The sequence below is a fragment of the Rhinoderma darwinii genome, chromosome 5 (assembly GCF_050947455.1).
Source record: "Rhinoderma darwinii isolate aRhiDar2 chromosome 5, aRhiDar2.hap1, whole genome shotgun sequence".
Lineage (NCBI taxonomy): Eukaryota > Metazoa > Chordata > Amphibia > Anura > Rhinodermatidae > Rhinoderma > Rhinoderma darwinii.
This window is the reverse complement of record NC_134691.1, coordinates 248215864-248360042: the sequence shown is the minus strand read 5'-3', so window position 1 is coordinate 248360042 and position 144179 is coordinate 248215864. Positions and strand designations below refer to the sequence as shown.

General features: G+C 42.3%; 2 protein-coding genes across 3 annotated transcripts in view; both read right to left on the bottom strand.

Annotated features, from left to right (window-relative positions):
- Positions 1-7733, bottom strand: part of YAE1 (YAE1 maturation factor of ABCE1) — an 11354-nt gene extending 3621 nt beyond the window's left edge. Inside the window, exon 1 of the mRNA XM_075828564.1 lies at positions 7468-7733. Coding sequence (XP_075684679.1) covers positions 7468-7593 — 126 coding nt within the window. The 5' untranslated portion in view covers positions 7594-7733. The remainder of the gene's footprint in view (positions 1-7467) is intronic.
- A 52794-nt stretch (positions 7734-60527) lies between these two features.
- Positions 60528-120722, bottom strand: TBX20 (T-box transcription factor 20). Of its 2 annotated transcripts, XM_075828562.1 has the most exons (12): positions 120599-120722; positions 117485-117728; positions 106282-106446; positions 94065-94173; positions 92351-92509; positions 84870-84958; positions 78490-78507; positions 64343-64350; positions 64156-64182; positions 62223-62226; positions 61089-61201; positions 60528-61000 (listed from the first exon to the last, which is right to left on the bottom strand). In XM_075828562.1, the coding sequence occupies exons 1-12, from the start codon at positions 120720-120722 to the stop codon at positions 60660-60662; spliced, it is 1401 nt and encodes a 466-aa protein (XP_075684677.1). In that variant the 3' UTR covers positions 60528-60659. The 2 variants fall into 2 exon arrangements, with proteins under 2 accessions (XP_075684677.1, XP_075684678.1); XM_075828563.1 differs by lacking the exons at positions 62223-62226; positions 64156-64182; positions 64343-64350; positions 78490-78507 and having other exon boundaries at positions 84882-84958.
- Positions 120723-144179: the final 23457 nt, after the last annotated feature.

Sequence of the window (144179 nt, the reverse complement as noted above, 5' to 3'; positions counted from 1 at the left end):
ATTTCCAGCATTTTTTCTTTTAATGTTGATTTTTATGGTAACAGTTAATGAAACCCCAAAATTTAGTCTCTCAGAAAATTTTAATATTATATAAGCCCAATTTAAAAAATGATTTTTAATACCGAAATGTTTGTCTACTGAGAAGTATGTACTGTACATGCCCTCAATACCTTTTGCATGAATTACTGCATCAATGCGGCATGGCATGGAGGCGATCAGCCTGTGGCACTGCTGAGGTGTTATGGAAGCCCAGGTTACTTTGATAGTGGCCTTCAGCTCGTCCGCATTGTTGGGTCTGGTGTCTCTCATCTTCCTCTTGACAATACCCCATAGATTCTCTATGGGATTTAGGTCAAGCGACTTTGCTGGCCAATAAAGCACAGTGATACTGTGGTTATTAACCCCTTCCCTCTTTGGCCACTTTTGACCTTCCTGACAGAGCCTCATTTTTCAAATCTGACATGTTTCACTTTATGTGGGAATAACTTCGGAATGCTTTTACCTATCCAAGCGATTTTGAGATTGTTTTCTCGTGACACATTGGACTTTATGTGACTGGCAAAATTTGCTCGATATGTTCAGTATTTAATTGTGAAAAACACCAAAATTTAGCGAAAAATTGCAAAAATTAGCATTTTTCTCAATTTACATGTATCTGCTTGTAAGACAGGCAGTTATAACACACAAAATTGTTGCTAATTAACATCCCCCATATGTCTACTTCAGATTGGCATAGTTTTTTTTTAACATCCTTTAATTTTTCTAGACCGTTACAAGGCTTTGAACTTTAGCAATTTCTCACATTTTCAAGAATATTTCAAAAGGCTGTTTTTACAGGGGCCAGTTCAGTTGTGAAGTGGCTGTGAGGGCCTTATATGTTAGAAACCCCCAAAAAGTCACCCCATTTTAAAAACTTCACCCCTCAAAGTATTCAAAACCACATTTAGAAAAGTTTAACCCTTTAGACGTTTCACAGGAATTAAAGCAGAGGTGAAATTTACAAATTTCATATTCTTTTGCAGAAATACATTTTAATACAATTTTTTTTTATAACACAGAAGGTTTTACCAGAGAAATGCAACTCAATATTTATTGTCCAGGTTTTGCAGTTTTTGGAAATATCCCACATGTGGCCGTAGCGTGCTACTAGACTGAAGCACCGGCCAAGAAGCAAAGGAGTACCTAGTGGATTTTGGGGCCTTATTTTTATTAGAATATATTTTAGGCACCATGTCAGGTTTGAAAATCCCCCAAAAGTGACCCCATTTTGGAAACTACACCCATTGAGGAAATTATCTAGGGGTATAGTGAGTATTTTGAGCCCACGGGTTTTTTGCAGAAATTATTGGAATTAGGCTGTGAAAATTAATATCAACATTATTGCCACTAAAATGTTGCATTTTTTCAATTTCACAAAAGATAAAAGGAGAAAATGCACCCCAACATTTGTAAAGCAATTTCTCCCGAGTATGGCTAGACCTCATATGTGGTCATAAATGTTTGGCCAACACTAGGACCCAGAGGCTCTGTCACCAGATTTTGCAACCCCTATCTGCTATTGCAGCAGATAGGCGCTGCAATGTAGATTACAGTAACGTTTTTATTTTTAAAAAACGAGCATTTTTGGCCAAGTTATGACCATTTTTGTCGTTATGCAAATGAGGCTTGCAAAATTCCAAGTGGGTGTGTTTAACAGTAAAAGTCCAAGTGGTCGTGTATTATGTGCGTACATCGGGGCGTTTTTAATACTTTTACTAGCTGGGCGTTCTGATGAGAAGTATCATCCACTTCTCTTCAGAACGCCCAGCTTCTGGCAGTGCAGATCTGTGATGTCACTCACAGGTCCTGCATCGTGTCGGACACATCGGCTCCAGAGGCTACAGTTGATTCTGCAGCAGCATCAGCGTTTGCAGGTAAGTAGCTACATCGATTTACCTGCAAACGCCGATGCTGCTGCAGAATCATCTGTAGCCTCTGGTGCCGATGTGTCCTCGCTCGTCTGACACGATGCAGGACCTGTGAGTGACGTCACAGCGTGATCTGGCAGAAGCTGGGCGTTCTGAAGAGAAGTGGATGATACTTCTCGTCAGAACGCCCAGCTAGTAAAAGTATTAAAAACGCCCCGATATACGCACATAATACACGCCCACTTGGACTTTTACTTTTAAACACACCCACTTGGACTTTTGCAAGCCTCATTTGCATAACGACAAAAATGGTCATAACTTGGCCAAAAATGCTCGTTTTTTTAAAATAAAAACGTTACTGTAATCTACATTGCAGCGCCGATCTGCTACAATAGCAGATAGGGGTTGCAAAATCTGGTGACAGAGCCTCTTTAAAGGGGTATGCTCAACTTATCTTGTGGATATGCCATAAAAGTCTGTCACAAATATTTGAGATGTCATAGGCCCTGAAAATGACAATCTAAATTTTTTCAAAGAAAATGTAGGTTTAGCTTTTTTTCTCATTTCCACAAGGACTGTAGGAGAAAAAGCACCATAAATTTTGTAAAGCAATTTCCCCGAGTAAAACAATACCCCACATGTGGTAATAAACCGCTGTTTAGACACACGGCAGGGCTTAGAAGGGAAAGAGCGCCATTTGGCTTTTGGAGCTCAAATTTAGCAGGAATGGTTTGCGAAGGCCATGTCACATTTGCAAAGCCCCTGAGGGGACAATACAATGAAAACGCCTAAAAAGTGACTCCATTTAGTAAACTAGACCCATTGAAGAATTTATCTAGGGGTATAGTGAGCGTTTTGACCCCACAGGTTTTTTGCAGAAATTATTGGAAGTAGGCCCTTAAAATAAAAATCAATTTTTTCAAAGAAAATGTAGGTTTAGCTAATTTTTTTCTCATTTCCACAAGGACTGAAAGGGGAAAAAGCACCACAAAATTTGTAAAGCAATTTCTCCCGAGTAAAACAATACCCCACATGTGGTAATAAACGGTTGTTTGGACACACAGCAGGGCAGATCCCATTTAGCAGGAATGGTTTGCAGAGGCCATGCCACATTTACAAAGCCCCTGAGGGGACAAAACAATGAAAATGCCCAAAAAGTGACTCCATTTAGGAAATTACACCTCTTGAGGAATTCATCTAGGGGTGTAGTAAGCATTTTGACCCCACAGATGTTTCATAGAATTTATTAGAATTGGGCAATGAAAATAAAAACAATCCTTTTTCTTCAATAAGACGTAGTTTTAGCGCAAAATGTTTCATTTTCTCAACAAATAAAAGGTAAAAAAAGAACCCAACATTTGTAAAGCAATTTCTCCCGAGTACGGCAATACCCCATATGTGGTCATAAACTGCTGTTTAGGCACACGGCAGGGCTCAGAAGGGAAGGACCACCATTTGGAGTGCAGATGTTACTGGATTGGTTTCTGGGCGCCTGTTGGCCCAAAACAGTGGAAACCCCCCAGAAGTGACCCAAGTTTGGAAACTACACCCCTCAATGCATTTACCTAGGGGTGTAGTAAGCCTTTTAACCCTGCAGGTGTTTTGTAGAAATTAGTGTGCACTCGATGTTGCAGAGTGAAAATGGGATTTTTTCCATAGATATGCCAATATGCGGTGCCCAGCTTGTGCCACCATAACAAAACAGCCCTCTAATTATTATGCTGTGTTTCCCGGTTTTAGAAACACCCTACATGTGGCCCTAATCTTTTGCCTGGACATTCGACCAGGCTCAGGAGTGAAAGTACAATGTAAAATTGAGGCCTAATTTGGCGATTTACAAAGCATTGGTTCACAACTCCAGAGGCTCAGATGTGAAATAATAAAAAGAAACCCATGAGAAGTGACCCCATTATGGAAACTGCACCCCTCAAGGCATTTATTAAGGGGTGTAGTGAGCATTTTCATCCCACAGGTCTTTTCCATAAATGAATGCGCTGCGGATGTGGCAATTTAAAAATGTATATTTTTCCCTAGATATGCCATTTTAGTGGCAAATATGTCATGCCCAGCTTATGCCACTGGAGACACACACCCCAAAAATTGTTAAAAGGGTTCTCCCAAGTATGACGATGCCATATATGTGGAAGGAAACTGCTGTTAGGGCACGCTGTAGGGTTTAGAGGGGAGGGAGAGCCATTTGGCTTTTGGAGCGCGGATTTTGCTTGGTAGTAGATTTGTTTGAGTATTGCTGGTGTTTCCATTTATAATGTGGGGGTACATGTAAGCCAGGCGGAGTATATAAGGGGCATAGTCAAGTGGTATAATAATGGGGTAAACAATAAAATGATCCATAGCTGTGTGTTACGCTGTGAAGCAATCCTTTCTGCACAGGCCGGTGTCGCACTGATATATGGCATCCTTTCTTCTGCCCCTTTTGGTCCACACTCTGCACCTTTGCAGTTTGGGGAATTTTCCTGGGAAAGTGTTGTCCTGGTATAATACGGGCACCCTCGCTTCTAGCAGATATGTTTGGGCTCTCCCCTTCCTGGTTCCCTAATTTTAGGTCCTTGATAAATCGCCTCTTGAAACAGAAGAAATGTTCCCCTCGGGCCGGCACAACTACATATTTTTTATTTCCTGACTTATTGGAGCCTTAACTAATTTTATTTTTTCATAGACGTAGTGGTATGAGGGCTTTTTTTTGCGGTACGAGCATTTTGGGGTACATGCGACTTTCTGATCACCTGTTATCCTATTTTTTGGGATGCCAGGTAAACAAAAAAACGCAATTCTGGCATTGTTTTTTTTTTTTTTTATACAGCGTTCACCACGCGTTATAAATTACATGTTACCTTTATTCTGCGGGTGAGTACGATTCTGGCGATACCTAATTTATAGCACTTTATGTTTTACAACTTTTTGCACAATAAAATTACTTTTGTAAAGAGAATATATTTTTTCTGTCTCCAAGTTGTGAGAACCATAACTTTTTAGTCGACGGAGGTGTATGAGGGCTTGTTTTTTGAGAGACGAGCTATAGTTTTTATAGGTACCATTTTTTGGATACGTGCGACTTTTTGATCACTTTTTATTCCAATACTTGTAGGGCAAAGTGACTAAAAAACAGAAACTCTGGTAACGTTTTTTACGTTTTTTTTTTTTTTTTTTTTTTTTTTTACACTGTTCATCGCATGCAATAAATAATATAATATTTTGATACCTCAGGTCGTTACGGTCGCGGCGATACCAAATATATATGGTTTATTATTTTTCAATAATAAAGGACTTGATAAGAGAAAAAGGGGGATTGTGTTTTATTTTATTACTTGAAACTTTTATTGTTTTCAAACTTTTATTTTTTACACTTTTTCTCAAGTCCCACTAGGGGACTTGACGGTCCAACTATGTAGTGCAATGTATTAGATCTGTCAGTTATTCACTGACAGCAAGCCGATTAGTCTTCGCCTCCCGGCGGGGCCTACATCGGCTTCCGTAATGGCAGAGGAGGAGGCCATTGTGTCTCCTGTTTCCATAGCAGCAGTCGCCAGTCCTGATTGCCTGTCGATCTGCTAGTAACCGCTACGATGCAGCAATCGCTTTCGATTACTGCATCGAAGGGGTTAATGGCAGGGATCGGAGCTAGCTCCGGTTCCTGCCGTTACAGGTGGATGTCAGCTGTAACATACAGCTGACTTCCACCGCTGATGACACCGGATGAGCTACTGAGCCCGCGCCATCTTGCAGGCGGCTACGGAAGCCGATCAGGCTCCGCCGCCGGCCGGATCTTGACCGGCTTCCGTGCTAGGCAGACTGGGAGGACAGTATTAGGCCTCCGGTTGCCATTGCAGCCACCGGAACCCCGGCAATTTCATTGCTGGGGTTCCGAGGAGCTGCAAACAGCTTAAATGTAGCGATCACGTTTGAACGCTGCATTGAAGGGGTTAATGGCGGGGATCGAAGCTAATTTCGGTCCCCGCCATTACAGCCGGATGTCAGCTGTAAGATACAGCTGATATCCGGCGATGTTGGCACCGGCTCAGCTTCTGAGCCGGTGCCAAACATTAGGCGCAAGTATACAACATTTTGCGGGAAGCACTGGCTTTCCATGACTTATACTTACGACAAATGTCAGGAAGGGGTTAAACCAGGTATTGGTACTTTTGGCAGTGTGGGCAGGGGCCAATACCTGGTTTATTAACCACTGTGCTTGATTGGCCAGCAAATTTACCTGATCTAAACACCATAGAGAATCTATGGGGTATTGTCATGAGGAAGATGAGAGACCAGACCCAACAATGCAGACGAGCTGAAGGCCATCAAATCAACCTGGACTTCCATAACACCTCAGCAGTGCCACAGGCTGATCACCTCCATGCCACGCCGCATTGATGCAGTAATTCATGCGACAGGAGCCCCGACCAAGTATTGAGGGCATATTCTGTACATAGTTTTCAGTAGGCCAACATTTCGTTATTAAAAATAATTTTGGAAATTGGGCTTATATAATATTCTAATTTTCTGAGACACTAAATTTTGGGTTTTCATTAACTGTTACCATAATCATCAACATTAATATAAAAAATGCTGGAAATAGATCACTCTGTGTGTAATGAATCTATATAATATATGAGTTTCACTTTTTGAATTGAATTACTGAAATAAATTAACTTTATGATGATATTCTAATTCATTGAGGGCTTCTCCCCTCCATGTCCGGTGTCGGCACATTCAAGGTCCTGATGCTGGCAGCGTCAGCACTTTGTATGTAATGCAGCAGGCTGAGGGAGTAAGCGGTGAGGTGAGTATACGTTTCCTTTATGTCCTATGGGGGGGGGGGGGTGGGAGCTAAAAGATGGCGAACGGCCATGGACAGCCGAAAGACACGGCACATTTATTAAGGCGTTTGCTTGCTCTAACTAATTGTTAAGACTGGCGTATGAAACACAAGTCTTAATAGATCTAACGCAATAGGTTCCGTTGATTTCCATCATGAGACGGATCCGGCTCTTCCATTTTTCTTGTTGTTCTGCTCCTATGATGGAACAGAATAACAGAAAATTGAAAGCAGATGTGAACAGAACCTAAACTGTGTCATTATTAGCGCTTCCGTTTTTATAATAGTTGTGGTCAATAGGTGACAGATCAGAAGACGGATGTCAATTTGTCATCAAGTAGTGCATATGACCGCACCACCATCCCCTAAACAAATACAGACCCCCAGGCCATAATGTTCCCCTCTCCTCCTTCCTGCAGACCTCTTCTCTCCAGGGAGCCACCACATACAATGCAGGGTGCAGGACGCAGTTTACGGTGACGCTCAGGCGTGAAAAAGGCTGCAGGGACAAGGAGAGCGGAATATTTAGTCAGGACTTGACAACACTTCAAGGAGGACTCCCCTTTTTCTTGGAGCCGCTTGGACATTTCAGGAGAGTATGTGAATACATGACCAGTAGGGAGCGCCCCAGGACTGGAGATGGGAACCACTGCCCTGGATCAATTACATAGTAAAGAAATGCAGGGTGACTGACTACCTACAGGGGGTGATGTTTAGGTCACTGACCTTCAGCCTCTTCTCCATGGATTTCTTCCAGTCGTTCTGTAGAAGCTTCATTTCATCTGCCTCCTCATCAAAGACGTCATCCTGCCCCTGTGACTGGAGCTCCTCGGCCGCCCGTACCCAAGACATCTGTAACCAGCACTTCCAGCCTCTAACAGCTGCAGAGTGGCTAGATACTAGATCATAAGGTGGTGAAGGACCTTGGATGATGTCATCACCATGTGATCAGTTACGTGAAGGAGATGAGGAGTCAGGTTCTGAACTAAAGCACCTCTGCTTATGTCATGACCATGTGATCAGTCACATGGTAGGGGTCTGTCTTTGAGCTCTGTCATGTGACTTGGCACTGGACCTGAGCAAGAAATTATATTTTATGTCCTAGGGATGAAAGTTCTGGTCCTATGTGCAGGGATGAACAAAGAAATGTGCGTATGTGAAAAATGTACAGCATATGTAAGATGGCTGCAGCAGAGGTGTGTGTGTATACGGTGCATGCAGCAGAGTTGTTGCTGTATTGGGTATACAGAAGTGTGTAGAAAACATACATGCAGCAGAGCTGTGTGTGCACTGTGTATATAACAGAACTGTACTGCGTGTGTGTGTGTGTGTGTGTGTGTGTGCACACTGTGTATATAACAGCACTGTACTGTGTGTGTGCTGTGTATACGACAGAACTGTACTGTGTTATCAGCAGAGCTCTGTATATACAGAAGAGCTGTAATTGAAAAGCTCATGTAGTAAAGCAGTGTTTAGTGTAAGGTGTACCAAGATGGCTGCTAATGGTAAACTAATCTCATGAATGCCTAGGCCACAATATCCTGTGTGCGCCATCTAGTGTATAGCTGATGAAATAAAATCCTGATCAAAGCCATCATGGGAATAATAAGACATTATAGAATTTAGCAAGAGCACACAAATCCATTTATTAATTGATAATGATAATAAGCGCCTATAAATTGTACATACAGTATCGAAAAAAAAGAGAGACACAGGCCCTCCTCTAAGGTGATATTGCAGGGGTATATGGATAAGCAGAAAAGAGTGTACAGACGAAAGATTCTATATACACTCACCTTCTGCAGTTGTGCAGGAAAGTCAGCACAACTCAATTTTGGAACGTGTTGAATACATTGACTCAGTTGGTTTACAGTTTGCAGCAGTGGCCGATTAAGTAGATCATAGGCCCTGGGCTGTTCCACAAACTTGGGCCTCCCTTCCCCACCGCTGCTCTGCTGTGGCTATAGTAAACACCACCTTTTTGTGCGAGCATTGACAAATTGGTGTTACGATTCCTCTTGTCAAAGGGCTGTGTCCCTACATACTGACAGTCTCCAACCATCACTGACAGTACAACACTGTGTAGGGACACATCCTCTTCACAATGGAAATGGTAACACGCATTTGTCTATTATTCCTGGGTACACAAAGACTTTATTTGGAATACAAGGATTTCCTACAACAGACATGTCAGGAGAGCGGACAGATCCTCTATAGATCCAGTGACTCACAAGTGATGTCTTCTCTGATGGGAGTCGTTCTCTTTCTTCTCCATCTGACACAGACTGGTATGGTGACTTCTCCTGATGAGACATCTTTGCTCCTCACTTCTCCAGCCATTTCCAGCCTCTAGAAACACACAAATTCAGACACCAAGGCCCAGGCCCATACATTAAAGGGATGTCCGGGCACGGACCGGTTTTTCATACTGATGACATAAATTCCAATGGTAACAAGATAATTAGTGTACGTTTAATATTGATATATATGAAGTCCTGCCTAAATAAACGTTTAAAATGTCTTTATTAAGTAGTATTTAAAATAGGGTATTCATGCCAATTTTACTGTGAATAGGCGTTTGGCAAAACAGAGACACAGTTCCCTGATCAGGTGTAAACATAGGATAATGATTGGTACACCTATAGTATCGATACAACACCCGACAGGAGTAGTGATTGCCACCACTCGTCCGTTTGCCGCAACGATACAAAGTAGCTCAGTCCAATATTAATGTTCCACAGGCACCGATGCTAGGTGCACCAATTAAAACATGAACAGAGAACTTAGCAAAATATAAATGTGGTCTGTTTGCCACAAATTAGCAATTTTGAGCAATCTCCCAACGCGTTTCTGCAACCCTCTGAACCAGAGGGGAACGTCCTCAAGGGTATTTGTTAATTGCATATAATCATTTGAGCAGCTACCATACAGTACATATTATGCTGCTGAATTAGTGTATTCTCAGGAGCGCAGTGAGACACTAATACCTGGTCTGACTCGCGCCGGAGACTGTCACAAGCTTTATACAGCTAGCCCCACCTAGCAGATGGGCGGAATGGAACGGACATAGCCAATCGGTGTGTCACAGCACATCAGTAACGCCCACCGATCGGGCATGCCCATGGTAACCCAGACGCCAATAAGATAGATGCATAAAGCATCGGTAGTTACTAGGGGAATACAGGCGGTTTATACATACGTTTGATAAATAAATGGATAGGTGTGAATGTATGCCAAGAATAGAGCAGAATGACTATGTAAATATTGCGGTGGTCACCTACAAATACTGCCGATGACAGTCTCTTATCTACACAGTAAATGAAGGGTGCACGTACGATGGATAAATGGAAAGAAATGAGCAGAATGCAAAAACAGCAAAGAATAAAAGACAACCTCATTGATGAAGAAAATCTTAAATTGAAAAATAGCGCAAAAAAGTGAAAAATCAATGGGCAAAGGAAACCAATATGAGCATTTAATACATTGTTGTAAAAGAGCGAATAGAGATGTTATTATTGGCATAGACGAGCAAAAGAACTAGAGGAAGGAAAGAAAGGAAAGATATTCATTGAGTCCAGATGGACTAACTGTTTTCATTCTGAATATCCATTGGGCTTCCTTCTGGAGGATTTTTTTATCCCAATCACCTCCTCTAGTTGGTGGCACAATGTGTTCCATACCCTGGAATTTCAGGACAGTGGAATCACCAGAATGATGCTCCCATACATGTCTAGAGACAGAGGTATCTTCCTTCCTATTTATATCACAGATGTGATCTCTAATCCTCCGTCTAAATTCGCATCTAGTCTTTCCAACATACTGGATACCACAGACACAGGTGATAAGATACACTACTCCCTTAGTCAAGCAGTTGATAAAGGATCTCGTGTAAAAATTCTCGCCTGTGGTTTTACTTGCAAATTTACGGGTACTGAGAATGGAGCAGCAGGCTTTGCATCTGCCACATTAATACGTCCCTTTCGTATTGGATGACAGCCAGGTAGTATTTTTTACCTTCAAGATGGCTATGAACTAACCTATCTTTAATATTTCGACCTCTTTTGAAGGTAATAATTGGTCTATCACCTACCAGGTTGCCTACATCTGGGTCCGATTTGAGGATATCCCAGTAGAGGGTAAGTATTCTCCTAACCTCATGATGTGCAGCATCATAGGTACCTATCACTCTAATTGTCTCCTCCTGTATTGAACGTATTTTGGGATTTAGCAAGTTGTCTCTATTAGCGCCCATAGCGTGTTGATATGCAGTTTTCAGCACATGATTCGGATACCCTCTCCGCATAAATCTGTCTCTCAGACCATTAGCTGAGGATTTAAAATCCGAAATTGTGGTACAGTTGCGTCTTGCCCTAATGTATTGCCCCTTGGGTATGCCTTTCTTAAGTGGGACAGGATGCCAACTATCCCATCTAAGCAAATTATTAGTTGCGGTATCTTTTCTATACATATTCGTTCGTAGATAACCCATCTCTGTTTTTTCAATTTTAACATCCAGGAAAGTAATGTGTTGTTCCTGTATTTCTGACGTGAAGAAGAGGCCTATGTCATTGATGTTTAACACAGACACAAACTCCTTAAATTCAGCAGCAGTTCCTGACCAAAGAATCAACACATCATCAATGAATCTTAGCCACAACTCAATATGCGATGTGTATTTCTCCATCCCATCACTAAATACATATTCCTTTTCCCACCAACCCAGATAAAGGTTAGCATAGGTAGGAGCACATGGGCTTCCCATTGCTACTCCTCTGAGCTGGTGGAAAATCTTATGCTCAAAAAGGAAAAAATTATGCTCCAAGACATACCACAGTAACTTTATCACAAATTGATTGTGGGCATGGAATTGGGTTCCTCTGTCCTGAAGGAAGTACTCCACTGCTCGACATCCCCTATAATGAGGGATGGAGCTGTAAAGAGCCTCCACATCCAGACTTGCCAGGAAAACATTGGGTTCCACTTTAATGCCTTCAAGTTTTCTAAGCACCTCCATCGTATCACGTACATAAGATGGAAGTGCCATAACAAAAGGTCTAAGTATTTTGTCAACGTAAACACTGGCATTTTGTGAAATACTCCCAATGCCAGAAACGATAGGACGACCTTTAAGGGGATGGAGTCCCTTATGTACCTTGGGAAGACTATAAAAAGTCGCCACTTGCGGGCAATTCCCTAGTATAAAGGTAAATTCTGTATCATTAATGATCTTGGTCTGTTTAGCCTCAAGTAGAATACCTCTGAGCTCGACCAGAAATTTTTGTGTGGGGTTGTTAGTCAAAACCTGATAACAGCATTTGTCTTTCAAAATAGTCATACACATGGTGACATAGTGGTTACGATCAAGAATCACCACATTGCCACCTTTGTCTGAAGACTTGATAATTATCTCAGAGTCATTTTCAAGCGTCTGAAGGGCTGATACTTCCTCCAATGATAAATTGAAATCACCGTTCCCATTTGGCTCTAATTTCGCAAGTTGGTCCGTGACCACTTTCAAAAACACATCAAGTAACGTGTTGTCATTCATAGGGGGGTTTTTTGTTGAGGGTAGTTTCAGGTCAGTGAATGGTCCCTCACCCAACTCTCTCTGACCTTCATCCCAAAGTTCCCCCAATAATCTCACATGAGGAAGATCTTCCTCCAGAATCCCCAATTCTTCACACTGACGTTTATCATGCGTCTTGAATTTTTTTTTCCATTTGAGTGTCCTAATGAAAAGGTTAAGATCTTTAACCCAAGAGAATAAGTCAAAACCATTGGTTGGGACAAACGATAGCCCTTTACTTAGTATGGCAATCTCTTCAGTAGTTAGTTGTCTGGCAGACAGATTAATAATTTGCATATCATGATCTTGGCTCATACTGGCATAAGTTAGACCTCTCTCTGATCCCTCACAAGGTAGTCTGAGATAGGATGACTTCGGCCTAAAAAACTCTCCCTGTTGGCAGCACGCCCTCTATTTCTCCCTCTTTGCACGGTACGTGATTGAGTTCTACCCTGAGGTCTATTATTGCGCGTTGTTCTCAGGGGGTATCTCTGTGTATCAGAGTCCGACACATCCGGTTCAGAGGATGATAACTCTGTGTCAATCTCCTGAAACACAGTAGGTTTAGGACCGAATTCAAAGATCGTACCCTCCTTAAAATCATTAGTGTCCCTCACATATTGAAAGTGTTTGCGTTCCTTGATGTGAGCTGTGAATTTATCAATAACCTGTTGCAAAGTGCTTTCTTTCTTCTCAAAGTCAGCACTGCCCATAAATTTTTTAACGTGTTCAATACCTTCCTTTAATTCTTTAGCACTACGTGCAAGAAAAACTTTCTCCTCATCTAACAAGAGACCCATAAAACGCAGAGATGATTCGATTGATTCTTTTTCCCATTTTTTGAGAAGATCCCCCGATCGCAGCCTCGCTGCTGGTATAAGGGTAATTCTCAAACCTCTGGGTACAATGCGATTTTTAAGGTACGTCTCAATTGTTTGGACTTCCCACCAAGAACGAATATGGTCTTTGTAGGACTTAGTTAAATGTTTAAAGGCACCAGTAATGCTCACAGTATGTAATTGAGATGCCAATTCACATTCTGAAAAGACCTCCCTAGCATCACACAACCATTTGTCCGTGTTTATATCAGTTGTAAGAAAACCTGCCATCCCCTTTGTTGAATTGAGATAAATTTGAATTTATAAATTCCAATGGTAACAAGATAATTAGTGTACGTTTAATATTGATATATATGAAGTCCTGCCTAAATAAACGTTTAAAATGTCTTTATTAAGTAGTATTTAAAATAGGGCATTCATGCCAATTTTACTGTGAATAGGCGTTTGGCAAAACAGAGACACAGTTCCCTGATCAGGTGTAAACATAGGATAATGATTGGTACACCTATAGTATCGATACAACACCCGACAGGAGTAGTGATTGCCACCACTCGTCCGTTTGCCGCAACGATACAAAGTAGCTCAGTCCAATATTAATGTTCCACAGGCACCGATGCTAGGTGCACCAATTAAAACATGAACAGAGAACTTAGCAAAATATAAATGTGGTCTGTTTGCCACAAATTAGCAATTTTGAGCAATCTCCCAACGCGTTTCTGCAACCCTCTGAACCAGAGGGGAACGTCCTCGGGTATTTGTTAATTGCATATAATCATTTACGGGAGCCTATTAGATCCTGCCCAAGGCAGGTCGTAATAGGCTCAACTGTCAGTTGTAAAGTGACAGTTACAATACACTGCACTACACCAGTACATAGAGAAGTAGTGCAGTGTATTGTACAGAGGATCAGAAGATCAGATCTTCCAGTCCCCTAGTATGTGTAAAATAAAAAGTGAAAAAAAGTATAAAAAAAGTTTTAGATAAATAAATAAAAGTTTTACGTAATAAAAACAATAATCGCCTTGTTTACCTGATCAAGCCCTTTATAATATGAAAGAAAAGACAAAAACTAGACATAATAGGTATCGCCGCGTTCGTATTGGCCTGACCTAAAAAAATATCATATTAGTTATCCGGCACGGTGAACACCGTAAAAAAAATACCATAAAAAACAATGGCAGAATTTCCTTTTTTAGTCATGTTGTTTCCAAAAAAAATGGAATAAAAAGTGATCAAAAAGTCGCGCGTAGCCAAACATGGTACCAATAAAAACTACAGTGTGTCACGCAAAAAACAAGCCCTCACAAAGCTCCGTCGAAAAAAAAATAAAAAAGTTATGGCTCTCAGGACATGGTGACACTAAAACATTTTATTTAGAAAAAAGTGTTTTGATTTTGTAAAAGTAGTAAAACACATAAAAACTATATAAATTTGGTACTGCCATAATCGTATCGAACTGCAAAATAAAGTAAACATGTTGTTTATACTGCACAGAGAACGGCGGTAAAAAATTATAAAAAAAATAGTGAAAGAATTTCGGTTTTTTGGTCTCCTCACCTCAGAAAAAATGGAATAAAAACTTTTCAAATTATCGCATGTACCCCAAAATGATACTAATAAAAACTACAGCTCATCCCATGAAAATCAAGCACTCACATAGCTTTAGAAGTGTGACTCCTGCACCCAATAATCCGGCCTGTGCATAAAGGATTGGTTCAAAGCGTACGTCACTATCCATGGATAATTTTATTATTCATTTTCCCCATTATTACATCATCCTATTATGACCTGTTGCACTCCGCCCAGCTTACATATACCCTAATGTACTCCACATAGCTTACATATACCCTGATGTACTCCACATAGCTTACATATACCCTGATGTACTCCGCCCAGCTTACATATACCCTGATGTACTCCACATAGCTTACATATACCCTGATGTACTCTGCAGAGCTAACATATACCCTGATGTACTCCGCCAAGATTACATATACCCTGATGTACTCCACATAGCTTACATATACACTGATGTACTCCGCACAGCTTACATATACCCTGATGTACTCCACATAGCTTACATATACCCTGATACACTCCGCCCAGCTAACATATACCCTGATGAACTCCGCCCTGCTTACATATACCCTGATGTACTCCGCCCAGCTTACATATACCGTGATGTATTCCTCACATATTACATATTCCCTGATGTACTCCGCCCAGTTTACATATACCCTGATGAACTCCGCCCAGCTTACATATACGCTGATGTACTCCGCACAGCTTACATATACCCTGATGTACTCCGCACAGCTTACATATACCCTGATACACTCCGCCCAGCTTACATATGCCCCCACATTATAAACTGAAACACCAGTAAAACACTAAACAAAACTACTACCAAGCAAAATCTGCGCTCCAAAAGCCAAATGGCGCTCCTTCTGGGCCTGGCAGTGTGCCCAAACAGCAGTTTATGACCACATATGGGGTATTACCGTACTCTGGAGAACCGCTTAACAATTTATGGGGCGTATGTCTCCAGTGGTACAAGCTGGGCCCAACACGTTGGGCACTGAAATAGCAAATCTGTGGAAAATGGCAATTTTCAATCTGCAACATCCACTGTGCACTAATTTCTGCAAAACCTTTGGAGGTCAAAATGCTCACTACACTTCTAAATGAATTCCTTGAGGGGTGTAGTTTCCTAAATGGGGTCACTTCTCTGGAGTTTTCACTGTACTCGTACCTCAGCGCAATGCAACATGGCGTCAAAAACAAATTTTGTAAAATCTCCACTCCAAAAACGAAATTGCACTTTTTCCGTTTAGACCCTTGCCGTATGTCCAAATAGCCGTTTACAACCACATATGGGGTATTTCCGTAATCAGGAGAAATTGTGTAACACATTTTGGGGTGTCTTTTCTCCTGTATTCCTTGTGGAAATGAAAAATTCTGAGCTAAAGCTACAGGTTATTGGAAAAAAAAAATTTCTTCATTTTCACAGACCAATTCTAATAAAATCTATAAAACACCTGAGGGCTCAAAATGCTCACTACACCTCTAATTTAATTCTTTCAGGGGTATAGTCTCCCAATTGGGATCACATCTGGGGAATTTCTACTGTACTGGTACTTCAGGGACTCTGCAAATGCGACATGGCCCCCAGAAACCAATTCAGCAAAATCTGAGCTGCAAAATCCAAATGGTGCTCCGTCCCTTCTGAGCCCTGCCGTGGGTCCAAACAGCCGTTTATTACCACATATGGGGTATTACCGTAATCAGGAGAAATTGCTTTACAAATGTTGAGGTGCTTTTTCTCCTTTATTCCTTATAAAAATTTGAAAATTCAGGTTTTTTTCCCAAAAAAAGTCTCTTCATCTTCACAGACTAATTCCAATAAATTCAGCAAAAAACCTGTGGAGTCAAAATGCTAACTATACCACTAGAAAAATTCCTTGAGGGGTATAGTTTCCAAAATGGGGTCACTTTTTGGGGGATTCCACTGTTTAGGTCCCTCTAGGGCGTTGCAAACGTGACACGGCACCGAAAACCATTCCAGTAAAATCAGAGCTCCAAAATCCAAATGGGGGTCCTTCCCTTCTGAGCCCCGCTGTGGGTCCAAACAGCAGTTTATTACCACATATGGGGTATTTCCATAATCGGGAGAAATTGCTTTACAAATGTTGGGGTGCTTTCTCTCCTTTATTTCTTGCAAAAATTTGAAATTTTTACGTTTTTCCAGAAAAAAAGTAGATTTTCATTTTCACAGACTAACTCCAGAAAATATAGCAAAATACCTGTGAGGTCAAAATTCTAACTATACCCCTAAATAAATTCCCTGAGGGGTGTAGTTTAAAAAATGGGGGTCACTTTTGGGGGTTTCCACTGTTTTGGCACCACAAGACCTCTTCAAACCTGACATGGTACCTAAAATATATTCTGAAAAAAGGAGGCCCCAAAATCCAAGAGGTGCTCCTTTGCTTCTGAAGCCTGTGTTTCAGTCCATTAGCGCACTAGGCCACATGTGGGATATTTCTAAAACTGCAGAATCTGGGCAATAAATATTGAGTTGCATTTCTCTGGTAAAACCTTCTGTGGTATAGAAAAAAAATGTATTACATATGAATTTTGTAAAAAAAAATGAAATTTGAAAATTTCAGCTCTACTTTCCTTCAATTCCTGTAAAACGCCTAAAGGGTTGAAACACTTTCTGAATGCTGTTTTGGATACTTTGAGGGGTGCAGTTTTCAAAATGGGGTGTTTTATGGGGGTTTCTAATATATAGGGCACTCAAAACAACTTCAGAACTGAACTCGTCCCTGAAAAAATAGCTTTTTGAAATTTTCTTAAAAATATGAGAAATTGCTGCTAAAGTTCTAAGCCTTGTAACGTCCTAGAAAAATAAAGGGATGTTCAAAAAACGATGCAAACATAAAGTAGACATATGGAAAATGTTAATTAGTAACTATTTTGTGTGGTATTACTATCTGTTTTACAAGCAGATACATTTAAAATTTGAAAAATCATAATTTCTTCATATTTTCTCTAAATTTTGGTGTTTTTCACAAATAAGCAATTAATTTATCGACCAAATTTTTGCACTAACCTAAAGTACAATATGTCACGAGAAAACAATCTCCGAATCAATTGGATAGGTTAAAGCATTCCAGAGTTATTACCACATAAAGTGACACATGTCAGATTTGAAAAAATGGGTCTGGTCCTCAAGGCCAAAATGAGCTGGGTAGTGAAGGGGTTAAACTAATACAGACCCCAGACCAGACCCCCTAAATGCAGACACCAGACCCCATAAATACAGACCACCTAAACACAGACCCCCTTAAACAAATCCATGATCCCCTTATACTTACCCTGCAGCTAACTTCACCTCAGTGTCTTCTCTCTTGCTGCTGTTGTAGGAACTGCGGTCATGTGACCAGCAGGTCTCTAATCAGTAACAAGAAACTGCAGACATAAGGTCATGTGACCTTTATGTCTGCAGGTCCTTTACAGGACATACACAATGCGGTTTTGCCACGGTTTTTGCTGCAATTCGTGGCAAAATCGCTGCAAAAGCGCATTGTACTTGGGGCGGCCATGGGAGCCTCAGGCGGCCGCCCAAAACGCCCAATGATGATCCGTCATTGGTCTGCAGGCCTTTGGAGTGGACATCGGTTGCTGTAAAGACCAGTGCTATACGATGGAAAGACGATTTCAAACAGGGTTTGGGAAGGGTCACTCCTTTGTGAAGGCGCTCCTGTACAATGTCCAATTTCCAGAGAGGCTTGTGGTGAAAGAGCAACTTCGCCGTTTTCGGCATACATGTTTTTTTCTATTTGTTTAAAGAAAACCTTTCACCTGCCCATACATGTGTAGCTGAGTGCAGCATGTAATAGGCAGGGCTACACAAACCCTGTCTCACTATAAGGGCTTATTCAGACGAATATATTTGCATGTTTTTTGCACATCACGCACCCATTGAAGTCAATGGGTGCGTGAAAACCGCGCATGGCACACGGACGCACTTCCATGTGCCGCGCGTGATGCTCGCAACAGTAGTCCAAACTATGAATGAAAACAGAAAAGCACCACGTGCTTTTCTGTTTACAAACATACAAACAGAGTGTCATAATGATGGCGGCTGCGCGAAAATGACGCAGCCACGCATCATATGCTGCTGACACACAGAGCTGTTATGGACCTTTTGCGCGCGCAAAATGCACACGCTCGTGTGAATCCGGCCTAAATGTTTTTCCTATCTTTCTCCGTTATTTAGATATCGGTGCCGTTATATTTGGCGCACGATATTTAAATAACCCCCTGAATTGTCAATGGGGCGTGTAATTGGCAAGGGGACGTGTAACATCGCTGTGACACTGTCCAATCAGCCACGGACAGTGTCACAGCAAGAGCTAGAGAGAGGAGAGCGTGTGCGCGCACGCGCAGCTCCGCCGCCACCACCACGGAACATAAGAGGAGGAGAAGAATTTGAATTCTTCTGTTCCATGGCGGCGGGAGTATCTTCGGCAGCGGCATCGGAGCTGTAAGCACGCACGCACGCTTTCACTCGCTCTTCAGCTCTCGGTAGGCAAGGACAAGACTGTGTGATCTCTCGCGAGACATCACACAATCTTGTTCAGCTTGTCTGCCGAAAACTGAAGAGTGAGAGCATGTGCGCGCATGCTCGCACAGCTCGCAGGCGATCGTGCACACATACCTCCCAACCGTCCCGGATCCGGCGGGACAGTCCTGGTTTCACACCACTGTCCCGCCGTCCCGGGCGGTCTGCAAAATGTCCCGCTGGGGCGCTGCATCAAAACGGCTGATCACTGCTGACTTCAGCAGCGATCAGAAGCCAGGAGTCTTGCGGGATCGATGCCGGCCCGTGAGTGGACTATTCCAGTCACCTGACCTGTCATCTGACCTCACCAGTCAGGTGACTGGACTGGTCCACTCCCGAGCCGGCATCGACACCAGTGAGAACGCCGCTGCAAGACTCCTGCCTTCTTCTGATGGTGAGTGACGTCAAAGCTGAGAGGAGAGTGACAGCAGTAGGGCCGGCTACCTCTACCGCTCTCCGCTCTGGCGGCAATGTGGCACCTACAGGGTGACTGTGTGTGGAGCTATCTACTGGGGGGCTGTGTGTGGAGCTATCTACTGGGGGGCTATGTGTGTAGCTATCTATAGGGGGGCTGTATCTGGTGCTATGTGCAGGGGGGCTGTGTGTGGCGCTATCTACAGGGGGCTGTGTGTGGAGCTATCTACAGGGGGGCTGTGACTGGTGCTATGTACAGGGGGCTGTGTGTGGCGCTATGTACAGGGGGGCTGTATCTGGCGCTATGTACAGGGGGGCTGTGTGTGGCACTATCTACAGGGGGCTCTGGCGCTATCTACAGGGGGGCTGTGTCTGGAGCTATCTACAGGGGGGATGCGTGTGGCGCTATCTACAGGGGGCTGTGTGTGGCGCTATCTACAGGGGGCTGTGTCTGGAGCTATCTACAGGGGGGCTGTGTGTGGAGCTATGTACAGGGGGGCTGTATCTGGCGCTATGTACAGGGGGGCTGCTTGTGGCGCTATCTACAGGGGGGCTGTTTGTGGCGCTATCTACAGGTGGGCTGTGTGTGGCGCTATGTACAGGGGCTGTATCTGGCGCTATGTACAGGGGGGCTGTATCTGGCGCTATGTACAGGGCGGCTGTGTCTGGCGCTATGTACAGGGGGCTGTGTCTGGCGCTATGTACAGAGGGGCTGTGTCTGGTGCTATGTACAGGGGGGGCTGTGTGTGGCGCTATCTACAGGGGGGCTGTATCTGCCGCTATGTACAGGGGGGCTGTGTCTGGAGCTATCGACAGGAGGTCTGTATCTGGAGCTATCTACAGGGGGGCTGTGTGTGGAGCTATGTACAGGGGGGCTGTGTCTGGAGCTATCTACAGGGGGGCTGTGTGTGGAGCTATGTACAGGGGGGCTGTATCTGGCGCTATGTACAGGGGGGCTGTGTCTGGAGCTATCTACAGGGGGCTGTGTGTGGAGCTATCTACAGGGGGCTGTGTGTGACGCTATGTACAGGGGGCTGTGTGTGGAGCAATCTACAGGGGGGCTGTATCTGGCGCTATGTAGAGGTGGGCTGTGTGTGGAGCAATCTACAGGGGGGCTCTGGTGGAGCAGAGTTACACAACTGGAAAAAAAAAATCCCCATCATGTAACTCTGCTACCTGTCAATTGAAAAGTCATCCACCACAGGGTCTCCCTCTTGACTTTCATTGATCTCAGCCTTTTGGTTTGTCCTGCAGATGCTGCCATGATGAGCAAATGTTATACCCAAGATAGGAAAAGTAACATAAAGACGATATAACCTGATCCATAATATCTGTAATATCCAGTCAGACTAGAGATCCGCAGTAAGAATTTGCGCGTGTTATTTGCAGAAGGATCTGGCCGTGATTTGATGTGTTTATGCAGGATATTGGGCGTGGTTAGGGGCGTGGCTTAAAATGTCCCTCTTTTCCGGATTCAAAAGTTGGGAGGTATGCGTGCGCACACACTCCTCTCTCCAGCTCTTGCTGTGACACTGTCCGTTGCTGATTAGACAGTGTCACAGCGATGTTACACGCCCCCTTACCAATTAAATGCCCCATTGACAGTTCATTGGGTTATTTAAATGGGCGCCAAGTATAACGGCACCGATATCTAAATAACGGAGGAGGATAGGAATTTTTTTTTCAAGTGCCCCAGGGTTTGTGCAGCACTGCCTATTACATGCTGCACTCAACTGCACATGTATGGGCAGTTGAAAGGTTCTTTTTAACCCCTTAAGGACATAGCCTATTTTGGCCTTAAAGAGGCTCTGTCACCAGATTTTCAAACCCTTATCTCGTATTGCAGCAGATCGGCGCTGCAATGTAGATAACAGTAACGTTTTTTGTTTTTTTTCAAAAACTAGCATTTTTGGCCAAATTATGAGCATTTTAATATTTATGCAAATGAGCCTTTCTTAAGTACAACTGGGCGTGTTTAAAGTTAAGTACAAGTGGGCGTGTATTGTGTGTGTACATCTGGGCGTTTTTACTTGTTTTACTAGCTGGACGTTGTGAATAGAAGTGTATGATGCTGACGAATCAGCATCATCCACTTCTCTTCGTTAACACCCAGCTTCTGGCAGTGCACAGACACACAGCGTGTTCTCGAGAGATCACGCTGTGACGTCACTTCCTGCCCCAGGTCCTGCATCGTGTCGGACGAGGGAGGACACATCGGCACCAGGCGACAGAGGCTACAGTTGAGGCGACAGAGGCTACAGAGTTTTTAACCACCAGCACCCCAGCAATGTGATCGCTGGGTTGCCGGTGACTGCAATGGCAACCGGAGGTCTAATACTGGCCTCCCGATCTGCCAGCAACGGAAACCTCCTATGCCCCGCTCGCTGGCGTGGCCTAAAAGGCTTCCGGTACGATCGGCAAGATGGTGCCGGCTCATCTTCCAGCTGAACCAGTGTCATCAGCAGTGGGTGTCCGCTGTATGTTACAGCGGACACCCCACTGTAATGGCAGGAACTGGAGCTAGCTCTGCTTCCTGCCATTAACCTTTTCGATGCAGCGATCCAATGCGATCGCTGCATCTTAGTGGTTTGTAGCAAATCGGCAGCCTACCATGCGATGGCAAGGCTGGCAACTGCTACTATGGCTACAGGAAGCCTAACAATGGCCTCCTGTCTGCCATTACGGAAGCCGATTAGGCTCCGTACGGAGGCGGAGCCTGATCGGCTTGCTGTCAGTGAAGAACTGACAGTTCTAATACATTGCACAACATAGGTAGTGCAATGTACTAGAACATCAAACAAACAATTGGAGCTTCAAGTCCCCTAGTGGGACTAAAGAATAGTGTAAAAAAAAGTAAAAATAAAATTTGTAAAAAATACAATAAAAGTTTCAAGTAATAAAATAAAACACAATCGCCCTTTTTCTCTTATCAAGTCATTTATTATTGAAAAAAATAATAAAGCCATACATATTTGGTATCGCTGCGACCGTAACGATCTGAGCTATAAAAATATTATGTTATGTTATTTATCCGGCCCAGTGAACGCCGTAAAAAAAAAACTAAAAAATACTGCCAGAATTGCTATTTTTTTGGTCACTTTGTCTTCCAAAAATTGAAATAAAAAGTGATCAAAATTTTGCATGTATTTAAAAATGGTACCTATAAAACTATAACTCGTCTCGCAAAAAACAAGCCCTCATACAGCTCGGCCGACGAAAAAAATAAAGAGTTATGGCTCTCACAACATGGCGACAGAAAAAAATATATTCTCTTTACAAAAGTAATTTTATTGTGCAAAAAGTTGTGAAACATAAAAAAGTGCTATAAATTAGGTATCGCCGGAATCGTACTGACCCGCAGAATAAAGTTAACATGTAATTTATTATGCATGGTGAACGCTATATAGAAAGAACTAAAAATAAAACTATGCCAGAATTGCAGTTTTTTGTCACCTTGCCTCCTAAAAAAAAGGATAAAAAGTAATCAAAAAGTCACATGTACCCCAAAATGGTACCAATAATAACTACAGCTCGTCCTGCAGAAAAACAGCCCTCATACCACTACGTCTATGAAAAAATAAAATTCGTTAAGGCTCCAATAAGTCAGGAAATAAAAATATCCAGTTGTGCAGATCAGAGGGGAACATTTCTTCTGTTTCAAGAGGCGATTTGTCAAGGCACTAAAATTAGGGAACAAGGAAGGGGAGGGCCCAAACATATCTGCTGGAAGTGAGGGCGCCCGTATTATACCAGGACAACACTTCCCAGCAAAATTCCCCAAACTGCAAAGGTGCAGAGTGTGGACCAAAAGGGGGATAAGGAAGGACATTTATCATTGCGATACCGGCCTGTGCAGAAAGGATTGTGTCACAGCGTAACACACATATATCGATTATTTTATTCTTTTTTTTACCTTATTATTATTATACCACCTGACTATGCCTCTGATGTACTCTGCCGGTTTACATGTACCCCCACATTATAAACTGAAATACCAGTAATTCTCCAAACAAAACTACTACCAAGCAAAATCCATGCTCCAAAAGCCAAATGGCGCTACCTCCCTTCTGAACCCTACAGTGTACCCAAACAGCAGTTTACTTCCACATATATGGCATCGCCATACCCGGGAGAACCCTTTAAACAATTTTTGTGGTGTGTGTCTCCAGTGGCACAAGCTGGGCACGACATATTTGCCACTGCAATGGCATATCTAGGGAAAAATGTAAATTTTTACTTTGCACCTTCCGCAGCGCAATCATTTATGGAAATTACCTGTGGGGTTAAAGTGTTCACTACACACCTTATAAATGCCTTGAGGGGTGTAATTTCCAAAATGGGGTCACTTGTCAGGGGTTTCTTTTATTATTTCACATCAGAGCCTCTGTTGCGGGTTGTTTTTTCCTTTATTTGTTGAGAAAATGAAAAATTGTGAGCTAAAGCTACGTCTTCTTGCAAAAAAAATGATTTTTTTTATTATCTTTACTGCCCAATTCTAATAAAATCTAAGAAACACATGTGGGGTTAAAATGCTCACTACACCCCTGGATGGATTCTTGAAGGGTGTAGTTTCCTAAATGGAGTCACTTTTTTGGCGTTTTCACTGTTTTGGTCCCTTAGGGGCTTTGCAAATGTGACATGGCCTCCGCAAGCCATTCCTGCTAAATTTGAGCTCCAAAAGCCAAATGGCGCTCTTTCCCTTCTAAGCCCTGCCGTGTGTCCAAAAAGCCGTTTATGACTACATGTGGGGTATTGTTTTACTCGGGAGAAATTGCTTTACAAATGTTGTGGTGCTTTTTCTCCTTTAGTCCTTGTGGAAATTAGAAAAAATTAGCTAAACCTACATTTTCTTTGAAAGAATGTAGATTTTAATTTTAACGCCCTACTTCCAATAATTTCTGCAAAAAGCCTGCGAGGTCAAAATGCTCACTATAACCCTAGATAATTTCCTCAAGGGGTGTAGTTTCCAAAATGGTGTCACTTTTGGGGGATATTCACTGTTTTGGCACCACAAGAGCCTTTCAAACCTGACATGAAGCCTAAAATATTTTCTAATAGAAAGGAGGCCCCTAAATCCTCTAGGTGCTCCATTGCTTCGGAGGCCGGTGCTTCAGTCCATTAGGACACTAGGACCACATGTGGGATATTTCTAAAAACTGCAGAATCCGGGCAATAGATATTGAGTTGCATTTCTCTAGTAAAACTTTCTGTGTTACAAAAAAAAATAGATTAAAAATTAATGTCTGCAAAAAAAAAAATGTTAAAAATTCACCTCTACTTTTCATTAATTCCCGTGAAACGTCTAAATGGTTAAGAAACTTTCTAAATGCTGTTTTGAATACTTTAAGGGGTGAAGTTTTTAAAATGGGGTGATTTGTGGGGGTATATAAGGCCCTCAAAACCACTTCAGAACTGAACTGTTACTTATAAAAAAAAATGGGCTTTTGAAATGTTCTTGAAAACGTGAGAAGTTGTTGCTAAACTTATAAGCCTTGTAACGTCCTAGAAAAATAAAAGATTATTCAAAAAACAATGCCAACATAAAGTAGACATATGGTTAAAGAGACTCTGTCACCACATTATAAGTGCCCTGTCTCCTACATAAGGAGATCGGCGCTGTAATGTAGGTGACAGTAATGCTTTTTATTTAAAAAAACGATCTTTTTTCACAAAGTTAGGAGCGATTTAAGTTTATGCTAATGAGCTTTCTTAATGCCCAAGTGGGCGTACTTTTACTTTCGACCAAGTGGGCGTTGTACAGAGGAGTGCATGACGCTGACCAATCAGCATCATGCACTCCTCCATTCATTTACACTGCACTAGCGATATAGATATATCGCTATGTGCAGCCTCATACACAAACCCTAACATTACTAGTGTCCTGATAATGAATACACATGAAATCCAGCCTGGACGTCATGTGTACTCAGAATCCTGACACTTCTGAATCTTTTTTTGTGAGATTCCAGCAAGTGAAACCAAATCTCGTTTAGCTCCGAGATCTCGCAAGATTTCGTATCCGTTGCTGGAATCTCACAAAAAAGATTTGTACACATGACGTCCAGGCTGGATTTCATGTGTATTCATTATCAGGACACTAGTAATGTTAGGGCTTGTGTATGAGGCTGCACATAGTGATATATCTATATTGCTAGTGCAGTGTAAATGAATGGAGAGGAGTGCATGATGCTGATTGGTCAGCGTCATGCACTCCTCTGTACAACGCCCACTTGGTCGAAAGTAAAAGTACGCCCACTTGGGCATTAAGAAAGCTCATTAGCATAAACTTAAATCGCTCCTAACTTTGTGAAAAAAGATCGTTTTTTTAAATAAAAAGCATTACTGTCACCTACATTACAGCGCCGATCTCCTTATATAGGAGATAGGGCACTTATAATGTGGTGACAGAGTCTCTTTAATGTTAACTAGTAACTATTTTGTGTGGTATTACTCTCTGTCTGTGACTTATCGGGGGTTTGTAATATATAAGGCCCTAAAAGCCGCTTCACAACTGAACTGGCCCCTGTAAAAATAGCCTTTGAAAAATTTTCTTGAAATTGCTGCTAAAGTTCTAAGCCTTGTAACGTCCTAGAAAAATAAAAAGATTTTCCAAAAACTATGCCAATCTAAAGTAGACATATGGGGGATGTTAATTAGCAACAATTTTGTGTGGTTTTAACTCTCTGTCTTACAAGCATATACATTTAAATTTAGAAAATGCTAATTTTTGCAATTTTTAGCTAAATTTTGGTGTTTTTCACTATTAAATACTGAATGTATCGAGCAAATTGTGCCAGTAACATAAAGTCTAATGTGTCATGAGAAATCAATATCAGAATCGCTTGGATAGGGGAAAATTTTCCGAAGTTATTACCACATAAAGTGAAACATGTCAGATTTGAAAAATAAGGCTCTGTCAGGAAGGTCAAAAGTGGCCAAAGTGGGAAGGGGTTAAAGTCTTTTTCTTTTTCCAGGACATTACAAGGCTTAGGGCCTGTTCACATCAATGTTGGCTTTCCGTTCAGGGGTTCCGTCGGAGGTTTCCGTTGGGTGAACCCCGCAACGGAAAGTCAAACTGAAACCACTTCTTCCGTTTCAGTCACCATTGATATCAATGGTGATGGAAACATTGCTAATGGTTTCCGTTCATCACCATTCCGGCAGGTTTCCGTTTTAACGACGGAATCAATAGCGGAGTTGACTGCGGAAAAACAGAAATCTGCCGGAATGGTGACGAACGGAAACCATTAGCAAAGTTTCCGTCACCATTGAGACCAATAGTGACGGAAACGGAAGCTGTGGTTTCAGTTTGACTTTCCATTGCGGGGTTCATCCGACGGAAACCGGAACGGAAAGCGAACGGTGATGTGAACAGGCCCTTATAACTTTAGAAGCAATTTCTCACATTTTCAAGAAAATTTCAAAAGGCTATTTCTTCAGAGACCAGTTCAGTTCCGAAGTGGCTTTGAGGGCCTTATATATTAGAAAGTTCCCATAAATCACCCCCATTTTAACCCCTTAAAGGGAATGTGTTGCCAGAAAAACATGTTTGTTTTTTTTAATTAAACATTTAGTGTGTGGGTGATTAAACATTGTTCAAATTTTTTTTATTTTTTTCACGAGTCAGGAAATATTATAAATTAATTCTAATTTAGAATATTTCCCATTTCTGGTCACTAGATGGAGCTATTCCCAAAATTGCAGCATTGCAAAATTGGGTAAAAAGCCCTCGCTCTAGTGAGCTCTCAGCATCCCCCCCCCTCCTTTATCCTGGCTAGTGCCGGGATAAACGAGGGGTTTGAACGGTGTAACCTCCTACACTGTGTGTCGCCATTTTTTGAGCTAACACACAGTGTAGTAGGTTTACATACAGTAGTAAACACACACAAACACGAACATACATTGAAATCTCTTACCTGCTCCTGCCGCCGCGGCTCCCTCCGGCCCGTCCGCTCCGTCTGCTGCCGCTGGTCCAAGTGCACAAGTCCGGAAGCCGCGACCGGAAGTAGTAATATTACTGTCCGGCCGCGACTTCCGGTCCACAGGAAAATGGCGCCGGACGGCGCCAATTTCAATTTGGACTGTATGGGAGCGGCGCATGCGCAGTTCCCACACAGACGCCGTACACAGAAGTGAATGGGACGGGACCCGTTCGCAGTCCTTATGGGACTGTGGCTGCCGTATTCCATGTCTGTATGTGTCGTTAATCGACACATACAGAAATGGAACAAAAAATGGCAGCCCCCATAGGGAAGAAAAAGTGTAAAAATAAGAAAAAGTAAAACACAAACACACAAATAAATATAAACGTTTTTAATAAAGCACTAACATCTTTAACATATAAAAAAATAATTTGTGATGACACTGTTCCTTTAATGACCAGCCTATTTGAAACCTTAAAGGGAATGTGTCGCAAATGAAACATTTTTTTTTTTTTAGTAAGTTACTTATTTTTATTATATTTTTTACGTTTTTTTGCCGTATTTTGTTTTTTTCTTCCACATGGTGGGAAGTATTAAAAGTTAAATTATAATTTGACATGTTTTCCTATGTTGGCCACCAGAGGGAGCACTTCCCATAATTACAGCAAGGTGAATAAGGGAAATCAACCTGACTCACAGCTGCCGTAAATGTGGGAGGGAGACTCACCCCCTCCCTATTTTTGGCTACAAGCCAGGAAAAGTTGTCTTCTAATTGCTAAGCATTGTCCGTCTCCCATTTTGGGAGTGCTTTTACAATTGCAGATGGTAGAAGCTCTAGGACACCAAATGGCTAAGAACGATGAAAGTCAAGAGGGAAGCCCTGTGGTTAATGACTTTTCAGTTGACAGGTTCACACTGTGTGTATTTGACGTGTTTTTTTTGGCGCATTTTACATACCAAAAACTGCATAAAAAAATGCTTGATTACGCTTACATTTACATAATTGGTAAAGCGCGCTGTTAGTATATACAATGCACTTTTCTACACATGCGTTTTTAAAAAACGCATTGTGTAAATAAAGAAGTGTCTAATCAATTCCTTTGCACATAAAACATGTCAAATGTTCCCATAGTCAATGGGAGTCATAATTATTGGCCAAATAGCGCACACAAAATGCATAAAAAACACGCGAAAAAAAGTCAAACGCTTGATTAAGCTTCCCATTTACATCAATGGGAAAGCGAGCCGTTAGTTTTTTACACAAACGTTTTTAAAAAACGTGTTGCAAAAAAAAGAAGCGTTGGATCAATTCTTTGGTGCATAAAATGCGCCAAATCTTTCCAGAGTCAGTGGGAGTCCTAACTACGCGCCCAAACACTTGCATAAAGCGCACACAAAAATTGCAAAAAGCACCGCGCAAATAAAAAGGAAGTGCATGCCCCCATAGAAATTAATGGGTCAGTCTGCTATCCGTTTAAAAGAACGGATAGCACACTGAAGCATTTCACTGAAGTGTGCTTGAGGCCTAACTTTATTTTTTTTGTAGGTTCCGCTGGACCTATTGGACTACGTTGTAGATTCGGTGGACAACTGCGATGATCTACGGTTTTTGTTTAAAAAAAATGGTTAGCAAGGATTGTGTGGGGGAGTTTTTATTTCAATAAAAATATTTTCTTATGTCTCTGTTTTTTAATACTTTATTACCACCTTAGTAATGGCAGTTGTCTGTTTGACGACGTCTATTACTAAGGCGGGGCTTAATGTTAGCCAGTAAAAAGGCTAATACTAACCCCCATTATTACCCCGGTACCCACCGCCGCCAGGTGTATGAGGAAGAGCCGGGTACAATCATCGCAGTAGTCCACTCAATCTACGATGTAGTCCAATATGTCCAGCGGAAACTGCAAAAACAAAAAATAAAGTTAGAAATATGAAAATATAAATACTTATACTCACCTACAGCTATTTCTTGCTTCTCCCCTGCACCACAATAAATACTAGAGGTCCCCACAAGCACCCTGTATGCACCCCCACACACACACACACACACACACACACATGCCCATGCAAACCATCACACAACTCCCCCACAAGCACCCTGCACACAACCCCCCCCCACAAACACCCCCCAACAGCACCCTGCATGCACCCCCCCACAACTGTGGCGCAGTTGCATGTTTGGGGGTTATGTGTGTTTGTGCGTGCGCACACACTATACATAGCTTTGCTGTGCGGCCGCATACGCAGCTCTACTGCACGGCCTCACACACCGCTCTGCTACACACACACACCCACACACAGCTTTGCTACACACACACACAGCTCTGCTACACACACACACAGCTCTGCTACACACACACCCAGCTCTGCTACACACAAAGAGCTCTGCTACACACACCAAGAGCTCTACTACTACTACACACACAGCACTGCTACACACACAGCTCTGCTACACACACACAGCTCTGCTACATGCACACAGCTCTGCTACCTATACACAGCTCTGCTACACACACACAGCTCTGCTACACACACACACACACACACACACACACACAGCTCTGCTACACCAGGGCCTTGCTAGGGGGCAGGCGGGGCATGTGCCCCAGGCACATTTTAGAGGGCCAGACTGGCCGGTGAACAGTGGGCCGGTAATGGTCTGCATCTGTAAGCAGAAAGCAAGTAAATGCAGGAATGTGAGTGAAGTGGTGTGTTTGATTTATTTGTGTAGTGTGATTGTTGTAGTGTTTACAGTGTATACCCATTGTATGAGTGATATATGCATTTTGTGTGAGCTATATGTGTGTCTAATGTATTATGGTGTCTGCGTGTGAGGTATGCATCTAGTGTGAGAGTGGTGCATATTTAGTGTGTGAGTGGTGTGTGTTTAGTGTGTGTTTAGTGTGTAATTGGTGTGTGGTGTGTATTTAGTGTGTGCGGGGTGTGTTGTGTTTAGTGGGTATTTAGTGTGTGAGTTGTGTGAGATGTGTGTGTTTAATGTGAGGTTTGTGTTTAGTTTGTGTGATGTGTGATGTGTGTATTATGGTTCCAGTGTGAGCTGTACTGATTGTGTCCAGTATGTGAGTGGTTTGTGTGATATAGTGATGGGTATCAAACAGTATATGGGTCATGGGTGGTGCACACTGGTAATGGCCTGCATCTGCAAGCAGAAAGCAAGCAAATACAGGAATGTGAGTGAAGTGGGGTGTTTAATTGATAATTTTAACACTAAAATGTTTTTTGTTTTTTTTCATTTTCACAAAGAATAAAGGAGAAAAAGCACCCCAACACTTGTAAAGCAATTTCTCCCGAGTACGGCAATACCCCATATGTGGTCATAAACTGCTGTTTGGACAAACCGCAGGGCTCAGAATGACAGGAGTGCTACTTGGCATGCAGATTTTGCTTGATTGGTTTTTGGGTGCCATGTCGCATTTACAGAGCCCCTGAGGTACCAGTACAGTAGAAACCCCTGAGAAGCGAATCCATTTTGGAAACTATACCCCTCAGGGCATTCATCTAGGGGTGTAGTGAACATTTTGATCCCAGATGTGTTTCATAGATTTTATTAGAATTAGGCAAATGAAAATGAAAAATTACATTTTTTCCAAAAATATCTAGAATTTGCTCCCAAGTTTTTTATTTTCACGAGGGGTAATAGGAGAAAAACACCACAAAATTTGTTTTTTGTTACCCAATTTCTCCCGAAATAAGCAATGCCCCATGTGTGGCCCTAAACTGCTGTTTGAGTACATGGCAGAGCTCAAAAAGAAAGGAGCGCCATTTGACTTTTAGAGCGCTGATTTTGCTGGACTGGTGTACAAGCGCCATGACGCATTTGCAGAACTCCCTTAGGTACCAGAGTAGAGTGGAAAACCCTGAGAAGTGACCCCATTTTGTAAACTACACCCCTCAAGGCATTTATCATTTGCCTGGACATATGACAGGGCTTAGGAGTGAAAGAGCAAATGCGCATTTGAGGCCTATTTTGGTGATTTTCGCAGCATTGACCCACAATGGCAGAACTCTGGGGTCAAATATTAAAACAAACACCCAAGTAGTGACCCCCATTTTGGAAACTGCACCCCTCAAGGCATTTTTTTAAGGGGTATAGTGAGCATTTTGACCCCACAGGTTTTCTTTTTTAATTAGAAATGAACGCTCAGTGGATGGTGCAAAGTGAAAATTGCAATTTTCCACTGATATGCCATTTTAGTGCACAATATGTTGTGCCCAGCTCGTACCACTGAAGACCAATACCTCAAACTATTAAGCGGGTTCTCCCGGGTATAGCGATGCCATATATGTGGACGTAAACCGCTGTTTGGGCACGCTGTAGGGCTCAGAAGAGAGGGAGCGGCAGTTGGCTTTTGGAGCGCAGATATTGCTTAGTGGTAGTTTTGCTTGGGGTTTTGCTGGTATTGCAGTTTATGATGTGGGGGCATAGGTAGATAATAAGAGGGTATAATAATGAGTTAAATAAATAATAATTCATAGATATGTGGCCGGTGTCACACTGATAAATAGTGCACCATCTTATCCGCTTTTGAAACACTGCATATTTTGCATCCCCATATTCTGAGCGCCAGAACTTTGTTACTTTTTCTCCATCGGAGCTGTGGGAGGGCTTATTTGTTGTGGGACAATCTGTAGTTTTCATCAGTACCATTTTGGGGTGCATGCGATTTTTTTAAATCACTTTTTATTTCATTTGTGGTCAAAAATCAGCAATTCTGATAAAGTTTATTTTATTCTTTTGTTTTTTACGGCGTTCACCGTGTGCTATAAATGACATATTTAATTATTTATTCTGCGGGTCAATGCAATTACAGCGATACCATCTGTATATAGTTTTTTTTATGTTTTGCAGCGTCTACACAATAAAATCACTTTTGTTTCAAATAATAATTTTTTTGTGTCGCCATATTCTGAGAGCCAAAACTTTTTTATTTTTCTGTCAAAAAAGCTGTGGGAGATCTTGTTTTTTGTGGGACCGGCTGTAGTTTTTAATGGTATAATTTTGGGGTACATGCAACTTTTAGTTCACTTTTCTTCTGTCTTGGAAGAGGTAGTGACCAAAAAACAGCGATTCTGGAATTGTTTTTTATTTGTATTTTTTACGGTCTTCACCATGCGGGGAAAATAGCGTGATATTTTTATAGTTTGGGTCATTACTGATGCGGTGAGAGCAAATATGTGTACTTTTTTAATGTTTTTTTCCTATAATAAAAGACTTATTATGGGAAAAAAGGCGGTTATTGTTTTTTTAACTTAAAACTTTTATTTTTTGACAACATTTTTATAAACTTTTTTTTTAACTTTTTTATTTTTTTGTCCCACTATGGGACTTGAAGGCATGAAGCCCTGATCACTATTCAAATACACTGCACTACCTACATAGTGCAGTGTATTAGAGCTGTCAGTTATTCACTAGGGGGCCATTGTTAGGCCTTTGGTTGCCATAGCAACCATCTGCACCCCCGCGGGTGCCGATCGTTGCCATTAGCAACCATCGGGTGCGATCTAACCACCTAGATGCAGTGATCGCTTTTGATCCCTACATCTAAGGGGTTAATCGGCTAGATTGGAGGCTAGCTCCGGTCCTGGCCATACAGGAGGGTGTCAGCTGTAATATACAGCCGACACCCGGCGGTGATGGTGCTGGCTCAGCTTCTGAGCCAGCTCCATGACTATCACGTACAGTTACGTAAGAAGGCCCTAACAAACTAGCACCCATTACGCAACTGTACGAAATTTTGCGGGAAGGGGTTCATACATGTGTGAGAGACACAATGCAGACACAATGCAACGCGTTTCGACCTAGTACCTAGGTCTTCATCAGGAAAACTGCGAAGTTGCTCTTTCACCACGAGCCTTTCTGGAAATTGGACCTTGTACAGGAGCGCCTTCAGAAATGAGTGACCCTTCTCAAACCTTGTTTGTAATAAATTGTACATAAGCAGATTGTAATTATGTTTTTCATTACACAATAAAGTGTATTCTTAACTCTCAACTCTTTGAATGGGCAGTCCAACCTTTTTAGGTGACTTCCCAGGGGACTTGGAGGCGTGGTTGTTGTGGGTGAATTCTGTCCAAGATAACAGTTCAATCATTCTGGATACTGTTTACGTACTGTGTACGCACATTTTGATCATGAACCTAGTTGATCTGCTTCTGTTTGGCCATTACTTTGAGGATGATACACTAATAAGACGTCCAGAGAAATCTTCAGAGCTTTACACAATGCTCCCCATAATTTAGAGACAAACTGCACTCCACGGTCAGAAATAATGTGAGTGGGTTAACCATGTAGGTGAAAAATCTCCTTTAAAGAAGACTTGAGCCAATTGAGAGGCAGACGGCAATCTTGACAAAGTCACGAAATTGCCCATCTTAGAGAATCAATCAACTACTACTTAGATGGTAGAGAATCCCTGGGAAGGAGGCAAGTTGGAAATAAAGTCCATAGAGATTTCAGTCCAGGGCTCCATTGGAATTGCTAGAGGCTGGAGAAGACCTAATGATGCCTGCCAGGAAGGTTTAAATTGAACACTAACAGTACAGGAAGCCACAAACTCCTTGACTTCTTGTCTCCAACTAGGCCACCAGTAATAACTTGAGAGTAGTTCACTGGTGCATTTAACCCCAGGAAGTCCAAATAGTAAGAATGAATGAGCCCAAGATAAAATCTTCTGATGAAGATCAAGAGATTCAAAGTAACGTTCTCTAGGAGGATCCTCAGGGGAAACTTCAGTAGCAGCCAGGACACAACTCGGGTCGATGATAAGAACTCATGTAAGGAATCGAAAGAGTCAAAGGTCCTTTAAGAATGTGCTTTCTCTGCAATTACTCTCAGCAGGACAGTATGTGAGGATGTCGTCAGTGCTTGACGAGGATTGAGCCTTTGAGCAGATTTAGGCCGGATTCACACGAGCATGTTCGATCCCTGATATACGGACCATATGTCGGCAGTATTTCCCGGACCGAACACATTTCAAGGTGCCGGGCTACTAGCATCATAGTTATCGATGACGCTAGGAGTCTCTGCCTCGCTGCGGGAAAACTGTCCCATACTGAAAACATGGTTACAGTTTTCCCGCAGCGATGCTAGGAGCCCGGCTCCCTATGTGTGTTCGGTCCGGGAAATACTGCCGACATACAGTCCATATCTCACGACCGAACATGCTCATGTGAATCCGACCTTAAAGTACTCTAGATTTTTGTGGTCTGTGAATGTGTTCACTGTAAATGAGTGACGTCTGCTTCAGAATTCAGCGGCATGCTATCAGCTGTCAGATAATACGCACAGAGTTATCCATGCCATACGATATGCTAGGAAGCATAAGACACCTTTAGCGCTCTTAAGTACGGATGCGGAGAAGGCATTTGATAGAGTTGCATGGGATTTACTTGCTGCAACGCTATCAAAATTGAAGTTCCCGCCTCAGTTAATTAATGCAATATTTACCTTATACTATAACCCAACCGCGAAGGTCAAGGTTAATGGTATTCTTTCCTCACCCTTTGACACAAGAAATGGCACACGTCAGGGTTGCCCGCTTTCCCCTTCTTTGTTCCTCTTATCATTGGAAACAATTATACAAGCGATCCGCCAACATCCAGAGATTGGGGGGCTGAAAGTAGGCATAGAGACACACCAAATAGCGGCCTTTGCGGATGACATGCTACCGTTCATCTCAGAACCGGAGCTGGCATTCCCAGCCCTGCTCAAGCTTTTTAAACAGTTTGCAGATGTATCTAATTTTAAAATTAATTACGAAAAGTGTGAAGTTTTGGGTTTAAATATATCCCCTGAGAGGATCTCGAGACTTTCCAGAGAGTTTCCGTTTAAGTGGTCCACATCTCATATTAAGTACCTGGGTGTGAGGCTCTCTGGAGACATCTCTGAGATCTTCTCATTAAATTATTTGCCCCTTCTTAATTTCCTCTCAACTTAAAGACTTAAATATACCTTTGATATCGTGGATGGGCAGAAAGAATCCCCTGAAGGCATATATATTGCCCAAATTCCTTTATTTACTACAAACCGCGCTGGTGTTTATTCCTTCTTCGTATTTTACTAAATTAAGACGTATGTTCTCTCAATTTATCAGGAGGCAGTCCCGACCTCGCCTATCCTATAAACAGTTGACATTGTCTAGGGGACAAGGGGGATTTGGTCTACCTGATATGGTCATGTATTATCATGCAGCTCAATTTAGAACACTTATCGAATTACTTACAAAGACCTCACCTAAACTTGCTAGATCGCTGGCCTTACATACACTTACCCCTTCTACCCTAGCGACATTTTGGGGCTCCCCACATCCCATCAATTACATGGGAACTCCAGACTCATATTTAAAGGGCCTATTACATAGTTGGTCATACATTCAAACCCACCTAAAACCCATACTGTTCCCATCACCTGTAACTCCGGCGAATCTTCTTCCTTATTTGCTGGATAATCCTTATGATGACCCTCTGGGGTTATGGCAAACTCTAACGCCTTGCTCATTGGGGGAACTGCTTGGAGACAGGCAACCGCCTGGACATGCCTCTATTTTTCCTACATTCTCCAAGCATGTTTGGTCATCCATGCAATATGCGCACTTTCACAAGATATGTAAGAGATTCCTTCTCTGTTCCACTATAAAATGGGATTTATCGTGGTATGATACCCTTGTGCTTGGGGAAAATTGCAAAAAAGTTGTTTTTTTTAACTTTTAATATTTTTTTACACTCCTGAAAATGTATCAATTTTTTTTTTTTTTACACATTTTATTAGTTCCCCTAGGGGACTTGAACCAGCGATCATTAAATCGCTGGTACAATACACTGCAATACATGGTCGAGTTAAGGAAACAGCTTAACTCGCTGAGCTACTCTGTTTCCGTAACTCCCATAGAAGTGAATGGGAGTTACGTTAACAGCATAGCACCGCGAGCTACGCTGTTTCCGGAACTTGGTAGCTCTGAAAACAGAATACATGGTCGAGTTACGGAAACAGCGTAATTCGCTGAGCTACGCTGTTTCCGTAACTCCCAAAGAACGGCATAGTAGTTACGGAAACAGCGTAGCATGCTACGCTGCTTCTGTAACTGCCATTCACTACTATGGGAGTTACGGAAACAGTGTAGCTCAGAGAGTTAGGGTATGTTCACACGCTAGCTGTCATTTACAGCTGAAATGACAGCCTGTTTTCAGAAGAAAACAGCTGCGTCGTTTCAGCCGTAAATGCTCCTCCTCGTAATATACGAGGCGTCTGTGACGCTCGTATATCTTGAGCTGCTCTTCATTGAGTTCAATGAAGAACGGCTCAAATTACATGGCAAAGAAGTGCCCTGCACTTCTTTGCCGAGGCAGTCAATTTACGCGTCTTCGTTTGACAGCTGTCAAACGACGACGCGTAAATTACAGGTCGTCTGCACAATACGTCGGCAAACCCATTCAAATGAATGGGCAGATGTTTGCCGACGTATTGTAGCCCTATTTTCAGGCGTAAAACGAGGCATAATACGCCTCGTTTACGCCTGAAAATAGGTAGTGTGAACCCAGCCTCACACTGTTTCCGTAACTCATCCATGTATTGCAGTGTATTGTACCAAGATTTAATGATTGCTGGTTCAAGTCCCCTAGGGGAACTAATAAAATGTGTAAAAAAAAAAAAAGTTAGATACATTTTCAGGAGTGTAAAAAAAATATTAAAAGTTAAAAAAAAACCTTTTCCCAATTTTCCGCAAGCACAATGTATAAAAAAAAAAAAAGGAATGAAATAAAAAGTGAGAACAAAATCGTATGTACCAAAAAATGGCTCTCAGAATTAAGTGAAACAGAGCAAATAATTTTTTTTAGCAAATAGTTTTTGCTTTGTACAAGTAGTAACAGTAGTAAAATATGACATTGTTTCCTATTTTAAAGTCTAAAACCTGGGTGCGTCTTATAGTTAGGTGCGTCTTATGGTACGAAAAATACGGTATTTAGTTTTTTATATATTATCCTCTTTTTTTAAAATGTTTGTAAGAATTAACTAAATATGTAAATACAATTAAAAAAAAGACCATACACAGCAGACATCACTGAAGCATTGGGAGGCGAGTAAACCCCTGCTGGATACAGGTATTAACCACTACACTACCCTAGACCAGTATTTCTCAACCTTTCTGAACCTAGTACCCCCTATTAAAAGAACAGTGAACCAAGTTCCCCTAAAGCTACGTTCCATTGCGATCTCAGCTAGCAGCTGTACTCCGCTAGCAGCATTTTACACTGCGATGTTGCCATTTGTACAAATTCTTGCATAAATCAATCAATAATCAAATAATGAAATAGAATAGGCGTAAAAAGCAGGAAAAGAGAAAGTTGATGTCACTCCATCAATGTGGAAGTTCACAGTTTGTCCATATTAATATCCTACTTAGTACCCCAAAACAGTGCACAATGAATACCCCCATATTATTATTAATCAATTAATGTTGCCATTCAGTGTCCAATCAATGACGTATGCCGCCAATGCTTTTTAGTGGTTATTTTATGTCCAATTAATGATGACATACACAGTATATTTGGTGTCGCCACCCACTGTACAATTAATGCCATCTTCCACCCCTAATACAGTTATTGCTGTCATCCACCCAGTACAATTAATGCTGCTATATACCCCATGGATAGTTCATGCCACCAGCCATCCAAGGACAATTAATGCCACCAATTACCCCCGGACAATTAACGCAGCCACACACACAGTACAATTGATACAATGAATGTACAGGAAATGCCATAAATGTTTAAACTGTGGGAGTTCAACGCAGGGACCTCCATAATTGTCACAACAGGGGTCCATTGATGCTTTCAATGTGCATCCCAATCCCTGTTAAAGTCAATGGGGAGTCAAGGAAACACTGTTGCTTGACTGTGAGTATCAATGGACCGACATTCTGACAGTCAGTGTTAGTCCCAAAGATCAGACTCCCACCAACCAGACATTAAATGTCTATGGTAGGAATACCCCTTTAATACCTTAAATAACTCAGTGTTAGGGCTTATTCACACACTGTGCTTTCATCATGGTTTTTGCTGCTGTGTGGCAACACTGTGCCTGAAAAAAGGGAACAAAAAGTGTGAATAAGCCCAAACACTGTTTTTCATGAGGTATGTAAAGGATCTGCCAGACACAGCTTCTGTGTCGACGCCCATGGTTAATCAGTCTGCATCTGCTCCTAGGTCTGATAGAGTGATTCGATCTGCTACCACTCAGGCTGGTAGACTGAGGAGTGGGAGCACCTATCACAGCCTAGCCAGACGGTTCTAGCTCCCGCCTTCGGTCTATTTACACCTTCATTTGCTTCTTGTCTTTGCCTACGATTCTCTCTTGTTTCCTGGCTCTGCTGTTCCAGCTATTACTATTGTCCTCTGCTTCATATTGACCCTGGCTTTACTGACTACGCTCCTGCTCTGTGTTTGGTACCTCGTACACTCCTGGTTTGACTCGGCTCGTTCACTACTCTTGTTGCTCACGGTGTTGCCGTGGGCAACTGCCCCTTTTCCCTTAGCTTCTGTGTACCCTTGTCTGTGTGTCTGTCGTGCACATATTGAGCGTAGGGACCGTCCCCCAGTTGTACGCCGTCGCCTATGACGGGTCGTGCAAGTAGGCAGGGATTGAGTGGCGGGTAGATTAGAGCTCACCTGTCTGTCTAATACACCGTCATTACAAGGTATATTCAAATACATACAAGTAGATATGTATACACACCCATACACACAAATATACAGGCATACTTGCGGAGCAGAAACAGTCCAGTCCTTTCACTACGGGCTAAGATTGATAAGTGAGCTGGGAGCTATTTTCTTCACCAGGCTCTGGTTTTCCACCTTTTTTGTAAAAAACTGCATCGATAATACCATGTTAGGTGAAGACAGCATGTTGCACGGGTGCCTGTTGTGTGCCCCCTGGACCCATGTTATGTACCCCTTAGGGTTCACGTACTATGGGTTGAGAACAACTTCCACTTCTCAGCCATTAAACCCTCCACTACTCTAGATCACTAGGGAAGCAGCCATTACCCTTCTTCACTACGCCAGACTATATGGCTAGAAGCCATCCACCTCTCCACTATTTTAACCCCGCCACAACCCTAGGCCACCAGAAAAACAGTCATTAACGCGTCCACTACCCTAGACTACCAGGAAAATGGACATTCTCATCCACTAACCTAAGCCACCAGGAAAGCAGCCAATAACCCCTCCATAACCCTTTTTTTTTTTTTCGTAATGGTACAACTCCATTTATTTATGCATTATGTGCCTCTGTGTCCTGCTATCAGCATTCTTCCACAGGTTATGACATCCAGATCCTTTAATGCTCTCTATCTACATGACGGAAGGCTAAAAACAGTCTAGTAAGCTGTTGATCTTTTTTTCTGACGCCTTACAAGACTGATATTCAAAGTTGGTAATTTGCATAGAGTCTGTAAAATAGGTCTGAAAGTCTGAATCTCTAGACCAATGCAGGAACTCAGTAGTCACGGGGGACATACTTCAGTAGTAAATCCTTTTTAATCCAATTATAGGAATATTATTCATATTGCTTCATTGCCTTTCACGAAAATAAATTATAATATGCAGGTATAGCACTGCTATAATTTTTTATAGCCAAAAAGAATTATAGTCTATTCTTGCCTAACATGGGCATTGGATCATAAGGCAAAGCTGTGTGGGTTTCATGCACTGTGATATAGTGTTGAAGATGAATGCATGTGACAGGTGCTAACTTAGGGTTTGCTACATCGATACAGATGAAACAATTTTTGGGGGAGCAGAGTGCAATAAAATGGTATGACAGATACTGGAAAAAGTATTAAAAAACTACTAAGTAACTGCTGAAAACTTTTGTATACATCCTATGATTAAAATGTCATTGCTTCGAGGTGTGAACTGCTGAGGATTGAATCAGGCCTGCGTGAAACGTCTAGACTTCATAGTACCCCGCTGTTGTTGCATCATCAGCTTAGTCAGTTTAGTTCTTGCTTACCACCGGGATTTCTAGGTATAACACATCATGGTGTTCCACATCAAAGGCCTGCTCTTGAATTATTAAAAATTCTTATGAGCAGGAGGAATTACCAGTGTTAAGAAGAAAATGTCAAGTTAAATATTTCATAATTTATCTAAAAAGAACATCATGTGATATTATTCAACTTAGGGCCTGTTCACATCACCATTGCCCTTTCGTTGAGGGGTTCCGTCGGAGGTTTCCATCAGGTTAACCCCTCAACGGAAAGGCAAGCGGAAACCTAAGCTTCCGTTTTCCTCACCATTGATATCAATGGTGACGGAAACCTAGCTAATGGTTTCCGTCTGTCACCGTTGTGACAGGGTTCTGTTGTTCTTGACAGAACCCCGTCCCAACGGTGACAGACGGAAACTATTAGCTAGGTTTCCGTCACCATTGAGTTTAATGGTGAGGGAAATGGAAGCTGAGGTTTCCGTTTGCTTTCCGCTGACAGAACACCCTCAACGGAACACAGACGGTGATGTGAACACAGCCTTAACGGGGTATTCCAGGTTCTGCAAATAAAGCCTAATTATTGTATAATACAAATATATGAAATTGTATAATAAACTTTGTGTATCCATTCCTCCTGTTTTTTTTTTAAATGCTTACTGTCATTGAATGTTAACCTTTAGTGGTTACAGTCAAAAGATGGGTACTGTTCTCGTCATTTGATGATACAGAGACAGAGTGTTAAGGATCTGCCAGGCACAGCTTCTGTGTATACGCCCATAGGTAATCAGTCTGCACCTGCTTCTATGTCTGTGAGACTGACTCCATCTTCCACCACTCAGGATGGCAGGCTTAGGAGTGGGAGAGCCTATCACAGCCTGGCCAGACGGAGCTAGCTCCCGCCCTCTGTCTATTTATACCTGTTTGTTTTCCTAGCCCTGCTGCAGCTTCTGTACTATTTGACCCTGCTTCATATGACCCTGGCTTACTTACTACTCTCCTGCTCTGCGTTTGCTACCTCGTACACTCCTGGTTTGACTCGACTTGTTCACTACTCTCCTGCTCTGCGTTTTGTACCTCGTACACTCCTGGTTTGACTCGCCTCTTTCACCACTCTTGTTGTTCACGGTGTTACCGTGGGCAACTGCCCCATTTCCCTTTGCTTCTGTGTACCCTTGTCTGTTTGTCTGTCGTGCACTTATTGAGCGTAGGGACCATCGCCCAGTTGTACCCCGTCGCCTAGGGCGGGTCGTTGCAAGTAGGCAGGGACTGAGTGGCGGGTAGATTAGGGCTCACGTGTCTGTTTCCCTACCCCCATCATTACATAATCACAAGCCCTTTACCTAGTCTACCCTGGTCCCTCACACTACTATGGACCCCCTTGAGACCCTGGCTCAGCAAATGCAGGGTCTCTCCCTACAGGTCCAGGCCCTGGCTCAGAGGGTCAACCAGCCTGATGCTACCATGGTAGTGCCCCTCACCCCACCTCAAGTTGCCTGACCGGTTCTTAGGGGACCGGAAGACTTTTTTCTCCTTTCAGGAGAGTTGTAGGCTCTATTTTCGTTTAAAGCCCCACTCCTCAGGTTCTGAGAGCCAGCGGGTGGGTATAATTATGTCCCGGCTCCAGGAAGGGCCCCAAGAATGGGCCTTCTCCTTGGCCCCTGACGCCCCTGAACTTCCCTCCGTTGATCTTTTCTTTTCTGCTCTCGGACTCATTTATGACGAGACTGACAGGACTGCCTTTGCCGAGAGTCAGCTGGTGACCTTACGTCAGTGTAAGAGACCTGTGGAGGAGTATTGTTCTGACTTTAGGAAGTGGTGCGTAGCTTCTCGGTGGAATGACCCTGCCTTAAGGTGCCAGTTTAGGTTGGGTCTGTCGAACGCCCTGAAAGACCTGCTAGTTAGTTATCCCTCTTCTGACTCCCTAGACCAGGTTATGGCTTTAGCGGTACGACTTGACCGACGTCTCAGGGAACGACAACTGGAACGTTTTTGTGTTTTCCCCTCTGACTCCCCCATGATGCCTCCCGAGGTTCCGTTGCTTCGCTCTTCCACGGAAGACTCGGAGGTACCTATGCAACTCGGGGCCTCCGTGTCCCCCCGACAATGTAGAGAGTTCCGCAGGAAGAATGATATATTATGAAAGACTCTGGTAGCTGGCAGGTCAGAAACTGCAATAGAAAAAACTAATGTGCCTGGGGCACAATGAAACCCATTTTCCCAGCTACCAACAGAATTATAGTAAGATTTAACTTTTATTAGTTCTATTTCTAAAAGGTCCAGGAGGGACAACGAGAGCACAAAGAGGTTAAAATTCGCTAGAGACCATTGGCAATTGCTCTATGGGATTACTGCCGTACGAGGCAGGATTCAGTGTGCAAATCCTATCGCAAACAGGATCACTAGGTCGGCAGCTGCAGACTGCCTGACAAATGCAAGTAGCACAGTGTAGCACAGTGTATTAGAGGTAGAAGCCAATAGATCATAGCAGTTAAAATTGTAAGTATAGCCCCCCCGACATGAAGAATGGTCTCTGCTTCTATTGTGGGGATGACAAGCATCAAGTGAACACCTGTCCTAGGCGTAAGAATAAGCAGCCGGAAAACTTCCGCGCTTAAGTGATCATAGGGGAGGTCACTTGGGCGCACAGGTATTTCCCGTAAATATGAAACGTAATAAAATCTTGCTTCCCTTTCAGGTCTCTTTTGGTGGTAGGTCTGCTACCGGCAGTGCCTTCGTGGATTCAGGGTCTTCTGCTAATATCATGTCTGTGGAATTTGCTATGTCTCTAGCTATGCCTTTGTTTGATTTGCCTAAACCTGTCCCAGTAGTGGGTATCGACTCCACTCCTCTTGCTAATGGTTATTTTACACAGCATACCCCTGTTTTTGAACTCCTTGTTGGCTCCATGCATTTGGAGCAGTGCTCTGTACTGTTGATGCAGGGATTATCGTCCGATTTGGTTTTAGGCCTTCCCTGGTTGCAGTTGCTTAATCCCACGTTTGACTGGAATACTGGGGAGCTTACCAAATGGGGTAATGAATGCTTGACGTCATGTTTTTCTGTTAATTCTATTTCTCCTCCTGAGGAGGTGAACACGCTACCTGAGTTTGTTCAGGACTTCGCTGATGTTTTCTCTAAGGAGGCCTCCGAAGTGTTACCTCCTCATAGAGAATACGATTGCGCCATCGATTTGGTACCAGGAGCTAAGCTCCCTAAGGGTAGGATATTTAATCTCTCTTGTCCCGAACGTGAAGCCATGAGAGAGTATATCCAGGAATGCCTGGCCAAGGGTTACATTCGCCCCTCTACTTCTCCGGTAGGTGCTGGCTTCTTCTTCGTAGGGAAGAAGGATGGTGGTCTTAGGCCATGCATTGACTACCGTAACTTGAATAAGGTCACTGTAAGGAACCAGTATCCCCTTCCTTTGATTCCTGATCTCTTTAATCAGGTTCAGGGGGCCCAATGGTTCTCTAAGTTTGATCTACGGGGGGCGTATAACCTTATCCGCATCAAAGAGGGGGATGAGTGGAAGACTGCGTTTAACACGCCCGAAGGTCATTTTGAATACCTCGTCATGCCCTTTGGGTTGTTTAATGCTCCCGCGGTCTTCCAGAATTTCATAAATGAGATTTTAAGAGATTACCTGGGGGTATTTCTTGTAGTGTACCTTGATGACATACTTGTGTTTTCTAAGGACTGGTCCTCCCACATTGAGCATGTCAGGAAGGTGCTCCAGGTCCTTCGGGAAAACAAACTGTTTGCGAAGACCGAAAAATGTGTGTTTGGGGTGCAGGAGATACCATTTTTGGGTCAAATCCTCACTCCTCATGAATTCCACATGGACCCCGCCAAGGTCCAGGCTGTGGCGGAATGGGTCCAACCTGCCTCCCTGAAGGCGTTACAGTGCTTCTTGGGGTTCACTAATTATTACAGGAGATTTATTGCTAACTTCTCGGTCATCACTAAGCCTCTTACGGACCTCACTCGCAAAGGTGCTGATCTCCTCCACTGGCCTCCTGAGGTTGTCCAGGCTTTTGAGGTCCTTAAGAAGTGCTTTATCTCGGCCCCGGTGCTGGTTCAGCCCAACCAAATGGAGCCATTTGTCGTGGAGGTTGACGCGTCCGAGGTGGGAATGGGGGCTGTCTTGTCCCAGGGTACCAGTTCCCTCACCCATCTCCGTCCCTGTGCCTACTTCTCCAGGAAGTTTTTGCCCACAGAGAGTAACTATGATATTGGCAACCGCGAACTCTTAGCCATTAAATGGGCATTTGAAGAGTGGCGCCACTTCCTGGAGGGGGCTAGGCACCAGGTAACGGTCCTTACCGAGCACAAGAATCTGGTTTTCCTAGAATCTGCCCGGAGGCTAAACCCGAGACAAGCTCGATGGGCGTTATTTTTTTACCAGATTCAACTTTTTGGTTACCTATAGGGCTGGGTCTAAAAATATTAAGGCTGATGCACTGTCGCATAGCTTCATGGCCAGCCCTCCTTCGGAGGAAGATCCTGCTTGTATTTTGCCTCCAGATATAATCATTTCCTCTATTGATTCTGATTTAGTCTCTGATATTGCTGCTGATCAAGGTTCAGCTCCCGGGAACCTTCCTGAGAACAAGCTGTTTGTTCCCCTGCAATTCCGGCTAAGGGTACTTAGGGAAAATCATGACTCCGCACTATCTGGTCATCCAGGCATCCTGGGTACCAAGCACCTCATTGCCAGAAACTATTGGTGGCCTGGGTTGCCTAAAGACGTTAAGGCCTACGTCGCCGCTTGTGAGGTTTGTGCTAGGTCCAAGACTCCCAGGTCCCGACCAGCGGGCTTACTACGTTCTTTGCCCATTCCCCAGAGACCTTGGACCCATATCTCCATGGATTTTATCACCGATTTGCCTCCATCTCAAGGCAAGTCGGTGGTGTGGGTTGTAGTAGACCGCTTCAGTAAGATGTGCCACTTTGTGCCCCTCAAGAAACTACCCAATGCTAAGACGTTAGCTACCTTGTTTGTCAAACACATCCTGCGTCTCCATGGGGTCCCTGTCAATATTGTTTCTGACAGAGGGGTACAATTTGTTTCTTTGTTTTGGAGAGCCTTCTGTAAAAAGTTGGAGATTGATCTGTCCTTCTCCTCTGCCTTCCATCCTGAAACTAATGGCCAAACTGAGAGGACTAATCAGTCTCTAGAACAATATTTAAGGTGTTTTATCTCTGACTGTCAATATGATTGGGTCTCATTCATTCCCCTCGCCGAATTTTCCCTTAATAACCGGGTCAGTAACTCGTCAGGGGTCTCCCCCTTTTTCTGTAATTTTTGGTTTAATCCACGGTTCGCCTTCGTTTCACCTGGTAGTTCCAACAATCCCGAGTTAGAGGTCGTTCATCGGGAACTGTGCACAGTCTGGGCCCAGGTTCAGAAGAACCTAGAGGCGTCCTAGAGCATACAAAAAACTCAGGCAGATAGAAGACGTTCTGATAACCCCTTGTTTATGGTCGGGGATCTGGTGTGGCTATCGTCTAAGAACTTGCGCCTTAAAGTCCCGTCCAAGAAGTTTGCTCCCCGGTTTATAGGGCCGTACAAGGTCATTGTGTCAGGTCCGTATTTCACACCGAATAACCACCTCTGTAAATTGAAAGCTGAAGGCATGCCTGGAGAGAAGTACACCACACAAATGTCTGAAGTACAGCTTCAATGTCAGCCAGGAGGAACTGAACTTTATTCTGAACAAAGAAACACACACAGTGAAAGACACATGCCCCTCCCTATAAGTTTTCCTATACATTCTTCTGCACACTCCTCTTTGCATTCCAGGGGGCGGTGTCTTCCATAGGTGTGTCCGACATGAACAAAGAACTTGTTATATATATCAGTATATTACACAAAGAACTGAAATGTATATACATATGTGTGAGGATAATATTTTTCAGACAATATACATAGTAATGATCCCTGACAGTCCCCCCTAAAAATATTATTCTATCCCTGAGTCTTGCCTAGCAACCTACCACTGACCACTCGAACCAGGCGGGTAGGGGTTTTGGATTTCTTCACCAGCTTGAGACGAGCTACTCCTGATGAGTAACCCCCCTTTGTACCTGGACTTCCAAGGTGTCGGAGTGGTCCTAACTTTCCCTATTCTCCTCTGGATACAGGATGGTTGTCTTGATATAATCTACAAACCGCTGCTGGTTGTAATATATATATATATTAATCCGGTCTACATTTTATTAATGGTAACAACTGTCGCACTGTCACTTACTGTCCTGATGGAACTCTTACCCCTGCAGATATGACAGGTCATGGGCAGCACAGTGACCTTCACCTCACACCTTCACATAAAACTCCTCAGATTGTAATTTGCAGTACCGTGGCATATTTACACACATTATAATTATAAACCTCAGACATTATAAACAATAGGGCCTCAGCTAATAACATAATGCTATCACCAATCTCATGCTATCACCCTCAGGTCTCGGGTCCCATCAGTTCATTGCCAGTCCTGTACACCATCGTCTTCTTCTTCTCCTGTCTTCTGCTCTTCACTGACTGTCACCCTCAGGGTAACCCACACAATTGTGGAGTCAGACTACGTTGGTGTCCAGTGGGGGAGTTATTATTACCCCCTCCTGGTCACTTAATTATCAAAACACTTGATCCTGCTGACGGATTCACTCAGGTCTTTGGTCTTTACTTTGCTGATGTCATCAGGACTTGGTTTGGTCCTTCTCATCTGTCCGACACCGTCTCCTTTAGTTTACGTCATCAGGCTGTACATAGCACCTCATGTTGTGAGCCTGGGGTGAGATCCCACGTAGGCGGATTAGTGGAGTTGTATTGTGACTATCAAACCCTCCGCATCTGTACTCTTCCTCTGGCAAGTTACTTGTCTGGGCGGCCGCTTAGAATTGTGACACTGCCGTCAGTTCATGATAAACGCGTTGTACTGGCTCAGGCTGCGCCTGCCGCATCTCAGTGATGGAGTTCATCGTGTTAAAAGTCTTTTAGTTCATATTTACTGGCACTTGCTGGGGACCCCCAACTCTTGTCAATTGTTAAAATAAATACTAATCTGGTGATAACATCATCCGCATACATTATAAACGTTGTTCTAAGTACATACAATAATGTCAGGCCCTTAAACAACATCAAACACCTTTATATATATATATATATATATATATATATATATATATATATATATATGTATGGAAAAACTTCTCTGTTACAATGGACAGGGCACCTAGAAGATGTGTGATTACTGGGTACATTTCATTCGCACTTGGTGATACTCTTTCAGCAGGATTTGTACCTTGATCTCAGCTGATCGCCTAGAACATCTCCACCTCACAGAAACATACACAGATTCCACATGTTTATCTGACAAGTGTCTCAAACCAATTTTTCTTACTCTAATCTGGTTCGTTCTACCTGGGAAGGCCTTTCAAGGTCTGTTCTCTTCGTGGGAGGCGGGTATGATAAGGTTGGCACCGGTCTGCCAGGACTGTTCTGTAGGCAAATCAAACAGCTCTAACAGAATTTAGCAGCAACAGCTGTAAAACCTGGGACATACCAATTAGATCTTACCAAATCGATCCTTGCAGTCTTGGGGCATATGTGAGGTCATGCACCATCAATGCAAGTGCCATCAAGAGTGCCTTGGGTGTTACCGGTTCATCTTCCCTTATCCGTCCACATTCTGTTAGAATCTGGTTCTCACGCCTTCCGCTCCCAGTTGGACTCTTCCTGTGAAGAACAAGCTTTTCATAGCCTAATCAGTAATTGATCTTAATCAGATAATTAACTTGAAGGAGAACATTAACAATGACAGATTTATTTTAAACGTTCACACTGGTCAGTAACTAAAACTTACAAACTGATTCTTCTTCTTTATATACATATCTATACTTACACATATACACTGCACAGAATTCTCTGCTCTAAAATTTTCCTTTCACAACAAAAATAAACAAATAAAAATGTTTTCTAATGGGAATATTCCGCTTCTGTACCTTTTATCTGACGCATGACTCTAATAGTCCAATGCTAAGGCTGGTCCAGAACTTTGCATAAAACTTAACCTCAATATTTAATATTCCCACAACCCTTGTTAAATACAGTTATTAAACAAACTAACCTTGGGACAATGTCTAGAGAACTGCTGACATCTTATCATTGTACAAACACCAGTTCAATACTTGGGATAACATTGTTCCCCCCCCCCCTCGTCACTTACACACAAGGTCTGCAGTGGGAAAAATACAGGCCGGGCTTCAGGCCCCCCCTGAGAACAGGTCTACACACATGAGCACTTTGTCATACACTTCTACCTCGGGTAGTTGTATGTTCTGCAGTCGCTGGGACGGGTAATCTGGCTGGGCTGCACTTTTCACAGGTACCTTTGCAGTTTCACCTATGTCATGCCATGCGCACATCACGCCGGCTGCTACAAACCTAGTGGTGGCATTATTGTATCCAGGGACAAGCCAATTTACTGACACTTGGCTGCATATACCCTTGTTGTCAGTTCTGTCTTCTCTCGCTCTCTCAATTGGCTTACCCGATGATCCAATAAAGTTCCTATTACCAATGGGCCCATAATTGTGGGCGATGCCAAAAGCGTACCTAGAGTCAGTGTAAATGTCGGCCGTCTTACCTTCTGCCAGGTTACAAGCCTCAGCGAGCACTTCCAGCTCCGCTCCTTGAGATGAACAAGAAGGTGAGAGTGGTTTCTGGGTAATTTACCTGGTGCCTCGTATCCTGTCTTGTACATACTGTATAATAAAATCTCTTTATTACAAATTTACATTAAAAACCCATGTCACATATAGATAGAACATCTCAAAGGGGTGGCGTCTTCATTCTCTAAAATAAAACCAAATGTTATACACTTCTCCACACTTATCTGATAATCACGAGCACTTTGAGAATCTCACTTTTATCAGGTTCTGCAAATACTTGATTAATACAAAAACAAATAAAAAGAAAACATTCCTAAAAACTTTACATCAAATTAACAATGTCCAGACAATTTTTGTTTTGCCTTCTCCCTCATCTAAATCCATAAAGACTCGTGTGAGTGACGTCACCTCTGCCTCCTGTGTAAATTTTCTGGAGGGGGATGGTCTCTTACACAACCATCTACACAAACCTCAAAATGTAGGTTACTCTCATACACATTTAATCTGGATTACTCATTGGGGTCTCTTACACATTTTTAGATCTTCTGAAACCAAATTAATTAACTCAAAACAAACCAAAATTGTACCTGATCAAACCAAAATTGTACCTGATCAGTTCCTTCACCCTTCCCCCCTTTGTGGACTCTGCGAAAGTAATGTAGCAGAGTTCAAAACTACATCTCAACATAACAAAGTCTGGCACTCTATCTGTGCGGCACTAGTTTAACCCCCTGTAATGTGCAACAGCCTGAAACAAAAATGACTTTTTCCTGACGAAAATACATTTGATCTTTACAATGACATAACTCATGTGTGAAATCAAAAACAAAACAATTGTAGTTAGTTATTCAATAAAACAAAAAATATTATCTCTGATAACATTAATTACTGCAAACCAATAAACTGTATATATAAATAGGGAACGGTGGGGGGCACATACATTTTCAAAACCCTGTGTCTCACAGTATCTAAAGTTTAATACATCTGAATTAACATCAAAACACATGAAATCTGATTCACATCAGAACACATAAATATCGTAACTTTTATAAACAACAGCGCATGCGCAAAAGAGAAGAAATTTATTTAGGTTTGTACACATTACTGATATATATATATCTCTGCAGTGCATATTGAAATCCCTTTGTCTCATCAGCCCTGCAGACTGCACCCAGTCAGCCCCCCCTCCTCCTCCTCCCAAACACAGCATAGTACACTACAGGGGAGAGGGAGGGGGGCCACACACTCATTTCTCACAACTTCTAGTCTCACAATCTTAACACTTTCAATGTCGGCAAAACAACATACGTATCTGCAATCATTCATCACACCATTGTATAGGAATTATCTACGTTCAAAACATCAAACATATCATTTGTAACCGTACAATCTGTCGGCCACCATCTCTATATTATGATGACGTGTTGTTTCATCAGTGAACTAGACTGGAACTTCTGTAAATAGAAAAAAAACACTACAAATGACAAAATTAACAAGGTGATTATTTCATACTGATTTGGTTGGGCCGTGCGTGGCCACATCAGGGGCAGGGGGGGGGCAGCCTCTCCCATTGGAAACACAGTGCGCAGCTGTGAGGGCGGGTGGTTTCCCACCCACAATGAGGACACACTCAACATGAGGTACGGACACCATTACCGGGCGTCGGCTGGTCCTGTGTTTTCTAATACATACAATACCTTTCTTATTCCTAACTTCCATTCACTTCACCAAATCATGAATAGGATCGGGTGATCCTGATGATTTAAATATGGACCGTAAACCATCCATTCTAACAGTCCATATTATACACGTAATTTATATAACAATTTTCGATCTGCAACTCTTGGTCTGGCAGGAAATAATATAATTTCACAGTCTCCAACGCTAAGTCTCGCCGAAATAGTATCATCTCTAGTCTGCAATGTAATTTATTACGTCTCGCTAGGATATAAAAATATTTAATTAGACTCTCTGGCCTCGCTGGAAATATTAAAATTCCACAGTCTGCAGCTCTCTGGTCGGTTATATAATCTTTTATTTAGACTCTAATTACCCAGAGGATGGTTAGTCGGGCGCGACTAAGGTCTCACAGGTTTTCAACCTCACAGCGGAAAATATCACCTCTGTCGCCTGAGATAATCCAGGAAATCAACAAAAGGGTTCTACAGATCGCCACAAGACTGCCCACTAACACAGATAAGACGAAGATTTATAAAATCAATTCGCTTACCGTGTTATTGCGGAGGTGATCAAATTCCTTCAGTGGGCAACTTTGAGTCCTCTGTTTCACCCTGTGATTGTCGATTGTCCGGATTTTGATTTTTCCTCGAGTGAGATCCGGGTTTCGGCACCAAATGTCAGGTCCGTATTTCACACCGAATAACCACCTCTGTAAATTGAAAGCTGAAGGCATGCCTGGAGAGAAGTACACCACACAAATGTCTGAGGTACAGCTTCAATGTCAGCCAGGAGGAACTGAACTTTATTCTGAACAAAGAAACACACACAGAGAAGACACATGCCCCTCCCTATAAGTTTTCCTATACATTCTTCTGCACACTCCTCTTTGCATTCCAGGGGGCGGTGTCTTCCATAGGTGTGTCCGACATGAACAAAGAACTTGTTATATATATCAGTATATTACACAAAGAACTGAAATGTATATACATATGTGTGAGGATAATATTTTTCAGACAATATACATAGTAATGATCCCTGACAATTGAAGTCCTCAATCCTGTCTCCTTCTGACTGGAGTTGCCCCCATCTTTTAGAGTACACGACGTGTTTCATGCCTCCCTCTTTAAACGCTGCTCCCCGTCCTTGGCTCCCTCGAGGAAACCTCCTGTCCCCGTTCTCACCCCTGAAGGGGTAGAATTCGAGGTGGCCAAGATTGTGGACAGCAAGATGGTCCAAGGCTCCCTCCAGTACCTGGTCCATTGGAGAGGATACGGGCCGGAGGAGAGGACTTGGGTACCCGCCCGGGATGTTCACGCTGGGGTATTGGCCAGGAGGTTCCACCTTCATTTCCCCAATAAACCAGGTCCATCTAGAAAGTGTCCGGTGGCCCCTCATAAAAGGGGGGGGGGGTACTGTTAAGGATCTGCCAGGCACAGCTTCTGTGTATACGCCCATAGGTAATCAGTCTGCACCTGCTTCTATGTCTGTGAGACTGACTCCATCTTCTACCACTCAGGATGGCAGGCTTAGGAGTGGGAGAGCCTATCACAGCCTGGCCAGATGGAGCTAGCTCCCGCCCTCTGTCTATTTATACCTGCCTTTCCTGTTCCTCCTTGCTTGTGATTCTTCTGTTTGGTTTCCTAGCCCTGCTGCAGCTTCTGTACTATTTGACCCTGCTTCATATGACCCTGGCTTACTGACTACTCTCCTGCTCTGCGTTTGGTACCTCGTACACTCCTGGTTTGACTCGACTTGTTCACTACTCTCCTGCTCTGCGTTTTGTACCTCGTACACTCCTGGTTTGACTCGCCTCTTTCACCACTCTTGTTGTTCACGGTGTTTCCGTGGGCAACTGCCCCATTTCCCTTTGCTTCTGTGTACCCTTGTCTGTTTGTCTGTCGTGCACTTATTGAGCGTAGGGACCGTCGCCCAGTTGTACCCCGTCGCCTAGGGCGGGTCGTTGCATGTAGGCAGGGACTGAGTGGCGGGTAGATTAGGGCTCACGTGTCTGTTTCCCTACCCCCATCATTACACAGAGCTCTGATAATTGTACTGTAACTAGCTTTACGCCTATGTGATGATCTTGTGATAAGGACAGATCTTTATCCTCTTGATGGCAGCTCTCATCGTGGCCCTCAGAGTCTAACATCCAGACCCACAGGTTATGTTGGGGGTGAAGCATGTTGAGTGCTTAATTTACCTGCAGCACCATCCAAGGGGAATCGAAGCATTACATAGTTCCCTTTGAAATCCTTGTACTATGCATGTAATGCACAGATATGCCAGGGAGTCCAGGCCGAGAGATGATTTTTTTTCAGTTGTTTTCTGCTCTTGCTAATAGATGAGGGGCTATTAAAGAGGCTCTGTCACCAGATTTTGCAACCCCTATCTGCTATTGCAGCAGATAGGCGCTGCAATGTAGATTACAGTAACGTTTTTATTTTTAAAAAACGAGCATTTTTGGCCAAGTTATGACCATTTTTGTAATTATGCAAATGAGGCTTGCAAAAGTCCAAGTGGGTGTGTTTAAAAGTAAAAGTCCAAGTGGGCGTGTATTAGGTGCGTACATCGGGGCGTTTTTAATACTTTTACTAGCTGGGCGCTGTGAAGAGAAGTAACATCCTCTTCTCTTCAGAACGCCCAGCTTCTGACAGTGCAGATCTGTGACGTCACTCGCAGGTCCTGCATCGTGACGGCCACATCGGCAGCAGAGGCTACAGTTGATTCTGCAGCAGCATCAGCGTTTGCAGGTAAGATCGACTTACCTGCAAACGCTGATGCTGCTGCAGAATCAACTGTAGCCTCTGGTGCCGATGTGGCCGTCACGATGCAGGACCTGTGAGTGACGTCACAGATCTGCACTGTCACAAGCTGGGCGTTCTGAAGAGAAGAGGATGTTACTTCTCATCAGAGCGCCCAGCTAGTGAAAGTATTAAAAACGCCCCGATGTACGCACATAATACACACCCACTTGGACTTTTACTTTTAAACACACCCACTTGGACTTTTGCAAGCCTCATTTGCATAACTACAAAAATGGTCATAACTTGGCCAAAAATGCTCGTTTTTTTAAAATAAAAACGTTACTGTAATCTACATTGCAGCGCCTATCTGCTGCAATAGCAGATAGGGGTTGCAAAATCTGGTGACAGAGCCTCTTTAACTCTGAAATCTCTAATAGGGTATTTTAAAATAGGTTTCCTAAACCAAACAACCCCTTTCAGGTTTATTTACTGGAACCAGAATATCACGTTTACAATGAGCTCACACAAATTGGAAAATTATCTTGTTTCATGACATAAAGTGCTAAAATGTATCAATACTCTCTCTGTTTCGATTCAGTTCCCAAGATCAGTATCGTTTTTTTTCAATCACATGGCATAGGGTCTGAGATCTAAATTTAGGGGCCAAATAAACAAGCGCCGATCAACGACACAGCTTGTTGATAGGCGCTCGTTTGCGCCTTTCACAAGGAGCTAGTATCTTTTACTCAGGTAGATGTGGGCAATCCACGGAAACCCAACGATTTATTGTTCGTTGCCCAATCATTGCATGCCATTAAACGTGGCGATTATTTTGTTATATGCGAACGAATATACAAAAATCTTTACAATAATCGCTCTGTCTAATAGGGTGTTAAATTTAGGAGAGGAATCTATTAGAAAGCTGCATTACAGGTTGAAAAAAACAAAATTTCCGACTCCTAGAAAACAAAAAAAATGGTATTTCATTATTTAGATTGTGAGAGATTTTACCCCTTCATTGCAACAGTAGTAAAAGCTGACATAATATCACTCATGATGTCACATAGAATTTATTGACCCACATTTACTTAGCAGTTTACTTAGCACGTGACATGTGACAAATTAGCATTAAAATGTATGACTTTTTTTTAAATTTAAAGACTGACAAGAAAAGTAGGCGTGTTCTCCAATGAGACTTAGTTTGTCATATTTATTAGATAATAGGGCATACATTTTTGGCACAAATCTGCGCCACCTATGAATTCATTTTATGGCAGGATGACAGGTCAAAATGCACCAAATCCATATGCTGTTATTAAGACATATGGATGTCAGAAAATAGGGATCCCCACTTAGGACTCCTGAATTAGCCAGTGCGTAGACACTGAAAAACGTATTGACCACATAATGTTCACACAGGGCACATTCAGACATGGCAAAATTGCTGTTGAATTCTGCTGCGGACAGTCCACAGTGGAATTCTGCAGCAGCCGTTTTTTACATTTGTTTCTATACATTTTTAGGAAACTTAGTTCAGACGTTGCAGAAAATAACTGTGCAGAAATTAGGCTGCGGTGCAGAATCCCCCCCCCCCCCCCCCCCGCAGCATTCTCATTACATTGCCGAGAAGAAGCGGAATTTCACTGCGGATTTCATCCTTTGCAATGCAAAAACTGAAATCTGTGGCAAGTCCGCTGTGATATCTGCAAAGTCTGAATTATGCAAATGTTGGTGCAGATAAGTTGCATAATTGCCCCGAATCTGAACCAACATTTGCAGCGGAAAAATTCCACCACGTTTGAACATGGCCTTGAACTGTAGGGGAAATGTGTGGCTGCCAGCTTTTTCCGCAGCCAGAATCACTGGACAACCCCTTAAAAACTAAATAATATACGGTAGCTCTTGTCTTAGCTACATTTCTTAATGCATAACGTTTTCTAAATATTTTATTTCGTTTTGTTGATTTGGTTATTGAACTGCCAATCCTAACTACATTCTATAACAGCTAATTCTATTTATCTATGTTGTCAGTATGATTGCTTTAATTTGCCGTGGGGAACTAACGTCTAATAGATGCACTCAGAACTTTCAGATTCTCACCTATGCACGTGGGCAGATTTTAGTATCCATATTATAGCCACAAGAATTGTACCTCCAGCGTTTCTTCTGTAGAAAACATAGTTCACCATATGACCCTATGGTGATCAAAGCTCAGTGCAGTACAACTGCAGGAAGTCCAGGTATTGCAGCAATAAGACAGACACTAAAAAGCTTGGCTCAAATGGGCCGAGAGGTTGATCAGTTGCCAAAAGGCATGTGCTTACCAAGCTACCCATGTCTCTCTTGTGACCATCTGTGGCACAGGTGTAAGGAGCTACCTGTGAGTGGTTTTAGACATATTAGTATCATCCATCTGCTACATTGTCTTTTCTTTTCTGAAAGTTGCCTTACTGTAGCTGCGCATGTCTTTTTAGTGCTACATGTGCTATTTAATTCTTAAGAATTTACAACCTAATGTTAGTTTGTAAGTAAGCATCAATGCGGTTTATCGGGATAGCATTTCTTAATATCATATGCCCTATTACTCTATTTATTTAGATAGATGCTGTGTAATACCACACATCGAATACTGCAGAGGAAATATGTGTGGCCCCAGAAGCTTTCACCAGCAATATCAAAGGATAAAGCCAGACCTGTGGGGCAACTGCAGTTAAAAAAGGGGTTGTCCAGATCGGACAACCCCTTCAAAACATCAAAATTCATACTGCAACGTGAATGACACCTGCTTTGCAGTTTTCATACTAGTGTCGACCCCATCCCAAGGGCTGAAAAATTGACAACCATGCGCTGGACATAAATTGTGCATGGTATGGTAGGAACCTCCTTTCCCCCACATTGCACCAATGTATAAATAATTGATTAAGAAATTTTTTGTTATTTAACATCAGTAGATGGCCTGAACATTTATTAAAACACACACAAATACTTTATTGAGTAATCACACATCTGCCGTAATATACAATGTTCTCATGTTATATATTTTAAAATTTATATAGATTTTAAACAACTTTTTTGCGTAGCATTTAATTTTAGACATTCAAATATTACACAATGTTGACATAACATTTCCAGCAGAAATAAATATATTGCACTTAAAAAGAAACTTCCATCATGTGCCCTAAAATACATTTGTACAGATTACAGTTAATTCCAGAGTTTTTGTGTATTGCAACAATAACAAAATGACACAATTCAGAAAAGATTGGTGAAAACTTTCACAAGAAGATAAATCCAGTTTTAAAAGTTTTAGATGAAAATTGTTCCTGATTTCAACAATTTTAGCTACTCACCAGCTCTCAGAAAATTAGAAGTTGAAATGGTTAAGCCTGTGCTTACATTTTTTTTTTTTTTTTTTAAAGTGAATGAAAATAACAAAATAATTTCCTTTACACTCTGATGCCTATTGTTTAAGAGAAAAGTTAGTAGTAGTGCTTGAAGGACCACTAAATCAGCAAAAAAAGTAGAAAAGTATAAGAAAGGTATGTAAGCGAGCTACAAAATATCTTCAATAAAATATTTGTACATTTTAGGTACTTGAAAGACCTAAATATTTGAAATAAAATATTAATGACTTTGGACCCCACCGATCAAACATTAATAACCTATCCTAAGGATAGGCTATCAATGGAAATTCCTGGAAAATCCATTTAACATTTGTCAATGTTGGATAATGTTTCCATACTGTGAATCCCACAGAGGCGCAGAAAGCGGAGCTATATGGGGCTGTTTGGAGGGATTCTCACAGTAGAGCTGCTTTAGCTACATAGCTCTGACATAGGGGTGACAATAAGATCTCAAGGTAATCTCATTCCTCAACTAACAAAATAGTGGCTCTGCAGGGTTGTTGGTGACCACCTCCATGTAACAAGCTTAAACATCTCTAAACTATGGGGACCCCACAATACAATTCACCATTCTAGGTTTTGAATGGAAATAGGCTTTAATAGTAAACAGTGTTAAACAATTTGCATTACATATTTAGTGGCTCTTTATTGGTACAATGTAGCTTTTACATCCGTTCCTTAACAGGTATGGACCATTCGAGAACCTGAACACTCATATTCCATTGAACAATTATTCAATAATTGCATTTGATTTTAGTCGATTTTGAAGTCAGTCCCTATTCACCACAATGGCCTTTATGCCGGGCAATTGTGGCCTGTGATCTTATGACAGCTTTGCTGAGCTGCTACTGTATAGATTTTAACTTAACCTGTCTTTTGTAACACTCTTACTATTAATTAATATTAGATCGTAAGGAATACATTTTGGAAAGTAAGACAAAGATAACAATGACTAATACAATATGTATAGTCACTGTATGAATAAAATAGTTCATAGACCAGTATTGGCTCTTTTGTTGTAGATCCCGAATGCCAACGGAAATAATTATGGTTTATTCAGGTAAGGTCACATTTTCATAGATTAGAAAAAAGTTAAAATCCAGTAGAAACCTAAAAAAAACACCGATATATATGTGACTACTACGCTCATTCTCTATATGGGGCTGTTTTAACTTTATTTTATGTGTATTGAATCTGCCTCCCTTTCTACATTTATTTTTTGAAAATTGCCAGAACTTCACAAAAAAAACTGTAAAACTGACTTTCATGGCTTCATTTGCAAACAAAAAGGAAGTTCGGCAGGTACTGAATTCACAATTACTGGTTCAACTTAAAGTGACTAAAACAAACGGTACATAAAAAAAATCTTCGCTTTATATATATATATATATATATATATATATATATATATATATAATTAATTGTTTGAAAGGGGAATATGTGAATTAAATTATATGAGGACCTAATTTAAAGGAACAACACCTTTTCATTGTGAGGGTCCCTTGCAATCAGCTGTTTTTGGCATCAGGTGCATCAGGGGTGATGGGCACTAGTCCTAATAAGCCGTTACATGGTCCCATTCAATCCCAATGTAATGCTTGAATGGTACTCCAGAATGAGAGCTGCTTTTCATTAATAAATGGGTGTCACAGTCGAAAAAACCCTCCTCATTGAGTTAAAATAACCCAAAAGGGTATTTCAGTAGGAGTTCTCTAAAGCAGACAAGTTCTTCAATAAGCAATTTATATATAAATATTTCCCTGTGTAATCTACTCTAGTTTTGTCTGTCAACTTCAGCATTTGACAAAAGTCCTATGTGACATACGGGCATGATTTGGCATCCACATGTATAAAGTAGCAGCTCGAAGTCAAGCTAGTTCATACCCTTGTATATAATATTTTATCTCTTTAAAATTACAAGTTTATCCTTGACAATTGTTTTATTTAAAAGAAACCTAAAAGTTGTAGTAACTAATGGAAAGAAGTGGCTGCTGCAGGCTTTGGGCCTAGTTCAATAAATAATAAAATATACATTAGCAGTTATAAAATATATAAAATAAACACAAAGATAACAATCTGCTTGACAAAGCAGTGGTTTCAGAAAATCCAAAAATCTTAAATTCTGAAACACCAATATCAATATTATCTATAAATTTCTCCTGAAAATGATGTGGTTTTCTTTTATATTGACATTAATATTGGTAATTTCAGAGCTTAAAGACTACCTGTCACTAGGTCATATAAGTTTAACTGGTTAACTGACCTGAATAGCGCTGTCTCCCTAATTCAAGCACTGCTTTTCTTTTTTTCCTGGACTCCCCCCCCCCCCCTATTCCAGAGATATGGCCCACTGTTGTGTTGGCGACCTATAGGCTGTAGTTAGCCAACGGGTTGGAGCTTGCTTCCCTGCCTCTAATGCTGACCAATCGCCACGAGGCAGCTTGAGGGTAGTTCTTGCCCTGTTGGCTAACTACAGCAACTTAGCATATAGAGAGCCAACACAACAGTGGGCCATATATTTGAAACAGGGGGTCCAGGAAAAAAGAAAAACAGCGCTGGAATCAGATAGACTGTTTAGGTCAGTAAATCAGTTCAACTTATATGACCTAGTGACAGATCCTCTTTAGATATGTAACTTTACCACCACAGAAACTGTACATATAGTGATGTAGTCCAGTTTTCCATCAAATCTGCAGAATAGTTTCATCAACCACAAAGTGATAATTGTGCCCATAAAACTGACTCTGATGAATATTATTCTTAAAGATAAGAATTTGAAACAAATATAAAGTACACTAAGTTATTGCTAAACATTGGCACTCGAGTGCAAGTGGTGGCCTCAGATAGGTCTTCTCAGGTTCCTTGTGCCATGAACATCTCATGACTTCAATTTCTCCAAAAGTTCATGAATGACACATAAATGAAAAACCTAGAAGACACGTCCTGTGTAAATTGGAGCCATGTTATGCTTGTCCATATAGCGTTCATGGTATGACTGCAGAGTGTCTAGACATGCATTATATTTCATCACTTTGCATCTGGCTTGCAATGAATGGACAAAATGAATTATTGCAATATATACGGGAAAAGCTCAATATGTACAATCTTGTGTTGAACGCTTTCTTACAGCCGCTCCATTTGAAATATTAAAGCAGCAATGGACATAAAGCTAGGTAGTTATCTAGTAAGAAATGACTAGTAAGAAATGACTGACATTAATGACAAAAAATCTTTCAAAACTGTACATTTACTAGATATTGACATTTTAGATTGTCAATTGTCAGTGTAGTCAAAGGTAAAATTTTCTGGAAAGGTTATAATAGCGGAGATTTATTGGCTTTATGTTTTTTCCATGGTTTGATAACATGCTTGGCTGTCCAGTTATATAAAGAGGTTTAGTGCTTTTCTCTCACATGGACCATTACCAGTTCCATACAATAGCATGTGATGTATGTGACAATTGTGACCCTGTTAACTCTAAACCGCTCAAGTCATATATATTTATATGTGTATATTTTTGGCTTCTTCTGTAAATCAACTCAGTCATACAAATGGGGTCATCACAGCAGAGGAGTGTCGCAGTCCTTGGATGGCTGCGTAAGGCCCCTGCTGAAAGTAATGGTGATACCTGGGCATATGAAAGGAAGGGAACGTAGGCCCACTCCCTTGCATGGTGCTTGCAAGAGCTGTAGGTGTGAGAGGCATGCTTAGCCGGCCGTAGGGAGGCAGGGATCCTTGGATTGGGTGGGGAATTGGAGTTGCAAGAGAAGCAGTGCTGGTGCCCAGTGCCGTCAATGTTTGTGGGTGCTGAAAACCAGAGAATCCTGATGTTGAGGATACCCAGGAGGTGAGCGACAAGTTGTCAGATGTCGTAAAAGCTGATCCTATGGACATTAAAAACACATATAGACCTTAACATATAATACCACAAAACCTCTCTCATGTTATAATTTTTTATGTATCTCATCTTACCTCTGCTCTGTACCACTTGACCATCTTCACCCAAAACATCCTCATCTCCTCCATATGTCCTGATTGGAGATCTTGCATATGAATGTTTCTGTATAAGATTTTCTACACTTTCCCTATATAATAAAATAAACATTGTTTTGTTTAAAATAGTGTGCGATATAATATGGATAGTACTGTTCATTTCAATATACATATAGATGCCTGTAAGGGTATGTGCACACACACTAATTACGTCCGTAATTGACGGACGTATTTCGGCCGCAAGTCCCGGACCGAACACAGTGCAAGGAGCCGGGCTCCTAGCATCATACTTATGTACGATGCTAGAAGTCCCTGCCTCGCTGCAGGACAACTGTCCCGTACTGTAAACATGATTACAGTACGGGACAGTTGTCCTGCAGCGAGGCAGGGACTCCTAGCATCGTATATAAGTATGATGCTAGGAGCCCGGCTCCTTGCACTGTGTTCGGTCCGGGACTTGCGGCCGAAATACGTCCGTCAATTACGGAAGTAATTAGTGTGTGTGCACATACCCTAAATGTGCTGTTGTCTTATGTGGCAGAGGGGCCTCTAGGCTTCCTCAGGCACCAGGGCCTAGGTACGACTGCCACCTCTGCATTCCTTATAGCTATGCCCCCTTTTGTGTGTGTGTGTTAGGGGCTTTAATTTACAACACAAACAGTCTACAAACCCCTAATACACACACAAACAGGGGCATAGCTATAAGGAATGCACGTAGAATGACAGTACACTTGCAATGCAGTAATCATTGCTTTACACTGTAAACAAGTTGGCACTGTAAAGACAAGCTGATGTAAGTATTTAAGGTAAAAAGTTTTGGAATAATTGTCTAATTTTTCTTTGAAATTATATTTTAATTGTGGTGATTTTTAGGTTTTGGTCTATTGACTAATAATTCTTCCAGCTGCGTTTTGTAAATGTAAGGTTTGTCCTTACACTGAGGAGTAGAGAGTCTACCTACTTACAGTAATCTGGGTTAAAGAGCCACTCCAGTGATTTTTTTTAAATTGTGGCCCCCATTTGTAAAGTACACCCGGTAAAAGGTAGGGCAGGTCATTCTCTTACCGGGCGCTTTGTTGCAAAACTATCCCGGGAGCAAATATGTGACATGACCGAACTGTGACTGACCAATTCCTACAGCGTCTACTGTGTGGACCGGCAGTCTCCTTCACTAAGCATTGCTATGGGACGCTCAATGTGATTCTGGGTGTACTTTACAAACGGGGGCCACACTAAAAACAAATGACTGAAGTGTCTCTTTAAAGAGATTCGGTCACTAGTTTAGTAATGCCCTATCTCCTAGCTAATCTAATAGGCGCTATCACACTGATAATGCTAGTGAAAATTGTGTCCCAAAGAGTTTATTATTTTAAAAGTTATGAGCTTTTTTCTAAATATGTAAATGTGCCTATACTTGAAAATGGGCAGCAAAACCAGTGATTCTCCTGAGCTTCTTAACCCTGTCCTATCAGCATAAAGCTACTTCACACACAGTATGAGAGACTGAGGCTGGAGGGAAGGGAGATCACTTCAAACTGCTATCTCTCTGGCTGTTAACCACATAGAACAGTGGTCCTGGTGTTATATGAAAGATGAGATTCTAATCTTCCATATGGCACCAGGATCGCATGGAAGCTGTATACTTGATGATCAGGCTGTATTGCTGGGCAGGGAAGGGCAGAAGCTGTATGACGATTGGACAGCGTCATACAGAAAACATTACACCGCCCAGAGTGAAAAGAAAGAGTCACCTCCTATTTGGCGAGTATAGCCAAATTAGCATATTTAGAAAAATGCACATAAATTTGCAAATAATAAATGATTTTGAAAAAAAACCTTACACTGTAGTTATCAGCATCATAGCGCCTATTAGATTAGTTAGGAGATGGAGCATTAATAAACCATTTGGTTGGGTTCCCACAGTGCAGGTTTGCTGCAGATTTTGTATGTGTTTTTTAAACCAAAACCAGAATTGGATCCAGGAGAGGAGACCTATAAGGCCTTTCTTTATATATTTCTTCAGTTTAGGTTCCATTCCTGGTTTTGGCTAAAAAACACACATGCAAAATCTGCAGCAAATCTGCACTGCGGGAACCCAATCTTTTAATAAAAAAATGGGGCAATCTAGAAATGCTGTGTACAAGGTCAATCATTCTATTGGAAACTCATTGTTTACCAATACTGGTTTGAAAATTAGTTAGCATTTTTTCTATTTGCATACTTTATACAATAATATATATTTATTTTATCCAATTTGGTTAAAAAAAAAAAGTTATGAACAGTGCTGTAAAAAAAGTATTTTTCAATTTCTTCTAATATTGCAGAATGTTTCAAATAATCAAACTACTATTAATATAAGGCCTCATTCACACGGCAGGGTTTCCCGGCCAGGTGCCGGCCGTTCATAAATCGGCCGGCACCCGGCTGCATTAGGAATAATAGACCCCTAATGGGGCTATTCACAAGACCGATTTTTTGACGGCCGGGAAAACCGGCCGTCAAAAAATAGGACGTGCTCTATCTTCGCCCGGGTACCCGGCCGCCCGGCTCCCATAGAAGTCTATGGGGCCGGGTATTACACGGCCATCACCGGAATGTGTTCCGAGTGATGGCCGGGTTTTCCAGAGCTTGCGCTCTATCTCCTCCTCCTCCTCACAGCGCAGAGTGCATGTGAGGAGGAGGAGTTGATGCCATTCGGACGAATGGCATCGCTGTACACTGTGTGGCAGGGCCGGGGTGTACAGCAGGTGGAGGGAGCGCTGCGTTGGCTCCCTTCCCCTGCTTGTTTTAAAAGCACCCTGGCCCGGCGACACCTTCGATGGCGCCTCTAGCAGCTGCTGCGTCTGCTACTACTGTAGCGACGTCACTATAGCAGAGCGGGGAGGTATCTCCCCGCTCTGCTATGTGCTAGCCGCACTTTAGCTCCTTGAAGGAGCGGAATCCCCGTGTTTTCGGGGATTCCGCTCCTGGACAGAGCGCTTGATGTCTCTGTCCATATCTGGGCAGTGACATCAGGGGAAACTCCTGAAGCGGAATCCCCGAACACATGGGGATTCCCCTTCAGGAGTTGCCGCTGATGTCACTGTCCGGATCTGCCCGGCCCGGCCCGGCCCGGATGCAAAACTTAATGCAAACCGGCCGGGCAAAATGGCCGATTTTACCGGCCGACACTCGGGCTCGGGAACGACCCGGTCGTGTGAATCCCGCCTAAGACAAAGATAACCCAAGTAAACTCAAAATGCTGTTTTTAAATGATGATTTTATTTATTGAAGGCAAATGCTGTTCAGCCCTACCTGGCCCTATGAAAAAGTAATTGCCACCTTAGCTACTAAATCAACCAGTAAACCAAATGCACAGTTACAATTGAATTTAATTTCAATAGCCACACCCAGCCATGATTACTGCCAGACTTGTTGACTCTAAGCATCACTTAGGTATGTGGCTGGGTTCACACGACCTATGTTCAGACGTAAACGAGGCATATTATGCCTCGTTTTTACATCTGAAAATAGGGTTACAATACGTCGGCAAACATCTGCCCATTCATTTGAATGGTTTTGCCAACGTACTGTGCAGACGACCTGTCATTTACGCGTCGTCGTTTGACAGCTGTCAAACGACGACGCATAAATTGACTGCCTCGGCAAAGAAGTGCAGGACACTTCTTTGCAACGTAATTTGAGCCGTTCTTTATTGAAGTCAATGAAGAGCAGCTCAAGATTTACGAGCGTCGAAGACGCCTCGCATAATGCGAGGAGGAGCTTTTACGTCTGAAACGACGCAGCTGTTTTCTCCTGAAAACAGCCTGTCTTTTCAGACGTAAAAGACAGTTCTCGTGTGCACATACCCTGTGAAGCAATGTGTAGCAGGCTAGAAGGTTTTAAAAAGCAGCAGATGACGCAACGTTCTAAAGAGATTCAAATACAGATGCAAAACAAAGTCTTCAAAATCTACCTGCCTGGAAAGGGTTAAAAAGCCATTGCTAGGGCTCTGGGACTACAGCTAACCACAGTGAGAGCCATTATCCAAAAATGAAAAAAGATAAACAGTGGTGAAACTTCCAAGGAGTGTGGCTAACATACCAAAATTTCACCAAGAGCGCCTCGATGACTCATCCAGGAGGTCACAAAAGAACCCAGATGAATATGTAAAGAACTACAGGCCTCACTTTCCTCAGTTAACCCCTTCCCGCACCTTGACGTAACTGCACGTCAAGGTGAGCAGTTAGCGCACCTTGACGTGCAGTTGCGTCTGGAGTTTAACAGTTAACTGTGCAGGGTGTCTGCCCTGCTCTCCCTGTTGCCGGTTAGCGGCCCATTGCCGCTGATTTTGGCAATTAACCCCTTAGATGCGGCGACCGATTGTGATCATCACATTTAGGGGGTTTGTAGCACATCGGCAGCCTCCGCAATGTGATTTCGGGGGCTGCCAATGGTTGGCATGGCAACGGGAGGTCAGACAATGGCCTCCGGGTCTACCATGTATGAAAGCCTATGAGAACCCGATTAACATTTTATGAGGTATTTGTCTTCAGTGGGACAAACTGGGCTCAACATATTGTTCACTAAAGTGGCATATCAGTGGAAAATTTAAATTTTCACTTTGCACCATCCGCTGCGCATTAACCTCTTCACGCACCACAACTTAATAGCGTGTCGTGGTGGGGGTGTGATGTATGGAGCGGACCATACACTGCAGGTGTCATCAGTGTATTACAGCTGACACCCGGGTTTAACGGACAGGAACAGCGATCGCCCTGTTAGCCTGTAAAAATGAAAATATACTGCAATACATTAGTATTGCAGTGTATTGTACCAGTGATCTAATGATCGCTGGTTCAAGTGCCCTAGGAGGACTAATAAAATGTGTAAAAAAAAAAAGTAAATAAACTTATTATTAGTTAATAAACAAATAAATAAATATTTAAAGTCCCAAAAAAAAAAAAACTTACCATGTTTCCTTTAATGTAATGTAAAAAATAAAAAAAATCAACGAAATTGGTATCGCTGCGTCTGTAAAAGTCAGAATTATTACAATGAACCATTATTTAACTCGCATGGTGAACGCTGTAAAAAATAAAGAATTTAAAACCCCAAAATCTATTTTTTTGGTCACCTTAGCGCTAAAAAGTGACCAAAAAGTTGTACGTACCAAAAAAAAATGGTACCAATAAAAACGACAGCTAGTCCTGCAAAAAACAAGCCCTCACACCACCCAATCGACCAATAAATAAAAAAAGTTATGGCTCTCGGAATGTGGTGAAACCCAAAAAAAATTTATTCAACAAATGGTTTTTGCGTTGTAAAAGTAGTAAAATATAAAAAATGTATATAAATTTGGTATAACTGTAATTGTATTGAGTCGCAGAAAAAATTTTAAGTTGTCGTTTTTACCTTTACGTGAAAGCTGTAAAAACGAAACTCAAAAAACAAGGTAGGAATCAAATTTTTTTCTAATTTCAGCCTGCAAAGATTTTTATTTTCAGTTTCTCAGTACATTAAATGGTACTTTAAATGGTGTCAATAGAAACTACAACTCCTCCCGCAAAAAAATATGCCCTCACACCACTCTATTGACGTCAAAATAAAAAAGTTATGGCTCTTGGAAAGCGGGCCGGGAAAAACGAAAATGAAAAAGCAAAAAATGGATCAGTGCTGAAAGGGTTAAATAATTTCTAATGAAAAAATATTTATGACCACCTGTGATGTTGGCAGCAGTGCTGGAGTCCCCAGGCAGAGCATCAGCAGACTCCACTACTGCTGCCGACGTCACTGTCCATATATGAACAGTGACTTCAGGGGTTTCCTATCACTGGAGTCCCCAAGCAGAGTATCAGCTGATGCTCTGCCCGGGGACTCCAGCACTGCTGCCAACGTCACTGTCCATATAACGACAGTGATGTCGGCAGCAGTATGGGAGTCCCCAGGCAGACCATCAGCTGATGCTCAGGGACTCCAGTACTGCTGCAGACGTCACTGGCCATATATGGACGGTGACAGTAACGTTGACAGCAGTGCTGGAGTCCCCGGACAGAGCATCAGCCAATGGTCCCCGGATAACTCCTTTAATTCCTGTGAATTTTCTTGAAAATGTGAGAAATTGCTGCTAAAGTTCTACCTTGCAACGTCCTAGAAAAATAAAAGAATGTGCAAACATAAAGTAGACATAATGGAAATGTTAAAGAGGCTCTGTCACCAGATTTTGAAACCCCTATCTGCTACTGCAGCAGATAGGCGCTGCAATGTAGATTACAGTAACGTTTTTATTTTTAAAAAACGAGCATTTTTGGCCAAGTTATGACCATTTTTGTAATTATGCAAATGAGGCTTGCAAAAGTCCAAGTGGGTGTGTTTAAAAGTAAAAGTCCAAGTGGGTGTGTATTATGTGCGTACATCGGGGCGTTTTTAATACTTTTACTAGCTGGGCGCTGTGAAGAGAAGTAACATCCTCTTCTCTTCAGAACGCCCAGCTTGTGACAGTGCAGATCTGTGACGTCACTCACAGGTCCTGCATCGTGACGGCCACATCGGCACCAGAGGCTACAGTTGATTCTGCAGCAGCATCAGCGTTTGCAGGTAAGTCGATCTTACCTGCAAACGCTGATGCTGCTGCAGAATCAACTGTAGCCTCTGGTGCCGATGTGGCCGTCACGATGCAGGACCTGTGAGTGACGTCACAGATCTGCACTGTCACAAGCTGGGCGTTCTGAAGAGAAGAGGATGTTACTTCTCATCACAGCGCCCAGCTAGTAAAAGTATTAAAAACGCCCCGATGTACGCACATAATACACACCCACTTGGACTTTTACTTTTAAACACACCCACTTGGACTTTTGCAAGCCTCATTTGCATAACTAAAAAAATGGTCATAACTTGGCCAAAAATGCTCGTTTTTTTAAAATAAAAACGTTACTGTAATCTACATTGCAGCGCCGATCTGCTGCAATAGCAGATAGGGGTTGCAAAATCTGGTGACAGAGCCTCTTTAACTAGTAGCTATTTTGTGTGTTATTACTATCTGTTTTACAAGCAGATATTTAAATTTAGAAAAATGCTAATTTTTAACATTTTTCTCAAATGTAGTTTTTTTTTTTACCAAATAATTACTGAATTTATCAACCAAATTTTTCCACTGACATAAAGTACAATGTGTCATGAGAAAACAATCTCAGAATCGCTTTGATGGTTAAAAGCATTCCAGAGTTATTACCACAAAATGATACATGTCAGATTTGAAAAAATTGGCTTCGTCCTCAAGGCCAAAACAGGCTCAGTCCTAAGCACAATGTACACAATTCCACATTTAGGCCCCATGCACACGACCGTATTTTTGTCCACTCGTAAATATGGGTCCTTGGTCACACGTATTCGACCCGTATTGCACCAGTATTTACGGACCCGTGCCCGTAAATACGGGTCCGGTGTCACCCGTATTCCACCAGTATTTACGGGCACGTTTTCGCTGCAAAATTACACTGCAGTAATCGGCAGCCCTTCTCTCTATCAGTGAAGGATATTTACTGACGTCGCCTAGCAACGCTCCCGTAATTACGGGTGCACACACGTAGTCACCCGTAATTACGGGAGCCCCAGACTTCTATGGGCCTGCCCGTGCCGTAATTATGGCCTGAAATAGGACATGTTCTATATTTTTCAACGGCACGGGCACCTTCCCGTAAGCATACGGGGAGGTACCCGTGGCCAATAGAAGTCCATGGGCCTGTAAAAACGTGCCGTAATTACGGCCCGTAATTACGGGCGTTTTTACGTTCGGGTGCATGGGGCCTAAGAAAGACACTGGGCAAAAATGGCATCTAGAGGAGAGTTGCAAAGCGCAAACCACTGCGTTTGATCAAAAACATCTAGATGACCCCCAAGACTTTTTGGGTAATATTCTGTAGACTGAAGATTTAAAGGTGGAACTTTTTGGAAAACATAAGTCTCGTTACATCTGATATAAAGCTAACACTTCATTTCACCATAAAAACATCCAACAGTCAAACATGCTGGTGGCAGCGTGATGATCTGGGCTGCTTTGTTTCTGCTGGACTTGGACGACTTGTTACAATTGATCATACCATGAATTCTGCTGTCAGAAAAGCTTGAACGAGAAAGTCCGCCTGTCAGTTCGGGACCTAAAGCTCAAGTGCAGTTGGGTTATGCAGCAGGACAATAATCCAAAAGCACAGAAGCAAGTCCCCCTCTGAATTGCTCAAAAGAAGCAAACTTAAGGCTTTAGAGTCAAAGTTCTGACTTGAATCCCATTGAGATATGGAAAAATATTTTAATTGGGCATTAAAGGAGGGGTGTCGCGACAAAAAAATTTTTTATATCAATTTGCTTTTAGTGTTTTATTTAAAAAAAAATTATTTATTTGTGTGTTTGTGTTTTACTTTTTTTTTTTTCTAACTTTTTCGTCACTATGGGGGCTGACATTTTTTTTTTCATCTCTGTATGTGTCGATTAACGACACATACAGAGATGGAATATGGCACATACATCCCCATAGAGAATGCGAACGGGAGCCGTTCCATTCACTATAGTGTTCGCCGTCTGTGTGGGAACGGCGCATGCGCCGCTCCCACACAGTCCAAATGGAAGGTCTTCGGCAGAGCGACATCCGGCGCCATTTTCTTGTGGACCGGAAGCCGCGGCCGGACAGTAATATGACTACTTCAGGTCGCGGCTTCCGGACATGTGTTCAGATGCGTGCGGATGGACCGGAGGGAGCGGCGGCGGCAGGAGCAGGTAAGTTATGTTTGTGTATGTTCGTGTTTTCGTGTGTGATTAACATTGTATGTAAGCCTACTACACTGTGTATTCGCTCAAAAAATGGCGACACACAGTGTAGGAGGTATCAACATTCAATCCCCTCCTTTCTTCTGGCACTAGCCAGGATAAAGGAGCGGGGATTGTTTGAGGACGCTAGAGCGAGTGTGTCTTCTCAAATTTTGCAGCATAAAGCAATTTGGTTGCTTTACCACATGCCAATGCTGCAATTTTGGGAATTGCTCCCTCTAGTGACCAGAACAGGGAAATGTTATAAATTCGAGTCAGGAAATATTATAAATTAGATTCTAAGAAATTAAAAAAATTAGAACAATGTCTAATCATGTATACACTAACTGTTTAACAAAACAGCGACAGATTCCCTTTAAGTGCTCGAAAACCTTCAAATATAGCCAAATGAAAACAATTCTGCAAAGATGTAAAAGACTAATCGCAAGCTATCACAAACATTTAATTGCAGTTGTTACTACCAAGGGTGGAACAACCATTAGGTTTTGGGGGGCAATTACTTTTTCACATGGGTGATACTGGTTTTGAATAAATCTTAATCCTCAATAATTGGAATGGTCATTCAATAGCTCGATGTTTGTGTCTTTATCTTATATTAAACATTCTTACATGTACATGGCAGCTGCCAAGGGGAAGTATGAAGTAGGCTCGCTCCATACTCCGCAAGTGTCGAAACCTCACTGCAATGGGCAGTAAAGAAAAGCAGTGAAGCAGCATTCCTTCCAAATTAAAATCAGTGTTTATTCATCCAAATATTAAAGCAACGTTTAACCTCATCCATAGAGGCATTTTCAAGCACTGCAACGGGTGAAATCGAAGGTCACTTTGATTCCTGCCGTTTAACCACTTAGATGTCGCGGTCAATAGTGACCACGGCATCTAAGCTGTTAGAAAGAGGGAGGGCCGGAGGCAGGGTTTGATATGAGCATTTAAAAACCTTGATGTTCTGCAATACATTTGTTTTGTAGTATATCATGCAAGCGATTAAATGATCGCCGGTTGAAGTCCCCTAGGGGACTAATAAATAAAACTGTAAAACAGTTAAATAGTTTTTTAATGTCCAAAAAAATATTAAAAGTTAAAAAAAAAAAAACTTTTCCTATTGTTCCCTAAAGTAATGTTACAAAAAATTAACATAACTGGTATCACCACATCCGTAACTGTCCAAACTGTTCTAATACAATGTTATTTAACCGACAAGGTGAACACTGTAAAAAACAAACAAACGCCAGTGTTGCTGTTTTTTGGTGACCAAAAATAATTGAATAATGTCATCAAAAAGTCACATGTACCCCAAAATGGTACCAATAAAAAGTGCAGCTCAGCTTGCATAAAACAAGCTCTTAGAAAAAAGTTATGGCGACACAAAATAATTTTTTTAAACAAATAGTTTTTTCTTTATAAAAGTGGTAAAACGTAAAAAAAAACGTTACCAAATTGGTATAATAATTGTATCGACCCGTAGAATAAAGTTAACATGTCGCCTTTACCGCACAATGAAACAACAACAATGGCGGAATTGCTGTTTTTTTCCATCTCCACCTCACAAATATTTTTTTTTTCAGTTTCCCAGTACATTATGTGGTACATGAAATAGTGCCAGAAAAAAAAAAAAACTCATCCTGCAAAAAACAAACCCGTATATGGCTATGTCAACAGAAAAATAAAAAAAAGTTGTTGCTTTTGGAAGGCGGGAGGAAAAAACAAAAATAAAAAAACAAAAATTGACTGCATCTCCAAGGGGGTTAAAATTTGTTGGATGATCTGAAACATTTAAAAGGTGAAGGGAAAATATTCTTTCACAGAACTGTATATCAGCCAGTCAAATAATTCTGATTAAGTGCTTGAAAAGGAAAATGCCCCTCATGCATTACTAGTCAGATTCCTATTCAGAAGTTTGAAAAAGCTGGGTGGCAAGTCCTTTGGGTTCAGTAACCCAGTTTTCTCTCAAATAGATGTATGTAAGAAATAGCAGCATTTCTAACAACATGAAATAAGAGGGCAACTCAATGAAATATACACTTTAAATAGGTTGTCTGGTTAGAAAATTCTGATTTAGTACCCTTATATATGAGCCATAGTGGAGAGCGCCTATTAAGAGAGTCTCTCTGGAGGATCTGCCATGTCTATGCATGCCATTGCCAGCCCATTTATTTAAGAAATAAGTGAGTAAGGCTGGGTTCACACGACCTATTTTCAGACGTAAACGAGGCGTATTATGCCTCGTCTTACGTCTGAAAATAAGGCTACAATACGTCGGCAAACATCTGCCCATTCATTTGAATGGGTTTGCCGACGTACTGTGCAGACGACCTGTAATTTACGCGTCGTCGTTTGACAGCTGTCAAATGACGACGCGTAAAATGACTGCCTCGTCAAAGAAGTGCAGGACACTTCTTTGGACGTTTTTGGAGCAGTTTTCTCATAGACTCCAATGAAAGCAGCTCCAAAAAACGGACGTAAAAAACGCAGTGAAAACGCTGCGAAAAACGCCGTGAAAAACGCGAGTTGCTCAAAAAACGTCTGAAAATCAGGGGCTGTTTTCCCTTGAAAATAGCTCCGTATTTTCAGAAGTTTTTGGTCACTACGTGTGCACATACCCTAATACTTTATTTAACCTGTGGTGGCGCTGCAGGGGAAATTAACACTTGCTGTCAGGTTACCCCACGGATTAAAGAGTGTCAGTTGTGATCAGCTGTAATGTCCGTGGCTGCGGGCTGTCAGCTCCAACCTCCCCCTGACAGCCACAGCCACGAGTCGGCAAGCGCTGGCCCCAGCCTCCTCCTCAGGAGGCGCCAGCACTCGCATCCACTCACCTCTGCCGCATCCTGGAGGGTGCATGAGCACGCTTGTCCCCGCTCTTAAAGGTACAGCGCGCGCACCGGACCTCATGGACGAACTTTGACCGTGAGTACCCTGGACTATAAGAGGGGTCCAACCCCCTAGTTCTATGCCTGAGCGTTGTTGTGTTCCCTAAGTTTGTCTATGTGATGGCCTCCTAGTTGTTTCCTGTCCCAGTTCCTGTCCCTGTACCTATACTTGTTTCCAGTTCCTGTTCCTAGCAATCCATGCTATCCTGGTTTAGCACGGAGCCGTGCCAAAGTCGTGTCATGCTGCATCCACGTCTGACCTGCTTCACATCGCCTGACGTCCGCCTGCTACTTAGTCCAAGCTGAGCCTGCCCTGCCGCTGTCTGCGCTGCCACAGGTACCTATAAGAACTATAGACTATCACCTGCTCCCTGTTGGCCAGCTGCCTTACCGCCACGGAGGTACGGTCCAGTGGGTCCACAGACCTTTCGTGACATCAGCTTACTATTTGACCAAAGTAAACAACCCCCTTAAAGATTTTTTTATTGGCTGGTTATACATTGGTTGAGTACATAGCCACAAAATATAACCTGCATATTGTTCAATTGATGCCAGAAAATATTGAAAGTTTAATTAAAACAATGATAAAATTGAACAGTAATTGTTTACAATTTGGTAAATTGAATTGGGGTAAATGACTGCTAATTTTTCTTCCTAAGGCTTTAGATAAAACCTATGTATTCATAATGTAATATTCAATTAGCGCAGAATGCTGCAATTTCTGTCATCATGTCATAAAAACACTAGTTTTTGCCTTAGATTTTCCCTGGAAGAGATCCTCCTATGCTGGTTTCAGATAGGAGCTGATTCTAATCAGTTACAAGAAGCAATCCAATTACTCAGAGGTTTAGTGCACTAACTGACTCCAGACTAATTCAATTTTCATCTCTAAAGATCAATTGATCTGATTTCGATTTTTCCCTAAAGGCTGTTTAGGGGAAAGGCTGTGTTAAACATTTGTAAATGAATCGTGTAGGCCACTGCTGAGAAGAACTGTAGGGAAATATACACAAACCATCTATTCCTGCCTGTATAATTGACATATTAGATGTGTTGTGCTGTGACAGATTATACAATAGATGATGACCAGCTTTCAGAGTACTTGTCAGATGTTGTTTTTCTTACCCTCTAACATCACCCATTTCCATTTGTATATTTGTAAGTCATTATCCAGTTGCAGAAACCTTGACCGGATTAGTTTATAAGCTGTATCTTTCTTGTTTAGAGTAAAGTTGAATTTCTATAAATAAATAATAACTACCCCCTCTTCTTTTCTGATGAAAACACTGCAGAGTTTTAGTGCTTTTTTCCCCGTTTTCTTAATTTAGTACTTTGAATTACATTGATTGTTTGTACATATATGTGCGTGTGTTTACGTAGAACTATTTTAGTGGTAAATACATATTTGACAAGAACATATCTCGGACGCCTCTCTTAAGACCGTTAGGCTACATTCACACGACCGGTTGTCAAATTGGTTGCGAAAAACGGCCGATTAGCACCCGTGTGGGACCACTTTTCATGGATCCCTCATAGACTTAAGTCTATTGAGAGATCCGGGAAAACAAGCAAAAATAGGGCATGTCCTATTTTTCCCGGGCCATTCACAGAATCCGTTAAAAAAAACGGCCGTGTGAATAGCCCCATAGACATGAAATCATTTTAATGCAGCCGTTTGACAGCTGTTAAAAATACGGCGTTAAAAAAAAGGGGTATGGAAACCATTGCACTGAATTTTATTATTTTCCTCCTAAAAGCAAAATTAAGCAACTTTATAAATAGTCTTTATTAAAAATGTTCTACCATTTTAAAGTCTCTGTAAACCCTGTGGTTGACCTGCTGTTTCTGACATAGATCCAACGGTACACTGTTCCTGGTTGTGTTGACTTTCATCGCTCACCCTACTCTGTGTTAGAGATAGGGAGGGAGAGAAGGAGGTTGTACATGGCAGATTAGAGAGTGGAGAGTGGGGAAAGCATCCAAGTCTCCAAGGACGGCAAATCACACAAGCCGTACTGAAATCAGAGTGCATATATGGAGAAAAGCACACACGGGGAGGACAAACCCCAAAAGCTGTACTGAATCAGAGTGTAGATAGGGGAAAAAAAAGCACACAGGCAGCCTTGCAGAGGAAAGTGGGAGGCTGTGTATGAGTATAGAAAAAAAAAGGTAGCACCCACAAAAGAATGTGCAGAGAGAGGGGTAATCACACAGGCTGCGTATCTGTGCAAAAAGAGAGGAAAGCACCCATGGAAGACTGTGCAGGGGGAGGGATGGGGAAATTACACACTCCTTAGCATCAGTGTCTGCCAGCAAAAAGGAGAAGAGATATCTAATGGGCTGTAGAAGGGGAAAGCAGTATAGGAATTAAGCTGTGATGATAAATGAGAGCTAGTAAAGACAGCATACTGGACACACAGACCTCACATCCAGCATGTACAGTGCATTCGGAAAGTCTTCAGATCCTTTCACTTTTTTCACATTTTGTTTCTCATTATCTGAGAGTCCTCCAGGAGGGCTTTCATGTGTCTTCAGTGAAGTGCTGCAGTGATATCACTGCAGAACTCCACTAGTCTGGGCTTTATGGCAGAGTGGTCAGAAAGAAGCCTCTCCTGAGTAAAATGTCGGCGGTATGTGGTAATAAACTACTGTATAAATACACTTCAGGGTTCAGAAGGGAAGGAGCGCCGTTTGGCTTTTGGAGAGCAAATTTTGCTGGATTGGTTTTTCTGCACCATGTCGCATTTGCAAAGCCCCTTAGGTACCAGTACAGTGGAAACTCCCCAAAAGTGACTCCATTTGGCAAACTACACCCATTGAGGAATTCATCTTGTGGTGTAGTGATCATTTTGACCCCACAGGTGTCGGAGATTTTATTAGAAATGTGCAGTGAAAATGAAAAATTACATTATTTTCCAATAAAACGTAGAATTAGTTCAAAATTTTTGATTTTCTCAACAAATAAAGGAGAAAAAGCACCATAACATTTGTAAAGCAACTTCTTCAGAGTAAGGAAACACCCCATATGTGGTCATAAACTGCTGTTTGGATACACGGCAGGATACAAGGGAAGGAGCACCATTTGGCAGTTGGAGCACAGATTTTGCAGGATTGATTCCTGGGCGCAGTGTTGCATTTACAAAGCCCCTGAGGTACCAGTACAGTAAGAACCCCTGAAATGTGACTCCATTTGGTAAACTACACCCCTTGAGGAATTAATCTAGGGGTGTAGTGAGCATTTTGACCACACAGGTTTTTGCTGAATTTATTAGAATTAGGATGTGAAAAAAAAAATTACATTTTTTTTTGCGAAAAGATGTAGTTCTAGCCCAAAATTTTGCATTTTCACAAGACTATAGGAGAAAAGCACCTCAATGTTCGTAAAGCATTCTCTCCAAAGTAAGGCAATACCCTACACGTGGTCATAAACTGCTATTTGGACACAAAGCAAGGCTCTAAAAGGAAGGAGCGCCATTTAGTATTTGGAGTGGAGATTTTACAAGATTCGTTTTTTGACACCATGTTGCATTGAGCTATAGTACCAGTACAGTGGAACTCCCGGAAAATTACCCCATTTTGGAAACTAGATCCCTCAAAGAATTTATCTAGGGGTGTAGTGAGCATTTTTACCCCACAAGTGTTTTGCAAAAATGAGTACACAAGAGATGTTGCAGATTGAAAATTGCCGTTTTCCATAGATATGCCATTTCAGTGCCCAATGTGTTGTGCCCAGCTTGTTCCACCGTAGACACACACCCCATTGTTAAGCGGGTTCTCCAGAATACAGTAATACACCACATCTGGTCATAAATTGCCATTTGGGCACACTGCCAGGCTCAGTTGGACCACCATTTGGCTTTTGAAGCGCAGATTTTGCTTGGTGTTTTACTGGTATTTCAGGTTATAATGTGGGGGAATATGTAAGCTGGGCGGAGTACATCAGGGTATATGTAAGCTGGGCGGAGTGCATCAGGGCATAATAGGATGATGTAATAATGGGGTGAATGAATAATCCATGGATTGGTGTGGTATGCTTTGAACCAATCCTTTATGCACAGGCCAGGTTTATTGGGTATTATACAAAATATCTGTGCTCCAGTATTGCCTAATCTTTGACTTCTTCACTAGCCCTATAAGCAGCACAAGAGCCTAAAGTTTCCTAATCTCTGCTGCATCTACAGGGTCCACCTGTGGGGTCCAGCAAATGATAATGTGGGGTATTTAGTGAAATTCTACTGGACCTAAAAAATTAGTCTGAGCCGTCATTTAACATCATTGGGTTTTGAGAGTCATAACGTGTTATTTTTCCGTTGACGGAGCTGTGCGAGGGTGCGCTTTTTGTGGAACGAGCTGTAATTTTTATTGGTTCCATTTTGGGGTGCATGCGATTTTTTTTTATCACTATTTATTAAATTTTTTGGGAGATGAGGAAACCAAAAAACAGCAATTATAGCACAGTTTTTTTTTTTTTTTACAGTGTTCACCGTGAAGTATAAATAACATGTTAACTTTATTCTGTGGGTCGATACGATTACAGCGACACCAAATTTATATCTTTTTTTACGTTTCACTACGTTCCCACAATAAAAATACTCTTTTCTAAAAAAATCATGTTTTAGTGTCGCCATTTTCTGAAAGCCATAACTTTTTTATTTTTTAGTTGATATCGCTGCGGGAGGACTTGTTTTATGCGTGACGAACTGTAGTTTCTATTGGTACCATTCTGGTTTTACTTGCAACTTTTTGATCACTTTTTATTACATCTTTTTTTGAGACAAGATGACCAAACAATAAAATGTGGTCATTGTTTTTTATTTAAAAATTTGTACGGTGTTCACCGTGTGGTAAATATAATGTGATATTTTTATAGATCAGGCCATTCCGAACGCGGCGATACCTATTATGTATAGTTTTTTTTCATGTTTATTTTTTTTCTAATTATAAAGGAGTTGATCAGGGAAACAGGGCAAGTGTTGTTTTTATTAGTTAAAACTTTTTATTTATTTATTTTTCTTTAACATTTTTTTTTACCTATTTCACTTGTTTCTTTTACACTTACCTGGGGACTTGAAGATCTGGTCTTCTGATCCCCGGTACAATACACTGCACTACTTATGTAGTGCAGTGTATTGTAAAGGTCATTCTTCATATGACAGTTAGCCTATTAGGTCCTGCCTCGGGCATGACCTAATAGGCTTCAGTACCTGGGCAACCAGGAAGCTTAGCAACGGCTTCCTGGTTGCCATAGCAACCATCACCATCCGCGATCCATCGCTGGGGGGCCGGGGGGTACAGAGGGAGCCCCCTCCCTTTGTCAACCACTTCAATGTGGCGGACGCCTTTGACAGCTGCATTGAAGGGGTTAAACGGCGGCGATTGGAGGTAACTGCCATCGCCGTCGTTGCAGCCGCTGAAGATGAAGCGCGCACAGCTCCTGTGCCCGCTTCATCTACAGGGCGTGACTGTACGCCCTTGTGCGGGAATGAACTGTAAATCAGGATGTATAGTCACGACAAATAGCGGGAAGGCGTTAAAGGGGTTGGCCAGGAAAAAAATATTTTCTAAAAAGTGTCCCCCAGCCTTTGTTTGCCTTCCCTAAAACCCCCTACATACTTTCTAACCAGTTTCTGTTTGATCTCCATCGTCACTGTTACTCTTTCTGTTTGTTTACATCCCTTGCTTCTGGTCCTGGCTGTTTCCTGTCTTGTAACCCACCATACCCATGATCCCTTGCTGCATCTGAGGGGACAGCTTACATCCCCCTTTCTCCCTCCACAGCATCTCAGCTATTTGCATACGGCCATGCCATTCCCTGCTCTAATTACAGTCACCCAACTCCTTGCACTGTCACACACACACACACACACACACACACACACACACACACACGGTATATGCATTGATAATGGGGGATGATATAATCCCTGCATCATAACCCCATTACCCCTGCATATAACTGCTATCATCCCTATGTATTACCCCCAACATGCCCGTATATAACCGCCATCATCCCTGTAAATTACCCCCAACATTCCTGTATGTAACCCTCAACATCCCTATATATAAGCCCAACATCCCTGTGTATTACCCCCAACATCCCTGTATATAACCCCCAACATCCCTGTGTATTACCCCCAACATCCCTGTGTATTACCCCCAACAACCCTGTAGATAGCCGCCATCATCCCTGTGTATAACCGCCATTATCCCTTTGTGTGACCCTCAACATCCCTGTGTATAACCCCCCTCATCCCTGCATATAACGCCAACATCCCTGTATATAACCCCCATCATCACATTGTATTACCCCCATCATCCTATACCAGGATGATGGCAGTTATGCACAGAAATGATGGGGCTAATAGAAAGGGATGTTGGGGGTAATAGACAGCAATGTTGAGGGTAATAGACAGGGATGATGGGGATCACATACAGGAATGATGGGGTTCATATAACCCCATCATCCGTGTGTATTACCCCCAACATCCCTGTAAATAACTGCCATCATCCCTGTGTATAACGCCCAACATCCCTGTGTATAACCCTCAACATCCATGTATATAACCCCAACATTTATGTATATAACCCCCTTCATCCTATACCGGGATGATGGCAGTTATATACAGGAATGATGGGGGTAATGGACAGGGATGTTGGGGGTAATAGACAGGGATGTTGAGGGTAATACACAGGGATGATGAGGGGTCACATACAGGGATGATGGGGGTCATATACAGGGATGATGGGGGTCATATAACCCCATCAGCCCTGTATTTATGTACCCCCTTCCCTGTATTTATGTAACCATCGGGGCGCGCGGAGATTGAGGAATACCAACACCACGTCCACACCTCCTTCTACATCTGAGTACAAGGAGAAGGGGGCGTGTTCTCGGAGAGACGACGCTGTGTCTTTCATCAGCCAGCACTTCCGGCTGAACAGAGGCACGGCGCGTCATGAACTGCACTGCACTAAAGAAGTAGGAAAAGGCGTGGACGACGAGACAGGTGTAGGAGGGGCGTGTACTATGATTGATGACGCTTCGTGTCTTTGCTCAGCCAGCACTTCCGACTGAACAGAGGCACGGCGCATCATCAACTACATCTAAAGGCAGTGGGAGCAGAGGCGGATCTCTGAAGAGCTCATGAAACATCCGCCCGGCCAACTGCCTGTAAATGGAGTTGATGACGCGCCGTGCCTTTGTTCAGCCGGAAGTGCTGGCTGAGCAAAGAGACGGAACGTCACCGGAAAATAAAAATTTACTCTGGATGCGGTCACGTGACCAACAATTCTGCATAGATAACCCTGCCATATATAAACAAACATTATTTTAGAAAAGTAATTGTACATGTCACATTAGGTTAAAATAAAAATAAAATGTATTCCTTGCCAACCCCTTTAAGGTAATCACAAATATATGTAAAAAAAAGTTTTTCCTTGTCAAAGGTGTCCATAGCCCTCAAAGCTTTACAGTGTTAAAGAGGCTCTGTCACCAGATTATAAGTGCCCTATCTCCTACATAATCTGATTGGCTCTGTAATGTAGATAACAGCAGTGGTTTTTATTTTGAAAAACTATCATTTTTGAGCAAGTTATGAGCTAGTTTAGATTTATGCTAATGAGTTTCTCAATGGACAACTGGGCGTGTTTTTACTTTTTACCAACTGGGTGTTGTACAGAGGAGTGTATAAGGCTGACCAATCAGTGACTAATCAGTGTCCTACACTTCTCATTGTTCCAGCCCAGCTTCTTTCACTGCACAATCACACTGTGCTGTGGATCATGCTGGGCTGGAACAATGAGAAGTGCAGGACACTGATTAGTCACTGATTGGTCAGCCTCATACACTCCTCTGTACAACGCCCAGTTGGTAAAAAGTAAAAACACGCCCAGTTGTGCATTGAGAAACTCTTTAGCATAAATCTAAACTAGCTCATAACTTGCTCAAAAATGATAGTTTTTCAAAATAAAAACCACTGCTGTTATCTACATTACAGCGCCAATCAGATTATGTAGGAGATAGAGCATTTATAATCTGGTGACAGAGCCTCTTTAATTCATTCAAGCTAAATATGAGCTTTGGTTCAATGATTTATACGCTACATCAGGCAATCAGTTTCTTCTTTAACTAGAGTCAACATAAACATTGAAGCAAATTAAAGGTTTTTTTCTGCAGTGAAAGATCTAGATATGATATAACATGCTTGCCACAATTCTTCTCACTCACATTGTCATAAAGTGCTCATACACATCAGATAACAGTCAGCTGAACCAGTGGCGTAACTACCGCCGTAGCAGCAGTAGCGGCTGCTACGGCGCCCGCCGGCACGGGCCCCCACCATGGCCGGAGGCTCCGCTAGCAGCCGCTATGGCTGCTACAGCGGGACGCCACTGAACACTACGGCAGAGCAGGGAGGTATCTCCCCGCTCTGCCATTAACTGGTTCCCGACCGCTGGCTGTATTTTTACGGCCAGCGGTCAGGGTCCTTAAAACCCGAGCCATAGACTTTCTACGGCTCGGGTTTTAACTTGCTGTCCGCGCGATCGGGCAGCTGAATGTCGGGTCTCCAGCTGTCAGTGACTGCCGGGGACCCTGAGGAGAGGATAGAAGCAGCTTTCGCTGCTTCTGTCTTCTCTGATCACTTGTACACAGCGCTGAATGCGCGCTGTGTACAGGAATAGAGAGAGCAGCAGCGGTGCGGTCTCTATTCCTCCCGGTGATCATGTGACTGGTCACATGATCGACGGGTGGCGTTAGTGGCAGGCTGCTGCTGGGTCTAACAAGACCCAGCACAGCCCTATTAGTGACAATAGTCACTATGAGAGGGCTGATTTCCTCTGTAACTGGGGCTGCTGTGCAGTTACAGTGGAAAAACATGGTGTAAAAGAAAGAAAAAAAATATATAATGTTCCCCAAAGGTCTTCTTTGACCTTTGGGGGACAGACCATAGTAATAAAAAAAGAATAATGTAAAGTGCAAAAAAAATGTAAATAATAAATACACATAAAATACCCACCCCCAAAAAAAAACGTTCCCCCCCGCCAATCATTGTTGTAACGCTAGCGCTGACCCAATTACCCTAATATAGACATGTAATATATAAAAATTTACGGTAGACAATGACGATCACAAATAAAAGGTCTATTTTAGGGTAAAACTATGTTATTACCAAAAAAAAATAGCTGAAACGTAAAAAAGCTTATTTTTTTACTATTATTTTCAAACTTTATGAATAAAAATTCTAAAATAGCAAAAAAGGTGCGTATAAAAACGATACAAAATAAAACCTGCATTGTCTACGGAAAAAACGTCGCAAAAATCACGTCGTTAGCCAAACAAATAAAAAAGTTATAGCCATTTAACTAACACGTGCTAAAAATGGCTAAACGGTGTCTGGTCCTGAAGGCGCAAAATAGAGCAAAAGACATGTATCCCCTCTCCACAGGACATGTATCCCCTCTCCACAGGATCTCCACAGGATCTCCACAGGACATACACAGGACAGGGGATACATGTGTGATCGCTGGCAGCGATAGGTAGAACGGGGGACTGAAAGTCCTCTGAAGTTCTCCATCACAAACCTCGGACTTCCGGGGTCTGTGTCGGCAGCTCCGTAGAAATTAATGGAGCGCCGGTCGTGCTTGTGCTCATGCGTGACCAGCGCTCCTTTCATTTTTATTGAGCTGCGCAGACGCCGGAAGTCAGAGGTTTGTCATGGAGAAGTTCAGGGGACTTTCAGTCCCCCGTTCTCCCTATCGCTGCCAGCGATCACTCATGTATCCCCTATCCTGTGGAGATCCTGCGGAGAGGGGATACATGTATTTTGTAGGACACACTGTAGGGTCGCATTTTTTTGGGAGGGGGGACGCTGTATGGCGTTCCCTACAGGGGGGGAGCTTTATGGCGTTCCCTACAGGGGGGGCTGTATGGCGTTCTCTACAGGGGGGGCTGTATGGCGTTCTCTACAGGGGGGGCTGTATGGCGTTCTCTGCAGGGGGGCTGTATGGCGTTATCTACAGGGGGGCTGTATGGCATTATCTACAGGGGGGCTGTATGGTGTTCTCTACAGGGGGATGTATGGTGCTATCTACAGAGGGGGGGCTGTATGGCGTTATCTACAGTGGGGGCTGTAAAAAAGGCACTATCTACAAGGGGTGGGTTGTGTGACACCCAGGGGAGGGGGGCCCCAGTCAAAAGTTTGCTATGGGGCCCAGTCATTCCTAGTTACGCCCCTGAGCTGAACCCGACGATTTTGCCGGGAATGGCTGACTACCTGATGTAGTATGGGGGTGTTCTTCTTCTCCCCCGATTGGGGTTAAAGGATCAGGCCTGTTGAATTTCAAAATAACTGATCTTTTGTTCCAGATAGATGTCTCTCTTCTTTGAAATAAACATGCACGCTCGGCCAAGGCAAGCTTGCAAGTATATGGGGAGGTTGGGGGCAATAGCAGGCAGCCGAACGAGTGTTTACCCAACCGCTATCGTCAGTTTATCGTCAGCTTAATCATTAAATTGCTATTTGCAGAATAAAAAAAAATGACTAAGCCCAGTATAAAATATCCACAATAAGGACAGTACACTTATATGGACTTCAGTAAACGGTTTCTTGAAATGAATGTGAGTTACAGAAAGTTATCAATGAGGCACTTGTAGGATTCTGTAACTCCCGTTAAATTAAAGGGAGGATGACCACTCCTCAATGGACACCACGCTAGAAAACATACACTTGTCACAGGTGAAAGCTGCTAAACTGCTTCAAATTGCACTTTCATGACAAACTAAAAACCTTATTAGGTGTAATGTGTTTGAAAAAGGTAAATACTACATAAATTTGTGTTTAACATGTTTGATGAAGGAAATTAATTATATTTTGTCAAACAGAATGATTCTTGTTCATTGTCCTTGGTTTTGCAACAGTAGTTGATATGACCTTTATCTGATCTTCACTATGTATCTGTTTTAGTAACTGACCTTTCAAAATAGAATTGACCAAAAATCATAAATGTAATAATAAAGTATTGACCTTTGTTTTTAATTATGAAAAAAATGGCAATCAGGCTTTCTCCATTAGAGGGCAGAGGCTCAAATAATGGTAATATCAAAATTATTAATGATTATAACTCCTTGAGAAAATCAATGGAATACTCCTTAGCCATAAACATGTTCTTAACCATTACAATAAACGAATAAACGTTGGTTATTACTTTAAATTAAAGGGATTGTCCACTTTGGAGAATCTTTTTTTTGTTAGGAGGGTCTCTTGATGATCAGCTTTAATCTGTGGGGGACCAGTTTCCCTGCAACACCACTACAGGAGAAATAGATCATTACACAGTGCCCATTAGAATCAAAAGACTTTCTGTGAAATGCATATATGGGCTGTGTCCCCCAGAGCAAAAAACTCTGTATAGCTGTCGTCCACCCTGGCTAATAGTTGAAGGTCCTGAATGGCAGACCTCTATCTAAGGGGTTGAACAGGATCAGAAAAATACGGACGCTTTCAATTAGAAACAGCGCCAAACCTGTCCATGGGTTGTGTCTGGTAATGCAGCTCAGCTCAATTGCAATGAATGGGACTACTCTGCAATACCACACAAGACCTGTGGACAGATGGGAAACTTTCCTTTAACTTAGAATTCCTTAAAAGGTATTTGAAAATGTGTTTTCTAAACCAGACAACTCTTTAACCTTTACTAGTGGACTAATGCTGAGTAAACTTGCCATGAGAAGAAAGGCAATATTCAGTATACAAAAGATCCTATAAAATAATTCTTAGTATTCTGTCAGTCAGACGAGCGATCAGTCCAGCTGACTTACAGATATGGCTTACAGTGACATTATGCAGCTTCTGTGTATAGTTGATACATAGAAGCTGCAGCGCTTAAACTAAAATGTTTAATAAATGTATATTAGAAAATTTTTTACAGTGACAAAACACATACATCACATAAAAAAAGGTTTTAAAGGTTTACATAGCCTATACGTTTTAAAGAGATTATCAAAAATTAAAATATGAATACGTACACAGCATATTTAAAAACAATTAAAATACAGACAGTTTTTTAGATGTTATCATACGAGTAAACCCACAATTCCCATAACCTTTCAATATCAGTGAGCCTGGATGAGTCCCGGAATCCTTTGGCGAAAGGGTTGCTGTCAATTTTCAGCTTGGTTATCTGTAAAGACAAGGTTACACAATGGTTCCAAATTTGACAAATCAGCACCCCTCCCGACAACTCTAACTCTACAATCAAATAACCCATTTAATATCACAAACTCCTAACATAGTTTCTAGTTTTTGTTGCTCTTCAATAATAGTGATCAGTCTTAGAACACAAGTTACCTTGTAGTTTAAATTTGTGCAATTCATAGGAAAATTATAATTATAAAAGTATCATGATAACATTTTATACAAACTAAACTTTTTCCGGTATATATTCATATTGCATTTCTGTAATGGAATCAAGTGCCAGATTTTCAGACTCTAAATTTTAAGAAGAGTCACCAGCTATAAATAATAGCAAGTAGGGTCTGGCTTCTATGTTAGATGTTGTATCGTGGGAAACTGCACCTTAAATGCTTGTCTTCCCTCACAGTGTATGGAATATAAAGCATTGGAGAGCGTCCATTAAAATGAGCGGGGTTTCATTGATTTCTGCTAATGCCTGTGGCCTACAGCCAAGAGCCATTTTGGCTTTAGCTAATAGTGGGGTTCAAAGTGGGGAACTATCTCTATTAAGGTAACATATGCTAAAGAGACATTTGTAAAGGAGTTGTCCAAACTAGAGACCCTCAATAAAAAAAACACTCTAGGCCAAACTAATACACTATATTATGCCTACGGGGGAAGTGTTTTTTCAGGTTTATTTGTAAGGCTCGGTTCACATCTGAGTCAGGGCTTTCCGTTGTTGTGCTCCATCATAGGAGCAGAACAATGAAAAACCAAAGCTGCCGAATCCCTACTATAACGGAAACCAACGGCAGCTGATGGAACCCATTGACTTTAATAGGTTCCGCTAGATTTCCGTCACAGTATCCGTTATTTTGCCAGACAACATTATATATATATATATACATACATATATGTATATATATATATATATATATAAGTGATAAAATCATTCAGTTTTCTAATATACATCTAAATTGGGTTCATAATTCTTTTAACAGTGTTGTAGGCCCTTGTCTCTTCACAGTAGAATGGTATAGCCCACAGATTAGTTCCGCATAATGCATCCATGAATTAACGTTTTTTTACAGCATCCGAGAGGCACCCGATAGTCTACACGGACCCATTCACTTTAGCGGGTGAATCGGGTCTGTGAAAAATTATCAGAGTCTCCGATCTGAGGAAAGATAGGACATGTTCTATCTTTCCTCAGATCACTGACGGGACTCGGCCGGCGCACACGCTCATGTGCATGAGGCGTTACTGAATAGGATTAAAAATGGTGTCAGTCATGTGACCCACCCACCACATATCTTATGACACGCAGCATTTAGTCAACAGCATGGTTACATGACATACATGTGTTGGGGAAACACAGAGGGCTAAGTGAATAGGACTAATGGTGGAATAACAACTACATTACTGTGCGTGTATTCACAGTCCCTAGGTGACGTATAAAATGGCTGCCTGTTTCTAGGTGATGTTATCTGGTTGTTAATAAAGTGAACTGTTAAAGAACACAACACAAACAGACAGGAGACAGGGAGAAGAATGTAATAGGTGCTCCTTACAGACAATGACAGACATCATGAGATGCTGCTGTAGGTAGTGTAAGGAAGTGACTGGAAAGGTAGTAGATGGTGTCTATATTCCACCAAGGTTTCTCTTCTATACACAGTGAGGGGCTCCAAGTGTCATACAAAGCAAGAGGAAAAACACATTGCTAGTTTTTCTCCATGTTCTGTGTAAGGTATGGAATTTGGAGGTTTTGTAGTGTCCTGGGTGGGATGAAGCCTCCATTCCCAGTCCAGTAAATGTAGCTGTACTGAGGCCTATTTAACCCCGCGCTGCACTGTGTAAGGTCTCTCTGTGCAGAGCAGGGTTGCTGCTCACAAGCTGCAGACAAACTGAAGGTACAGGTTGCTGCTATACTGTCTGCAGGGCCGCCATCAGGAATTTCAGGGCCCCATACAGCTACATTTTCTGGGCCCCCCTTTTACTGCTCGCGGGAAAAAGACGCCGACGCCTCCCATTGAAATCAATGGAAGCCATTTTCGGGCCGTTTTTGACGAGTTTTGCAACGTGGTTTCTGCGTAAAAAAACTCGTCAAAATACTCTGTGTGAGCATAGCCTTACACGTATAAATTCCCTGCGAGTGGTGCAGCACCCCAGCCTACTGTATAATGACATTCTGCAGCTTTCTGTCTTCCTGCTTCAGTTCCTCATGATTTTCAAGATCTCTGCCTGCTGTCTGTGAATGAGAACATTAAAACCAGTCCTGGCTTATTACTTTCACAGCTGATGGTCTTGTTACAATGTATCAGTGTAGATAAGAGCCATCTGCCTGGAGTCCAGCACAGGAGAGGGGTTTGTGCTGTTGCTGCGTTTAGCTCACAGATGATTGACTGATACATTGTAACAAACTTTCTTATATACAACTTTAACGCCATACTGCCCACCTTCTAGAGAACGCCATACAGCCCCCTCTGTAGATAACGCCATACAGACCCCCTGTAGATAACGCCATATAGCCCCCCTGTAGATAACGCCATACAGCCCCCTCTGTAGATATCTACAAAGGGGGCTGTATGGCATTCTCTACAAGGGGGTCTGTATGGCGTTCTCTACAAGGGGGGGGGGGCTGTATGGAGTTCTCTACAAGGGGGGGGGGCTGTATGCCATTATCTACAGAGGGGGCTGTATGGCGTTCTCTACAAAGGGGGCTGTATGTAGTTCTCTACAGGGGGGCTGTATGTAGTTCTCTACAGGGGGTGTGTATGGCGTTATCTACAGGGGGGCTGTATAGCGTTACCCACAGGGGGGGCTGCATAGCGTTACCTACAAGGGGGGGGCTGTATATCGTTATCTACAAAGGGGGCTGTATGGCGTTATCTACAGGGGGGACTATGTATGGCGTTATCTACAGTGTAGGTAATGCTATACAGCCCCCTCCTGTAGGTAACGCTATACAGCCCCCCTGTAGGTAACGCTATACAGCCCCCCTGTAGGTAACGCTATGCAGCCCCCCCTGTAGGTAACGCTATACAGCCCCCCTGTAGCTAACTCTATGCAGTCCCCTTTGTAGGTAACGCTATGCATCCCCCCCTGTAGGTAACGCCATGCAGCCCCAACCCCCCCAAAAATCTGACCTACAGTGTGTCTTACAGAAGACATGTATCCCCTATCCACAGGATAGGGGATACATGTGTGATCGTTGGCAGCGATAGGGAGTTCTCCATGACTAACCTCTGACTTCCGGCGTCTGCAAAAATGAAAGGAGCGCTGGTCACGCATGCGCAGAAGCGCGACCGGCGCTCCATTCATTTCTACGGCGCTGCCGACACAGACCCTGGAAGTCCGAGGTTTGTGATGGAGAACTTTCAGTCCCCCGTTCTCCCTATCAATGCCAGCGATCACACATGTATCCCCTATCCTGTGGATAGGGGATACATGTCTTTTGTTTAATGGCAGAGCGGGGAGATACCTCCCTGCTCTGCCGTAGTGTTCAGTGGCGTCGCACTGTAGCAGCCATAGCGGCTGCTAGCGGAGCCTCCGGCCATGGTGGGGGCCCGTGACGGCGGGCGACACGGGCCCCCTCATGCCGCGGGCCCCCGGCGGTAGTTACGCCACTGGCCGGGCCCCTTACAGAAGTACCCCTAATACCCCCCTGATGGCGGCCCTGATTGTCTGTAAGACGGAGAGGGAACGTTATACGGTTTAGTCAGTGCTTGGAGAAGCAGAATTTTGTTTATGTTTTGTTTTTCTTTATGCAACCTATATATATATTTCTTGAAAACACCTACGCTTTCAATAAAAGCGGGAAGGACCCGAGCTTTGGACACTTGAAACCTGTCTGTGTCTTTGTAAAGTCTGACTTCGCCCTGGCCAGTGAGCTAAATCCCCACAGTAGAAATACTTTATAACTTCTGCTCCTCTATAACCTATTATTCACCTGTTATATACCTGGGAAGTGTTACCTGAATGCCAGGGGTCACTTGGTGTGTGTGTGTGTGTGTGTGTGTGTGTGTGTGTGTGTGTGTGTGTGTGTGTGTGTGTGTGTGTGTGTGTGTGTGTGTGTGTGTGTGGTCACATGACAGGCGCCATGTTTAATCATATTCAGTTAGCCAATGGATGCATTACACATGAATACTCTATGGGCTTTACCATTTATTTTTTTTAGACAGAGGCTATAGCTCTGGTCTAAGAAAAGTATGTGAGCGGCATTTAAAATAGATGTATATTAGAAAACTGTAGAATTTCTTATTCTATAAATAAATAAAATTAAAAAAAGGACAACACCTTTATGTCATTTTTGGACTCTTCATTAAATGCTTTATTCAATCATTTTAGAGAAAAGCCTCCACCACGCGCATTTTGGGAAATGATTTCTGGCTAGGTTTTGTTTAGTACATCTAACCTGACTGGCATTAGATACAAATATCTATCAAAAGTCATCTTTGAGCATGTCCATTGACCTGTACTTCAACTCTGTCAAAGTGGTTTGACTGTTTAGATTGAAACCTGACCTTTACATTCTAAATTATGAGATAGTTTGTTGAAAGTGTAATGTGTTTATCCTTTAGCCAAAAAAGAAAAAAGGAAATTGAATCAAATCCTTAGCAACAGCAGTGAAAAGGGCAGAAAATGTAATTATTCTAATGATTTATGAATAATGGTGTATTTGATCTGGAGGAATGTGTATGCCTATCTTACAACACTCATAAATTACATGCTTGAACATTGATAATATGCTTTGACATGACTTCATCATAGGAAATAAGAAACATCTTATGTATTGGGTTCAGTGGCGGATTAAGTGTACCATGGGCCCTGGGCTGTTGACACAACTTGGGCCCCCTCCTTCCCCCTCACACGCAATTCAACCCCCCCCCACACTCGCTGACACTGTACCCGTCAGTGCCACTGACCTGACGGATGCAGATTTTAGCATTCAGGGTATAAAGCAGTTGTATCTCAAAAAGTCAAAATTTTTAATAAGTATTTAGAAAGGTTGCACCAAACACCATACACTATTTTATTTTTAAAAAAAACTTTTTTCAAGGTTTACATAGTCTTTAACACATCAAATTGTAACACCTCCTTTTAAAGGGTAAGTAAATGTTTAACAAACTTCTGACATGTCATAGTGACATGTCAGAACTTTTCATGGTTGGGGTCCGGGTGCTGAGACCCCCACCGATCGCTAAAACTAAGAGGCAGAAGCGCTCATGCAAGCGCTGAGCCACTTCGTTTCTGTTCGGCTTTTTCCGGAAAGCCAAAGTAGCGGTGTACGGCTCATTGACTTTCTATGAGCCCGTACACAAACTACTTGGCTTTCCGGAAACAGAAACCAAGCGGCTCAGCGCTCGCACGAGTGCTTCTGCCGCCTAGTTTTAGTGATCGGTGTTAGTCTGCGAGCGATGCTGCTTCCATAACTTTCATTCAGTTTTATGGGACTTACGGAAACAGCGTAGCTCAGCAAGCTACGCTGTTTTCGTAACTCCCGACCATGTAATCAGGATGTGGCCAGGAGGCAGCGAGAGCAAAAACAGGTGGATACGTCATACATTTCCCTTATGGGAAAACTGAGGGCTGTATGGGGGGGATTATATTGCAAGGGGAGGTGAGGTTGTCTCACTGACTGCTGTGGGCTCTATAGGGAGGTCTGAGTGTCTGATTCTGACATCTCTGTGGGGGGGGATAGCCCCCATAGAGCCCCCAGAAGTTAGTCGCTCAGACCCCCCCTATAGAGCCCCAGCAGTCAGACAATTTGACTTCCCCTTGCAATATATTAGTAACTAGTGAGGGCTCTATGGGAAGGGGGGGATTATACTGAATGGGGGGTTCTAACCATCTAAGTGACTCCAGAGAACACTATGAAGCGGGGAATAACCCCCCCCCATCCCCCATAGAGCCCTCAGTATTTCAGTATTTATTATACAGCAGGGGGGGTGGGGGTTGAGCGTGTAACTGACTGCTGAGTGTCTATGGGGGGAATCATTATGTTTTGGGGGTGTTTCTCTGCTAAGGGCACAGGACTACTTCACCGCATCAATGGGAGAATGGATGGAGCCATGTACCGTCAAATCCTGAGTGACAACCTCCTTCCCTCCACCAGGACATTAAAAATGGCTCGTGGCTGGGTCTTCCAGCACGACAATGACCCGAAACATACAGCCAAGGCAACAAAGGAGTGGCTCAAAAAGAAGCACATTAAGGTCATGGAGTGGCCTAGCCAGTCTCCAGACCTTAATCCCGTCGAAAACTTATGGAGGGAGCTGAAGATCCGAGTTGCCAAGCGACAGCCTCGAAATCTTAATGATTTACAGATGATCTGCAAAGAGGAGTGGGCCAAAATTCCATCTAACATGTGTGCAAACCTCATCATCAACTACAAAAAATGTCTGACTGCTGTGCTTGCCAACAAGGGTTTTGCCACCAAGTATTAAGTCTTGTTTGCCAAAGGGATCAAATACTTATTTCTCTGTGCACAATGCAAATAAATATATATAATTTTGACTATGTGATTTTCTTTTTTTTTTTTTTTTATATATAATCTATCTCTCACTGGTAAAATTAACCTAGCCTAAAAATTCTTGACTGTTCATGTCTTTGACAGTGGACAAACTTACAAAATCAGCAAGGGATCAAATACTTATTTCCTTCACTGTATTAGAGGTATCTTGGCCGAACCCCCCGATTATGGCGGGACCACCTGACTATCCAATGTGTATGGCATTGTCCCGATGCTCCCCTGACAGCAGATGATGGGTGAGAGAACAGTTGGGAATGTTTGCCGAGCGTGCCTGTGTATAGGGGAATCAAGGAAGCTATCTGAAATGTAAAATAGCAGTAGAGACAACAGCATCTAATTCAGTATTCAAACATTTATTGTAGTCAAACAGAAGAAAAAGAGCAATGTTTCAACCTGTAGTAGTGCTTGGGTCTTTCTCAAGCCTTTCCAAGCCCCGATCACTACAAAGGGTTGAAACATTGCTGTTTTTCTTCTGTATGACTACTTGGGCACAATACATTTTTGATTACTGAATATACTGTTTTGGATATTGGGAGTGAAGGACTTCCAATTTTTGCCATACTTGAATCCTTCAATTTCTTGGTTCTGCTGCTTCTCTACCATATGGTTTATTTGGAGCTATCTGAAATGTATGACCAGCCTTAGTCAGTGGGATGCACCATCAAATATTTAATGTGTATTTCCATCTTACAGGGAATAGGCGACCATGTAATACATGTCCACTCTTTGCAGTGTCTCTATGTGCTGGCTAATAGGGTTACGAGTGGGAAACCTCTATAACATCCAGGTGTTCTAATAGGGCACATAGATATAGACTGTCCTAATGGGACAAAATACCTCCTTTGTATGGGAGGATGGGCTTACCAATTGGTTTTGATAGGCGGTAACAGCGGTAAAGACGGTTTCAGGAAAGATAAACGTCCTGAATTCTTCTGATTTCAGATTCAGCAGAGATGCCGTGTGATCCTTTTTCTTGATTATGTGTACCCTTGGCTGGTACTTGTGCATGGAGTTCAAGATGATCTGAATTAAAACATCATAAGATGAATAATGGAAAAGCTGAATCTCAGCCATTACATGTCTCTGTGTACCGTAAATATAATTCCTATTAAAGATGGAGCATCAAAACATTTGGAGCCCTATATTTATACACAGTATTATACAGTCAACAGAACCAACATTTAATAACTATACTATATAATGGAATCAGCTAAACAGCTTCTTTTAGAAGATATCATATCATTAAATTGAAGTAAATGCCCGATAACTGGCCGGTGTAAAAGGGCCAACGAGTGTTCACAAAACACTCGTTCCTGATAATTGCCCTGTGTAAACAGGGCAACGATCAGCCCATGAACGTGCAAGCAATTATTCATCGGCTGATCGTATCTTTTAGGCAGCATAAAATCTTATGGTTGTCGGCAGCATAACTCTGGGAGATGCGCTGATGACATGATAGAAATGTATGGGGACAAGCGATCGTATTAACGGACACTTGTCCCCATACATAGCTCCTTGTGAAAGAAGCAAACGAGCGCCCATCAACGAGCTGTCTCGTTAAACGATGCTCGTTTACTCGGCCCTTAAGAATTGCTCAAATAGATTTAATTTCACTGAAAAAAAATAAAAATGCCTATAAATATAAAACAATAGGATAACCGTATTGTATCCACTGACAAGAATTAATAAAAAGCTTGAAAGATACATTAAGTTATGCTTACATACTGTTTTTTTGTAAAGTTCTGCATTTGCAAGCAGCCACCACTAGGGAGAATTTACTGCATACAGCTTGAAGGTGGATTCGTATGTAGCATCATTTTACACCACGGATTTGTCCGCAGCTAATCCGTATCAAAATCTGATTGTTTTACAAAGGGTGAAATCCGCAAAGGTCTATGAACTATCCGTATCAAAATCTGCATGTAAAACATGATGATTTTGCGCAGATTCACTGCGGATACATCTGTGTGTAAACTTACGCCGCGTGTGAATCCTTCTTTATACAGCATCCACTGAATTCAATACCTGCTGCATAAATCAATTTGATTTTCAACTCCCCCCTACTACTGGCTGCAACTTCATCCACTGTTTCAGATTGCCCTGGATGCAAGTGTTGACTCCATGTGCAACAAAATCTGTCCCCATATGACCGACATATTGCCCTTTGTTGTACTAATGAAGTTATACAAGAAATTACATTTTGTGTGCATAATGCTGAAGCTTTAAAAATTACTCCTTGTGTATGAACAATAAAGAATTTTTTATCAGGAATGAGATTCCAACTGGGGAAATAGTTGCAATAGTTTTAAATGTTTACGCTGAAAATTCTAAAGATGTGCTGAATGTTTGACAATTATCAAAGACACAGAATTATCTCGGCTGCTTGTAAAGCTGTCGGTGCTTCTTCCTCTAATCATATCACACATGTGAATGGCGCTATCCTCTCCATTTTTTTTTTATCTGTCCCAGCACTTGTGGTTAGATGAGTAATGCAATCTTCTGTGATGGTGCTGATGTTATTTTGGTGTCTGCACTGAATGTGACCTTGGTCTTAGTGCTCAGAAATGTTCACACTTACATGGCCATGTTGGTCCAGTTCATTGTTTGTGAGCTTGACTTTCTCAAAAGAAACCATTTGCTTTAGCAATTGCTCCCCAGTAAATGGTGAATCTGGATGGACATATAACCTGGAAGTACAAAAGTGTAAGGATTCATTAAAAATACACAACTCCAGATTTTTATTATTAATTATTATTATTATGCCTTTTAACCCCTTCCCCCTGCTGGCATTCTGGGCCCTAATGTCCAAGCCATTTTTTAGATTTTTCCATTGTCACATTCGAAGAGCTGTAACTTTTTTATTTTTGCGTCGGCATAGCTGTATAAGGTCTTGTTTTTTGCGGGACGACTTGCAGTTTTTATTGGTACCATTTGAGAGTAGATGCGACTTTTTGATCACTTTCTATCACATTTTTTTTAAGTCAGGATTAACAGAAAACAGCAATTTTTCCATTGTTTTTTATTTTATTTTTTACGGCGTTCACAGTGCGGGTTAAATAATGTAACAGCTTTATAGTCGGGGTCGTTACGGACGCGGCGATACCAAATATGTGTAACTTTTTTGCTTTATTGTAGTTTTTTTTAATAGTAAAGCATTTTGTAAGGGGAAAAGCTGGGTTTTTCATTTTTTTTTTTTTCACTTTTTTTTTTAATTAACTTTATTAAACTTTTTTTACTTTTTTACTAGTCCCACTAGGGGACTTCCCTATCCACCGATCGCTATTATAATACACTGCAATACTTTTGTATTGCAGTGTATTACTGCCTGTCCGTTTAAAACGGACAGGCATCTGCTAGGTCATGCCTGCGGCATGATCTAGCAGGCATTCGCTGCAGGCAGACCTGGGGGTCTTTATTAGACCCCCGGCTGCCATAGAAGACACAGACACTCGGCGATTTTATCGCCGGGTGTCAGTGAGATGAGAGGGAGCTCCCTCCCTCTCTCCAAAACCATTCAGATGCGGTGCTCGCTATTGTGCACCGCATCTGAAGGGTTAAACAGGTGAGATCGATACTAATATCGATCTCACCCGGCAGAGCAGGGACGCCCCCAGCCCTCAGCTGCTTCTGGCAGCTAAGAGCAGGTAGATTTCACGGCTCCCTGCTCTGTTTACTTTATTCTAATGCAGCGACGTAGTTTGGCGGCGCTCTAGAATAAAGCTCACTAATGACCGCCGTAAAAAGACGTATCGGCGGTCATTAAGGGGTTAAAGAGGCTCTGTCACCACATTATAAGTGGCCTATATTGTACATGATGTGATCGGCACTGTAATGTAGATTACAGCAGTGGTTTTTATTTAGAAAAACGATCATTTTTGACGGAGTTATGACCTATATTATCTTTATGCTAATAAGTTTCTTGATGAAGAACTGGGCGTGTTTTACTTTTTGGCCAAGTGGGCGTTGTGGAGAGAAGTGTATGACGCTGACCAATCAGTGATCAATCAGGGTCATAGAATTCTCCCCATTCATTTACACAGCACATAGCGATATAGCTATATCGCTATGTGCAGCCACATACACATTAATGTTACTGCAGTGTCCTGACAATGAATATACATTTCCTCCAGCCAGGACGTGATGTTTATTCAGAATCCTGACACTTCGCTAACACAATCGGCTGCCAGTGGTGTATGTGGAACAATGGAACTGTCGCTTCGGGTTTTCCCTTGTTCTGCTCTTCTGACGGAGCACAACAACGGAAAGCAGCGACGCAGGTGTGAACCCAGCCTAAAATATACACATTGGCAAAAGAATGCTACACAGATTACTAGTCATATTCGTAAATGCTTCATGTGAAAAATATATTTATATTTCATATATGTTCTACATTCATCAATAGTAACATTTTAAAAGTTCAATATGCAAGAACTTTTTTACGACATTGAATCCAATTCAATACATGACACTCTATGCACTTGCTCAAAGTGATGTTATAAAGTGCACAGTCTTATGCATGGATAAATACTACCTCTGCTAAATATTACAGGATCCACTAGAGGGAGCCATTGAATGGGGCAGTTCAAACCACATGTCTGTACAGGTGCTATAGCTAATAATAACCAATGTCATTAAAGGGTTTGTGAACCTTCTGACAACAGATGACCTATCCACTGAATAGGTCATCAGTATGTCATCGGTGCGGCATACATAGCATAGCGGCCGTGTTGCAGAATTGCAGGTCTGCTGCTATTCACTTGAATAGGAGCAGAGCTGCAGTACTGCAGCTCGGCCGCTATTCCGTGACCGGAGCCAACTGCTCCCGGCATGTACCTCCGGTGCACGGTGGCACCGGACCAGCTGATCTGTGCGGGCTCCGGGTGTCGAACTCCCACAGGTCATCAGTTGTCAGAAGCTGGAAAACCCCTTTAAGTCATTGGGAAGTTGGTAAAAACTGGATTGTTCCCAGCTTTTACCTGTAGGTTATTTTTTCCTTTATGGCTGTTCAGATAATCAGTGAAAATTATTTCAAGCGTTCATCAAGTCATGCCAGCTATAATAAGATTTCTCCTTATTTCAACTAATGATTTGGTAATCCTTCGATAGCTCAAGATTATATTTTTTAAATAAATTTACAGAGATTTTTGCTCCAATAAACGTGATTTTACCCTTTAGGGTAGGAACAGACACAACATATTCAGTGCAGATACACTGCAACTATGTTCACACTGAGTTTTTTGACGTGGAAACCGCGCCCAAAAACTTGTCAAAAACGGCCCGAAAATGCCTCCCGTTGATCTCAATAGGAGGCGGGGGCGGTTTTCTCCCGCGAGCAGTAAAACCGCCTTGTGGGAGATAAAAGCGACATGCCCTATCTTCGGGCATCTCCGCCTCTGACCTCCCATTGACTTCAATTGGAGACAGAGAAAGCGTATTTCGCTGCGTTTTATGCCCACGGCTCTCAATGGCCGCGGGCGAAAAATGCCGCGAAAATCGGCGTGCAGGGAGAGGAAAATCTGCCTCAAACTTCCAAACGGAATTTTGAGGCAGAAATTCCGCCTGCAAAAAACTCTGTGTGAACATTAGGCTGCGCAGTGTATTCGCCCTGAACACCGCAGGGAATGCTGTTCGGAAAATAGCACCACATTGTGATGCGTTTTTACGGCGGAATTTCCGCTGCGAAGCGGCGCTGGAAAAAAACCCTGTTCATACTTACCCCCTCCCTCTTCTCGGCACGTAGTCCGGCCTCCTGGGATAATGTTGCAGGCCATGTGACTCTGCAGCCTGTGATTGGCTGCAGTGGTCACATGGCCTGCAACGTCATTCAGGAAGGCCGAACTGGAGAAGAAGCAAGGAACTCTGGGTAAGTACAACATTATTATTATTTTTTTAACTTGCGATTTTTGTGGAGCATCGCGGTGATTCCGCCGCAAATGTCGCAACACACACTGCTTTGTTGTGGGTTTAAGTGCCCCATTGAATTCAATGGGTAAACCCGCAACAGAAGAGTTGCGTATCTGCAGAATTAATTGACATTGTGCGGTTGAAGTAACCGCACCACAGGTTAATTTATGTGCAGTGTTTTCGGCAGATATTTACCGCAGTGTGCGGACGAGATTTGTTGGAATCTCACCCACACTGTTGGTACTGTAAAAACTGCGTATTTTCCGCAATGACTCAGTTGAGGAAAATCTTCAGTGTCTACGTTGTGTGTTCCCACCCTTAAGAATCAGATTGGCGGGATTATCTGTATTTGTATGGGATGCATAATTTTCAACATACACCGGGTTCCAAATTATGCAAATGTTATTTTTCGCTGATTTTCCTAAATAGTCGATGCAAATGACAGTCAATATAATCTTCAAGCCGTCAACCGTTGGAGTATAATCCAAATTTTATTGAACAAATCTCATAATGATAACAGATTTTTTTTTTAGAAGTAAAAAACTCAAAATGCACTGTTTCAAATTATTATGCACAACAGAGATCAAAACATTTTAAAGGTTGTAAAGAGAACTAAAATGGTAATTTGCAGCATCAGGAGGTCATACTTACAGAAATCAAAAGCTCTTTCAATCAAAAAAAAACTTAACCGGCCAAGTTACATGTTAACATAGGACCCCTTCTTTGATATCACCTTCACAATTCTTGCGTCCATTGAATTTGTGAGTATTTGGACAGTTTCTGCTTGAATATCTTTGCAGGATGTCAGAATAGCCTCCCAGAGATTCTGTTTTGATGTGAACTGCCTCCCACCCTCATAGATATTTTGCTTGAGGATGCTCCAAAGGTTCTCAATAGGGTTGAGGTCAGGGGAACATGGGGGCCACACCATGAGTTTCTCTCCTTTTATGCCCATAGCAGCCAATGACAGATGTATTCTTTGCAGCATGAGATGGTGCATTGTCATGCATGAAGATAATTTTGCTGCGAAAGGCACGGTTCATCTTTTTGTACCACGGAAGAAAGTGGTCAGTCATAAACTCTATGTACTTTGCAGAGGTAATTTTCACACCGTCAGGGACACTAAAGGGGCCTACCAGCTCTCTCCCCATGACTCCAGCCCAAAACATGACTCCGCCACTTCCTTGCTGACGTCGCAGCCTTGTTGGGACATGGTGGCCATTCACCAACCATTCACTACTCCATCCATCTGGACCATCCAGGGTTGCACGGCACTCATCAGTAAATAACACGGTTTGAAAATTAGTCTTCATGTATTTCTGATACCACTGCAACCGTTTCTGCTTGTGAGCATTGTTTAGGGGTGGCCGAATAATAGCTTTATGCACACTTGCAAACCTCTGGAGGATCCTACACCTTGAGGTTTGCGGGACTCCAGAGGCACCAGCGGCTTCAAATACCTGTTTGCTGCTTTGCAGTGGCATTTTAGCAGCTGCTCTCCTAATCCTATTAATTTGTCTGGCAGAAACCTTCCTCATTGTGCCTTTGGGTATGTGCACACGATAGCAGGCATTTACGTCTGAAAAGAAAGACTGTTTTCAGGAGAAAACAGCTGCCTCGTTTCAGTCGTAAATGCTCCTCCTCGCATTTTGCGAGGCTTCTCTGACAGCCGTAAATTTTGAGCTGCTCTTCATTGAGTTCAATGAAGAACGGCTCAAATTACGTCTGAAAGAAGTGTCCTGCACTTCTTTTGACGAGGCTGTATTTTTACGCTTCGTCGTCTGACAGCTGTCAAACGACGACGCGTAAATGACAGGTTGTCTGCACAGTACGACGGCAAACCCATTCAAATGAATGGGCAGATGTTTGCCGATGTATTGTAGCCCTATTTTCAGACGTAAAACGAGGCATAATACGCCTCGTTTACGTCTGAAAATAGGTCGTGTGAACCCAGCCTAAGGGTATGTGCACACGTAGTGACCAAAAAAGTCTGAAAATATGGAGCTGTTTTCAAGGGAAAACAGCCCCTGATTTTCAGACGTTTTTTGAGCAACTTGCGTTTTTCGCGGCGTTTTCACTGCGTTTTTTACGTCCGTTTTTGGAGTTTTCATTGGAGTCTATGAGAAAACGGCTCCAAAAACGTCCAAAGAAGTGTCCTGTACTTCTTTGACGAGGCAGTCATTTTACGCGTCGTCGTTTGACAGCTGTCAAACGACGAAGCGTAAATTACAGGTCGTCGGCACAGTACGTCGGCAAACCCATTCAAATGAATGGGCAGATGTTTGCCGACGTATTGGAGCCGTATTTTCAGGCGTAAATCGAGGCATAATACGTCGTGTGAACCCAGCCTCAGACACAATACCATCCATGAGTTTAATTGAAAAACTAATAATTAAATGTTTATGACACTTAAATCCAATGTGCATAATAATTTGGAACACGGTGTATAGAAAGTGAATGCTCTGCTGCCTACATTAATATGAATGAAACACATTCATGAAAAATATAATTTGACTAGACCCAAAATAATAATAAGAATCCATAGAAAAAAGTTGATATTATTATAAAAATTATTCTATAATAATTTGATATTGATTTTTTATTTAATGTGAGAACCAGGTCTAAGGGTATGTTCACACGACAACGCCAAATACGTCTGAAATTACGGGGCTGTTTTCAGGAGAAAACAGCTCCTGAATTTCAGAAGTTTTTACAAGTGAACGCGTTTTTTCGCGGCGTCTTTTACGGACGTAATTGGAGCCAGTTTTCATTGGAGTCAATGAATAACGGCTCCAATTACGTCCCAAGAAGTGCCCTGAACTTCTGTGATGCGGGTGTAATTTTACGCACCGTCTTTTGACAGCGACACGTAAAATAACAGCTCGTCTGCACAGAACATCGTAAGACCCATTGCAAGCAATGGGCAGATGTTTGCCGACGTATTGGAGCCGTCTTTTCAGGCGTAATTCGGGGCGTAAAACACCTCCATTACGTCTGAAAATTGGTTGTGTGCACATACCCTTATAGGTAGGGAGTCTTCCTATTTAGGGTATGTTCACACGCACCAATTACGGACGTAATTCGGGCGTTTTTGCCCCGAATTACGTCCGAAAATAGCGCCTCAATAGCGTTGACAAACATCTGCCCATTGAAAGCAATGGGCAGACGTTTGTCTGTTCACACGAGGCGTATATTTACGCGCCGCTGTCAAATGACGGCGCGTAAATAGACGCCCGCGTCAAAGAAGTGACCTGTCACTTCTTTGGCCATAATTGGAGCCGTTATTCATTGACTCCAATGAATAGCAGCGCCAATTACGTCCGTAATGGACGCGGCGTTCAAGCGCCTGCACATGCCGTTACAGCTGAAATTACGGGGATGTTTTTAGGCGGAAACATCCCCGTAATTTCAGCCGTTACGGACGCTGTCGTGTGAACATACCCTTACTGTTTAATATATACTGCCACATTGAGGGAGAATTACTAAGAAAAATGGATCCATGGTGTGCACAAAATTTATTCTGTTTGACAGTTTTAAAAAGGATAGTGGCTGAGAAAAAGTTTTAAAATGCGTCAAATTTATTAAAAATGTACAATTTTTAGAACAAAATACTGGAGTACATGTATGCCAGCCATGACATGGTGCTTATTGTGTGAGACACAATTGCTACACTAATACTACACTGCCCCCCTACTGGGGCAAACTTTGATTGTAAAATATTATATTATTTCAAATAACAGAATCTGTTAGAAATATATAACTATTTTTGCAGATTTAAAATGTGAAAAATGATTAACACTTTACGTTTAAACTGCTTCTGGTGATAAATACAATCACAATAACCTTCAAAAACATCACGGATGCATCAATTCTTATTATTATGGACTGCCCATGATTTTATGGTGTTGTGTATATTTATATAACTTGATCACATATTCTGGAGATTATATATTATGATCAAATCAATAATCTACAAATAATATTGCTCTTTTCTGATTTGCACCATTTGTGACCAAGTAAAATAAGAATGGCATATTTAGCAGAAATCTATGCATATGGTACAGAAACAACTCCTTTCACATGTAAAAAAGTTCAATCTATTTAATCTGACTTAAAAATTTAACACAGTTGAAGGGTGAGAGCGGCAAAACTATGGCCATACCTTCTTGTCTCTGCTAATCTGCATATGCAGTAGTATAGACTAATGCAGGACATTGTAGACTAAAGTTGAACTCACATTTTATATTCGTGTTTAATATATCACTCACAATACAATAAAACTTATATAATATAAAGCTAGCTATAGTCAGGGCCCTTTTTAGTGCCCCCTGACAGTATAATGGCTTTATAGTGCCCCCCACACAATATAATGCCCTTTAGTGCCCCCCACAGAGTATAATGTCCCCCAAGTGCGCCCACATAGTATATTTCCCCCACACAGTATATTTCCCCCCACGCAGTATAGTTCCCCCATAACTGCTCCATACAGTATAATAATATTAATAATAATATTTAATAATAAAATATATTATAACCTCTTTAAGGACACAGTATTTTGTCCTCTTAAGTGTGCGCACACTGTATAATGCCCCCTACGTCACACACACACACGCACTATATTGCCCCTGTAGTGCACCTACACAGTATAATATCCCCTTAGTGGCTGCCACAATGTATAATCTCCCCTTAGTGCCCCCCAACAGTATAATGTCTCCTCTCCCCTCCACTGGGTGCCACACAAAGCCCCCCTTGTAGGTAGTGCCCCCTGTAGATTCTTCCATGCAGCACCCCTGTAAATAGTGCCATACAGCCCCAACCTCCCCCTTGTAGATAGTGTCATACAGCCCCTTACCTCCCCCTTGCAGACAGTGCCATACAGCCCCTAACCTCCCCCTTGCAGACAGTGCCATACAGCCCCTAACCTCCCCCTTGCAGACAGTGCCATACAGCCCCTAACCTCCCCCTTGCAGACAGCGCCATACAGCTCACCACCTCCCCCTTGCAGACAGCCCCCCACTTCCCCCTTGTAGACAGTGCCATACAGCCCCCACTTCCCCCTTGTATAAAGCGTCATACAGCCCCCGTCCCCCCCTTGTAGACAGTGTCACACAGCCCCCATTGTAGACAGTTCCCCCTTAACAAATAAAACAGAAACGTTATACTCACCTAGGCCCTGATCCCGCGAGGAACAAAGCTACTTTTCAACACCAATGGGATCCTTGTATAGGCCTGCGTGATCCAGTGACGTCATCATGCTGGCCTGCGCAGGGATCCTGTCAGTGGCGGATTAAGTAGACCATAGGTCCTTGACTGTTCCACAAACTTGGGCCCCCCTTCCCCACTGCCGTGTCTATAGTGAACACCATCTTTTTGTTTGAGCATTGTCAAATGGTTGTTTATATGATTCCCCTTGCCAAAGGGCTTTGTCCCTACATACTGACAGTCTCCAACCATCACTGACAGTATAACACTGTGTAGGGACACGTCCTCTTGACAATGGGAATGGTAACACGCATTTGTCTATTAGTCCTGGGTATACAGAGATATGTAGAATACAAAGATTACTTGCAACAGACATGTCAGGAGAGTGGACAGATTCTCTATAGATCCAGAGACTGATTTCCAGCCTCTATAGAAACACACAAATTTAGATACCAAGGCCCAGGACCATACATTAAAGGGGTTGTCCGGTCACAGACCGTTTTTTATACTGATGACCTATCGATGTGCCCGGACAACCCCTTTTACTCAGACTAATAAATTCGGAGCCCAGACTAGATCATAGAATACATACAGACCCAGACCTACTAAACTATTGCAGTCCCCAGACCAGACCCCCCCTAAAAAATACAGCCGCCAGAACAAGCACCCTGAATAAGTACAGACCTCAGGCCGGACCCCTAAATACAGACCCCAGACCTGACCCCCTACATTAGTAATGACCCCAGACCTGACTCTCTGACAGATGTAATGGCGGAAGGAGGTGAAGGGAACAAGTGAGCCCTAATCTACCCACCGCCCTGTCCCTGCCTACTTGCAACGACCCGCCCTAGGCGACGGGGTACAACTGGGCGGCGGTCCCTACGCTGTCTAAGTGCAAGGGGGTACAAACAGGGAACACGCAAGGGAATACAGTAGCCCACGGAACGCCGCGAGGAAACGGAGCGGGAAAGAGCCAGTCAGGATCAGGAAGTAGTGGAATATACAAACGGGAGCACGGAGCAGAAGCAAGCCAGGGGCAGAGCAACGCAGGATAAACGGAACTGAAGCAAGGCAGAAGCACGGCAGAAGCAGGCTGGAGCAAGGCAGCAGTGGGGCCAGGAATCCAAGAGAATAACAAGCAAGGAGGAAGAGAAAACGGCAGGTATAAATGGACAGGGGGCGGAGCTAACTCTGGCTGACCAGGCCGCGATAGGCTCTCCCACTCCTGAGCCTGCCACCCTGATTGGTGGGAGCAGGTGTCAGTCTCAGAGGTCTGGCCTCAGGTGTCGACTGATTAATCCTGGGAGTATACCCAGACATAGTGCCTGGCAGATCCTTTACAACAGACTCTAGACCAGAGCCCCTAAACTAATACAGACCCCTAAATAAAGACCCCTAAACTAATACAGACACCATAAACTAATACAGACCTTACGTCTAAAGGTCCTTTTGCAGGACATACACAATGCAGATTCGTCGCGGTTTTTAACGCGATTCGTGGCAAAATCACAGGAAAACCGCAACAAAACTACATTGTAATTTAGGCGGCCATGGGCCCCCGGGAGCCTTGGGCCCTGGCGGCCGCCCAAAATACCCTATGATAATCCGCCATTGGATCCTGTCCCTGCACCTGATAGGCTGCAATTCATGCTGTTCGGCCTGTAGCCTAGTAAATAGCAGAGCAGGGAGAGCAGAGATTAAGTGCCCGGGCAGAAAGGCAGCTGCAGAGGTGCCGGACCCGGGCACTTCAGAAACACAAGCAGGGGAAGGGAGCCAGCGCAGCGCCTCTTTCCACCTCCTGGAGTGATGGGCGATGGCACAGGTCGCACACCCCAAAGGCCGGCCCTGGCTACAATGTACTGCAAAAAGTGACACAGTGGGATTATCCTATAACATGGCAGCACAAGATTGCATGACATAACATAAAACTGTATAGAATAAGAGGCTGCTCTCCAATGTTTTATAGAAGAAATCATCTCCTATAGGGAATGGGATATTTGTTTCTACATCTCCCCATTGCATTGATATTTGTTCTGCCAATAGTTTTATTCACGAGCACTACAATGTACTAATCTATGGAAATATACACTAACTGCACATGAATGCTTTTATGCTGTTAAGATGTTATTATTGTAAAGCAATAAGGCCCTCTTCACAAAAATGCCTCCCATTGATTTTAAAAAACACACGCGGTAAAAAGAAGCGACATGTCCTATCTTCGGGCGTTTACACCTATGACCTCCCATTGACATCTGCCTGCACGCCGTTTGCCGTGTTTATTGCTGCGTTTTTCGCTCACGCCCAAGGAGTGCCACGGGCAAAAACGCTGCGAAAAACGCGGCAAACGGCGTGCAGGCAGATGAAAATCTGCCTCAAAATTCCAAACTGAATTTTGAGGCAGAATTTTCTGCCTGCAAGAAACTCCGTGTGAACTCGGACTAAGAGGTTTATATTGATGAAAAAACTTTTCCAAGTTTTATTGCTCAATTTTACTATTTTCATAACATTATTCTGATTGTTATAAACTGAATCATCTTTATATCTCTTTTACCTGCATGGTTACTGAATTAGGGTCATGCTAATGTCCAAATTACTGCTTTTATAGTCTCTGTAGAAACCTTATTATAAAGACAGTCATGTAAATCATGTGTGAAACTTGGAAGCAAGGAAACAACATATGTTAATATAGATGTTTTATTGCTGTATGGAGAAAGTGTGTATATGCATATGTGGCACAGAAACGTAAATAAAATCTGTTGTCCTGTTGTGTTGTGAACATGCCACTGATCTAATCAGCATGCAGAAAACAGAATAGAAAACACAATTTAGAATAAAATCGAATTTCACCCTTTGCTAGTAGAAGATTTTTACTTTACCAAACCAAGTCTAAAAATGTTTGTTACATAGTTGGTACGGTTGAAAAAAAGACACATGTCCATCAAGTTCAGCCAAGGATATATAGAATTTAATTTTATTTATTTTTTTAAACAGCACCACACCTGTCCATAGGTTGTATATGGTATTACATTTATTTCAATGAGGCTGAGCTGCAATACCAGACACAGCCCATGGACAAGAATAAAATAAATATAAGAGTGGTCCGATGATTCTATAGTCTAAAGTTCTGTAGTTGCAGAGCAGCATTTGTGATGTAAGCCAGGGATGTCTACCTAGATTGTAATAAGTGGAAAGAAAAGGTAAGACTCAAGCCAGAATTTTCTAAACCTAGTTGTCACGTTGCCGATGCATGCTTTCTTAGTAACTTTTAGGGCACATTCAGACGTGGCAGAATTGCTGTTGAATTCCACTGCGGACAGTTTGTAGTGGAATTCTGCAGCAGCCGTCTTTTACATGTGTTTCTATACATTTTTAGGAAACTTAGTTCAGACGTTGCGGAAAATAACTGTGCGGAATTTAGGCTGCAGTGCAGAATTTTCTCTCCGCAGCATGCTCATTATGTTGAGGAGAAGAAGCGGAATTTCACTGAAGATTTCAGCCTTTGCAATGCAAAAACTGAAATCTGTGACAAGTTTGTTGTGATATGTGCAACGTCTGAATTACCTGTCAAATATGCAAACGTTGGTGCAGATTCGTTGCGTAATTGCCCCGAATTTGCACCAACATTTGCAGCGGAAAAATTCCACCACATCTGAACATGGCCTTACATCGTTAGTACTTTTGTAACTTACCGAGCAGGTAGCGGAGGATCTGCTTTTCCTGCCACCAGCCAAGATGATCTGTGGTATGCATATCTGTATCTCTTATTGTCAACTGGCACTATGTCCATTAGAACTATGTACTTGGCATCTGGATTGACTCCTGAAAATGAGACCCTGATCGTAGGAAACATTCTCCTGGAAAAAACAATAAACATAAAAATATAATAATGCCAAAAATAATAATCATAATAATAATTCAAGTTAATAAAAAAACAAACACTGTATACATGGGCTAACATTTAGTAATGCTGTCTAATAGTTAGACCAGGCATTTATTGCACATTGGATCATGCTGCATGATAATTTTGGCGCATCTTGCATGGCCTGTTAGACACTATTCACTTCCTTATATTACTTTTGATTTGGCTTATTTTGCACCAGAATTTTGTGCCAGTTTTTAGGGCGTTTGTGGTGCACATTGGCGTATTTAAAACCACGCCCTTTCCCACTAAGTCACACCCCTCTTCTACTGAAACAAACCGCTTTCTGGAAAACATTTAAATGGTGTTTTATGAGGTGCAAACATGAAAAATGCACCAAATGGTGAAGCAAATGGTCCCGGTTTGGTGCAGTTTTGAACACTTTTCAGACACAGTAGTACATCTACCCCATAGTGTATCACTGAAATAGTGTCAAAAATGTTTCTACAGAAAGGGTAACAACAGTGTTGACCTACTATAAATAGTGATTAATATACATATCCTTACCTCATAATTTATTATTATTAATTCTGTTATAAATAATTATTGAAATTACTCCTTTTAGGCCGGATTCACACGAGCGTGTGCGTTTGGGGGGGGGGGAACGCTACGTTTTGCACGATTTTCGCGCAGCCGCCATCATTATGACACTCTGTTTGTATGTTTGTAAACAGAAAAGCACGTGGTGCTTTTCTGTTTTCATTCATAGTTTTGACTGCTGTAGCGCGCATCGCTTCAAGTGCTTCCGTGTGCAGTTTTCACCACCCATTGACTTCAATGGGTGCGTGATGCGCGAAAAACGGGCAAATATAGGACATGTCCTGAGTTTTTCGCAGCGGACATACGCTGCGTGAAAATCACGGACAGTCTGAACGGTCCCATTGACTAACATAGGTCTGTGCGAGGCGCGTGAAAATCACGCGCGTTGCACGGACGTATTATACGTTCGTCTGAATAAGCTCTCACAAGCAGAAGAGCTCCAGTAGTACAGCAGTGCAACCCTGGGAAATTCAAGTGTCCCACAGGTTTAGGGTATGTTCACACGCAGTGAGCAAAAACGTCTGAAAATACGGAGCTGTTTTCAGGTGAAAACAGCTCCTGATTTTCAGACGTTTTTTTTAACAACTCGCGTTTTTTTGCTGCGTTTTTGGAGCTGTTTTTCAATGGAGTCAATGAAAAGCGCCTCCAGAAACGTCCCAAGAAGTGTCCTGCACTTCTATTGACGAGCCGTCATTTTATTTTGACAAAGGAACAGAACAGAACATCGTAAAACCCATTGCAGGCAATGGGCAGATGTTTGTAGGCGTATTAGGGGCGTTTTTTCAGACGTAATTCGAGGCATAAAACGCCCGAATTCTGTCTGAAACCACTGCGTGTGAACATACCCTTAGGGCTTATTCAGACGAACGGGATATACGTCCGTGCAACGCGTGTGATTTTCACGTGCGTCGCACGGACCTATATTAGTCTATGGGGCAGTGCAGACATTTGCGTGATTTTTCCGCAGCGTGAGTCCGCTGCGAAAAAGTCACGACATGTCCGTTCTTTGGGCGTATTTCGCGCATCACGCACCCATTGAAGTCAATGGGTGTGTGAAAATCATGCATGCCACACGGAACCACTTCCGTGGGACAAGCGTGATTCGCGCTACAGCTGTGAAAAGGATGAATGAAAACGGAAAAGCACCACATGCTTTTCTGTTTACAAACATCCAAACGGAGTGTCTTTATGATGGCGGCTGCGCGAAAAGCACGCAGCCGCGCATCATACGGGGCTGACACACGGATCTGTCAAGTGACTTTGGCGCGCGCAAAACGCACACGCTCGTGTGAATCCGGCCTTACTGTCAGCAAACCTAGAATGTTTTTTAACAACCTGTGTCTGCAACTCAGATAAAATACAAGCTGCTGATGGATTGTCAGGGCAATGGTGGGAAATATAAATTTTGCTTTTATGCAATTTCCCAATATACAGTATTGTTCAAGCTATACTTAAAGAGACTGTCACCAGATACATAAGGAGATCGGCGCTGTAATGTAGGTGACAGTAATGCTTTTTTTTTTAAAAAATGATCTATTTTCACAACGTTAGGAGCGATTTTGGTTTATGCTAATGAGCTTTCTTAATGCCCAAGTGGGAGTATTTTTACTTTCGACCAAGTGGGCGTTGTACAGAGGAGTGTATGACGCTGACCAATCGGCATCATGCACTCCTCTCCATTCATTTAGACAGCAGAATCGCGTTCTTACTAGATCAATTACAAACATGTTCCATTTATAAAGGAGATGTGACAAGGAAGTTACAATATTGCAACATATTTATCATCTTAATATGTCACAAAAAATGGAGATCATGTATTACAAGGTAGACTTGCCATATAGGTTCCTCTCAAGTTCAGGTTATGCATAGCCATACAATTTTTTTTTGTTCACAGCAATTGATACAAGAGCCTTACTAAGTAAAATTAATTAAATGAGCACCATCTATTTTCTGATGTGTCGTAGAGATATGTCAGGCAATGTTCCCTCTAAGGGCACGTTCAGACGTGGCGGAATTGCTGTGGAATGCCGCTGCAGACAGTCCGCAGTGGAATTCTCCTGCGGCCGTTATTTACATTTGTTTCGATAAATTTCTAGGCAAGTTAGTTCAGACGTTGCAGAAAACTCAGCTGCGGACCATAGGCTGCGGTGCGGAATTTTCCCTCCGCAGCATGCACTGTCTGTTGCGGAGAAGAAGCGGAATTTCACTGCGGATTTCAGCCTTTGCAATGCAAAAACTGAAATCTGTGGCAAGTCCGCTGTGATATCTGCAACGTCTGAATTACCTGTCAAATATGCAAATGTTGGTGCAGATTCGTTGCGTAATTGCCCCAAATCTGCCCAAAACTCTGCCACGTCTGAATGTGCCCTAAGTCTTGGCAGCTCCTGAGCAGGGCAGTTAGGGAGCAGGCAAAGTCTCCATCAATGGTGGGCGATTTAATGACCAAATGTAATACCCCCAGTAAACGCTAATATAGTGTACTAAATAAGAGAATAAGAAAACTTATTTTAAATTACTTTTTTAAATACCATAATATTACAAGCCCAGCAGTAAAGTGGACGACAGTTATAAACACCAATTATAGGCATCAATGAAAGAATCCCTCATTACACCACTGCCCCTATAGATAGCGCCACAAATCCCCCCTGTAGATAGCGCCACACATCCCCCCTGTAGATAGCGCCAAGATACAGCCCCCCTGTAGATAGCGCCAACCTACAGCCCCCCTGTAGATAGCACCACACACAGACCCCCTGTAGATAGCGCCACACACAGACCCCCTGTAGATAGCGCCACACACAGACCCCCTGTAGATAGCGCCACACACAGACCCCTCTGTAGATAGCGCCACACACAGCCCCCCCTGTAGATAGCGCCACACACAGCCCCCCCTGTAGATAGCGCCACACACATCTCCCTGTAGACAGCTTCACCCCCCCTGTAGATAGCGACACACACACAGCCCCCCTTTATATAACATCACACACAACCCCCTGTAGCTAGTGGCACCCCCAAGTAGATAGCGCCACATACAGCCCCTGCAGATAGCGCCAAATGCAGATACCCCCTGTAGATAGTGCCACACAGACCCCCCTATAGATAGTGCTACACAGCAATTTCCCTCTGTATATAGTACTACACATCCCCCTCTCCCCTTGTATATAGTGCTACACAGCCCCCCATTGTATATAGCACTACACAGCCACCCTCTCCCCCTGTATATAGTGCTTCACAGCCCCCCTCTCCCCTTGTATATAGAGCTACACAGCCCCCCTTTTCCCATTGTATATATAGTGCTACACAGCCCCCCTCCCCTTGTGTATAGTGCTACACAGCAATTCCCCCCTGTATATAGTGCTACACAGCCCCCCTCCCCTTGTATATAGTGCTACACAGCCCCCCTCTTCCCCTTGTGTATATAGTGCTACACAGCCCCCCTCCAATTGTATATAGTGCTACACAGAAATTCCCCCCTGTATATAGTGCTACACACTCCCCTTGTATATAGCGCTGCACAGCAATCCCCCCTGTATATAGCGCTACACATACCCTCTCCCCTCGTATACAGTGCTACACAGCCCCCTCCTCCCCTTGTATATATCGCTACACAGCCCCCCTCCTCCCCTGTATATAGCACTACACAGCCCCCCTCCTCCCCTTGTATATACTGCCACACAGTTCCATAAAAAAAAAAAAAAGATTGTACTTACCTTGCACCGTTCCCGCGACAGATGGGGCACTACACTGCCTCTCCGGCGGGATGCAGAGTATATAGGGGCAGCAGAGTATATAGGGGGCAGCACAGATATCTTAATTTTATCTGTTCTAATTTAATATTGAACACACACTTACAAAGAGACATAAAGAGACACACACACACACACACACACACACACACACACACACTGTAACATATACACACACAAACACATATAATGTAACATATACACACACACATAAACTGTAACACACACCTACTGTAACATATACTGTAACATACACGCACATATACCGTAACATACACACACACACATTGTAACATATATACACACACACACACACACATATACTGTAACATATACACACACACGCATATACTGTAACATATACACACACATACTGTAACATACTGTATAAACATACACACATATATACTGTAACATATACACACACACACACACACACACGTATACCGTAAAATATATACACACGCACATACTATAACATACACATACTGTAACATATATACACACATATACTGTAACATACACACACACACTGTAACATATACACACACACACATATACTGTAACACACACATACTGTAACATATACACACACACACACATATACTGTAACATATACACACACATATACTGTAACATATACACACATATACTGTAACATACCATACACACACATATACTGTAACATTTACACACACAGAGACACTTACCCTCCCGCCATGCTGACAGGATCACAGGTTTCTTGAAGGACGGGCTGTGGGCGGAGCTTCCTCCTTTGCTCCTTGGCTCCTGCTTACTATGTGTGTGTGTAAGAAGCTGAGGACAGAGCAGAGCCCAGTGGCGCCCCATACATGCTGGGAGGCGCTCGGACATCCCTAAGGCCGGCCCTGTGCGTGACTCCAAGCGCCTTATAGGCTGCAGGCCTAACGTGACCTGCAGCCTATAGTATTCATTTGTATGTGCATCCTGAGGACGCACATACAAGTGAATGTGGCTGTCGATAGCACCGGAGCCCTCTCTGGTGCTAGCGACACCACTGCATCCACCCGTGACAGTGCGCGGGCTTGAACGTTTAGTGATAGGGAACACTGATGTCAGGACATAGAATTGGTGCGGTCTGGGCACGGAGATTCCCATAAACACTAGAATGAAGAGTTGACAGCATCTCTCCAAAGTAAGGCCTAGATCAGATAAAAAAAAATCCTGAGGGAAACAGGGCTTTGGAGTAGCTCCTACATTCTAGCAAGGGGTCTTAGAATCTGGACCCCATCGATTTAATCTTTTAGCATGTCTCATTGTCTGACATATCTATAAGAAGATAGAAATACATGAATATTCACTATAAACATACAGAGCAAAGGCTTTGTGTTAGTGCCCATGCTTATGTAAAAACCCAGTGACATGAACAGGGGCAGCTCTGTAAATATGCATCTTGCAAGGATGAACCAATTGTGCTTTATTAAATCTCAAGAATTTTGTTATTTTTGTTCTGGTCTAAAAGTTGAAATCATTAGAATAATTTGTGGTTCATCCCTCCAGATTATCATTGACACGTTCTTCTGTGTAGTTATCACAATTTAAACCTGTGTGTCTACCCTTAAATAAATTGAGATGGTACATATCTCACAATACTGTGTCTACATAGCCATGAAACTTCATAGATGTTGGTATTTAGGGGGTTAATGATGCATTACATTGATTCATATGTCACATGTTTCATGATATGACATAATATTTGACAATTTTTATTGGCTTGGCAGATTGTCGTTGATGTACAACATCGTACAACCCTCTGTTCCGGCAATCAAGTAGGAACAGATAAGGTGCCCAGTTGTCAGAGACCATAAGGCTATGTTCACACGGAGTATTTTGCAGGAGGAATATCTGCCTCAAAATTCAGTTTGGAAGTTTGAGGCAGATTTTCCTCTCCCTGCACGCCGATTTTCGCTGAGTTTTTTGCAGCGTTTTTCGCCCGCGGCCATTGAGCGCCGCGGGCATAAAACACCACGAAATACACTTTCTCTGCCTCCCATTGAAGTCAATGGGAGGTCAGAGGCGTAAACGCCCGAAGATAGGGCATGTCGCTTCCTTTTCCCGCGAGGCAGTTTTACTGCACGCGGGACAAAGACGCCGACGCCTCCCATTGAAATCAATGGGAGGCATTTTCGGGCCGTTTTTGACGAGTTTTGTGACGCGGTTTCCGCGTCAAAAAACTCTGTGTGAACAGGGCCTAAGGCTATGTTCACACAGAGTTTTTTTGCTGGCGGAATTTCTGCCTCAAAATTCCGTTTGGAAGTTTGAAGCAGATTTTCCTCTCCCTACACGCCGATTTTCACTGCGCTTTTAGCCCACGGCCATTGAGCGCCGCGGGCATAAAACGCCGCGAAATACGCTTTCTCTGCCTCCCATTGAAGTCAATGGGAGGTCAGAGGTGTAAACGCCCGAAGATAGAGCATGTGCCTTCTTTCTCCCGCGAGGCGGTTTTACCGCTAGCGGGAGAAAACTGCCCCCGCCTCCCATTGAAATCAATGGGAGGCATTTTCGGGCCGTTTTTGACAAGTTTTGCGGCGCGGTTTCTGGTTTTGACTATCGAAAAAAGCTCCAAAAACGGCCGTAAAAAAACGCAGCGAAAAACGCAGCGAAAATCGCGAGTGGCTTAAAAAACGTCTGAAAATGAGGAGCTGTTTTCCCTTGAAAACAGCTCCGTATTTTGAGACGTTTTTGACTCTGCGTGTGAACAGTCTTCAATGACCACCTGTATTTTTTCAGAAGCAGCAGCAGTGACTGATCATGTGATCATCAGGTGCCCTCTGCATGGAAGAGCTACTGAGTCTTAGGGCATGCCCAGACGTGACGTATTTCTTCCGCAACTGTCCGCATCAAGGCCGCACAGAATCTGCGTTGCAGATTCTGTTGCGGCTCTGCCAAAAATGTGCAGTAAATTGATGCGGACTGGCCGTTGCGTATTGAGGTGAAAGTACTTCCCTTCTCTCTATCAGTGCAGGATAGAGAGAAGGGACAGCACTTTCCCTAGTGAAAGTAAAATAATTTCATACTTACCGGCCGTTGTCTTGGTGACGCGTCCCTCTTTCGGCATCCAGCCCGACCTCCCTGGATGACGCGGCAGTCCATGTGACCGCTGCAGCCTGTGATTGGCTGCAGCCGTCACTTAGACTGAAACGTCATCCTGGGAGGCCGGACTGGAGACAGAAGCAGGGAGTTCTCGGTAAGTATGAACTTCTATTTTTTTACAGGTTGCTGTATATTGGGATCGGTAGTCACTGTCCCGGGTGCAGAAACAGTTACTGCCGATCGCTTAACTCTTTCAGCACCCTGGACAGTGACTATTTACAGACGTCTCCTAGCAACGCTCCCGTCATTACGGGAGCCCCATTGACTTCCTCAGTCTGGCTGTAGACCTAGAAATACATAGGTCCAGCCAGAATGAAGAAATGTCAAGTTAAAAAAGCAAGACGCATCCGCAGCACACATAACACGTGCATGACAGCTGCGGACTTCATTGCGGAAATTAGAATCTCCATTGAAGTCAATGGAGAAATTCCGCCATGAGTCCGCCACTGCTCCGCAACAGACAGAGCATGCTGCGGACACCAAATTCCGCTCCGCAGCCTATGCTCCGCAGCGGAATTTTACGCATCGTCTAAACGAACACTGCTAAATTAAAGTGGAAGTCAATGGAGAAACGGCTCCGCTGCGGATTAACGCTGCGGAGTGTCCGCAGCGGAATTTAAGTGAAATTCCGCCACGTGTGAACCCAGCCTTACATTGCCGAGAAGAAGCAGAATTTCACTGCGGATTTCAGAATTTTAACTGCAAAAACTGAAATCTGTGGCAAGTCCGCTGTGATATCTGCCACGTCTGAATTACCTGTCAAATATGCAAATGTTGCTGCAGATTCGTTGCATAATTGCCCAAAATCTGCACCAACATTTGCAGCGGAAATATTCCGCCACGTCTGAACGTGCCCTTAGATATCTGCTGCAGTAAAAACTGCCACGCTTCTGCATGCAGATTTGCCCCATTCAATGTCACTGCCTGAAGATGTTTTCATATGGATTGACGTACATTTTCCGCCATGTCAGAAAGGTTAATGACTATAAATGAAAAGTTCTGCAACTTTCTTATATACTTTGTGTTTCAGCTCCTAATCATCAGATATTTAATTGCGGTCAGCGAATGATCACAATCTTGTTTACATTCAGATGCAGGAAACCTGTACATAGCTGAGAAGTAGATACTGTATGATTATATCCGGTCTACGCAATGCTCTATGCCTGGACTCCAGACTGATACATTGTAGCACATTACCTTGCAGATTCGTGCTGTTGCTGCTGATGTATTTAGCTCACAGAGCAGAACCTAGACTGATACAACTGTATTCACCTGGAGGGAGACTGTCCAGCATGGAGCACACATGAGACCCAGACTAGATATGTAAAGGTTTGCACCAAGTGCACCAGATGTCATATCTCCAGTACCTCCTGACATAGGTGACAAAACATGGGTTGAGATTCTGGAGAGGTCACACTTCACCCTGATCGATCATGTCCACATCAGGTGAGGTATTCTCTCTAGTTCTATTACTCCTGTTGGGAAGGGAATTCTTTTGTAGATAAAGAACTCTGTTACTTTTCTTATTTATGATTATCTTAGTGATCTATTTACCCACTTAATGCCCTTTAGGACTTTTGCTTTATATGACATATTATTGAATTAAGTATATGTCCTATGAGGAATTAATATTGTGTAATAACTTGTTGAATGAGAAGATGATGTTATTTCGCCCCTTCTGGGGTCATTTTGTAATGGTGCTTGGTACTGTCATTTGGTATTATTTTAAATATTGAGCTAATAAAGTTATTATATTTTAAATATGTGATCTTGGATATTGATACATTGTTGTGAGTCTGAAATTTGCAATCTGTGAATGTAAACAAGTGTTCTTATTCACTGACAGAAGACAAATATCTGGAAAATGGTCAAGAAATGAAATGAGAAGTTGTATATACTGATTAAGCTTTATTTATATAAAATCAGAACTTTAAGAGGTAAAGTATAATCAGCCATCTTGTTAGTGTATGATCTCCATACTGGTATATCGGATTTTATGCCTTCATTACAGAGCTGTCATGACCTTTTCATTCTAAAATGAACTCAATGAATTGGTGGTTTTTATACTTTGTTGCTGCATTTATATAGGGATATCTCCAGTTGTTAAAGGTACAGTTTGTTTATGGAAATGTATGTACAGCAGAATGAGCCTTTCATCTCAGTAGGAGGTAGGGCGGGTTCACACATAGCGGAATTTCACTTAAATTCCGCTGCGGACACTCCGCAGCGTTAATCCGCAGCGGAGCCGTTTCTCCATTGACTTTCACTTTAATTTAGCAGTGTTCGTTTACACGATGCGTACAATTCCGCTGCGGAGCATAGGCTGCGGAGCGGAATTTGGTGTCCGCAGCATGCTCTGTCTGTTGCGGAGCAGTGGCGGACTGGTTGCGGACTCATGGCGGAATTTCTCCATTGACTTCAATGGAGAGTCAAAATTCTGCAATGAAGTCCGCAGATCTTATGTGTGCTGCGGAGCGTATTGTTTTTACTACCATGACATTTCTTCATTCTGGCTGGACCTATGTATTTCTAGGTCTACAGCCAGACTGAGGAAGTCAATGGGGCTCCCGTAATGACGGGAGCGTTGCTAGGAGACGTCTGTAAATAGTCACTGTCCAGGGTGCTGAAAGAGTTACGCGATCGGCAGTAACTGTTTCTGCACCCGGGACAGTGACTACCGATCTCAATATACATGTATCTGTAAAAAAAAATATAAGTTCATACTTACCGAGAACTCCCTGCGTCTGTCTCCAGTCCGGCCTCCCAGGATGACGTTTCAGTGTAAGTGACGGCTGCAGCCAATCACAGGCCAAGCACAGGCTGCAGCGGTCACATGGACTGGAGCGTCATCCAGGGAGGTCGGGCCGGATGCCGAAAGAGGGACGCGTCACCAAGACAACGGGCGGTAAGTATGAATTTCTTTGACTTTCACTAGGGAAAGTGCTGTCCCTTCTCTCTATCCTGCACTGAATAGGGAGAAGAGAAGCACTTTTCCTGCAGTCCGCAGCGGCCAGTCCGCATCAATTTTCTTGCCATTTTGTGCAGATCCGCTGCAGAATCTGCAACGCAGATTCTGTGCGGAATTGATGCGGACAGTTGCGGAGGAATTCCGCCATGTGTGGTCATGCCCGTAGGGATTAGTTTAAAAAATGGTTGGCCAGTCTTTCCTGGAAAATTTACTTGTAATTTTCTTTCTGGGGTATAACATGGACCCTGAAACTCATGTCAGTGGTACAAATTATGTGTAATGTATATGCTGTCATTTTTATTGCTAGATTTTTCTTGTCTATGCTCTGTGCCTCAAAGATAATACACATATGTTTTGGAGTAACCATTAAATGCATTCCAATACTTATTTCAACATGGGATAATGTGTGCCATGAAATAAAAAAACAAAACTTGGCTGCATAAAATTATCTGATATATGATGACCACTAATAATAATAATAATTTAAATTATTAATATTTATAATCCAATGTACAGATTTATTTTGGAATTTTGTTTTATTTATTTTTCTATTTTTTTACAGCTCTCAGACCATGGATAAAGCTCACCTGCCAGACTTGGTAATGATCATTTCAGTCCCTAGGTCATGGAATTTGTCCCAGAGTTCCTTGGTTTCCAAGCTGCAAGAAATCTTGGCCATCTCTTCGCTGGGGGTGATAGGAGTAGTGGGGATTAGAGGCTCTGTACATAGAGTGGCTGGGCTGCTGCTGCTGCTGCTGAAGTCCCCATGAGGGTCCACACTGGATATGTCACTCAGAGGCTGCCCACATGATGACTTCTCTACAAATTGTTCTAACACAAAGGAAAAGAAAATATATAAATGACCAAATGAACCAAGACACCAAGAAACAGTACTGGGAAGTCTCTCTCTAATTTAAAAGCAAATGAATGTACTGGGCTGCAGATGAGAAAGATAAAACTGTGCATTAGTGTCCATTCATGTCATGTCATTGAGGGACATCATGTATAAAGTATATTGAAAAGTAATACAACTTTATTCTGGCAGTGCATGACAAACACTATTTATTACTTGATGAGCAGTAAAATGTTCTTAGGCTGGATACACTTGCTGCATTTTTATGTGTTTTTATGTGTTTTTGGTGGCGTTTTATCAGCATTTTTGTGGTGCTTTTTTGGTGAAGTCAGATATAACATTAAAGTCTATAGTAAAATATAAAAAGCACTACATACACTGTAAATTTGTTTGTAGCATTTTTAAGGCCACTTTTTGTGGTCAGTGGCGTTATTTTCCAAATGCAGCAATCTCTGGGTATGGCATTTTTTTCTGCCATTTTCTCATAGACTTCTCTATAGGACATCAAAAATGCCAGAAAAGAAGCATGTACAAAATGGCACTAAATGAAAAATGCTACAAAAAAAAGCCACTAAGGCCATGTTCAGATGTGGCAGAATTTTGTTGTTACAGATTCAGGGCAATTACGCAACGAATCTGCAGCAACATTTGCATATTTGACAGGTAATTCAGACGTTGCTGAAAACACAGCGGATTTGCCACAGATTCCAGTTTTTGCATTGAGAAAGGCTGAAATCCGAAGCGAAATTCCGCAATGTAATGAGCATGCTGCGGAGGGAAAAATATGGACCGCAAACTAATTTCCGCACAATTATTTTCTGCAACATCTGAACTAAGTTTCCTAAAAATATATAGAAAGAAATGTAAAAACGGCTGCTGCAGAATTCCACTGCGGACTGTCCGCAGCGGAATTCAATAGCAATTCTGCCGCGTGTGAATGTGCCCTAATAAACGCCATAAAAAAACGTTGTTACATTTTACTAAAAGCTGTGGTTTTAACATGAATATTTTCATGCAGTTTAAAATGCCCAAAAAGTCTATGTGGGAAGGAAGTATTGTACTAAAATGTAAAGCAGGAGGAATGACAGCACATACATGGTAAATAACTAATATGTTGGTTTTTAGGATATGTCCCAAAACAATTTAAAAGTAATATATGCAAGATATGTGCTCACTTCTAATCTGTATTGTGAACCTAGTAGTTGATTATATATATATATATATATATATATATATATATATATATATATATATATATAGCAAAAATCTTATTTTGATTTTCCTTGACAATACTTGCAATAATATATTATAATGTAAGTTAAGTTTACACATTTATTTATTTATAAAGTGTATATATATATATATATATATATATATATAGTTATACATATAATGTGTGCATACATATATATTTCCTTCCCTTTGGTTGATATATGACATTTTATAAATAAATTAATGTGTAAGCTTAACTTACATTATAATATATTATTGCAAGTATTGTCAAAAGAAAAAGAAAATCAGATTTTTGCAATACACACACACATGATATATATATATATATATATATATATATATATATATATATATATATATCAATAGTGTATAAGATCAAAATAATATCCCAAAAATTACCAAAGGATACTAAATATAAAGCACATGCAATTTACAATGAGTATATATATATATATATATATATATATATGTACATAACAACACAGTAAACAGCATGTGGAATACATTCAGACATCTGTATTTATAAAAGTGTAAAGATTCAATAGTCGAAAGTTGCAACAAAATATTTATCAACGCGCGATGTGGGATTCGGTTTAGCAGATTTTAGTTTCCAGCGGCACGATGGGCAGAGGATTTAATCCAGGCTTACTATTTGTTGTCAACACAAATATCTCAGAATAATTTATATACACACATACATCTATATCCGCTTAAACTAAGATAACACAACATGTCGCTGCTACAATTTGCGGTGGACTGCTGCTCACTTGAGTTTCTCTTCGCACAGTTCAGGTCGATAGAATAGAATAGAATAGAATAGATAGATAGATAGATAGATACTTTAAATTAGGATGCAAATGAAAAATTCCTAGAAATGTACCTAGATAAAATGCTCTAATGATCTTGTAAAGATGAGCTGATTCATTCTTTATAAGAAATAAATCTTGCCTAGGCTCCTGACAGTGTCCATAGTGGATACTACGTGCTAGTCTCAGTTTCCTATAATATTTCTGTATAAACTTCTGTGTGACGGCGACCTATCCATATAGAAGTTTTCTCTGTATTAATAGACGGGCCGTTTCTGGGTTGCACGAGGAGTCATTGGAACTAGGCTGATGGGAGAGACGAGGCTGAGTTTATTTTCTCACGTCTCTTTTGTTAACTGTATTGGAGAACTAAAGTATAAAACGGTAGTAGCTGGCATCAAGTTTATATATATATATATATATATATATATATATATACACACATACACACACACGTAAATATTTGTATGAACTTATTCGTCTACTTTGATATTCTAGCAAGTTTTGAGTATATATATATATATATATATATATATATATATATATACACACTCCATACATCTATATATGAAAATTCTGTCCAACTACATTACTATTATATGATATTTTAGATACGTTTTAAATTAAAATTAAATTAATACAGTACATGGTTATCTTGTCTATCGATCTATCTTCCGAAATCTGTAAATATTCCAAAGATGCAAACTATATATTTCTTAGTCCATGTGCATGCATATTTATGTCCATGTTGCAGTCCACCCTATGTGTGTGTGTATATATATAGTCTTTTTATGTTTTGATGTACTCACCCAGCGGCTTGATTGTATTCTCAGTGTCCTTGTCCTTGACTGTCCCGCTGGACATGATGGCCGCAATGGAGAAGGCATTAGCCCTGGAAGAGAGCTGGGGTTTGGGAGAAGCTGAGTACTCCATGCTGAACTATGTCTTCTCCGGGGAAAGAAGCAACAAGTAGACTTAAGAACCAGGCAGCCCACCTTCCTAGCGTCTTCGGATGGGCAGTGACAGGACACACAAGGCCAGGGTTAGTTCTAGGAGCAGCACATTGTTATTGAGTCTCCTCCAGGGGCTGCTGCTCTCCTTGGGATGTTGGCACTAAGTGCAGGAGACTGTTGCTGGCATGAGGTCAGGAGTAGCCGGGGTGGGTCTAGATCATTGGCTGCAGCTGCACTGAATGTGGTAGTGTGTGGACTCTCTGCCTCCCCTTCCTTAATTTGATGGCCACACAGATCCTATCTTCCCTCTGGCCAATTGGAGCCCTTGAGCGTCATATGTGCTGGATCTAGCTGATAAATGCCTGGGAGGTGGTGGGCACAGGGGGGTAATGTTGCAGCTACTTCATTATCGACTCTGCACCCTGCTCCCTTGCTATCCACTGTCATTTGCTCGTACAATTAGGGGGTGGAGTGGCCTCAGCCTGTCCAGAAGGAGGATACTGGGGAAATTGGGACATTATTGTAATTTCAGGATTATTTACAGAAGTTGGCTAAACACAGGCAATTGTCTTATCACAAATATTGTGGGATTAAGGACAGTGAAGTTTTCTGCCGATAGCACTGCACATCAGATGTACTCCCCTATTCCTTGTACACTGAAGATATCCTGGAAAACCATATTATGAAGAACACAGGACAGGGGTGTAGTTACATCCTCTTCATTGTGTATGACAATAGTGGCACCAGCTCCCTAAATGATGTAGGCGTTCAGTTACAATATGACAGGCGTCTGCCTCTGATATTAGGAGTGTTAGAGCAGCTCCCAATTACCTCCCCACCGGCAAGGGATGGATTACCAGCAGTTAATGGCTTGTTGTCGACAGTCTTATTATAGGTCAATTATCTGGCGCATAATATCAAAGTAATATTTGTGGATCAAATGTAAACTACTATATGTCTACAATATTACAAAAAATAAATACTGATATGTTAATTTGTTAAGTATCCAGAGAGGTTTCAACAGTATTGGAAGACATCTATGTGACATCAGGGGACATTTGACCATTACGACAACTTACTCTCTGTTTCCTACATGTACACTTTTTATATGCACTGAAATCTGTAAAAAAAAGAGCAAACAAAAACCAAACAAACAACATAGAATAAAACAAAAACGAATCGAATCTATCTATCTATCTATCTATCTATCTATCTATCTATCTATCTATCTATCTATCTATCTATCTATCTATCTATCTATCTATCTATCTATCTATCTATCTATCTATCTATCTATCTATCTATCTATCTATCTATCTATCTCTTGTTAATATGGTTGCTATTACTGTTTTACTCTGTTTCAAATCGTAGGGTAATGAGGAACAAGATTATTGTTTAAGCTGATGCATGAATCCTGCCATCAGTATAATAATAACAACTATTATTATTATTATTATTTTTCAGTAGTAATGTTTGTGTTGCTATGTGAATGCCATAAGGTACTGCTCACTGTAGTAGAAGCGATGATATTTTCCCTTGTGCCCAGGCGCTACATGGAGACTGTTTGGCTACATTTGTATAGTCTGCACCCTTCTGCTATCTCCTCCAGACCCCTTTCTCTCAGTGGGGATAATCCACTTGACTACACAGCATTTTGTGAGCAGGGCAGAACTCATCCAGCAGACTATGGGAAAACATACAGAGGAGTAGGCAGCATAAAGCTCCTTACTGCAGGTACATTGATAAATGTGTTTTCTTACAATGACATATCTCTGGATGTGTCTATTAATGTCTTGGCCTTTTCCTTACATCAACACTCCATATCTGCACCTCCTTACTGCACTCATTCCACCTCCGAACTGAAATGGGGGTGGGAGTCGGACTCTGGCTAAACATACACAAAAATTGCATTATTTAGGTAGTATTTATATTATAACAAAATAAAAACACACACACACACACACACACACACACACACACACACACACACACACACACACACACACACACACACACACACACACTTATATATATTTAATGCATTCAGAAACACAAACATTATCTTACAGTAAAATCAGTTATATAATTGTTATGTTAATAATAATTGATGTTATAACTTTAATCGAATAACAACTAAATGTCGAATATTAATATATTACAAGATCATTTTAATATGTCAATATTTTTATTGCCTAAAGTATATTCGGAATTTATACGGATTCCGTGTAAATATCAGTCTGATTTGCTAAAGCTGAAACAGGGGACCCAATAGTGCTTAATAGTAACAATGTAGCAACACTTTCTGGTGTTCTAATTATTTGTTTTAGGTTGGAATAGCACATAGTCCTCCATTGTGAAGAGTGTATAGTAATAAAGGCTGAGTAGTGGTCTGTGCTGTCCTATGACCTCATGGAAAGGTCTTGTGTCCCCTCTGGAAAAGTTTTTCTTTGCCCCACAACCTGATAACGAAATGACTCCTGTCTAGACGCCTATGGCTTTCTCCATCTCATTCACATACAGTACATAGTCTATCCATCGTTTGTACAATTAATTTATTTTCACTCAATCTCTTTTCTCACACTGCGTCTAGTCAATCAGGAATCGTTTATTATTATTCTTTTTATTGTAATAATTATTTTTATCATATAATAGAAATGATAACACTGATTCATTACCAACATTTTTATTTTCCAGAGGTGAGTAAAATCGTGACATTAGCCCTCCTACCTTTGTCCCTAGGCTCTACAATTTATGCAAAACACGGGAAAATGGCTTTTTTTATAATAGTAGTAATTAGTATTATTATTATTATGATACACATCCATATCCAACTCAAAACAAATGCTACAAAATATGCAATATGTCATGTGCTGTAATGTTATTTATATAATGTACACTACCAGGCAAGGTGTGCCCTTTATTTCATATGATGAGTATGTTTTATTTAAACTACAATCAGTCAGACATTTTTTAGTCATTCATCAGTAGTATTTTTCTATATCAGAATAATGTACAATACTTATTCTACAATTCAATGCCAAAATTCGTATTTTGTACTCATATGAAGTGGAGTGATTATATTGTAGATTTATATTATAAACCTTTATCTTAGTTATAGTTAAAAGTATTTCTGTTTTTACTCACCTGTATTCATCAGAATAATAAAATTATTGATAACAACTATAATAATAAAATTAGATATGTATATTTGAGTAATATGATAAAATATTTTTAGAATATATATGTTGATTTATGTTACATTATTTATACTACATCTACTTCTAAAAACAGTAATAGTAATAACAGCCATTTAAATATATTGTCTAAACCAAAACAAAATAATAAGCATTATTACACTTGTTTTTAATCAGATGATGATGATGATGATGATGGTGATGATCATCTTCATTATCATCATTAATACTATTCAGGTTATATATTTCTTCTTATTATTCTTATTATTGTTATTTTGTTATAAACTCCAAACAATTTTTATCATTATTATTATTTTTGTGCTATAAATACCATTTAGGTAATATCATATATCGTTGTTGTTGTTGTTGTTGTTGTTGTTGTTGTTGTTATTATTATTAATAAGGTAACAACCATTCTCTATTCTTGTTCTTATTAATTATCATTATTATTCTGGTAAGACATAGCATTATTAATGAGATAGACACACTACTTCAAACTACAGTATCAAAAACTTGTTTTCTAATTATAGTAATATATCGGAAGGGAGATATGTGATCAGCACTGGACACCCCAGCCAAATTGCTCAGTTTTCAGCTAACCTCTGTGTGAGTTCCCTGCACCTGCTCCCTGTAGTAATCACATTTAGCTCTCTGTCTCTCTCCCCTTTGTACTGTGTACCATCTTTCTGGATCCTCCATGTAAACCAATCCCTATATTTATTTTATTACAAACTGGCTACTTCTTTTTTTCTGTTAACCAAGAACATGCGAAGTCACAAAGCATAAGCCTGCATGTCTGCTTATAGGCTGCCTGTATATTTTCCTGCAGTCTAAAATTATAACTTGTTGGCTAATGTTTATTTTCATTCCATATACAATGTATATTTTAAGTAGGGCTTTGGTGTCACATGTGTCTATAAGGAATGGTTAACTTGTTAGTGTGTTTATTGGTTGAATTATTTATAAATGGTTTTAAAAGATATGTTTCTTTTTACAAATCTGTAGACATAGACATTTTAATCTGAACTTATGAATAGAACTTATGAGCTCATGTAACATATATGGTACCAAAACAATCAATACAATAAATGGAGTTGTTGAATATGTAGAGTTTTAAAGAACTATAAGCCAAATATCCCAAAGCCATTCTTTTAGCACCCTTTCCATAGTGATCTTCCTTTGTTCAGAGCTTCTGTCATTTCTGTAATTTTAACCATTTCATTCTATGAGAACAAAAGCAGATAAAACACAACAAAACACTTAGGTCCCCTTCATCATACAGTATGTCTGTTGATCCAGTTTTGTTTCCCTCTGGTGTGGTACAGAAATGCCAATGCCAATGGGAAAATTTATGCCAGAACCAATTTCATGCTTTCATATAGGAGCAGTTTTGGCATCCAAAGTATTTGTTGTTATGCCGGACATTATGGGCATGCCCCCACGTGGCGGATTTCCTCCGCAACTGTCCGCATCAATGCCGCACCTAATCCGGGTTGCGGATTACGGCTGCGGATCTGCCCAAAATGTGCAGTAAATTGATGCGGACTAGCTGCTGCGGACTGCGGAAAAAGTGCTTCCCTTCTCTCTATCAGTGCAGGATAGAGAGAAGGGCTTTCCCTAGTGAAAGTAAAAGAATTTCATACTTACCGGCCGTTGTCTTGGTGACGCGTCTCTCTTTCGGCATCCAGCCCGACCTCCCTGGATGACGCGGCAGTCCATGTGACCGCTGCAGCCTGTGATTGGCTGCAGCCGTCACTTAGACTGAAACATCATCCTGGGAAGCCGGACTGGAGACAGAAGCAGGGAGTTCTCGGTAAGTATGAACTTCTATTTTTTTACAGGTTGTTGTATATTGGGATCGGTAGTCACTGTCCAGGGTGCAGAAACAGTTACTGCCGATCGCTTAACTCTTTCAGCACCCTGGACAGTGACTATTTACTGACGTCTCCTAGCAACGCTCCCGTAATTCCGGGAGCCCCATTGACTTCCTCAGTCTGGCTGTAGACCTAGAAATACATAGGTCCAGCCAGAATGAAGAAATGTCATGTCAAAAAAGCAAGACGCATCCGCAGCACATATAACATGTGCATGACAGCTGCGGACTTCATTGCGGAATTTAGAATCTCCATTGAAGTCAATGGAGAAATTCCGCCATGAGTCCGCAACCAGTCCGCCACTGCTCCGCAACAGACAGAGCATGCTGCGGACACCAAATTCCGCTCCGCAGCCTATGCTCCGCAGCGGAATTTTACGCATCGTCTAAACTAACACTTCTAAATTTAAGTGGAAGTCAATGGAGAAACGGCTCCGCTGCGGATTAACGCTGCGGAGTGTCCGCAGCGGAATTCAAGTGAAATTCCGCCACGTGTGAACCCAGCCTATCTGTTGTGTCTGGCTCTGGCGTAAAACAACTGGCCAGACACAACTCAAATATGTGAAACCAACCTTAGGCTGTGTTCACACAGAGTTTTTTGCAGGAGGAAAATTCCTCCTGCAAAAACTGCTCCAGACGTTTTTTGCACAGTGTTTTGACAAAAACTCGTCAAAACACTCGTTTTTCCAGTTTCTGACTGATTGAAATGGGGTTTTGGAGGCGGAAACTGCCTCAAGATAGGTCATGACGCTTCTTTTTACCGAGACGCGGTTTTTCCACTCACGGTAAAAAAACTCGTCCGCCTCCCATTGAAATCAATGGGAGGCATTTTCGGGCGGTTTTTGACGAGTTTTGCGGAGCGGTTTCCACGCCAAAAAACTCGTCAAAAAACTCAGTGTGAACAGGGCCTTACAGAGCATTTTCCTTTAAAAAAAATAAATAAATAAAGGTAGCTGCTTGTCTTTCCTTCACTATTTAAGCAACAAGAAATGTAAGCCAATGTGCATGTTATTAGGGGAGCTTAGTAGACAGCTATCAAATGTTAATGTCCATCTACAGTTATATACTGTAAGAGGGGTGACAAGCAACTTGGCTTCTATTGCAGATTCCCAGGGATGGTAAGAGTCAGGAATTGTGAATGTTCCTAGTTATGTAGTGATTCGGTAATTAGAGATGTATAACTAGGTACATTTGCAATTCAGGTGTCTGGGAAATATATATATAACGACTCTTTTTTTTCACTACTGCATGTAGAATTCTTCCAAAGTCTTTTTAACTCTGAACTCACACCTCTTTGTATCTCCTGCTGGTTTAACCCCTTATGGACACAGCCTGTTTTGGCCTTTAGGACACAGACAATTTTTTAAAATCTGACATGTTTCACTTTATGTGGTAATAACTTCGGAATGCTTTTACCTATCCAAGCGATTCTGAGATTGTTTTCTCGTGACACATTAGACTTTATGTTACTGGCAAAATTTGCTCGATACATTAAGTATTGAAAAACACCAAAATTTTGCGAAAAATTGCAAAAATTTGCATTTTTCTAAATTTATATGTATCTGCTTGTAAGACAGATAGTAATACCACACAAAATTGTTGCTAATTAACATCACCCATATGTCTACTTTAGATTGGCATTGTTTTTTGAACATCCTTTTATTTTTCTATGACATCACAAGGCTTAGAACTTTAGCAGCAATTTCTCACATTTTCAAGAAAATTTCAAAAGGCTATTTTTACAGGGACCAGTTCAGTTGTGAAGTGGATTTTAGGGCCTTATATATTAGAAACCCTCGATAAGTCACCCCATTTTAAAAACTACACCCCTCAAAGTATTCAAAACAGCATTTAAAAACTTTCTTAACCCTTTAGATGTTTCACAGCAATTAAGGCAAAGTAGATGTGAAGTTTTCAAATTTCTTTTTTTTTTTGCAGAAATTAATTTTTTATCTATTTTTTTTGTAACACAAAAAGTTTTACCAGAGAAACGCAACTCAATATCTATTGCCCAGATTCTGCAGTTTTTAGAAATACCCCACATGTGGCCCTAGTGCAGTTATTGACTGAAGCACCGGCCTCAGAAACAAAGGAGCACCTAGAGGATTTTGGGGCCTCCTTTTTATTAGAAAATATTTTAGGCACCATGTCGGGTCTGAAAGGCTCTTGCGGCGCCAAAACAGTGGAAATCTCCCAAAAGTGACCCCATTTTGGAAACTATACCCCTTGAGGAAATTATCTAGGGGTATAGTGAGCATTTTCACCCTGCAGATTTTTTGCAGAAATTATTGGAAGTAGGCCGTGAAAATGAAAATCTACATTCTTTCAAAGAAAATGTAGGTTTAGCTAATTTTTTCTAATTTCCACAAGGACTAAAAAGAGAAAATGCACCACTACTTTTGTAAAGCAATTTCTCCCGAGTAAAACAATACCCCACATGTGGTCATAAAAGGCTGTTTGGACACACGGCAGGGCTTAGAAGGGAAAGAGCGCCATTTGGCTTTTGGAGCTCAAATTTAGCAGGAATGGTTTGCGGAGACGACGTCGCATTTGCAAAGCCCCTAAGGGACCAAAACAGTGAAAACACCAAAAAAGTGACTCCATTTAGGAAACTACACCCCTTGAAGAATCCATCTAGGGGTGTAGTGAGCATTTTGAACCCACAGGGGTTTCATAGATTTTATTAGAATTGTGCAGTGAAGATAATTTTTTATTTTTTTTCCAATAAGACGTAGCTTTAGCTCAAAATGTTTCATTTTCTCAACAAATAAAAGAATAAAAGAACCCCAACATTTGTAAAGCAACTTCTCTGGAGTACGGCAATACCCCATCTGTGGTCATAAACTGCTGTTTGGGCACACGGCAAGGATCAGAACAGAATGAGCACCATTTGGCTTTTGGAGCACAGATTTTGCTGGATAGGTTTCTTTTTTTTTCAAATATATTTTTATTCAAAGCCAGAACAGTTACAAGTATGCAATGTGTGTCACACATACAATAATACGTACATCAAATAACAATGTGTTCCAGCTTCAAAATTATTTTCCATTTTACTTGTCATCATTAAGTTACAAAGCAATTAATAAGGCAAAACAAAGCCAACAATTCCCTTCCCTCCCCCCAACTCTCCCCCATCTCGGTGAACATTTTCTTAACTAGCCATCAGCATGCCTAGCGTGCCCTGGATACTCTGTGAACTATACCATGATGTGTGTCGAAATGTGCGCATGAACACCCCTATCTCTGCTGTGGGATAATGTTGCTCGATGAATGTACGCCAAGTTTTTAAAAATTGTTCTGTAGACCTTTCTTTGTGTCTTTCTAGGTCCGTTTTATCATATCCCAATAAAGTCTTGAGAGTAGTCACGACCTCCGCAATTTCCGGGACCGATGCCTGTAACCAGTGGCGCAAGATGCACTTCTTGATAGCCAATAATGCCATATGTATTCTTTTCCGGGCCACTATAGGTGGTCCCTCCCCCCCCTGGATCCAAGGGGATATAGTGAAACAACACTGCCTGTGGGTTTGCGTGCACCTCTTCCCCACAGGTGTCTTTAATAAATTGTAGAGCCAGATCCCAAAACGTCCGAATTTGTGGGCACAACCACATCCCATGAAGTAAATTAGCTTTGTGTAAGTCGCATTTAGGACAACTACGCAGATAGTGTGCTGGAGCGTCCCTATAGGATAAATTAAAGGCGTATGTTGCTCTGTGCATAAGCCGGAAGTGCATCTCACGCCACTGTTCATTTACCATGACCTTCCTCACCCTCTCCCATCCATCTCGAATTTTGCTGGAGATTTCTGGATCCTCCAGCTCCACCTCCCACGTTCTAAAGCAGGAAGTACTAAAGGAATCAAGATGAGCATTCCGAAGTTTACCATATAAACTTGCAAGACTTCTTCCCGTACCACCCTGCGGCACCATCCCATCAAATGCTCCCCGCATCTCCACTACATCAATATTGCAGACTTTGGTTTTACATAACTCTGTTACTTGAGCATATTGCAAATACTCATTTCCCCTCAAATTATATTTGCTAGAGACCTCCTGCCACGTAAGCCATCTCCCCTCCTCAACATTCATGAGTTGGCCCAGGACATTGATCCCTTCATCTCTCCACTGCGAAAACAATTTATTCTGACTCCCCTGTGGGAACATGGGGTTATCCCACAACGGCCAGAATTTAGAAAGACCATACGGAAGACCAAAAAGCTTCCACACCGCCTTCCAGGCACCGATTGTATCTTTCAGCAACAGACTTGACTTAACATTATTAGGCAGTTGAGCATATGGCAGATGTAACAGGGCCTGCAGCGGAACCGATCCCGCCAAATCCTGCTCCAGCTGAACATTGGAGTACATATTAGTGTTATGTATCCAATCCCCTATATGCCTGCAGATGGCCGCTAAATTGTAATATCGTATAAGTGGCAGCTGAATGCCTCCATCCACTTTGGGCAGAGCCAATTTTTTATATGCAATCCTAGGTCTCTTCTTTTGCCACAAGAATTGTAAAAATGCTGTCTGTAATTTCTGGTTATCTAGATGCTTGATCAATATGGGTATGGTTTGCATTGGATATAGCAGACGAGCAAAGCTTATCATTTTTAAAAGAGCAGCTCTCCCAAACAACGACAATGGCAATGACGCCCATCGATTTAGTTCCTTATGAATTTTTTCAAACAAGGGTGAATAATTTAGCTTATAGAGGGAAGAGGGAAATTTGCCTATTTTAATCCCCAGGTATGTGATATAAGATCTGGCTATTTCCACCGTACCCTGCAAGGGTGGTCTTGCCCCTGATTCCTTCAAGTAAAGTAATTGACTCTTTTGCGCATTGACTTTATAGCCTGAGAATGACCCAAAGTATCTTAGCTTCTCCAGCACCCCCCCCACCCAAATGATCCCCAGGCGATTTCAGAAACAACAGAAGATCGTCAGCAAAGCATGTCAGTTTGATCTCCTGACTGCCAACCATTATCCCTTCAAAATCCCTGGAGGACAAAAGATGTCTCGCTAGCGGTTCCAAGGCCAAGTCGAACAGCAATGGAGACAGGGGGCATCCCTGCCTTGTTCCCTTCTGTAAATGTATCGGTGCTGACAGAAAACCTTTAGTGAACACCCTAGCTAGAGGTTCTGAATATAACGCTTCCAGGTAATTCCTAAACAATCCTTGTACCCCAAATCTATCTAGAACTAACCTCAGCCAATCCCAGTGGACATTATCGAAGGCCTTTTCGGCATCTAGCGTTAAAAGTGCTGGCGAATCATGTCCCTCCCTATTAGAAGTCCTCATTGCGTCTTGTACCGCCAAAACCGTGCGTATGTTTTTGACCGCCGACCTCCCCTTGACAAACCCCACCTGGTGTGGCCCAATCAAAGTCGGGAGAAACATAGCCAACCTGTCTGCCAGTATCTTTGACAATATTTTAACATCCTGATTTATCAAAGAGATTGGTCGATAAGACCCCGGGTTAGCCCGGTCTTTCCCTTCCTTGTACAATACCTTGATATAAGCTACATTGCCCGATTTCAAGAATTCCTTATTTAACAGCATATGATTATACACCGGCAATAAAATGGGCGTGACTTCCTCCCTCATAAGTTTGTAAAAATCGCTAGAAAATCCATCTGGCCCTGGCGCTTTGTTATTCGTCAATGATTTAATGGTCGATATGATCTCTTGTTCCGTGATCAATGCATTTAATGCTTCTCTATCAGAGTCCGAGAGAGATGGTAACGTTAAGGAGTCCAGAAACTCCCTCCCCTCAGTCCTCTCCGAAATGTCCTGTGCATATAGCGCAGTGTAATAATCTCCCAGTATATCATTGACGATCTTTGGATCTTTCTGTACTTCCCCGTTCCCATCTCTCAACCCCCCTATGTGAGTCGGGCGAAATTGTCCTTTCGCCATTTTGGCCAGCAGGGAGCCTGATTTGTTCCCATATCTGAAAAAATGCGCAGTTGTTTGCTCTCTCTGGAACCTTTCTTTTTTATCCAGCCACATTTCAAACTCTGCCTTAGCCGTGAGCCAGTCCCCCCTAAGCGCTAGTGTCGAGTTTGCCAAGTACGCTGTGTATTTCATGCAAAGATTTCTACTAGACTCGTTATAATGCTTGTTGGTTTTTCGTTTAAGCGACGCCACATAAGAAATGATCCTTCCCCTCAGCACTGCCTTGGCTGTGTCCCAAAACAAGTGGCTGTTCTCTCTATGAGCTTGATTTTCCTGACTATATTCCCCTAACCACCCCTTCAAGCATGATTGAAAGGATTCATCAGTTGCCAGAAACGACGGAAATTTCCACAGTATATCCGACCCCCTTTTAAATGTATCTGCCAAGATCAGAGAAACCGGTGAATGGTCTGAAATCACCGAGTCCTCTATTCGAGCACTAAGGATCCTAGGGAGGAGCACCGGAGAAGCCATAAAATAGTCAATACGCAACCATGCGGTATGCGCATGAGAAAAATGAGTGAATTCTCTACCTAATGGAAATTGTGTTCTCCATACATCTACCATGCCCGTGGAAGACATTAATGGGGCCAAGACTTTATCGTGTGTTCTTTCAACCAACACCCTACCATCTCCCCTTCTCCTGTCCTCTGTTGTGCATAAGACTAAGTTAAGGTCCCCTCCCAGCAGAATCTGAGGTTCTTTATCCGCTAAAAGTTTTCCTTCCAGAAATTGAAAAAAGACCCGATTGTTGTCATTCGGTGCATATATACAGTACAAACTCACTCTCCCCATGGCGCCCTCTAAGATCACATGCAAATATCTGCCCCCCTCATCCCGCTCAGAAGTAATCACAGAACATTCAATTCTTTTGTGTATGAGAAGTAAGACGCCCGCCTTGCCATTAACTGCTGGAGAACCCATTACTGTGCCCACCCATAATTTGCGCATTCTCTGGAAATCACGTTCCAATAGATGGGTTTCCTGTAAAATCGCTATATCCGCTTTCAGCTTTTTCAGGTGGCGAAGAACCATCATGCGTTTATGTGGGGACTGCAGTCCCTTCACATTCCATGTTATTACTTTAGGCATCTCACAGTAATGGCAAAGCAAACCTCATCCACCGAGACAGTTTCCCCCCCTCCTTCCCCCTCCCTAAACATAAAACAGGATTGAAACCCCAACAACAGATCATTACTAATTTCAGACTTCTCTTTTTTCGCACATTTTAGCGTGAAATCTCTGTACATTCCACCACTAGAAACCCCTTGGTATACCATGAACTCCCTGTATACCCGGAAAGTATCAACAGCACCTTACACTCCCACCCGACTCCTTGCAAAAATTTCCTCAAGCCTCACTTCAGCTGCGCCCTCCCCTACCATTAACATCAGTAAACCTCAACCTCCGATGCACCGATAGGTATAACAATTCTGTCTCAAACAATGTGAAACTTAAAATAACATGAGTCTCCTTCCATCACCACCTGGGCATCTCCCTTCAATCCGGAGAAGAAGAGGTGAGACCCCTCCTGATACTCCTGTTTCTGGAACGTCCCCTGCGGGGCAGTCCGTCCCTGTGTGTCTGGCTATCACCATTGTTGTCTTTGGACAAGCTTTCCACAAATTTAGCCGCCTCCCCTGGAGAAGAAAATGATTCCACCCCACCACCGGGTTCGAAGATCCTGAGAATGGCGGGAAACATCAAAGAGAACCGAATGCGTTTCTGGACCAGTAGAGAGCACACCGTGCTAAAAGCCCGCCGCTTACGTGTAACCTCAGCCGAGTAATCTCCAAACATTAAGATTCTGCTGCCTCGCACTCTCACTTGTGCCGATGACCTTCGGTAGGCCTGTAACACATTCGTTTTATCCACATAGTCCAGGTACTTCACAATGACTGGTCGCGGTCGTGCTGGGGCGCCATCTTGGGTCACACTTCGCATCGGTCCCACTCTATGAGCTCTCTCCGCTCTCAGCGGGGCTGGCAATCCCAGCGCCTGAGGCAACTCCACCGCACACAACTTTAGCAGCTGGCCTGCTGGTATAGACTCTGGGAGCCCAATAATACGTAAATTGCTCCTCCTCGAGCGATTCTCCAGGTCATCCACTTTATCAACCAGCTGTAGATTGCAAGCTATCACCTTCTTCACCTCCTCCTGTGTTCCCGCTAGCTCATCCTCCAATAAACTGAACCGTTGTTCCAAATCGTTAATTCGTTCCGCCTGAGCTGAAACATCCGACTGAATTTGGTGCAATAATTTCGACACCGTCGCCTCCAGAGAAGCTGTGATATCTGGGGCTATAAGTTTCGCTACTTCCCTGGCCAAGACTCGACATGAAATGTCCATATTGTGAAACATAGTCTCAGGCTCTTGAAAAATAAAAATAAAAAAATGTTCCAGGAATATAGCTAGGCACTCTTGGGTTGGATAAAATTTAACATAATATTTTATTTATGAATCCAGATGATACCGGCAGTATAAATTTATACAACAACAGTTAAAATATTTTTCTCCTGGCCAGGAAAAGAGACATATAATAGCACCTCTATGCTTCTATAATATCACCTCATAAGTATGTAAACATCATATATGCATGGAACAAATTTGAGAAGATAACAATTTTCAAAACAAAAACGCTGGGTTATGTTCACACTTGCGATTTTCAACCATATATGTTGTTTTTATCACAAAGTGGCCAGAGTTCCTATATAGAGTGGTTGGTAATGGTGTTTTGAAGACATTCTTTTTATAAGAAGTATAAATCTCAAAAATAGGAAGACAGTCCCATATGTTAAGGGGATATAATTTGCAGCATATCTTTTTCCCTCATAAGCGGATCCTTGATTTTTATGTATATCTTATGGTGATAGAGAGTCCTTTCACAGACCTGTTAAGGTCAATATGTAACATATAAATCTTATGGTGATAGGTAGTCTTTTCACAGACCTTTAGGGTCAATATGTAGCCCTCAATCTTGAGCTTTAGAGGTTTTTACCTTGAACAGCCAGCGAATGCCAAGAATCCTTGCATGAAAGCAGTCGGTCCAATAGATGGAAGGTCAAGATCTTCACAAAAGGCAAAATTCACCTGTATGGCCATACATTTCATTTAAGCCTCCAAATCTCCATCATCATATCAATTGAGAATTTTTTCCCCTCGGTCTCCACGGGCATTCGCCACTGCACTCGGAGAGACACGGGCCCGGCAAGGCAGGATCACACGCTGGCAGCCAGGTAAGTTTAAAATTCTATCGTATGTCTCCTTCCACGTGGTATCTCCAACACTGGACAGGAATTCACAGGGCAGAGTGTAGACGTCACTACCCGCCCTGTCTGATTGAGACAGCTGACGCGTTTCATCCCAGTACGGGATTTCTTCAGAGCCGTTTGACAGATACTGCCAAACATGATACCTTTATAGTATCCCAAAGTTCATTCATTGGTTCCATGGTTGTACAGGTAATCTTCCATGGGGATAATCCAAAAAGCATTATAGGAGTCATATGTAGATCTTTCATAAAATACAATGATCAATTTCAATAGAAAATAGAGGCTTTTTTTTGGTCAAGTAAACAGTACATTTGTCCATTAGTTTATATATATATATAGAGAATGTATTTAGTGTTCTCATAGGGAGGGCAATTAATATTGCATCCCCATACAGTTTTAACAATAATACAAATTGAGTATGAATCCTCCATAAGAATATTAATATTACCTAGATCTAATTATCAATATTAATTTATCCAAGAATATAATTAGCCAAAATTGCTATTATTTAAATCTTATGGCGGAATTATGGAGAAATAAGTTTTTTAACATAAAATCCCTTGCTACGCAGTTTATGTAATTATGCTATATCATACGTTATATACAAAAATAATCAGCTAAATTGATCAGTATTTCAAAACCGAACAAATAATTTGTTCAATTTTCTGGGTTTAGTGGGGACTCAGGTCCTGATGCCTTAACAGGTATGGGCCCTTTCTCCCTGCTTCCCCTGAAATACATTATGAATTCCATATATATATATAAAAAGATAGCTGCAAATTGAACAAATTATTTGTTCGGTTTTGAAATACTGATCAATTTAGCTGATTCTTTTTGTATATAACGTATGATATAGCATAATTACATAAACTGCGTAGCAAGGGATTTTATGTTAAAAAACTTATTTCTCCATAATTCCGCCATAAGATTTAAATAATAGCAATTTTGGCTAATTATATTCTTGGATAAATTAATATTGATAATTAGATCTAGGTAATATTAATATTCTTATGGAGGATTCATACTCAATTTGTATTATTGTTAAAACTGTATGGGGATGCAATATTAATTGCCCTCCCTATGAGAACACTAAATACATTCTCTATATATATATATATATATATATAAACTAATGGACAAATGTACTGTTTACTTGACCAAAAAAAAGCCTCTATTTTCTATTGAAATTGATCATTGTATTTTATGAAAGATCTACATATGACTCCTATAATGCTTTTTGGATTATCCCCATGGAAGATTACCTGTACAACCATGGAACCAATGAATGAACTTTGGGATACTATAAAGGTATCATGTTTGGCAGTATCTGTCAAACGGCTCTGAAGAAATCCCGTACTGGGATGAAACGCGTCAGCTGTCTCAATCAGACAGGGCGGGTAGTGACGTCTACACTCTGCCCTGTGAATTCCTGTCCAGTGTTGGAGATACCACGTGGAAGGAGACATACGATAGAATTTTAAACTTACCTGGCTGCCAGCGTGTGATCCTGCCTTGCCGGGCCCGTGTCTCTCGGAGTGCAGTGGCGAATGCCCGTGGAGACCGAGGGGAAAAAATTCTCAATTGATATGATGATGGAGATTTGGAGGCTTAAATGAAATGTATGGCCATACAGGAGAATTTTGCCTTTTGTGAAGATCTTGACCTTCCATCTATTGGACCGACTGCTTTCATGCAAGAATTCTTGGCATTCGCTGGCTGTTCAAGGTAAAAACCTCTAAAGCTCAAGATTGAGGGCTACATATTGACCCTAAAGGTCTGTGAAAAGACTACCTATCACCATAAGATTTATATGTTACATATTGACCTTAACAGGTCTGTGAAAGGACTCTCTATCACCATAAGATATACATAAAAATCAAGGATCCGCTTATGAGGGAAAAAGATATGCTGCAAATTATATCCCCTTAACATATGGGACTGTCTTCCTATTTTTGAGATTTATACTTCTTATAAAAAGAATGTCTTCAAAACACCATTACCAACCACTCTATATAGGAACTCTGGCCACTTTGTGATAAAAACAACATATATGGTTGAAAATCGCAAGTGTGAACATAACCCAGCGTTTTTGTTTTGAAAATTGTTATCTTCTCAAATTTGTTCCATGCATATATGATGTTTACATACTTATGAGGTGATATTATAGAAGCATAGAGGTGCTATTATATGTCTCTTTTCCTGGCCAGGAGAAAAATATTTTAACTGTTGTTGTATAAATTTATACTGCCGGTATCATCTGGATTCATAAATAAAATATTATGTTAAATTTTATCCAACCCAAGAGTGCCTAGCTATATTCCTGGAACATTTTTTTCTTTTTCAATATTCTTTATCAGGAATGGCACCGTGCTATATTATATTGCAATTTTGGGTATGTTAGGTATGGTTTTGAATAACCACATCTTTTTTCTATAAATAGTCTCAGGCTCACCTTCTTCCACTTCTGGCTGCACCAGAGGAGGTTGTGATGCCGAGCGCGAGCTCGTACTCCTCGTGTTCCTGGCCGGCTCAGGCGCCATTTTCCCCAGCGGCAGCATGTCGTCAGTCTGCAGGGCCTGTGATTTTAATCCTGGGGTCCCGGTTTTCACCAGATATCTCTCCATACGCCGGAGAGAAGCCTGTACGTAGGGTTGTCGGCCAGCAGCCTCAGGTCAGGTATCAAAGCCTCGGGACCCCGGTTTTTGAGTCGGGTTAACGGAGCTCTCCTTACTCACGTCTACTCATGTGCGCGCCGGAACCGGAAGTCCCCTGGATAGGTTTCTTGACACCATGTCACTTTTGCAAAGCTCCTAAGGTACCAGTACAGTGGAAACTCTCCAAAAGTGACTCGATTCACGAAACTACACCCCTTGAGGAATTCATCTAGGGGTGTAGTGAGCATTTTGACCCCACAGGTGTTTCATAGATTTTATTAGAATTGGGCAGTGAAAATAAAAAAAATCATTTTTCTTCAATAAGACGTAGTTTTAGCTGAAAATTTTTCATTTTCTCAACAAATAAATGAAAAAAAAAAAAAAGCACCCCAACACTTGTAAAGCAACTTCTCCTGTGTACGGCAATACCACATATGTGGTCATAAACTGCTTTTTGGGCACAGAGTAGGGCTCAGAAGGGAAGGAGTGCCATTTGGCTTTTGGAGTACAGATTTTGCTGGATTGGTTTCTGGGAGCTATGTCGCATTTGCAAAGTCCCTGTGGGACCAAAACAGTGGATCCCCCAAGAAGTGACCCTATTTTGGAAACCACACCCCTCAAGGTATTCACCTAGGGGTGTAGTGAGCATATTAACCCCACAGGTGATTGGCAGAAATTGGTGTGCACTTGATGTTGCAGAGTGAAAATGGGATTTTTTCTATAGATATGCCAATATGTGGCGCCCAGCTTGTGCCACTGGAGAGACACACCCCAAAAATTGTTAAAAGGGTTCTCCCAGGTATGGCGATGCCATATATGTGGAAGTAAACTGCTGTTTGGGCACACTGTAGGGTTCAGAAGGGAGGTAGCGCCATTTGGCTGTTGGAGCGTGGATTTTGCTTGTAGTAGTTTTGTTTGGAGTCTTACTGGTGTTTCCGTTTATAATGTGGGGGTACATGTTAGCCGGGCGGAGTATATAAGGGGCATAGTCAGGTGGTATAATAATGGGGTAAAAAAAAACAATAAAATAATCCATAGATATTTGTTACGCTGTGACACAATCCTTTCTGCACAGGCCGGTGTCGCACTAATAAATGGTCCTTACTTATTCCCCTTTTGGTCCACACTAGGGATCTTTGCAGCTTGAGGAATTTTGCTGGGAAGTGTTGTCCTGGTATAATACGGGCACCGTCGCTTCCAGCAGATATGTTTGGGCCCTACCCTTCCTGGTTCCCTAATTTTAGGGGCCTTGATAATTCGCCACTTGAAACAGAAGAAACGTTCCCCTCGGGCCGGCACAACTGCATATTTTTATTACCTGGCTTATTGGAGCCTTAACTAATTTTATTTTTTCATAGATGTAGTGGTATGACGGCTGTTTTTTTTGCGGGACGAGCTGTAGTTTTTATTGGTACCATTTTGGGGTACATGCGACTTTTAAAAATATGCCAGAATTGCTGTTTTTTGATTATTTTTATACAGCGTTCACCACGCGTTATAAATTACATGTTACCTTTATTCTGCAGGTCAGTCCGATTCCAGTGATACCTAATTTATAGCACTTTTTATGTTTTACAACTTTTTGCACAATAAAATAACTTTTGTAAAGAGAATGGATTTTTTCTGTCGCCAAGTTGTGAGAGCCATAACGGTTTTAATTTTTTTGTCGACGGAGCTGTATGAGGGCTTGTTTTAGTGAGACGAGTTATAGTTTTTATAGGTACCATTTTTGGATACATGCGACTTTTTGATCACTTTTTATTTCAATTTTTGGAAGACAAAGTGGCCAAAAAATAGCAATTATGTCAGTATATTTAAGGTTTTTTTTACGGCTTTCACTGTGCGGAATAAATAACATAATATTTTTATAGTTAAGGTCGTTACGGTCGCAGCGATACCAAATATGTATGGCTTTATTATTTATTTCAATAATAAATGACTTGATAAGGGAAAATGGGCAATTGTGTTTTATTTTATTACTTGAAACTTTTATTGTATGTTTTACAACTTTTAGGCCTGATTTACATGAGCGTGTGCGTTTTGTGCACGCAAAAAACGCGGCGTTTTGCGTGCGCAAAAGGCACTTAACAGCTGCGTGTGTCATCAGTGTATGATGCGCGGCTGCGTGATTTTCGCGCAGCCGCCATCAGTATGACACTCCGTTTGGATGTTTGTAAACAGAAAAGCACGTGGTGCTTTTCTGTTTACATTCAGAGTTTGACAGCTGTTGCGCGATTCACGCAATTCGCACGGAAGTGCTTCCTTGCGGCATGCGTAGTTTTCACGCACCCATTGACTTCAATGGGTGCGTGATGCGGGAAAAACGGCGAAATATAGAACATGTCGTGAGTTTTACGCAGCGGACTCACGCTGCGCAAAACTCACGGACTGTCTGCACTGCCCCATAGACTAATATACAGTGAAGGAAATAAGTATTTGATCCCTTGCTGATTTTGTAAGTTTGCCCACTGTCAAAGACATGAACAGTCTAGAATTTTTAGGATAGGTTAATTTTACCAGTGAGAGATAGATTATATTAAAAAAAAAAAAAGAAAATCACATTGTCAAAATTATATATATTTATTTGCATTGTGCACAGAGAAATAAGTATTTGATCCCTTTGGCAAACAAGACTTAATACTTGGTGGCAAAACCCTTGTTGGCAAGCACAGCAGTCAGACATTTTTTGTAGTTGATGATGAGGTTTGCACACATGTTAGATGGAATTTTGGCCCACTCCTCTTTGCAGATCATCTGTAAATCATTAAGATTTCGAGGCTGTCGCTTGGCAACTCGGATCTTCAGCTCCCTCCATAAGTTTTCGATGGGATTAAGGTCTGGAGACTGGCTAGGCCACTCCATGACCTTAATGTGCTTGTTTTTGAGCCACTCGTGTAAATTATGCCTTATTTTTACTTTTTTTACACTTTTTTTTTACACACTTATTTAGTCCCACTAGGGGACTTGAATGTCTAACTGTTTGCTTGATGTTCTAATACATTGCACTACCTATGTAGTGCAATGTATTGGAACTGTCAGTTGTTCACTGACAGCAAGCCGATCAGGCTCCGCCTCTGGGCGGGGCCTAATCAGCTTACGTAATGGCAGACAGGAGTCCATTGTTAGGGCTCCTGTTGCCATAGTAACAGTCGCCAGCCATGCCATCGCATGGCAAGGCTGCCGATTTGCTACAAACCTCTAGGAGGCAGCGATCACAATGGATCGCTGTATCGAAGGGTTAATGCCAGGAACTCCGTTTCCTGGTGATAGATCGGGGTGTCCGCTGTAACATACAGTGCACACCCACTGCTGATGACGCCGGCTCAGCTTCTGAGCCGGAAGCTGAGCCGGCGCCATCTTGCCGATGGTACCGGAAGCCTCCTGGGCCCCGCCGACAACGGGGCATAGGAGGATTCCGTTACTGGCAGACCGGGAGGTAAGTATTAGCCCTCCGATCACCTTTGCAGCCACCGGCAACCCAGCGAGCACGTTTCTGGGGTGCCGGTGGCTATAAACTCCTCACATGCTCTATTGAACGCAGCATGTGGGGGTTAATCGGTCGGATCGGAGGCTAGCTCCGGTTCTGGCCGATACCTCAGGGTGCCAGCTGTAACATACAGCTGTCACCCGGCGGTGATGTCGCAGGCTCAGCTCCTGAGCCAGCTCCATCTATTTCACGTACAGTTACGTGGAATTGCGGGAAAACACCATCTCCCATCACGTAACTGTACGTGAAATTGTGGGAAGGGGTTAATATCTGTACAGAGCATGCTATGCAGATTTGTGTTTTAGAAGATGTAGTCTTAAAATGAGTCTAAGGGCTCATACAGAGGAGCGTGTTCCTCGTACTTGTGCTGTGCATTGAAATAACTCACAGCACATGGACCCATTTATTTCAATGGGGCTAATCAGACTTGCGTGAGTTTTCATGCAGCCAGTGTCCCTTCCATGAAACTCACTGCATGTCCTATGTTGGTGTGTTTTTGCGCACCTAATTGTTCATTAATGTCTATGGGTGCGTGAAAACCACGGACAGCACACGGACGACATCCATGTGCTTTCTGTGTTTTACGCATCTGTTACAAAGAAATGCAGGGAAATAAAAAACAAAAGTGCTTGCACGGACGTGGAAAACGTATGCCATACGCAAAGCACACTGATGCCAAAATACGCAACTTACACTGATGGCACACGGACATGAAATGAAGAAAAAATGCTGCCTTTCTTACGCGTGCAAATCGGACACGCTCGTCTGAATGTAGCCTAAATCCCCAAAATGTAGTATATTGCGTAATAGCAGTTCAAGGTTAGACATGTCCTTAGCTGGACCTTTTTTTTGCTAACGCCCCCCCCCCCCCACAAGCATTTCAATAATTATAAGAAACCGAAACTGACTAAAAGTGAATACTTTCAGTTGTATGTAGTTGCTCTTGGGCCTTTTTACAGGCTTAAAACCAAGGTTGCCTTCAAAGTGCCTCCTACATTGCTTATGAAAATATGCCATGTCTCTACCAGCTATCCAGAACAGGCAGGTAGAGTACTAGTTGTCAGCTGCAGATTGCACAGCATTCTGGTAGGAAGGACAGGTAATGATCGCAGATTAGAAATTAGAAATTTACAGCAGATTACAGGACAATTCTCATAAAACTGTAAGGCCATTACTATGCATATGGTACTTGTCATTAAAGAGGTTTTGCCATCCGGGGCATTTATGACATATTCTGTGGACAGGGGCGTAACTAGGAAAGACTGGGCCCCATAGCAAACTTTTGAATGGGGCCCCCCCTCCCCTGGGTGTCACACAACCCCCCCTTGTAGATAGTGCCTTTTTTACAGCCCCCCCTGTAGATAACGCCATACAGCACCCTCTGTAGATAGCGCCATACAGCCCCCTCTGTAGATAGCGCCATACAGTCCCCCCTGTAGATAGCGCCATACAGCCCCCTCTGTAGATAGCGCCATACAGTCCCCCCTGTAGATAACACCATACAGCCCCCTCTGTAGATAGCGCCATACAGCCCCCTCTGTAGATAGCGCCATACAGCCCCCTCTGTAGATAGCGCCATACAGCCCACTCTGTAGATGGCGCCATACAGTCCCCCTGTAGATAATGCCATACAGCCCCCTCTGTAGATAGCGCCATACAGTCCCCCATGTAGATAACGCCATACAGCCCCCTCTGTAGATAGCACCATACAGCCCCCTCTGTAGATAGTGCCATACAGCCACCTATGTAGATGGCGCAATACAGTCCCCCCTGTAGATAACGCCATACAGCCCCCTCTGTAGATATCTACAAAGGGGGCTGTATGGCGTTATCTACAGGGGGGGCTGTATGGCCCCATCTACAGAGGGGGCTGTATGGCGCTATCTACAGAGGGGGCTGTATGGCGCTATCTACAGAGGGGGCTGTATGGCGCTATCTACAGAGGGGGCTATATGGAGCTATCTACAGAGGGGGCTGTATGGCGCTATCTACAGAGGGGGCTGTATGGTGCTATCTACAGAGGGGGCTGTATGGCGCTATCTACAGAGGGGGCTGTATGGCGCTATCTACAGAGGGGGCTGTATGGCGCTATCCACAGGCGGACTGTATGGCGTTATCTACAGAGGGGGCTGTATGGCGCTATCTACAGGGGGGCTGTATGGCATTATGTACAGGGGGGCTGTATGGCATTATCTACAGGGGGGCTGTATGGAGCTATCCACAGGGGGGCTGTATGGCGTTATCTACGGCGGGGGGGGGGGGGCTGTATGGCGCTATCCACAGGGGGGCTGTATGGCGTTCTCTACAGAGGGGGCTGTATGGTGTTATCTACAGGGGGGACTGTATGGCGTTATCTACAGGGGGGACTGTATGGCATTATCTACAGGGGGGGCTGTATGGCGTTCCCTACAGGGTGGGTCTGTAGGGAACGCCATACAGCCCCCCTGTAGGGAACGCCATACAGCCCCCCCTGTAGGGGACGCCATACAGCCCCCCTGTAGGGAACGCCATACAGCCCCCCTGTAGGGAACGCCATACAGCCCCCCCTGTAGGGAACGCATTATAGCCCTCTGTAGGGAATGCCATACAGCCCCCCCTGTAGGGAACGCCATACTGCCCCCCTGTAGGGAACGCCATACAGACCCCCGTGTAGGGAACGCCATACAGCCCCCCCTGTAGGGAACGCTATACAGCCCCCCTGTAGGGAACTCCATACAGCCCCCCCTGTAGGAAACGCCATACAGCCCCCCCTGTAGGGAACGCCATACAGCTCCCCGTAGGGAACGCCATACAGCCCCCCCTGTAGGGAACGCCATACAGCGTCCCCAACCCCCCAAAAAAATGCGACCTACAGTGTGAAAAGACAAAAGACATGTATCCCCCTTTCAGTCCCCCGTTCTCCCTATCAGTGCCAGCGATAACACATGTATCCCCTATCCTGTGGATAGGGGATACATGTCTTTTGTTTAATGGCAGAGCGGGGAGATACCTCCCTGCTC

Bases quoted from the DNA above. Each gene is read 5' to 3' on its own strand.
- TBX20 (XM_075828562.1), bottom strand. From the start codon at position 120,722: ATGGAGTACTCAGCTTCTCCCAAACCCCAGCTCTCTTCCAGGGCTAAT. The intron at 84,959-92,350 runs GTAAGCCCATCC...TTGTCTTTACAG, and splicing joins CCGCCTATCAAAACCAATTG to ATAACCAAGCTGAAAATTGA. The intron at 61,001-61,088 runs GTAAGATGAGAT...TAATGTCCATAG, and splicing joins TCAAGTGGTACAGAGCAGAG to GATCAGCTTTTACGACATCT.